Source organism: Leucoraja erinacea, chromosome 3 (genome assembly GCF_028641065.1).
Source record: "Leucoraja erinacea ecotype New England chromosome 3, Leri_hhj_1, whole genome shotgun sequence".
NCBI classification, from domain to species: Eukaryota; Metazoa; Chordata; class Chondrichthyes; order Rajiformes; family Rajidae; genus Leucoraja; species Leucoraja erinaceus.
The window spans coordinates 80,466,124-80,610,302 of record NC_073379.1 but is presented as its reverse complement, the minus strand read 5'-3'; the positions used below and the strand labels follow the sequence as shown (position 1 = coordinate 80,610,302).

Here is a 144,179-nt window from a genome sequence, read left to right as displayed (position 1 = left end):
GGTCGAGACCTTTCTTCAGACCCTTTGTGAACTTCGAAATGTCTGACGGTCCAATGCGGAGATGTTTGAAGAGATTGAGGCTCTCGATGTAGAAGCCCCGGCCGGGCGGTGGTAGATGTTACCTCCATTCATATTACAGAGACCAAATGCTTTCTTCAGATTATAAAACAATTTTATTAACTAATTGACACACCCTATTTTTACAGCTGGCAATTGGGGGGGAAAAATGTTTAATACATCCAAGAATACAATGTTTTAGGTTGCCTATAATGCAGATCATTTATATATTACTTGGTTTTAATAGCTTGGTTTCCATACTACAGCTTGAAAGTGTCCTATCCTATATTATGTTGTCCAGCATGTTGTCCAGTGTGTATTAAATCTGTGGTACAGATCTGCACTAGTTAACTCATTCTAACGGCCCCTTGGTAGAAGCGTCCACGTCACGGGGCGGGAAACTGGACGAATCCTGAGCTAATTACTGTGGCCGCCACGAAAGTGTGTCCACCCCCCCCCCACCCCCCCCCCCCCCCCCCCCCCCCCCCCCCCCCCCCCCCATGTTTTGATTTCCACCCTTGGATCCAACCGCTAGCCACATTTTCCCGTCTCCACCCCTTTCCGCCTTCCGCAGAGACCGTTCCCTCCACAACTCCGTGGTTAACTCATCCCTTCCCACCCAAACCACCCCCTCCCCAGGTACCTTCCTCTGCAACCGCAGAAGATGCAACATCTGTTGCTATACCTCCTCCCTGGACTCTGTCCAGGGACCCCGACAGTCCTTTCAGGTTAGGCAGAGGTTCACTTGCACCTCCTCCAACCTCATCTACTGTATCAGTTGTTCAAGATGGAGACTCTTATACACTGGCAAGACCAAACGCAGACCGGGCGATCGTTTTGCGGAACACCTTCACTCAGCCCGCGTGAACCTACCTGATCTCTCGGTTGATGAACATTTTAATTCCCATTCCTACACAGACCTTTCTGACCTAGGTCTCCTCCATTGTCAGTGAGGCTAAACACAAATTGGCAGAACAGCATCTCATATTTCGCTTGGGCAGCTTACTGCCCGGGGGTGTGAATATTGATTTATCTCATTTCAGGTAGCCCCGGCATTCCCTCTCTCTCTCTATCCCTCCCCCATCCAAGTTGCACTAGTTTCTCATTTTCACCCTACTTGCCCTGCGCATTTCCTTTCATTTTTGCCCCCCTATCCTAAAAGCTGTGGCCTATAGTGCATACCATTTACACCCTGGGAAGGGTCCTGACTGTCTATTCTTTTTATGGCTCTCATCATTATAAATACTTCTATTCGGTCTCCCCACAATCTCCAATGTTCCTGAAAAATTGTCCTTTTTTTCTCAATTGCGCTAGTTTTGCACAGTAGGCAAGTGGCGTGTTTATCCCCAAATCACATGTTGGGGACGAAAGCGATTCAAGCTTTTCCAAATATTTTCAATAAAACCAAATTTTCAATTTTCTTAAAAAATAAATTCTGCCAATCAGTCAACATGCTACTTATTTATGTTTCCCTGCCACTCGCCTGAATATTAGACCAAAATGTATGAAGATTACCACAGACCAGATATGGTAGATAGTCAAAACACAAGGTCATATGTTGAAGAAGGAATTTTAACGGCATCTGGGGCTTTTTTGCACAGTGAATGCCTAAGATTTTCAATGCACCACCATCAATCTGGTGGAATTGGATCCAATCATTAAGTTTCAAGACATTTTGACATGTAAATTAGCAAAACATAGAAGGATAAGATCTCAATGGAGGCAAATGGCATTAGTGTAGTTTGGCAAAAAGGTGGGCTGTAGGGCCCATTTCTGTGCTGTGCGACTCAATAACATCTTATCAATCATGGTGAAAATCAATCCCAACGTTATCATGTATCTCTGCAGCCTCTGTCAAATGTTATGATACTGTACATTCCAAGAGTCATGTACAAGATCAAATTAACTTTGCATATGCCCAGAAAAATATTTTTATTAACCAACAAACTTCGAATAGGGAATGCCAGGTGAATCGCATGTCTTTAAAAAGATATAACATTACACACTTTTTGTGTAATATCGCTCCAAGAGCAATATTACCATTACAATCCAACACCACGGATGATTAAAAGTCTTGATGAGCTTCAGGTGGGAAAATAATCGCAACCAATTAGCTTTCCCTTTCTTCCTGTCCAATAATCAAGTTTTTATTTAATAGAACATTGCTAGGATAAGTTACCACTTCACCTTGTATTTGTCGATCTCATATCTTGCTTCGTGCATTACAAAATAAATAGCTGTAGCCAACCTGATTGCCATAACAGTGCGGTGAGAAGATTGCCAAGTTTTGTCTGTGGGCAAGCGATAATTGCACAAATAGAATTATTTCTACCTGTACTTATACTGACACTAAATATTGGGAATGCTGACAATGTCTGCATTTTCCAAATGTTAATTTGGTAAAAATAATTGTGCTGCAGGCTAAAATGTCGCTAAAATATAACATAAAATATCTCTCAAGGCAACTCTGGAGAGAATAGACTGTCTACGTTTATTTTCAGGATCTTTCTTCAGAGTGAAGATAGATAAATGTGCTTTTACCTGAATGTTATGGGTGCAACCAAACTCAGGAAATAATTTTTGTTGCGCTTTAAGATCATCGTTCCTTCATATTGGCTTAATAAAATGCCTCATAATACAAAGTTTCCCAGCAAACTGGGAAAGCAGATACTGTTCAGGAGCAATTCACTAAGTGTGGGAGTAGCTCAGCAGGTCAGACGGCATCTGTGGAGAACATCACTGTATGGGACATCTCACCCTTTTCATCTTGCCAAACACTTGCTCAAAGTAACTTTTCAGAAGTCATCTTCTAAAGCAGAGGACCATTTTGTTCACAAAATCAAACTAGAATTTGCATTCCAGTATCTTTGTCAATTTGCATGCACTACATTACAGTCCAAGGATCAGCTGGAAATGAGTTTGAGATTTAAAAGTAGAAGCAAGGAACTGCAAATACTGTTTTACCAAGGAATTACACAAAATGCTGGAGTAACTCAGTGGGTCGGGCAGCATCCCTGAAGAACATGGATAGGTGACGTTTCGGGTCGGGACCTTTCTTCAAACTCAAGAAGTGTCCTGACCCACAACGTCACCTACCCATGTTCTCCAGGGATGCTGCCCGACGCTTTGAGTTACTCCAGCATTTTGTGTCTTTTCTTTGAGATTTGAGAGAACATTTTCAATACTGACTATAAATGGTCACCTGATGCCCATCTATGTTATAAACACAACATCAACAGCCCAGCTGTAATATTGTTTCCAATGACATTTAAAAAAACAGTCGTTATAAACCCAAATTTTAAGATCTAATTGGGAATTAATTAGATTTAAAAGAGGCCAAACGTTAAGCACTATATTCTTGAATTAGCGCATCTGTTTTATTAAGTATTTTAATAAGAATAAATTTTGTGTAGATGGGTGTTTCCGTAAATACAGCACTCAGTAGTGAAACTGAATGTTGTCAATACCGTTTTACCAAGGAATGACACAACATGCTGGAGTAACTCAGTGGGTCGGGCAGCATCCCTAAAGAACATGGATAGGTGACGTTTCGGGTCGGGACAGGCTAGATGCAGGGGGTTGGACAGGCTAGCTGCAGGAAGATTGTTCCCGATGTCAGGGAAGTCCAGAACAAGGGAACACAGTTTAAGGATAAGGGGGAAATAGGACCGAGATGCGAAAAACATTTTTCACACAGAGAGTGGTGAATCTCTGGAATTCTCTGCCACAGAAGGTAGTTGAGGCCAGTTCATTGGCTATATTTAAGAGGGAGTTAGATGTGGCCCTTGTGGCTAAAGGGATCAGGGGGTATGGAGAGAAGGCAGGTACAGGATACTGAGTTGGATGATCAGCCATGATCATATTGAATGGCGGTGCAGGCTCGAAGGGCTGAATGGCCTACTCCTGCACCTATTTTCTATGTTTCTATGTTCTAATACTATAACTTTTTTTAACCAGTCGCGATTTAAAAGAAATTCAAACAACGCAATTATAATGATCCTGATTGAACTACTGGACTCATGGTGGGTTAGGTGCTGACATTTTGTAAGGGAGCTTACAAATCAGTATAAGAGACAGTGTCCCACAAGTCTTGTAAATATATATATATTTTCTCTTTTTTTCATCAATTTTTTAAAGTATTAAATGTTGGTTGATTTTCATCACAAAGGATCACAGGTAGGCCCATTTTTAATGCTGTGGTATTTCATTATGATTTAATAACTTTCAAATTTGGCCACCATGTCACAGGCTGGTACCCTTATTTACAGAAACACCAACATACAACTTTCTATACCTAATTGCTAATAATGTGTCGTGAAAGAAATTTGTCGCAAATTAACCGCAGATTATTTTTCCAATTTATATCAACATATTATAGTTTTGATATTATTATGCAATTATATATTAAATCCGATGCATAATAGTGGAAATGACAGCACTTACATTTCTATCAAAATGCTGAAACTCTCTATCAAATTGAACAAAAAGTTTAAAACTCACCAAATTTAACTCCACATACACCTAATATCAAATACGAGTTTGGTCATTAAATTTGAATGTTTAATGTTTTTCTGAATCACACATCCAACATCTCCAAGATAATAATTCCAGCATCACGCAGAATAATGTGTTGATTTTAATATGAGCACACAGCAAAGGATTCCTCAACTCTTAAGACTGCAATCCATTAAATATAACAGCCAATTTTCATGACATGGGCGACTTACTTAGATTTCTGCCTCGATTCCAGAAGGCTTTTCCAGGAACCAACATCATGAAGGTGACGAGATTCTGTATTTACTTAATGCCACCTGGAGGCAGCATGTTGAATCACACCAGAGAGGGTTTACAATGCCAATGGTGCAATACAATAAAACAAAAGTTTCAATTTATTTAAGCAAATCCAATTAATAACGCGCTATCTCAAATAAATGGCAAACTTGAGATTGGCAAAGGCTTAAGAAACTACAGCAGAACAGCGAGTGGGCGCTCGGTTGTGAATAGAACAAATAAGCGAAAGTCCTTCCAAGCAGTGTTATATGAACCGATTAGTTTTTTAAAATAAATCTTTAGAAAACTTCCTTTACAATTAATGACGCCGGAATAAGAATGGTACAAATGGAAATAGCAAAACGTGGTATGAACTTATAAATGGATCTGGTACATATTCTTTGAATATATTTTGAATAATTTTATTAGCCAAGTATGTACACATACAAGGAATTTACCTTGTGCTTTGCTCACAAGTAACAACATGATATACATTAGATAGTTAAAAATAAAACATTATAATTTAAACATGTGAAGAATGAAATAAAATACCAGAGCACAAGGAGGCTACAGTCTTTTGGCTGTTGAGTAGAGCTATTGCTTGTGGAAAAAAAGCTGTTTATATGTCTGGCTGTGGCGGCTTTGACAGTCTAGAGTTGCCTCCCAGAGGGAAGTACTTCAAACAGTTTGTGGCCAGGGGAGAGGGGTCAGAGATGATCGTACTCACTCTCTTTCTGGTCCTTACAGTGCACAGTTCGTCGATGGGGGGTAGGTTGCAGCCAACAAACTTCTCAGCTGATCGAATGATGCGCTGCAGCCTCCGGATGCCATGCTTGGTGGCTGAGCCAAACCAGACCATGATGGAGAAGGTGAGGTGAGACTCTACGGTGGCAGTATAAAACTGGACCATCATTGCCTTTGGTAGTTTGTGTTTTCTCAGCTGCGCAGGACGTACATCCTCTGTTGGGCATTTTTGACTGTGGAGTTGGTCCCCCATTTAAGGTCCCTGGAGATGATGGTTCCAAAGAACATAAATTACTCCACAGATGTGACTGTGGTGTTGTTGATGGTGAGTGGGGAGAGGGGAGGGGGAGCTCTCCTAAAGTCTACAATCAATTCCACTGCCTTAAGAGTATTGAGCTCCAGGTTGTTGCGATGTCACCTGGGCGCCAGCTGTGTCACTTCCTGTCTGTAGGCAGATTCCTCCGCATCCTGGATCAGTCCAATCGGGGTTGTGTCGTCCGCAGACTTGAGAAGCTTGACAGAGACTTGAGAAGCTTGAGAGTCCGTGGAGGTGCAGTCATTGGTGTAGAGAGAATAAAGGTGCTCCTCTGTGTGTCCGAGATGAGCTTTCCCAACCTCACATGCTGCTTCCTGTCTGTCAGGAAGTTGACAGAGGGGTTCAGGCACTGTCATCTCGGAGAGTTTGGAGTGTAGTAGCTCTGGCACAATGGTGTTGAATGCAGAGCTAAAATCCACAAACAAAATCCTTGCGTAGGTCCCCTGGCAGTCTTGGTGCTGGAGGATGAAGTGCAGGCTGCGTCATCCACTGATCTATTTGCCCGGTGTGCAAATTGCAATCCTTCTCTCCATAGATGCTGCCTCACCCGCTGAGTTCCTCCAGCATTATTGTCTACCTTCATGATTACAGTGGTCAGTGCGACAGGCCTGTCTTCCTTAAGACCAGTAATCCTTGGCTTTTTGGGTACGGGAACAATAATGGAGGCTTTGAAGCAGCCAGAGACTGTGCAGGTTTGCAGGGATCGATTGAAAATGTCTAAGACTGGTGCCAGTTGTTCGGCACAGAGCTTGAGGGTAGAGGGAGAAACATTGTCCAGTCCTGGAGATTTCCAGCTCTTCTGTTTCCTGAATAGCTTTTCCACCTCCTTCAATTTCTATTGTTAATGATGGAGAAGTGGCCAGACTGATGTTGAGCAGCAAGGGTGGGGTGAGTAGTGGATGGGGGCCCAGTCTTTGCAGACTGGAGTCAGGCTGTAAATGGGTGTAAAGTGGTGATTGGGGAGGAGTGGGTGAGGAAGTCAAGTTTATTCGTCACATACACATACGAGATGTGTAGTGAAATGAAAAGTGGCAATGCTCGCGGATTGTGCAAAAACACAAACAAACAAACTACAAACAGAATGGAACAGAAACACATATTCACATATTACATATTTGTGGGAGGGAAGAAAAGGAAAAACAGCAATTTTTAAAAGACACCACACAACAGTAGAATGGTACAATAAAGTTAGTCCCTGGTGAGATAGGAGTTTACAGTCCTAATGGCCTCAGGGAAGAAACTCCTTCTCATCCTCTCCGTTCTCACAGCATGGCAACAGAGGCGTTTGCCTGACCGTAGCAGCTGGAACAGTCCATTGCTGGGGTGGAAGGGGTCTCCCATGATCTTGTTGGCTCTGGAGTTGCACCTTATGATGTATAGTTCCTGCAGGGGGCCAGTGTAGTTCCCATAGTGCGTTTGGCCGAACGCACTACTCTCTGCAGAGCCTTCTTATCTTGGGCAGAGCAGTTCCCAAACCAAATCGTGATGTTTCCGGACAAGATGCTTTCCACAGCCACTGAGTAGAAGCACTGGAGGATCCTCAGAGACACTCTGAATTTCCTCAATTGCCTGAGGTGGTAAAGGCGCTGCCTTGCCTTACTCACGAGTGCTGCAGCGTGTGATGTCCATGTCATATCCTCAGAGATGTGGACTCCCAGGTATTTAAAGCAGCTCACCCTATCCACAGTATCCCCATTTACAGGTGCACAACCTTTTATCCGGAGTTCCGGAAACCGAAAAGCTCCGAAAACCGGACATTTTTTCTAGGATGTCGTCTGCACACCAAAGCTCGCGTTTGGCGCCAAACTTGACCCGAAACGACCCACGGTTAACCCAGGTCCGTACTACTGTAGCAGCTGCCTCCTCCCCGGAAACCGGGGAGACACTTAAACATCTGTAAATCATTGCTTAAATGTTAGTCAGTTAGTTTGGAGGGCTTTTATGTGAAAGGGGGGGGGGGGGGGGGTGAAGGGGGAAACTTTAATTCTTAGTCCCCTACCTGGTTGGAGAGGCGGGGAGCGGGCAATGCCTTACTGGGTCGCCGTGCAGTAAGCTCCGGAGAATTCCGAAAAATTCCGAAATCCGAGAAGTGTCTGGTCCCAAGGCTTTCGGATAAAAGGTGTGGACCTGTATCTTCAATGGTGTGTACGACCTCGGGTGATGTGCCCTCCTAAAGTCCACGATCAGCTCCTTAGTTTTTTTGATATTCAAGAGGAGGCTGTTGTCCTGACACCAGAGTGCCAGATCAGCCACCTCCTCCTGGTAGGCCTTCTCATCGTTATCTGGGATCAGGCTCACCACCACAGTGTCATTTTCCGTTGATCTCTCCTTAATGCTTGAATTCCGGTGACCACCAGGCAAAGTTGAAGATGGCTGGTGGTGCAGGAGTCCCTTGATGTCTTCCCTTCTCCAGTAGATAAACCATCTTAGACACTGTTGAGGGGAATATCTTGTCAAGGCAAGAGTCAAAGTGTGGCAGCAGGGTGGTTCAGCTCAAGTCCAGCCTTACGCCGATTGGACCGATGCTCCCAATTGGGCCCCGTGCCTATGGGGGCCATGCGCTAATTTTCCATATTTCGTATGGATTTTTAAAATAAAACATTCGCCTTGTTAAAAATGAACATGGATAAAAACCGCTGCAGCGGCCATCAGACAAAAATGATTTGTTCGCTACCACTGTTAGCACTTGTTAACAGCCAGTAGTTAACACGCAGTTATACAATGTGTCATCAATGCATCGATCCATATTCCTCAGTAAATGTAATTGTGTTTTGACCAAGTATTAATGACGCTGCTTTCCTTGGAATAAAATTCAGGGGACTCCCGTGAATTTTATTCAAAGGAATGCGGCGTCATTTATAATTGGTCAAAACACAATTACATTTACTGAGGAATGTGGATCGATGTATTGATGACACATTGCGAATTTCTTGAAACTCACTGTAATGATTGAGGGCTCCGGACCGAGAGCAAGGGCTTTTATTTGGTGTGCAGGTAAAGTAATTCACCTATCGACCCACGTTGTGTCTCTCTCTTTCGCTCTCTCCCTCCCTCCCTCCCTCCCTCTCTCGCTCTCCATCTCATCTCTCTCTCGCTCTCTCACTCCCTCTCTCTCTCACCCTGTCATTCCTGGAATCATTTGACGTTTTGCTGTGATGGCTGCATCTGCGATTCCTTTCTGTTGGGGGGGGGGGGGGGGGGGGTGTCCTGGCCCGTGGCAGCTCCTGGTCTGTTCTCTCTGCGGGTGCCACCTTGCCCGTTGAGTTCCTCCAGCACTCTGTGTATTTTGTTTGGCTCTGGAGTTAAAGGTGGACACAGGGAGCTGGAGTGGCTCAGCGGGACGGGCAGCGGCTCTGGGGAGAGGGTTGCGTTTCTGGTCGAGACACTTCTTCAGACAATCACAAGTACTCTCATCAACGAGAGTTCAGTTCAGTCTGAAGAAGGGTCCTCTCTCCAGAGTCTCAGTGCTGCCTGTCCTGCGGAGTTACTCCAGCTTTATGTCTATCTTCAATTTCAGAGTTAAATACAATTTCTCACGGGGGGGCTTTTTGCATCTACCCCCCCCCCCCCCCCCCCCACCCCCCCCTTTTTCCTTCCCAACCTCAGCCTCACGGACCTTAGCGTATCCCTAGTTCCTAAAACCAATTTCCATCACTCGTCATGTTGCACTTATAATGCAGAGACCGCATGCTTGAAGTGATTCTGTGATAATGGGTGTATAGAAAGTGGCCCGAGTCCATGGCAGAATTGTTTCCACAGCAGCCTGAAGCACTTCAGTCTCTTAACCCTGTGACCAGCTGTTTCAAGTTTTATACTGCTGTTGGACTGAAAGCAGCTCTTTATCTTTTTGTTTCACGGTGCCTGCTGCTTTGGTGGCAGATAGGCTGGCCATCACGTTTATTTTGCCAGTTAGCCACTGATTTATTTTCAAGTGGGCAGTACAAAGTCTGCCTTCTTAAAAACTGGTATCGTTGCCAAAAGTGACTTGCTGTGGGAAAATGGGCATTTGTAAAAATAAACCCCAGTGTCCTCTGAGCTATGTGTCACTGTACCCAAAAAGGCAAGGATTACTTGTCTTAATGACGACAGGCCTGTCGCACTGACCTCTGTAGTGATGAAGACACTCGAAAGGCTTGTGCTGACCAAGCTGAAAAATATCACAAACTCCCTGCTGGACCCTCTGCAGTTTGCATATCAGGTCAATAGATCTGTGGATGATGCAGTCAACCTGGGCCTGCACTTCATCCTACAGTATCTAGACCGCCAGGGGACCTATGCGAGGATCCTGTTTGTTGATTTTAGCTCTGCATTCCACACCATTGTGCTAGAGCTACTACACTCCAAACCTTCCGAGTTGACTGTCCCTGAACCCCTGTCAGTGGATCACCAACTTCCTGACAGACAGGAAGCAGCATGTGAGGCTGGGAAAGCACATCTCGGACCCGCAAACACTCAGCATAGGAGCACCGCAAGGCTGCGTACACTCTCCTCTCCTCTACTCTCTCTACACCAATGACTGCACCTCCACAGACGCTTCTCAAGATTGCAGATGACACAACCCTGATTGGACTGATCCAGGATGGGGAGGAATCTGCCTACAGACAGGAAGTGTCACAGCTGGCGTCCTGGTGCCATCGCAACAACCTAGAGCTCAATGCTCTTAAGACAATGGAACTGATTGTAGACTTTAGGAGAGCCTCCCCCCCACTCACCATCAACAACACCACAGTGACATCTGTGAAGTATTTTAAGTTCCTGGGAACTATCATCTCCAAGAACCTTAAGTGGGGGGCTACCATCGACTCCACAATCAAAAAGGTACAACAGAGGATGCACTTCCTGTGGCAGCTGAGGAAGCACAATCTGCCACAGGCAATGATGGTCCAATTCTACACGGCCATCGTAGAGTCTGTTCTCACCTTCTCCATCATGGTCTGGTTTGGCTCAGCCACCAAGCATGACACCTGGAGGCTGCAGCAAATCATCCGATCAGCAGAGATTATTGGCTGCAATCTTCCCTCCATTGATGAACTGTACACTGCAAGATCATTTCTGACCCCTCTGACCCTGGCCACAAACTCTTTGAATCACTTCCCTCTGGAAGGCGACTCCGGACTGTCAAAGCTGCCACAGCCAGACAAAAAAACAGTTTTTATCCATGAGTAGTTGCTCTACTCCAGCCAAAAATCTGTAGCCTCCCTTTGATCTGGTATTTTGTTGGTTCACATGCTTGATCAATGGTGTTTTATCATTCATGTTTTATTATTATTAATGTTTAGTGTTTTCTGAGTCATTCGTAACTGTCACTGTATGTCATGTTGTTACTTGTGGGCGGAGCACCAAGGCAAATTCCTTGTATGTGAATATTTGGCCAATAAACTTACTTACTTGTTCAATATTCTTGCAAATTGTTGTATTAGTATTTCAATGCTGCGTGTGCTTCAGCATGGGGCCATCCTTTAGTTAGATCGCAGCGGAACATAGTATTAAATCACAAGCGACTACAGATGCTGCAGATCTTGAGCAAAATAAACAAACTGCTGGAGGAATATTGAGTCACACCATTTAGTGAAACCACCCAACAAAGGGATGCTCTTTGGAGGCATATAGTCACTTCCTGACTAACTGCTGACTCTTTTTAACTTGGCGCAGAGTTGAATGGTTACCCGTTTTCTAGTGAAGAGTCGAGTCAAGAATGTATAATTGTAATATGTACCCACAACAGAACAATGAAATTCTTATTTGCAGCAGCATAACAGGCGTGTAAACACAATACTCATAGATTGTATGAGAACGCATGAGAACCGACTAAATTCAATGACTTAATAACCCTAATACTAGTGTGTGACAGCCTTGCTGCAAATTTCAGTGGGTTAATCCATTACAATGCAGGTACTACTTCTGTTCAAGTGGTACTTTTTGAACGAGTCCAGGAACAACGACGGTGGCCATGGTCAAGTGTAACTGAAGTAGCGTTACTCCCTCCTCACTTCCTGGAGTGCACCACTGGCTCACTATTGTTTGTGATGTTTGCTTTTCAAATATATTCAAGTATTCCGCCTGTCTTCCTCTTGCAAATACGGAATGCATTAATAGCATGTCTCAATCTCGTCGGGTTAGTTCAGCTTATCAACTGCAACTCTCCAGAATGTAGCTTTCTTTACTCCAGAATTTAGCGTCTACCTTTAAAATAAATCCGTGGTCCGCTGAAGAAACAACACGATAGACCACTCTGGAAGTGGAAGTTTTGCTGTACACTTCATACTGTAGACCACATCATAATACACCTTGAGTGAATTAATGGGGTTAGATTATTTTTTTAAATCTGTTGTCTATAATTAATCGATACCCACCTTATGTACCTTATAGCAGATTTAAATCCGAATTTCGATTTTTTTGTTTTCCAATTTGTCAATTTTTTTGTGCCCGATTATTTGGCGGCCAATCATCCAAATCGGTATCCTCCCGCATTGTGTCCAATCACATAATGCAATTGAATGGTAAGGTTGGAAGCCAGTGGAGGTACTGACAGTCAGACGGGAGCAGGAGAGATTCACACAGTGTATAATCCATAGCACCCAGTGTACAATTTCATAATATATACTAAATAACAGGGCTGACAAACCTTGTCTGGGACACTGGGGTTCACCAAAATTGTTCCCAATTGGGCCCCGCACGTCCTAAGGCTGGCCCTAGTTCAGCTACACAGGGGGGGAGCTAAAGGAATTGGTCAGCAATTGTGTTGGGTCATTCAATTGGAAGGGAAATGGACAGGAGTTTCAGTGGTAACAAACATGATATGTTGGCTCCCCGATGTTAAGGAATGGTTGCAGGGCTGTCTAGGGGTGTTGTGGGTGGTGAACAACCAGTGATTGTGTTCCATACCAATATCAATAACATAAAGGATAAAAAAAATGCTCTGCAAGCTGAATCTTCCAGGGAGTTGGGAGATAAGGTTAAAAAATAGGAATTTAAAGGTGATACTCTCAGGATAACTCCCAGCGAAATAAAAGCAGAACATTTTGGACATAGTCAACAGGTTAGGCTGCATCCGTGGGATGAGAAACAGCTGACATTTTAGGTTGAAGACCCATTTCAGAACTGTGAAGGAGACAAAAGAAGCTCGCTAAGTTGTACAACCCCGTCTCCAGTAGGGGGTTGGTATTGATGGCACTGCCCTGAGCTAGTTCATCTCCTACCTCAAAGGTAAGAGTTTCTCTACTCCTAAAATAGGCAAGAGCAAAAACATCATATAGACAAGATTAATGTGCGACTAAAATAATTGTGTAGGAGGGTGGGATTTAGATTTCTGAAGCTTAGGGGGCAGTGGGGAAGGTGGGCCCTGTATAAGTTGAATAGGTCACTGTTATGCGCTCCCTCTGCTGGTGTTATAGGGTACTCACCTGTTTGTTTTCTCCTGAGTGCAGGCGTGGCTGTGAGTCAGGAATCACGGAGTTAAAGGCTCCTGTACCCGATTGGCCAAGCTGCATCATGTGACTCATCTGAAGCTTAAATACCAGAGTCTCCCAGGATTCTCTCTCTTTTTTAAAGATGCTATAGCAGAGCAAGATGGGTTACTCTCACGCAAAAGTGAAGTACGTTCATGGGCGGATTCATGGACGATTTTATGACTCATTTTAGCAACCAGCCCCCGCCATCTTGTTCCGCCATCTTGCTCCGCTTTCTTGCTCCCGCCTTCTTGCTTCCGGCCAAAGATTGGATCCGCAGCGAGGACAAGGAGTGCGCGGCCCGGGGCAGCGAGGAGAAGGAGTGCGCGGCCCGGGGCAGCGAGGAGAAGGAGTGCGGGGCCCGGGGCAGCGGGGAGGAGTGTGTGGCCCGGGACAGCGAGGAGAGAGTGCGGGGCCGGGGCGGTGAGGAGAGGGGCATAGGAGGGGTTGGGCACATTGTAGTAAGGGGGCAGGCGAGAGAGTGCCGGGGGGGATAAGGCCTAGTGTGTGTGAAGTTGCAGGGAGGTTTACAATGTTTCTTATTTAATGTCCCTTGTCTAGTCTGAAATAAAGTTCATTATTGGATTAGAAGAAATATAATTGTGTGTGTTATATACATTTATATAATTTTCATGTATGTGTGTTTATAAACATTTTATTCTTTAACAAGAATCAACAGAATTATGAACTAACAGAATTATGAATCTAACCCTATAATCACGCACAAAAAGTCCCCCCGTCAATCACCCTGCGAGTCGGGTCGGTTCCGGTTACTACAAAATCAACTCAAACACTGCTTGTGAACCATTTAAAAAGAAATGATTTAAAAAACATTAAAAAAGATAATTACCAGAGTCAAAATTTATTCTTGACAAGAAGTTTGAACTGACAGATTTATGAATCTAACCCACACAAACTGTTGCCCCGCAACATTGATTACAGTGCGAGTCGGGTCGGGTTAGGTACGCTCAGGTTGCTAAAATGGGCGTGGAAAAATGCCCATGATCCCCTCCATAGCGTACTACACGTCAGTCCATTGCATTTAGCAGGAGTAGCCTATCTTGCTCTGCTATAGGATCTTTGCTCTTTTTTGTCGACCCTGACTTGTGAGCAGCCTGCTGGTGTGAGCTGAGGAAGGCCTGGCCACATGGCATAGATCTTTGTGTACTTTCACCATTACTTGTTAACAAATATTGAATTGGGACGGATAAGGGCTGACCTTAGTGTTTTCAGGTATTTTGTTTCAGGGTTATATCTCTTTAGGCAGGTTTTAGAGTCTCTGGTTCGACGGCCCATTACGTGGCTGGCTGGAGCACTGTTTAATTGTTTGTTAGTCCATCCCTATCCCTGACTGGGTGTTTGAATCAGGTTTGGGTTTTGTGTTCCATTGAATAATTAATACTATTTTTGAACTTGAACCTGGTTTTTGACTTATGTTACACGGCTCTGAAGTACCTGCATTCGGGAGTCGTAACAGTCACATCCAGGCAGGTTAATATCCTTACAGCACTGCTTGAAGGTGCTGTTGGAAATGATTTAGACTGGTATGCCTGAGGATGGGTACCTAAGCAGAGTTTGAGAAAACAAAAAGTATAGAAATGAAAAAGGAATTAAAAGAGGAAGGCAGAAAAAGAAAGAATAAGAAGCAAGAAGGTACACAAAATTGCTGGAGAAACTCAGCGGGTGCAGCAGCATCTATGGAGCGAAGGAAATAGGCGACGTTTCGGGCCGAAACCCTTCTTCAGACTCAGTCTAAAGAAGGGTTTCGGCCCGAAACGTCGCCTATTTCCTTCGCTCCATAGATGATGCTGCACCCGCTAAGTTTCTCCAGCAATTTTGTGTACCTTCGATCTTCCAGCATCTGCAGTTCCCTCTTGAACAGAATAAGAAGCAAATTGAGCCACAATCGATCCAATGGAAAGGGTTAAAGCGAGGATAGGTAACAAAAGGTCACATATCAAAATACCCATAGTATCCAAAACAAAATCAATAAGTCAACAGCCCAAACGGAAATAAACAAGTTTGCTTTGGTAGCATTTCTGTAGACTAGTTTCAAGCAGATTAAAGCTTGGAACTTCAAGGATATTTGACTCACAGGAAGGACAGGTACTACGGTAGGAAAGAAGATGGTGGGGTCACTCTACTAACAAGGGATGAATTGATCAATGAGACAATCTAGCCTTAGAAGATGCCATGGGAGGTATTAAAGACTGTCACCAGAGAGTTAATATTGCACAACTAACCGGGCTAAGTCCCCTAAACCAGATGGCTTATATCTTAAAAGTGACTCCAGAGATAATGAATGCATTCATTATAATATTTCAGCTAAGAAATCCTTAGCTTCTGGAGAAGTACCAAAGCATTGGAAAACTATTCAAAAAGGTTGTATCAGTCATAATGTTGTTGAATGGTATGACGGCTCAAGGTGTTGAATGGCCCACTTCTTGTTCTGTGTTTCTGACTGTAAGGGCTTTATTATAGTGCACACACTAGTTATTTCTGCCACTTACTATAATAATGGCCAATATCTAGAGTTGGATTCATCCCATACTTTGCATCCATTGATGCAACATATTTAATAAACACTGTTAAACAAACTGTTAAAATTGAATCACTTAGCCATATTTATAATTTTAATCCAGGTCCCTTTCCTATGATAATTGCAAAAGTTTAATCTGTAAACTGTGGTTAAGCTGGTGTTAACTCTGGGGCAACTACCTGATTTACAATTGCATGCACATCTGGTGAACCAACATCAGAATAAAATGTCTTAAGGCTATCACTCTTGTATGTGATTACATTATGAGAAGACTTTCTCCACAGAAACCATGTCATCAAATAAATAATCACAATTAAAATGTTGAAGGGGTCTCATCACTTATAAAAGTGTGCAAAATCCTTAAGTGACTAAAGGATTTGACAATCTCATGTTTAAGAAAGAACTGCAGATCCTGGAAAAAGCAAAGATAGTCACAAAATGCTGGAGAAACTTGGCAGGTGAGGCAGCATCTATGGAGAGTCTCTTGACTCTTTTAAATAGGTAACCTTTCGGGTTGAGACCCTTCTTCATGGTCTCTTCTCATGGGTCTCAGCTAAATTGTCACGTCTAAAAAGTATTCAAATCATGGTAGTCTCACTTTCAAAGATTGTCAAGGTACCAAATTCCAGAGAGTATGCAGTACTTAGTTAGTATATTGGGCAGATACATCTGAAATGTACTTCAGTGAATGCACATTCGCTGTCCAAAGACTTATCTCTATTACTATTACATTTTAAATAATGAAATAATGAAATGTATACTAATGTCCCTTGTATCTCCCTGTCTTTATGTGATTTAAGTAAAACTAGGAAATGTAAAACATTTAAAATAAATTAGACTTGAGAACAACTAATTAAAAACTTATAATGTTCAAGATTTTATTTTCAAAACACAGCCCCAAAAGGGTACAAAACTGAACATACTAACAATACTAAAAATTGGAAAGATATAAAGTTCACTTATCAGAATCTGAAATGCCCGAGTTATCACTGCATTTATAAAGAAATTAAATGAGTAAATGAAAAACAGTGGCGTAGCACTGCAAACATGTCAGTAGGGCAAAACAGATTTGTTTTTGTTCAGATTTTTTTTAAATGCAAATTAAACCGATCATTTCTAGAACAGATAAAGCACTCACATTTCCATCACTAACATAAAATGATCACAGTCACTGCAGATTATTCTGATAGTTTACTATCTATGTTGATTTTAGTGGTTTCTGACCTCTTGCATGTTGGGACAAACTTAGTTAAAACTGGGATAGAACGTGTATTACACAGTAAATTTATCAAAATAACAAGCATTTTGTTTCAGCTAGGAATTACAATTATTAAAGAGCATATAGCTAGGCTTCCATTTGCCAAGTGCTTTAGTCATTGAGCTTTAGGCATTTAAAAAAAGATGTAAAAAATGTTTCTGTTGTAATTGAAGATTGGCAGTTTTATTAGTTTTTTATCTCGTTGCCATACAACAAAATAGTATGCTTTAAATTGAATTAATTCTTCAAAGGAAATTATTATTCCAATGTGATTGAATCAAATGACCTACTTTCCTTTTTTAAAAAAAATCTATGGAATAATGAATTTGATTCCGAATCCAAGCTCCCTTCATACAAAAGTTTGAGGTGGGATGGAGGGGGGTTGCATGGAGAAAAGGATAACAAACAAACATTAAAATATTTTGGCAAATAAGACTTCAAACACGAGGAATTATTTTAGTAGAAATTCAAAAGAACAAATTTTCCAATTTGTAATTTGAATATACTGAAAAATAAATTATTGTACTTGCATTTTGTCACACACACACAACTCAAAAATAGACTTCTCCGCCTCCAAGTATGTTCTATTATTCTTAAGCACTTTGACAAAATAATTAGTTGTATGTCTGGCAACATATGTTTCTGAGGCGTGAGGAAGGGAAATTAGTTTTTGTTCAAATTCTATCTTTTGTGTACATTAAAGACCTCATGAAAAAAAGTTTAAAAAATGTTAATTTGCATACTAGTTGTGGCAAACATTCCTTAGTAGCTCCATTGACATAAAGAAGATTTCACCCACACATCCACCAGCACAATTCTACAGAGCATGTAGAATTACCTTGGAGCCACCCATCTGGTGTCTAAATTGCAATGCCAGCCTATTAGATGATTCCCGTGAGATCCCAGGGTTCTCATGGGTTGAGCCGATTGTTTCTGATGAAGTTGTTTTAAGAATGCAGAGTGGCGGATATATTCAAGATGAAAAAAAATTATATTGGTGCATTCTGGTATCACAAGAATTCAAACATTTATGTAAAGATATTTTGAACAAAAAGTACTCTCCCAAAACATTCTCTTTAAACTGTTGGTTCAAAGTTTAACGTCAGTTTAACATTCTCGGATTTGTTGCATCATCAGGAATCAACCAAGGCTCAAATATGAAAATGGATATTTGGATGAGATGCTGGAGGATGCCAGTGTCAAAACTAGAAAAAAAAAGGAATAAGAAAAGATCAATGGGGGAGGGAGTCTTAAAAATTCAAATGCTACACCGATACATGATACACCAAGAAACGATATACCGATTCTTGCATTTGTTTTAGTATCAGTGTTTCAACAGCAATTTAAAACTAACATCAATAAATCCTACTGACAGTCTGAAGTCTGCTGTTTTCCTGGACAAGGTGTCATGGAAATGAAATCTATAACTCCAATCATTTCAATTTCTGAATCAGATACGAAAACGCATTTATATATATAATTTGACAGCAGATTTACATTTATCCTTGCACAGTACAATTCCTTTAAAAGCTTGAATTCCGTTAATATTTTCCCTTAACCTCGTGAAGCACAAGACATGCTGTACACAAAAACAGTTTGTCAGTCATAAGAATGAACATTTTTACAAAAAACATAAGGTGCCTATGGCATCCTCTCCTTTTCCCTAGGGAAAACTCTTAGCATTACAATGTATGGAAACAATTTTATTTTAAAACATTTCATGACAATCTCAGTTTTGGAGCTCCACCTCCATTTCTGCAGCCTCTTCTGGAACGTCACAATTCATTTCTTCGGGTATCTTCATTTCCCGAACACCTTCGACCTCAGCTATCTCAATTTTAGGCAACGGAACTCTCCAAAACTGAAATGAATTGTACTCACAAGACACTTCATTCCATGATGCATTCTAGGAGGAAAATAATACACATTATTTTAAAAGAATGCAAGGCCCAGCTTACAAATACGAAACACTGATCATCCAAATACAATGCCTTGGCCTATTCATTTTGAACAGATCCATCTTGCCACACAAATGATACCAATCTTCAAAGAATTCAAAACTTCCATCTTGTTCCACATTGCCAGCTATATGGTAACCTGATAATTTCTATTCCCAGTAGTGCATGGGTTTAACTCAGATCCAAAAAACATTAATTCTTGGAGCCTACTTCTTAGCTACTTAACACCTACTGCAGTACTCACCAATTTCATTATCTATACTGATGGCTCCAACATGCACCACTATTTTTGGCTCTTCCGCATTTTGCTGCAGCAGGGCCTTAACCCTTACCTTGATACGCAGTCTTCAAGAAGGCAATACACTATATTGTCTCTCTATACACTATATTGTCTCTCTCTCTTGTTACTGAATCACTTATTATTACATTCTTGCACTTTACCCATTGTGCCTCTGTTTTCTATTCATTCTCAAGATGTACGTTTTTCTGCCAATGTGTGATGCTTACTTCTCATCGCTAATTATTTTTTTTTTTTACAATTGCAGGCAATTAAGAATTAACATTTATGGGAGTAGAATCACATATAGACAAGACCGGGCAAAGATGTTGGATTTTCTTCTCGGCTTACTATATTGATCCACTTTTTGTAGGAGGTGACAAAGGTGATCTATAAGGGTAGGACGGTGGATGCTGTTCACATGGATTTTAATAAGGCATTTGATAATGTCTCTAATCGCAGGCTGATCCAGAAGATTAGAAGAAGGGATTCAGAACTGGCTTACTGATAGAAGACAGAAGGTTGTAGAGAGTGGTAGCGGTGTGGAATGAGCTTCCAGTGGAAGTGGTGGCGGCAGGTTCGTTGGTATCATTTAAAAATAATTTGGATAGGCATATGGATGAGAAGAGAACGGAGGGTTATGGTATGAGTGCAGGCAGGTGGGACTAACGGAAAAAAGTTGTTTGGGACAGACTTGTAGGGCCGAGATTGCCTGTTTCCGTGCTGTAATTGTTATATGGTTATTATATGGTTGTGGTGGAAAGATAATAGTCAGTCTGGAGGTATGCGGCCAGTGGTGGTCTGCAGGGATCTGTGCTGGGACCTCTGGTCTTTGTAATATACATACATGACGGACATAAATGAGTCGGTAAGTATATTTGCAGATGACACCAAGATTGTTGGGGTTGAAGACTGTGTGGAAGGCTGTCAAAGTGTACAGCGGGATAGAGTTCAGCTACAGAAATGGACAGAAAAATGGTAGATGTTGTTTAAGCCGAGCAAGTGTGAGGGTGATGCGTTCTGCGGTGGTCAAATGTAAGTGGAAAATATACAAGTAATGCATTGGTGTACAAAGTGGGTCCAAACTCAGAACTCCCTGAAAGTGGCAACACAAGTAGATAGAGTGGTAAAGAAGGCATATGGCATGCTTGCTTTCATAGGTTGGGGCACTGAGTGTAAAAGTCAGGAAGACATGATGCCATTTTATAGGACTTTAGTTAGGCTGCATTTTGAGTATCGCATGCAGCTCCAGCCCCATTCCAGGAAGGCTATGGAGGCTTTGGAAAGGGTGCAGAGGACATTCATTAATCCAGATTGTTTTTTAAAGAAATCCAGCTGGATGACACAAATTTTTTATTCCCGATCTATTTAATTACTCGAAAGTAAATTTTCCATCAGCCTTGACCTGAATAATCCGAGGCAATGCTTTTTATGTGGACAAAAAAATGCCGGTAAGCACCAATTAAAAATTGAGCTCACTTTATCAATGATTATTTTCCATCAATATATCCCCCACTCCATTTTGATTTTGTGTCCAATCCACTTAAATTAAACTAAGAACAAAAAAGTATAAAATCAAATTAAATGTCTGAAAAAGAGAATATATGGTTTAAAACTATTTTGAGGTGCCAGCACACCATATCGGCACATACCGGCATAACAAAATACTGGTTCCAGGCTTCTGCAAATGTATGGCTTGGGTTGATATGCCACTGAAAAAGGAATTAATGACTGTACTCATACAGAAGTGATCTCAATATTCCTGAAGTGTTTTACTGTTAAAACCAATAAAGTGTTTATCAGCTTTGGCAGTAGCCAATGCAACAGGATTGGAGATCTCTTGGGGGGAAAAAAGGATTAGTGCGAGCAGAGGTTCCATGGATTAAAAGGCTATATTTTAACTCCTGCATACACAGCTAGTGGGTTGCATGGCTGAGCACGGAAACACCACAATCTGTTGAGGCCAGGCAGCTGGAGGCTCAGGGATATTGGTTAGGATGCAGGATGATAGACTGACACTAGAATAAGGTGTATCATTTGAGGGGAGCATATAGGAGCCCAGCATAAATAGCAGCAGGAGTGCACTGCTTCCCAAACTACCCTCTCCTTCAACATATCACACAAAGTACCTCTTTCCTATGGCAGAGGCTGTGGATCCCATTTTTGGCTTCACTGGCCATCTTAGAATTGTAGTGGCAACCAAGCCATTCATGACCCTGAAGAACTTCCTTAGTGAGACAGGCAATTGAATACTTTTAAAGTGCAAACATTGTTGTGTGGTTGGAAACATGGCAGTACATTTTCACACAGCAAGTTCCCACAATGACTCCTAGTGGAATTGTACACTATACACAATTCTGCAATGAGCTCCCAGATGGAAAGTGTTTGACTAGAAAGGGGACAGAGAAGATTTACGAGGATGTTGCCAGGAAAAAAGGGTCTGAACCTTGAGTAGGCTGGAACTCTATTCCTTGGAGCGCCGGAGGATGAGGGGTGATCCTATAGAGGTGTATAAAATCGTGAGAATAGATTGGGTAGATGCAGTCTTTTGCCCAGAGTAGATGAATCGCAGACCAGAGGACATAGGTTAAAAGTAAAGGGGAAAAGATATAATAGGAATCTGAGGGGTAACTTTATCACACAACGATGGTGGGTATATGGAACAATTCAGATTCAGATTCAATTTTAATTGTCATTGTCAGTGTACAGTACAGAGACAAGGAAATGCATTAACATTTCTGGGAACCTCTGGGAATAAGCTGCCAGAGGAGATAGTTGAGGCAGGGACTTTCCCAACGTTTAAGAAATAGTTAGACAGGTACATGGATAGGACAGTTTGGAGGGATATAGAGCAAACGTGGGCAGGAGGGACGAGTGTAGCTGGGATCGTTTCGCTGAACACCTCCGCTCGGTCCGCAATAACCAATCTGACCTCCCGATGGCTCAGCACTTCAACTCCCCCTCCCATTCCACATCCGACCTCTCTGTCCTGGGCCTCCTCCATGGTCAGAGCGAGCAACACTGGAAATTGGAGGAACAGCACCTCATATTCCGCTTGGGGTATCTGCATCCTGCGGGCATGAACATTGAATTCTCCTAATTTTGTTAGCCCTTGCTGTCTCCTCCCATCCTTCAGCCCTCGGGCTCCTCCTCCTTTTTCCTTTCTTCTCCCCACCACTCCCCATCAGTCTGAAGAAGGGTTTCAGCCCGAAACGTTGCCTATTTCCTTCACTCCATAGATGCTGCTGCACCCGCTGAGTTTCTCCAGCATTTTTGTGTACCTTTGTAGCTGGGACAAGTTGGCCAGTGTGGGCAAGTTGGGCCGAAGGGTCTGTTTCCACAATGTATCACTCTATGACTAAATCATGGAGAAATGTGCTCGCTCAGTGAAACTAGTCATGCTGCAACCTGTGAAGATGGGACATACAAGCCAACCATTTCTCCCATGCAAAATGTACTCTTTTATTGATCAAATGGCTGTTTTGAATGAAAGAATTAAAGTGTTTTGCCTTTCCATCGGTCTGTTCATTGAAATAATAGACATACACTTCCCCCGATGTCATACAATAATGATTAGGACCGGTTTGCCCCCCCCAAACATGGCACTGAAAAAAAATGACCGATTCCTTAAGTGTACACCAATCTCTTAATATGCATCCGAAACGTTTCATCAATTCCATTCTGCGACAATATCAAAAGTCATTTCAGCCAAACCCCAATATTAGTAAGAAGGAACTGCAGATGCTGGTTTAAACCGAAGATATGACACAAAAAGCTGTGTCTGAAGAAGGGTCTCGACCCGAAACGTTACCTATTCCTTCTTCTCAGAGATGCGGCCTGTCCCGCTGAGTTACTCCAGCTTTTTGTGTCTAACTTTGTAAAGCAACATCTGCCTAAAGCATTTCAGAAGGAACTGCAGATGCTGGAGAATCGAAGGTGGACACAAATGCTGGAGAAACTCAGCGGATGAGGCAGCATCTATGGAGCGATGAAATAGGCAACGTTTCGGGCCGAGACCCTTCTTCAGACCCAGGCTAGAGTAGAAGGGTTTGCGAGCGCGACTCACCGGCGGCGGTGCAGCGCGGGTGGGAGCGGCGCTGGTGGAGCGGTGCTGGAGAGCAGCCGCCTGCTGCTGCATGCCCTGCGGCCGGGCGCCGCCACCGCCCCGGTCCCTGTCCCTGGCCCTGGCCCTGGGGCTCGGGCCGTGCCTCGCTCCCTCCGCACGCTTGCACTCAGACGGCAACCGACCCGGATCCAGCTCGGCCGCCTGCACTTTCCTCTTGGCGCTGCGCTCGGGGCTGGGCAGCGGCTCAACGCTCTTGTAATCCACGAACAACGAGATGAAGCGTTTGCTGACGGGACAACACGACAGGATATCTTCCGCTTTCCTTTTCGACATCAGCCGGCGCTTCAAGTTGCACTGCCTTTCGCTCCACTGAATTCAAACCGCCTCCCACTCAATTAACCTTTCAGCCAGTGTTGCGACAAGCAGACTTCCTCTTTCAACATAGGAACAAAAAAATACAGCAATGCCCCCAGTAGACTGGAGGCCGAAATTGTCATGGTAAATCTAGAAATATTAAAAAAAATACGGGATAGGCCCAGTACGTCAGGTATCTAAAACAAAGTCAACGTTTCTGATGCATTTGCAGGTCACAGATCAGCCCCATATAATACCTAATCTGTAGGCTAACCATGTACAATATCACTCAGAGGCTCCCAAGATGAGGCTTTCCACACAAGGTGTCCTTTTTCTTCAGTAAACTTGTCTTTCCTCCCCTGCTATTGTGGATGGAGCCCTTAATCTTGTCTCTGTGTTCCTATTTCAGCTCCCCCCCCCTCCTCCCTCCTCCCAGGTGCTACAACAAGAGTCCACAGGATCCTCACCTTTCACTCCATCAACCCCATCTGTCATTTCCACAGCCTTCAACGAGATCCCACCACCTATCACATCTTGCAGTTCCCATTCGGGTTTCCGTAGAGTCTGCGCACTCCGCAACACATTCATTTGCTCATCACTTCCAACCCAACCCATCCCCTACCCAGATACTTTGCCCCACAATCATGTATCACCTGTCACTGATGAGGGCAGAGCTGTTGATGTTGTATACATGGATTTCAGCAAGGCATTTGACAACGTTTCGCATGGTAGGCTACTCTAGATGGTTAGATCGCATGGGATCCTAGGAGAGATAGCTGACTGGATAGAAAATTGGCATAATTGAAGGAAAAAAGATTGTGGTAGGTTGCTTTTTGGACTAGAGGCCTGTGACTAGTGGTGTGCCTCGGGGTTTGGTACTTGGGTCCATTACTATTTGTCATCTATATCAACGATATAGATGAGAATATACAGGGCATGATTAGCAAGTTTGCAGATGACACTAAAGTGGGTGGTAGTTATCAAAAGTTGCAGCAGAATTTTAATCAGATGAACAGGTGGCCTGAGGAATGGTTGATGGAATTTAATATAGAGAAATGCGAGATGCTGTATTTTGAGAAGTCTAACAAGGGCAGGACCTACACAGTGAATTAGAGGGTTCTGGGGAATGTTGTAGAACCGAGGAATCTAGGAGTTCAGGTACATAGTTCTTCGACAGTGGCATCGCAGGTAGAGAGGGTGGTCAAAAGACCTTGGCCTTCATCAATCAGAGTATTGAGTATAAAATTTGGGAGATCATCTTACAGTTGTTGAAGACATTGGTGTGGCCACATTTAGAGTATTGTGTTCAGTATTGGTCACCGTGTTATTGGAAAGATGTCAAGCTGGAAACGGTTCAGAGAACATTAATGAGGATGTTTCCAGGACTGAGGGCCTGAGCTACAAGGAGAGGTTGAGTAGATTAGGACTTTATTCCTTGGAGTGCAGGAGGATGAGGGGTGATCTTATAAAGATGTACAACATCATGAGGGAATACATATGGGAAATGCAGAGTCTTTTGCTTAGAGTAGGGGAATCAAGAACATAGGTGTAAAGGTGAGGGGAAAAGATTTACACATTGACACTAAGGGTGGTGGGTATATAAAATGAGCTGCCAGAGGAGGTACTTAAGGCAGGTACTATCATAACATTTAAGAGACATTTGGGCAGGTATATGGACAGGATCGGTTGAGAGAGCTTTGGGTGTGCACATTTTTCTCCTACCCCGTCTCTTGTTCTTTTCTCCCCCTTCCATCCCTGAGTCCCACAATTTCCTTTTATCCTCCCTCTTTTCCCTTCCCGCCCTATCCCTTCCACCAATGTTCCTCCATTTGGATTTACATTTCACTCGTCTCCTTATCCAACATCCTTTTGTCTCCTTTCACCTCTAACCTTTGTCACCTACTCTAGCCATCAGCCAATCACCCTCTTCACGAGTTGAGTTTAGTTTATTGTCATTGGTACACTGAAAAACATTTTTGCGTGCTAACCAGCAGCGGGAATAATGTCAATAACGTTTAATGCAAGACAAGGCCAAGAAAGTCCGATCAAAGATAGTCCGAGGGTTTCCAATGAAGTAGATAGTAGTTAGGAATGCTCTCTAATTGTGGTAGGATTGTTCAGCTGCCTTATAACAGCTGTGAAAAAAAAAACTGTACCTGAATTTGGAGGTGTGCGTTTTCACACTTCAATACCTTTTGCCTGATGGGAGGGCAGTATCAACCTACTACTTACCAGGGTTTGTTCCACACCAACATCTTTCCAGCTTTCTCCCTTCTTTCCTGTCAGTCTGAAGGGGGATCGTGATCCAAAATGTCATCTATTTATTCCCTCTGCAGATGCTGCCTGGTCCACTCCAGCACTTTGTTTTTTCTGGGACCCCTTCATCCTCGGGTTGGATTGTGAAACGGCTTTATGTGTGAACATCCAGTATGGAGCCTTCCCCAACACAGGGGCTGGAGGATATTGCCTTCTCTCAAGTGCAAACTGTCTTCATCCTCTATCCCCGTCCACCCATGCTTCGGTTGCTTTCATCAGCACCAAAATGCATGGAATGTCCCAGAACACTTCTGAAGGATTGTGTTATGGGATCCTGTTCAGTTGCTGGGTTGGCATTGTAATACCAGATAGATATCTTTTCTTCTATTGTCAAAGATGTACATTTACAGGACCAATTGGTAGGGAGTTCCAGGCTCTAGACCCAAGAACAACGAAGGTGCAGATTGTTGGAGGGAGTTGTGTATTTGACCAGTACCCTGAATCTGGCATTCACATGGAGTACAATAACACTCTTAATTATGACTCAGATTGGCACAGCACACAAAGATAAAGACAGAGTAGTGATGGTTTGTTCAAGTCACAGCAGCGTATACTGGGAAGTACTTTGAGAGGACTCAGTGCTTTACTGACTCACACCACCCACAGCAATGATCTACCTTTCACGATAGAATGGTTACAAGCAGATTTTACATTTTTAAAATAATTCACAGTAATCAATTTTTCTTTGTAGTTTTTCATCCTTTTTTAATCTCTGCTGTCATTGCCTCAGTTAGTAACCAACTGACAGCAAGGACATTTGTTTCTGTTATTTAGAAAAAGCATTCTTCCATTGATATGTAAAATGAGTGTCAAAAAGTGACTCTTCTAATCTCATGATCAAATTTATTGTGTTCAGCCTAGTTTCAACATCCTTTGGTTATCTTTACTTCTGAAATCTATTTATTGTCTCTCCTCACATAACTTTTAAGTTACCATCACTCTGTCGGCCTCTTTTCTCATCGTGCTTCGCTGTTGCGATAAACATATTACAAACTGGGGGACCAAAGTTCAGACACATGGCCGCAAGAGGATCAGAGCTGGGAACTGAATATTCATCCTATTGAAAAGACAGACAGGTGGGCAGAGGGGCTGGAGTGGCTCTATTGGTAAGGAATGAAATTCAGTCCCTTGCGAGGGGTGACATAGAATCAGAAGATGTAGAGTCATTGTGGATAGAACTGAGAAATTGTAAGGGTAAAAGGACCCTAATGGGAGTTATCTCCAGGCCCCCAAACAATAGCCTGGAGATAGGGTGCAAATTGCATCAGGAGTTAAAATTAGCATGTAACAAAGGTAATGCTATGGTGGTTATGGGAGATTTCAACATGCAGGTAAACAGGGAAAATCAGGTTGGTACTGGACCCCAAGAAAAGGAGTTTGTAGAATGCCTCCAAGATGGATTCTTAGAGCAGCTTGTACTGGAGCCTACCAGGGAGAAGGCAATTCTGGATTTGATAAGGGAACTCAAGGTAAAGGAACCATTATTAGTTAGTGACCATAATATGAAAAGTTTTAATCTGCAATTTGAGAGGGAGAAGGTAAAATCGGAAGTGTCGGTATTCTTGGTTGGTTCTTGGTCCTCCAAAATATTCTAAATGGAATTTAAACTGGAGGTGGGACAAAGGGAACTATGGAAGCATGAGGGAGGAGTGGTCAGACATTGACTGGAAAGGGACCCTAGCAGGGATGATGGTGGAACAGCAATGGCAGGTATTTCTGGGAATAATCCAGTAGATGCAGGGTCATTTCATTTGAAAGAGGAAGAAAGATTCTAAGGGGAGTAAGAGGCAACCGTGGCTGACAAGGGAAGTCAAGGACTGTATAAAAATAAAAGAGAAGATGTATAACATAGCAAAGATGAGCGGGCCAGAGGATTGGGAACCTTTTAAAGATCAACAGAAGGTAACTGAAAAGGCAATACGGGAAGAAAAGATGAAGTACGAAGATAAGCTGGCCAAGAATATAAAGGAAGATAGTAAAAGCTTCTTTAGGTATGTGAAGAGAAAAAAAAGTGAAGACTAATTTAAGTCCTTGGTCTTCACTAAGAACGACACAAACAATCTCCCAGATGTACTAGGGGACAGAGGACCTAGGGTGATGGATAAACTGAAGGAAATTCATATTAGCCAGGAAATGGTGTAGGGTAGACTGATGGGACTGAAGGCTGATAAATCCCCAGGGCTTGATGGTCTGCATCCCAGGGTACTCAAGGAGGTGGCTCGAGAAATCGAGAATGCATTGGTGATCATTTTCCAATGTTGTATAGATTCTGGATCAGTTCCTGTGGATTGAACAGTAGCTAATGTTAACCCAATTTTTAAGAGAGGGAGAGAGAAAGCAGGGAATTATAGACCAGTTAGCCTGATGTGGTGGGGAAGATGCTGGAGTCATTATTATTATTATTAAAGATGTAATAGTGGCATATTTAGCTAACAGTAACAGGATCTTTCCAAGTCTGCATGGATTTTCGAAGGGCAAATCATGCTTGACTAATCTGGAATTTTATGAGGATGTAACTAGGAAAATGAATAAGGGAGAGCCAGTGGATGCTGTGTGCCTGGACTTTCAGAAAGCCTTTGATAAGGTCCCACACAGGTGATTAGTGGGCAAAATTAGGGCACATGGTATTGGGGGTAGAGTACTGACATGGATAGAAAATTGGTTGGCAGATAGGAAACAAAGAGTAGGGACTAGTGGAATATCGCAAGGCTCTGTGCTGGGACCACATGTATTTACAATATATATTAATGATTTAGATGAAGGGATTACATGATATTAGCAAATTTGCAGATGACACAAAGGTGGTGACAGTGTGAACTGTGAGAAGGATGATATGAGAATGCAGGGTGACTTGGGCAGGTTGGGTGAGTGGGCAGATGCATGGCAGATGCAGTTTAATGTGAATAAGTGTGAGGTTATCCACTTTGGTAGCAAAAACAGGAAGGAAGATTATTATCTAAATGGTGTCAAGTTGGGAAAAAGGGGAAGTACAACGGGATTTGGGGATCCTTGTTCATCAGTCAATGAAAGTAAACATGCAGGTACAGCAGGCAATGAAAAAAGTGAATGGCATGTTGGCCTTCATAACAAAAGGAGTTGAGTATAGGAGCAGAGGTCCTTCTGCAGTTGTACAGGGCCCTAGTGAGAACACACCTGGATTATTGTGTGCAGTTTTGGTCTCCAAATTTGAGAAAGGACATTCTTGCTATTGAGGGAGTGCAGCGTAGGCTCATAAGGTTAATTCCTGGGTTGGCGAGACTCATATGCTGAGAGAATGGAGCGGCTGTGTTTGTATACTCTGAAATTTAGAAGGATGAGAAGGTATTTTATTAAAGCATGTAAGATTATTATGGGTTTGGACACGCTAGAGGCAGGAAACATGTTCCCGATGTTGGGGGAGTCCAGAACCAGGGACCACAGTTTAAGAATAAGGGGTAAGCCATTTAGAACAGAGATGTGGAAACACTTTTTCACACAGAGTTGCGAGTCTGTTGAATTCTCTGCCTTAGATGGAGGCTGGTTCTCTGGATACTTTCCAGAGAGAGCTAGATTGGGCTCTTAAAGATAGGGGATATTAAAGATAGATCAGGGGATATGGGGAGGGCAGGAGAGGGGTACTAATTGTGGATGATCAGCCATGATCACATTGAATGCCCTACTCCTGCACCTATTGTCTATTGTAATGAGAATGCAGAAAGACTACCCGATGTCCTAGGTATACATTTCTTAAAGATCCCAAGTGATGAAACTTCATTTTCAATATAAAGGCGGACAAGGTAAATAGTACATTGATGACAATATTCTACATTTAAATTAGAATAGAATATAGAGAAACAGATATATTTACAAAATAGTTTATTGGTATTTTTTTTACTATTTGTTTTGCAAAACTCATTTACAGAAATTGATTTACTCCAGTAGGCATCTACACTGTGCTTATAATTGTAATTATTGGTTCAAAATACTGTATTTTGAATAGTGCCTATGCAGGAGAATAAAATCATGTTCAGCAAATAAGCCACCAAGCAATGGAGGCAATGCCTCAAATCATTTTGCTGAATCATTTGTCAGTTGTTTTACAAAACTGCTTTATCAGTGTTAACGTTGTTGTGAAACACTTACATCTAGAATTTTTAGATTTTAGATCCTTATTTTCCAAATACTTATGACCCTTGCTCCCCTGAAACATCAAGCCTCACACCACGCAAGTTTATGACTCTCTAAACCTCTTGAACATGCTTGATTTTAATCATTCCATCACTGGCTGTACCTTCACTTTTACTTGCTTCATAAACCTCTGCAAATCGCTTCCCTCCTTTAATATGGCTCCACATAACCCAAATTATTTCTGCTCTAACTTTGCCTATATGGCTCAATATTGCGATTTTGTCATTCTCTCAAACACTGTAATGAAATGTTAATATCTACAAGATACAATATGTAAACAATTTGTTATAGCTGCAAATGACATAACAGTAAAACTCCGATGATCCGCTATCTGCCAATTCAGAAATCCTAATGGTTCAGCATCTGTCTCACTTGGTAATGATTGCTGCACTCCCTTTCTGCTCATCCGTGCCCAGTTTCCAAACTTTCTTCCACATCCCTTGGGCCTGTTTTACACAATCAATTTCTACGTTCCTCTGGGCCTGCGCTCCCTTTCATCTATCGTAAATCTTCTGACAAAAAGTTAATTAAGAAATGTTGAGATATTAACAAAAATAGCATCTTTGATAGTCCAGAAAATCTACCTGTCTAGCAGCACCAATGCCCCAAGCATGTTGTGTTATCGGGTGTTTTACTACTTTCAAGTATTTTGTCTTTTTCTATTTTTTGTTCAAGTGTCTGGTCAATGTAGCCAGGAAAAAAAAAATTACATGGTTAACAATGGTTTAATGCTCAGTGGTAAATGGCCAAAATAATGCAAACATGAAGGAAAAAAACAAAGTACCACAGGCACTGGAATCTGTAAGCAGAATATGGCAATATTAGGAAGGCAGGAGCATTTATGGTGAGAAACGGAGTTAATATACAGGTCAATGACCTTTCAGTTAAACTACCTGTACTTGCACTCATCCTTCGAGCACAATCATTAATGGAAAATGTAAACTATGGTTCCAGTTTCCAGAACTAATTCTACTTATACAGTTTCATTAGAATCCCACAAAACTGGAAAGAATTTCTATTAGTACTTTTAACAATTTAATCTCAATATTCTAAAGGATTGATGGAATTTTTGGCGATTTATGTTTGAGACAGGCAATTTGCTTCAATTGTTGTATAATTTTTAAGCAACCACGTTGATTCTTGCACACTTACATGGTGGAAAAATTTCTAAGATATCTAAGAATTCAAACTGACTATAAGACAATCATTTTACCTCTTACAGATAATACTAAGATGCTTCATTTTAACAGTATACCCAGCAGAAAACACAGGCTAACTGAAATTCTGCAGTTAGCAACATGCTATCAAATCACCAATTGCACTTAGAATTACATGTCTATTGTTATTCAAATGCACATTTGCTTAATCTTGCTAGTATCTTAATAGGAGCCTTTGTTACAGCACCAAATACAATTGAGTTGCAAGATGTTACTGGCAAATACAGCTGAACAGAAAAAGAGGGATGTTGTGTACAAAGGTCTTGCTTACAAATCTGTCAGACGAATGCATTTGCTGAAATTGAGATGAACAGAATTGCTTACCTATTGAATTAATTTTACAGATACAGGGTGGCATCTTTCTTTTGCATTTTAACTGGGTTTAGGTTGACTATTATCATAATAAAATTGAACTAAAATGCAAATTCATTTAAGCCAAATTAATCTTAAATTGTTTAAAATACTTACTCGTATTATAACAATATATTGCAGAATGACATTGATCCATGGAGAGGATGTTCTTAGCCCATTCACCAACATAATAGGCACATAGTTTTTGAAAAGCTTTTGGCAAACATATTTGTTTAAAGAAGGCATATTTATATGTTCGATGCATATTTGTATCAAACAAAATTGTTTATATCTAAACAAGTTGAAAAACACTTTTGAAAAACATTTGTAAACCAAAGACAAATGTTCTGTAGGTAAAAAGAATAGGTTTGAACAAATCCCTCCTTTATTCATCCACCAAATAATTGGTATTAATCTGCATTAAGCTCTTCAAAGACAAATCAGTAAAACTGGAAGTTGTTTAACAAGTACATAATAATACGTGGATAATATTTGTGTTCAGACCCACCAGATCTAATTAAACATTTGTTAAATGAAAATGGCCATTTGAGTCACTGCCACAATGGTTCAACTAATGACAATTTCAACATTGATCATATTTTAAATAAAACTGAATTCATAATTGTCAGACAACCACATGGAACAGGCACCTTCAAAACCTTTGAAGATACTTCAACTTTTCTGGCGATGAGGTAGTCAGCTTTTGACATTTTTATACAATTTTCAGCACCCAGTTTTCCTAAAGTTTTAGAATCATATAAATGCCCTTCGTCTTTCTTAGAGGAAGGAGCATGTGAAATTCAAGAGGAAACTAAAAGGTGAAATTTGAATCCAAAACACAGTCGATTTTAATTTGGGACAGCACTTGGGTTTATTTGTTTGGAGTGCAATTGAAGTTTAAGAATTAAGAAAGCAATCTAATTCCCTGAAGCCCAATGATTAACCAGAACTGAAAACTTACTGAGGGGAAGCAGAAGTGGAGATTTTTATAAAGCTCGTTAATGTCATAGTTATCTTTTTAAATTAACTGCTCAGAGACAACTTGTTTGTGAAAACCTTCATACATATTTGCACTTTTTCCTAGTATGGGAGAACTGGAGGTAATAGCCAACAATTCCAATTTTAGTCATTTTTTACTGCACATTTTCAAGTTTGGAAATACTGATAAATCAACAGGAATGTTGATTATTTTTAACTATTGACGATGTAATGAAAATAACTGTTTTGCTTCAAAATGTTCAATATTTAGGAATTCCAGTTGTAAAAGCCTGAACATAGTTATTACAATTATTTTGTTTAACCTTATTTTAGATGCCAACATTTCAAGGAATTAAATTGTGTTTATATCTTTGGCAGATATGCGTTAAAATAATCACATTTTGAATAAACATCAATATTACAGCTTTAAAAGTTTTTTTTTTTTGTTTTGTTTTATTGAAACTGGATTGTTTTAAGTGGCATATAATGTAAAATGTCATTCAAAAGTAGGTGATCTGCAGATTACCCTTGTGCATTTCACAAAACATATTCTGAATTAGAGTTATCATACTGATTGGCGTAAGGAGTTCTTAATTTAAAAATTAAGCAATTTTCTGAATACCCTAGAGAAGACGACTCACTGACAACATATAGTATGTTGTACTCGCAACACTGACTGTATTGAATATAGTGACTGATACCTACTTTTGTCATGGAAGTTCAATTATGAGACTACACTGTCAGATCTTTTGTATTATCATGGGAATTATTAAATTATTCTGCAGCAATAGTTGACAAATGTTGGTAATTTTTTGCTACATTAAGTCATATGAGATTGTATAATATAGACTCTAATTTGTTTCATGAGAATGCATTAAAAATGTACACTGGAACAAAGAATCAAAATAACATTCTCAATATCCACTAACCTGTATGGTTCTATGGCAATTTCCTTTATGAGGATAATTTTATTGTAATTGCAACATTTTTAAAAGTGGGGATTAAGTTTGACAGAACTGTGGTAAGGTATCTGCAATTAAATCACATGATTGTGTGGTTTGGCATTGAACTTTACTCATGCCACAAGGAACGGTTATAATACACGGGAATGGTGAAATATCCGAGGAGTTAAGAAAGGCGTTATTGGTTTTAACGGCTGCATATGTTTTGGCATGATGCAAAGTCAGAAGCTGAAGCTGGTCTTTTCCAAACAAAGGGAACCCCATATATGTATAATTCATTTCAATATTTTTCATAGATTTTGTTTTAAATGTTATAATAGAAACAATAAATTAAGTAGACCAATACTGATTAACTGCTTCCGTAAGAACAGCAGCAGATGAGTTTCAAAATACAGTGACAACAAAGTGCAGCAACGCACAAGAATGCCAATGCTGAAAAGTCAGTCAAGACATGGCATATTTTGTGCATTTTACATCGATGATACAAACTTGTTTTAAGTACATCATGGCCTGAAGAGATCCCTGTAACCTAATTCAAATCAGAGTGCTAATCCCCTTTCCCCGATTTTAGAAAACTACATTGTAAAAGTGGAAAACTTATTCAGCTGTAACAAAAATGGTATCCAGCTAAAATAACCACACAAAATATTCAACAAGCTCAAAAGTCTACAAAAACATATACAATTCATTAACATTCTGATTTCAACAATGTGGAAAAATATGAAGGATGATGATACAATGTGTCAAGGTTTAGAATGTATGGAGGGAGTGCATGCACATGCATGCATGAGGGGTATCTCATTAGATTATTTCAATTATAATTGGCTACCTCGACATGGGGGCAATACCCAAAAAGAGGGACATGTGTATGCATACAAATACCAACATGGTAACATCAGCACAAAATAATAGAATATCATATCCTATTTTTTCTTTCTTCAACGTTGCTTCATTTGCCAATCTTATGGATAATTATTTCATTGCACATTTTTGGTTGTCCAAAATCACCACTGCAATAGTTTGGATTTCCTGAAGATAATTAAAAATGAAAAAGGCACTATTAGAGTACGGTGATCTCCTGAGTCATTGGATTGTCCTGACTCTGAGTAATTCCCTTCTCCATTTTATAATCTAAAGTCTGGAATCACAGAAAAACTCAACAGTTCCATTCTCAACTGTTTATTCGTGCGAAGCCATTTAGAGGTGATGCATATGCAGGCTTTCTGGCTACAAAGAAGACACAGTCATAAAGGAATTTTAACATGGATTGGTCATTTTCTGTATATGTTGATGGTACAGAGTTCTTTTCCACCTGCAAGAGAAAAAATAATTTTATCACCACAAAATTTAGTGAAATTAATGAAATAATTATTTTCCAACTAGCACATTGAAACTCCTGTTTCTTCCCACGTCAAAATGTTCATATATGGGTTATTTTTCTACAGATTTCAAGTTATTTTATAGTGCAAGGTATTGTTCTAAATGGGTTTTACTGTACGGAATTTCAAATAAAGCTTTGTTTCACACTTTTTCTTCCACAATTTCCTATTATTTGTTTTCGATCTTCCAATTTAATTTATAATTGGTGTTCATTTATTCTAATTCTCCACATTCCTCTCCCAACACAAAATATGTTATTTTTGCACTTTCCACCAGACCCAGCACACCCAGAATTTGTGCCAGATTTGAAAGGCGGAAATGAAAAACAGTTATGATACTCAGAGCTCGCTGGTACATGGCAGGCAGCACCATATACCAGCCATAATAAATCAAAATGTGAAATTATCTCACGCCTATACACAAAAATAAAGTACAGGTGCACAACCTTTTATCCGACAATCCAAATAACGAAAACCTCCGAATAGCGGACATTTTTTCGGTCCTGGAAGAAAGGTCCTTGAAAACGTTCACCGAGGGCGGCCCGCAGAGGTGACAGCGGAACCTCCGGTCGGTCCTCGAAGAAAGGGGAACTAAATCCCCATTCATAAAAGAGAAGGTGAGGGTATATTGCGCGGGAGGGTTAATAATTGACAATATGCTGCTGCCTGTCCGCTGAGTTAAAAAGTTCCCACGGTAGACTCACGATACACACTGTATCGTGAGTCTTGCGTGGGAACTTTTTAACTCAGCAGGCAGGCGGCAGCAGATTGTCGCTCCCTTCAGTTTCACCCCACCTACACCCCTCTGCTTCCCGGCCATGTGTGTGACCCCTTCCCTCCCCTCTCCAGCTCCCCGCTCATTGCACCGGCGCGGGGGCTTTGCACTGTCTTCACGTCGGCGATGCCAGCATACAATGCCAGTCACCGGAGACGTCAGGACCAATTGGACATCGACCACCAGGCCCGCCGCAAGCACGGAGAACCCAGAGACCCACAGCCTGCAGCAGCCCAGCCCAGCTTCGCTCCAACTACAGAGGAACCTGGGTTGCGGATGACGGGGCGCAGCTCGGGGCGTCGTAGGGGCCCATCGGGGAGCGGGTTCCTGTTGGTCCTGACGTCTCCGGCCACCTGCTATCCTCCGGGAACTGTACCGCCCTTGCAGGAGAGTGGGGTTGTTTGCAGTTGCAGAGGGAGGGGGCAAGGGCGGTACAGTTCCCAGTCTCAGCTCCAGTCCAGGGGGGTGGCCGGAGACGTCAGGACCAACGGGACACCGACCCCCAGGCCCACTGCAAGCACGGAGATCCCAGAGACCCACAGCCAGCAGCAACTCCAGCCCAGCCCCGCTCCAACTCCAGAGGAACACGTAGGGGCAGAAGCTGATGGTGTGCAAGGTACGTCTTGTTCTTGGGATGGCGGATGAGGGGGCGCAGCTCGGGCTGTGGGCAAACTGCCACTTGTCACCGTGATGGCCCATCGGGGAGCGGATTCCTCTGGAGTTGGAGGGGGAGGGAGGTATTGTGCTGTTTGATCGCCCCCTTCTATCCCAGGGACAGGGAGACACCGCGGCTTTTTAGACTGGTGGGCAATCACTTCCAAAGTTCTGCCCACACAGTCAGTACACCTCTCCTACACTGCATTTCATACAAACATTTATTCTGCAAGAAAAAAACTACATTGAAGACTCAAACTCGCGACCGAGTAACTGCCAGGATCGAGGCGCAAACTCGCGACCTAGCTCGGGGATTCAAGAATCCCTGAGCTAGGCCGCCTAAGGGCATGTAGCCCCGCTAGGGTGACATGAGTGCGAGAGGTGATTCAATGCTGCGGGCACATTTACAAATTCAGGAATTCATTCAACACACTGCATTTCATACAGACATTTATTCTGCAAGAAAAAACGACATTGAAGACTCAAACTCGCGACCGAGTAACTGCCGGGATCAAGGCGCAAACTCGCGACCTTGCGGATATGAGCCGAGCACTCTACCACTGAGCCAGCCATTAAAATCTACGCTAAAAAATTTCCATTCCGAAGGCCGACAAATTCTGAATTACGAAAAGTGTCTGGTCCCAAGGCTTTCGGATAAAAGGTTGTGCACCTGTAGTGGGTGAGTATTATTACATATCTCTTTACACCTCTTATTTTAAATTTGACATGTCTCAGTCATTTGACATTTGTGTTTAAAGGGTAATAGAAAATTAGGTACAGCTCTATTGATGACTATCGAGGCAAAAATTATATCTTTGTTCAAATTATGCTTCTTGAGAAAGAGTGGAGTGAGCGATTTCCAAACTGGCCAAAGTGCTAATCAAATTACTCCCTTTTCCAAACACAGTTCATATGTGGGAACGCCGACTGCAACATCGCTGAGCTGCGGCTGCAGAGCGTCCAGCCGCGGGCGGGAGGCACTGGATTTCAACACCACGGGGCCTGGTGTCCGAGTTCGCCAGTGTCAGAGGTCCGGCCGGCGCGGCCTGAGAACTTTGGACATTGCAGTCTTCAGGGAGGAAGCGGCCGCTTCAGTCCAGGCCGCTGAAGAATGTTCACCCGACGCTGATGATCCAGCTTCGCGGCAGAGGGCCTGAGAACATCAAGTTGGCTGAGGAGGCCACATATAGACCCCGACCTCGGGTGGACTATGAGGGGGAGAACTGGATATTTTTAGTGCCTTCCCTCACAGTGAATTCTGCTGTGGGGGGACGTTTCATGTTGATTTCTATAGTGTACTGTTCTGTGTCTTTTTTTCTTTTTTTTCTCTTTTTTGTTTTGTATGGATTTATTGACATTTGATCTGTTCAATTAATTTAATCAATCTCTGTAAAGCACTTTGGTTCAAATACTGGTTTTGTTGAAAAGTGTTATATAAATAAACATTATTATTATTATTATTATTATATTCTTATCCCCCCCCCCCCACCCCCATGACCTGTATTAACGCACATCGACCCGGCACAGACATATTCGCACTTCTGACTGTTTTACTGTTCTTTTTTTTAATAAATCATGTTTCTCGGGGTATTTAAATTTTATTGTTTGTTTAAGTTATGACTATCTGATGAAAGCCGCATACCAAATCTTGTTGCACCTATGTGCAATGACAATAAAATATATTATTATTATTATATTATTATTATTATTCTAGGGCATCAAAATGTTTACTGCTTCCAGCTTCAGATATAAAAGCCATCCCCAACAACAGTATTGTGATGTACAGGTTTGTAGTTTAATTGGCTTTGATAAGTTGTAATTGTCCCTAGCATGTGCAAGTTAGTGCATGCGGTGATTGCTCATCAGCACGCTGAAGGGTCTGTTTCCACTCTAAGGTCTAAAGTAATGTCTGGGTACATAATACAATAAAGTATCATTGAACTATTGATCATCCCAATCTAGGATATCACTGTAGGATGTAACAGCACCGCCTTCTCAAAAGCAATTAAGACTTAAGATTTAATAAGACTCAAATACAGGCAATGATAGTGTAGCCATAACCCTTAAATGGATTTGAAAAGGCTCATTTTTACTTGCCTCCTTATTATTCTCTTTTGTTCCAGCATTCAATTTGTCATTTAATATCTCATGCTTTTCACTCCATAACAAGCCTTCCTTTTGTTCTTTCCTTCCCTCCCTACATATCCTAAATATTAAAAATAAACTTGTTACATGTTGAAAAAGCCCCTTGGAAGACTTAGGAGATTTGTCATGTTGCCGAATATTAGTCATACAGCATGGAAACAGGCCCTTCGGCCCAAATTATCCAAGCCGACCTAGATGCCCTATGTACACTAGTCTGACCCGCCTGTATTTGGCTTATTTCCCTCTAAATCTTTCCTGTCCATGTACCTGTCCAAATGTCTTTTAAATGTTGATATAGGACCTGCATCAACTACTTATTCTAGCAGCTCGTTCCATATACCCACCACCCAGTGTTTTCTTTTGAACTTTTACAGGTGTATGGCAGCGAGCATAATGACTGCATCATGGCCTGATTCAGTTACTCAAATCCCTAGGAATGAAGGAGTTTGCAGAAAGTAGAGGACAGTGTCAGGCCCATCATGGGTATTGACCTCCCCACCATCGAGGGGATCAGCAGGAAACACGGCCTCAAAAAGGCAGCTAACATTAAAGATATATTCCACTCTGGCCATCCTCTCATCTTGCTGTCACCATTGGGAAGGTGGTACAGGAGCTGAAGAACCATGACTGCCAGGTTCAAGATGACTGCTAGGTTCAAGACCAGCTCTTCCATCAACCATCAGGATCTTGAACTGCAGAACCCTAACCGTAACCCTACCTCAGCAATAATCTGCTATGGATTTTATTATGGTTGCACTACTTACTTTGGTTTGTACTATTAGGTCTGGTTACTGATTTATTGTGTTATAGATCTGATAATCTATTGTGTTATTGATTATTGTATATTTATTTGTGGTGTCAATGGTTTGGCACTTTATGGTACTTTGTTTGTCACATGTACTGAGGAACAGTGAAATGTGTCTATAAAGCCACAGTGTAATGATGTTATTGTTGTTCCTGGTGCAAATGACAATGAAACACTCTTTAGGATACAAGAGTGTTTAATCAAAGGCTATTTATCTGAAATATTAACGAATTATTAGTGGTCACTGGTTCTATCATATCTAAATAATTTTAAAACTGTGTGTGTGTGTGTGTCATTTTGCCTTTGAAATGTCTCCTCGAAAACCAGACGCAAAAATGGGAAGAGTTTTACATATTTCGGTAGGGATTTACCTTATGATTTCAAAAATCCACTCCTCTGTAAATTTGGTCAATTATTTCCCCAGATTTTGAATAAAATTGTTCACAAAACTCACTTAAAAAAAAAAAATTGCCGCTTGACAGCTGCTGCCGTCACAATGGCCACATGCCCACCAATCGAGGCCCACCTGCCTCCTGGCCCCGCCCCCAGCTGTGGATTACAGAATTGTTCATTTCTTTTTTTTTCATTTTTATTGTTTCTCTGTGTCCCTCTCTGTCCTCCCCCCCCCCGACCCGGCTCTGGATTAAACATCTGCTGTTTTGCACGAGTTAAGTCACCCCCGCACCCCGTTCTATAAAAGGCGCAGAAAGAAGGAGCAGGTTCTTCAGATCCAGAGGACACGTGCATTCTTTTGTGAAGTCATGACCCTCCCCGCTGTGTGTGTGAGCGGGGGAGTGGTTAGTGTGTGTGACGATCCAGGCTCCTCCTCCCGAACTCCAGGGAGCTGCCGTGCAGGAGACTAGCGCGCAGCATTTCGAGAACTTTCTGAGCACTTTAGTCAAACATCCTCTAGCGAGCGGTTGAAGCACCCTTGCTCGAGGCCCACCTGCCTCCTGGCGCCCCCGCTGTGGATTAAAGCATTGTTTATTTCTTTTTGACAGCGTACATTAGAAGGGACCCGCTGTTTGTGGGGGCAGGTGCTTAGTGTGTGTGACGCCGCAGGCTCCTCCCCCGAATTCCATAGAGCTGCCGACAGCTTTCGTGCATGAGACATGCAAGCTTCATTTCCGGAACATTCTGAACGCTTCGGCGGTTTGCGCACGCTGACATTTCGCTCCCTCTGCCTCTCTGTGTCCCTCTTTAATTAGGCAAGGCAACTCTAATTAGGCAACACAGCTTTAGCATTTCCAAACCAAATGCAACACAGCTTTAGCATTTCCAAACCAAAGGCAACACATCTTTAGCATTAACAAACCAAAGGCAACACAGCTTTAGCATTTCCAAACCAAAGGCAACACAGCTTTAGCATTTCCAAACCAAAGGCAACACAGCTTTAGCAATTCCAAACTATATTTTCAAACCACATTAAGGGCACTGACAGGTCAGTAAAAGCATTCAAAGTTTAGTAGACATGTGTTCAGTGTTATTCACAGCTCAGACTGAGAGACGTGACCCTCTTGCTCCCCCATCTTGCAGAGACTGACTGAGGCACTCAACACTTCCGGGTTTTATAATCCCTCCGGAAGGGGCGTGGCCTTCAGGAGAAAGAACCTCAACATTTTATAAACATTAATAACTCTTTTATTTTTCATTGATGGGAAAAATCCTCTTGTCCTTTGCAGTGGAGGGGGACTGAGTAAGATGGCCAAACATCACAGCCGTAAGTGGCAGCGTTTTTTTCTAAAATCAATATACAGAACAACAGGAAGTGGTCAAGATCAGACTTTTAGTAATATAGATTTTTCGAGTTTTTTTACTGAAATTGTTCGCCAATCTGACATCTTTTTAAAATTAACGTGCTGAAGCGAGCTGATGACGTCACAATGCCTTTGTTCCTCACGGCAAGCTGCGCAGTTTTCAACGCGTAGCCATGAGCTGCGAGTTACATGGCACAGCCGCCCCCTCCCCTCCCCCCCCCCCACCGGATCTTGATTGAAGCCGTTGAACACGTGATCAAGTCATGCTGCGCACTCCGCCGGGCTCCTTCAAGTTCTACAACATGGCGGCGGTCGTAATCGCAGCTCGGCCATGGACAAGCGCAGTGGAAAAGTGGCCATGGCAGCCATCATAGGAGACGACCTCCTCTCCGTCTCTCACGCACAATCGTCTGTCACGCAGGTGGGTGCACTTCCCCTCGCAGAAGCCATGATCGGCCGCCCTCCTCTGCGTTTCCGGGAGGGGAGAGGGGGGAGGTGGAGGGAGGGGGCAGACGGGGAGAGAGAGGAGGGAGGGAAAGAGGGGGAGGAAGGGGGAGAGAGGGGGAGTGGAGGAGAGTAGGGGAAGGGAGAGGGAAGGGGGGAGAGGGAGGGGGGAGAGAGGAGAGGAGGGGGGGAGAGGGGGGAGATAGATGGGAGGGGGAAGGGGAGGGGGAGGAGAGGCGGGGAAGGCGCAGGAGACGAGGTCGTCCCGTGATGCCCTCCACCGCCACTTTTCCACTGCGCTTGTCATCTCGCCTTTGAAACACATCTCCTCGAAAACCAGATGCCAAAACGGGGAAAAGCAGACGCCGCGCCCCACACCCCTGCGTTGAAGGAACGGGACCCAACGGGTCCCCCTTGGACTAGTAACTATTAAAACTCTGATCGTGTGTGTGTGTGTGTGTGTGTGTGTGTGTGTGTGTGTGTGTGTGTGTGTGGTGTGTGTGTGTGTGTGTGTGTGTGTGTGTGTGTGGTGTGTGTGTGTGTGTGTGTGTGTGTGTGTGTGCACGTGTGTTCGCGCATGTGCGATTCACATCTCCTCAAAAACCCAATGCGGTAACGGTGACATTTTTACATATTCCGGTAGAGATTTACCTCATGATTTCGAAAATCCCCCAATCTGAAAATTTGATTATTTCCCGAGTTTGACATATTTTTAAAATCTAACGCGCCGAAGCAAGCTGGATGACGTCACAATGCATTTTCTCCTAGCGGCAAGCTGCGCAGCATTTTCAACGCGCAGCCTCACTGTTTTCCACGAGCTGCGAGTTACGTGGCCCAGGCCCCCCCCCCCCGTTCTTCAAAAGACGCAGAAAGAAGGCGCTTCCGAGACTTTCCGAGCGCTTCCGTGGTCGACGCATGCTACCTCGGGTCGGATTTCCCGAGAACTACTGAGAGCTTTGGTCGACGCACAACGCACATCGGCTCGGTTTTCCCGAGACTATCACAGCTCTTCTGAGGTCAAAGCACGCTAGCCTCAGGAAATTCCCGAGAGCTTTTTACCAGTCGGGCCCTGTACTAGAGCTCTCCCCCCCCCCCCCCCCCCCATCCCCCCCCCCCCGCCCGCAGCCCCCCCCCCCCCCCCCCCCCCCCCCCCCGCTCATTGAGGGGATGGGACCCCAACAAGTCCCCCCTGGTCTATTAAAGATAAATCTCTGGGCTGAAGAATGGTGTGTAACCAAACAAAGTCGAAAAGGCACACAGACGCCTCTATTTTCTCAGGAGATAAGTAAGTTCACCATATATCTAACGACTCTTACCAACCCACAGATGCACCGTAGAAAACATACTACTGGGTTGTATCACAGCTTGGTTTGGGAACGGCTCTGCCCATGACCGCGAGAAATTACAGAGTGTTGTGAACGTAGTCGAGACCCACACAGACCAGACTCCCCACCACCGACTCCATCTGCACTTCACACTGTCTCAGGAAAGCAGCCAACATAATCAAGGACAATTTTCACCCCTGTGATTCCCTCTTCTCCATTCTCCCGTCGGGCAGACAATACAAAAGGTTGAAAGCATATACCACGAGACTCACAAACAACTTCTACCCCTCTGTATCAGACTACTGAACAATCCTCCCAGAAGCTAGAATGTAGTCCCGATCTTCCAACCTACCTTAATGTAAACATTGAACTTTTTGTCTGGAACTGTAATACTATAATGCTGTAAACTATATTCTGCATTGTGGTACTTTTATTTCTGCATTACTTGCTGTACCTTTGTATGGCTTGATTATACTCATGTTTAGTATAATCTGATTTCATTGGATGCAAGCAAAAGCTTTTCACTGTACTGAGGTACACATGATAATAACCATACCATATTTAGTCTTGAGTCAACTGCAACCACTATGAAGGTACAGTTGGCAACATCCAATAAATATGTCGAGGCAATTTTGAATTGCAGTCAACTTTAAAAAAAAAAATTTGATTTCTGAGTAACACATTCTAGCGAAAATAATGTAACTTTCCCAAATAATAAATCCTTACTTCCCAAAATCATTGAATGACATTTTCTAAATTTTTAAGCAAAATGTTACAATATTTCTGGTATTTTAAATCTTGTGAATACAATAAATGTGTTCTAAATACAACAAATATATTATGTATTCGTTGCTCAATTCCAAATTTGTGCCCCTTATTTTTTCCTGTATATTCTATGGCCAATTGCAGAATTGATGAATGCCCAAAAAAATTAATTTACTGGAAAAGATATTAAACGTACTTACGAATATCAGTGGTAATGATTTGATTTTTGTTTTTAGTTCTGTATGTGCTGAAATGATACAAATTCTCCACAATTTTAATTCTACAGATTCTATATCAGAAGTCCATAGATCTTTAAAATATCAACTTGGATGATAAAATGAAGAAAAAATGTGGCGTTGATCAAGTCAATATGATTTTGATTTTGACATTGGCAACTGTAATCCAATATTCATATACAGAGACTCAATACTTTGTTCCAATTCAAGAACGAACAACAATATCCTTAAATTAATGTAAAATGGGCCAGTGCTATGACATTCATTTTTGGGTTTTACTAAGATTGATAATTAAAAGTTATACAAAATATTGACTCTCGTTAGTCATGACAACATTTTTATCCATGCATGGGTTGCCTCATTCTCTCATCCTTGTCGAGGGTAATTAAATATAAAGGATATAGTGCAAACTGTAGTGCATAAATTAATCTATACAAAGGGATTGACTTTTATATCCATAGTGGTCTTATCTATTCTTAAAATTATGTATGATCAAGGTTCTTACCTCCAAGTTGAATCCATATTCAAGTATACAATGCCTGATATCTTCATAACTCAGTTCAATTGATTTTTCATTTGCCATATTCTCAAAATGATAGAGCAATGGACCTAGGAAAAAATTGTTTGGTTTAAGTAGCAATTGATCAATTAATTTACAAGATAAGAAATAAGATGGCTCACGGCACTGCAAACATGCAGAGAAGTTTGCATATAAAGTGGTCAATAAAGGAGAGCTTTGTAATAGATTGGGTATTATTTGTGATTTCTGTTATATTAGAAAAATGCATTAAAATTTATCACACTGTTCTACTTGGAGTATGCTGAGATTCATCTTCAAAATTCTTATATATTTGATAAATAATTGAAACAAAGTTGGTATTTAGTGTTCATGGATTAGTTACCTGCATCTACACAGCTCCCTGATCATTGCGTTTATTGTGACCTGTTTAATTTTGTTTCTAAGTATAATCAGCATTTAAAATAAGCACTAACAATCAATCTATCCTTTAGATGTAAAGCAGCATATTCCTTGGGTCTACCAATCAAACACCAGTTTACATCATTTGTTATAGTGCTCCTTCTTGGGATTCATAGGCTTTTTTTCCCCCAATTAATTTTGATTTAAAATGTAAACCATTTGCAATATTCTACACGAATCCTGTGCCGACATTAGGAAAAAATGATTATTTTAAATATTATGGTTTAAATTTGAAGAATTGGCAATAGAATCAATATTACCTGTGCTAATTCTACGATGAGAGTGTATTCTGGAAAATATTTACTTTTTCCAGAAAGCTGACTGCCAAAGTCAATAACAGGAGTAATGAAACGAAAAAAGATGTGCTTAGCTCAGGGATAACATGAGAACATTTTCAATTACATCCATTATGGATGTTTGATTTGATGGATCTGCAGTGTATGAGCTAATCAAGATAATCTTGACTTTGGATATCATTCCTACATCTGTTATTATATGAACCTAGGAACAAATCTAGTATATTGTAATTTAATAAAAACACTTCTGATATAACCCCTTCTTTGTAGATTGAGCACCAAAACATGAATGTTTAATGTGGCCTTTTATGAAATCATGAACATTAAATCTTCAATATCCCTGATTTAATATTCAAAATATGTAACTTGTCATTTCAATCACATACACTGTGCACTATTAAAACCCAATAAAAGGTATCCTCACAAAGACCAAATATTAGTCTACCAATATTTATTTTCTTTATTAATAACAAATGTTGGTTTTGGAGGAATGGTTGATAAGTTTGCAGATGAAATGAAGGGGTTGTGAAGTGAGCATGAGAAAAAATGCTAAAATTAAGAAAATGGGTTTATATTTGGAAAATTACATCTAATTTCAATAACCCTTTAAATTCTTCCTATCCATATATCTGTCCAAATGTTTTGTTCCAAATCTTTCTGAGAGTTTTCAAAAAGTTGAAAACATTAGCACTCAGATCATAATTCTTAAGTGGTGTGATATGGAAACTGGAAGTAGTTCAAAGGAAGGTTATTAAATGAACATTTAGTCGTAAACACTTGAATTCTTAACTTCAGCATGCTAAGCTCTTTGTCTATTACTTCTGCATCCTCTTTCTTAGCCAGGACTCATCTTCTGCATACCAGATCTTTTCTCTGATCAGCATTCTCATTCCTGTTAAGATTCTTACATCCAGCCTCTTAGCCCTTCTAAGCCTATTCATTGGAGACTGGTGGCCAGCAGCTTTATAGGACATGGGTTAGGCCGCATTTGGAGCACTGTATGCAGTTCTGGTTGCCTCATTATGGGAAGGTTGGGAGGTATCTGAAAGGATGTAGAAAAAGTTTATCAGAATTCTGCCTGGATTAGAACGTTATTCCTATAAGGAGAGGTTGGACAAACTAGGATTGTTTTTCTCTGGAACATTAGAGGTTGAGGAGAGACTAGGCACAAGTATATACAAATATGAGGCATAGATAGGGCAGACAATTAGAACTCCTTCCCCCCCCCCCCCCCCCCCCCCCCCAGGTGCAAATGTAAAAAACTAGAAGACACAGCTCTTATGTGAGAGGGGCAAAGGTTAAATGTGCGGGCCAGCTTTAATTCGCAGAATGGTGTGTGCCTGGAACAGCTTGCCTGGGGCAGATACAAAAATGGTCTTTATGAGACTTTTAGATAGGCACATGGATATGCAGGAATTGGAAGGATATGGATCACGTACAGGCATAAGAGACTAGTTTAACATAGCATCAGGTTTGGCATGGACATTGTGGGCTGAAAAGCCTGTTCCTGTGCTGTCTGTCCTGATCTATGTTCTAAATGGTAAGTAACCAGATTGGATTTTTCGAGTTTTGTTCATGGGTGGGATAACCATCCATTATTCATAATGTTGCATCAGTACTAATATTGTAAAATTATTTTGTGTATGAAATGTACTTTAATAGCTTGGCCAGGTGCATGACCAATTATGCATTTGTTCTGAATCTGTCTCATTTTGTGCCAAACAATTAATAATAATAATAATAATAATAATAATAAATACTTTATTGATCCCCTCAGGGAAGTGCAGATGTCCAGAAGCCCCCAACCAACAAACCCACAGATTCAAAACGAACGCAGACAGAAAATACATAGAATACACGGTGGACACTACCCGAGAGCAATAAATACTTAAAAAGACCAATAATCAACAATTAAAAATTAAAAATTGCAAAAATGCATCCCCCTACAGCCTAGCGGTCTGAATTATAAAATCTAATGGCTGCAGGGGTGAAGGATCTCCTGAACCGCTCCGTTCTACAGGGCAGGGAGAGGAGCCGGTTGTTGTTCTCCTTGATGATCTCCTTGGTGTAAATGGGAAATTCTGGCACTGCAAGAATTGGGCAGCGATTACTTCTACTTATGCCCTCCTGGAGAGATGCATCAGCAATAATTAATTATGAGAACCAGATCAAGGAGTATTAACCTTCCTAATGATTCCAGTCTGGCAGGTTGCTCGGATCATAGCTATGCAGTCCAATTACTAAAACAAATGTTGGGCCATGTTGGTAATGAATATTGAAGTTATCCTGCCCATAGTAGACGTTGTGCTTTTGCTGCATCTTCTAAGTGTTGTTTAACATGGAAGAATATGGATTCAGCAGCTGAGGGGAATGGTAGATGGTGATCACATAGAATGTTTTCACGTCACTTTTTTACCTGATACCATTGTGATATGGGGTCAAGGATCAATATTGCCGATTTCCCGGTTGCCACATCCTAATTTTATTCCGCCATATCCAAAGATATAATGGAAGATTCAGCAATATTGATTGGTAGGGAATATTACTGTATCGCTGGATTAGTCAGTGGGACAGCAGTTGTAAAGAGGGCTTTGCTGGCTAAACTGGGCTACGAGCAACACTGTTGTATCAGACCCTGAGCTGATGTCATTTTTTTCTGTCGTAGTGGGGATCAGAAAAAAAATCAGTGGGGAACTAACAGGTTGAAATAATGGGTTTATTCGAAAGCTCCTGTTTTGATCATCGGTAAAAGTTAGCATCAGTCTCTTTGGTGATACTATGGTGCAGACTATAGCGGGCAATTATCTCAAAAAGAGATGCCGATTTGTTGTGCACTTGATGTACAGTTGTTGCTTCTGATTTTAGGTGTAATGCTGTGGCATTTGTGGCTCCTAAATGGAGAGACCTGTTCACTGTACAATTGATTTTCTCTTGAGAGTGAGTTTAATGACAGAGAAAACAATACATTGCAAATTCAGAGTGAACCGAGCAGAGAACTTTCCCTTCTTATCTTATGCCTATGTCATCTTATTTTTGATACCACTACCATGGGGAAAGGATTCTATCTAACCTCTCTATTTCTTTTAATTTTGTATAGCACTTTCAAGTCACCCCTACAGCCAAACCCAGCCGATCCAATTTGTTCTGAGAGCTGAAGACTTCAAATTCAATTAAAATATTAGGAACTTTACTCTGCAGAGGAGATTCACTATGGTGTGGTGACCTGAACTGAATACAATATTGTCTAATTAGCATTTTGAACATTTCCAAAATAACATTCTATGCTTCGACCTATGAAGGCAAGTATGCCATATGGCTTATCCCTAACTTATCAAGCAGTATTAACATTTTAAGGGGACTATGGACTTCAAAGTCTCTCTGTTTATCAACATTCCATAGTAATGGACAAGCCGAAATAGGGAGAGATCTCTGACAACAATGCATCACTGGACTGGTTCTAAAATTGTGTACCAATCACCTGGCCACAGTCTTTGCCGATATCTTCAATCTCTCACTTCAACAGTCTACTGTCCCCATCTGCTTCAAGGAAACCTTCATCATTCTCGTCCCCAAGAAAAGATAAATTGACTTGCATCAATGACCATCGCCCAGCAGCTCAAATATCAACCATAATGAAATGCTCTGAAAGACTGATCAGAACCCTCATCTGCAACAATCACCCTGACTGCTTATAATTTGCATACAGGAGAAATAGATCTACAAAAGATGCCATTTCTCTTGTACATTCAGCTCAGGATCACCTTGACAGTAAGAATACTAATGTCAGGGTTGCTATCCATTGACTACACCATAATACTGAGTAAGTTCATCTATGAACGCTGGGTCCTGGCCTTTGGACCTACACCTGCAACAGGCTTCTGGACCTCTGCACCAGCAGATCCTAAGCATCCATATCACCAACATTCTAACCTGGTCCCTTCAAATTGATCAAGAAAGTGCATCAGCATATTTACTTTCATAGGCTTCTGAGAAGATTTGGCATGTCCACAAATAAATTATGCAGATGTGCTACAGATAGCATTCTGATGGAATGCATTTCAGTCTGATAGGGCAACTACCTGCTCTACTCTTGACCATCTATACCTCCAGAGTAGTGAACACAGCCTAGTCCATCACTGGCTCATTATTTCCTTCCATCCAGTCCATCTTCACAGTGTGTTGCATCAGGAAGACTGGAAGTAATATCAAGGATGCCTACCACTGTGGTTATTCTTTTTCCTCTATTCTACATACTGGAAGGTATGGGAGCTTGAAAGCGCAGGCTTCCACACTTAAGAACAGCTTCTTCCCCACTGCTATCAGACGAGGTGCTGCCATGTCCCCTTAATCTTACCTCCACCTCACTTGGTTATTCTGTTATGTGCTTTAAATATATATACAATCTTGCACCATTCTGCTGCAATGCACTTGTCATTTTTATTATATTGTTGTATTTATCATGATTGTATTATATGGATTTCTCTGTGAGCATCTTGTAAACAAGAAATTTCATTGAACACTGGTATGTAGGATACAAATCTGAATCCCAATGGTCCATATCCCTTTATTCCCTGTCTGTTTATATGCCTGTATAAATTCCTCGTAAACTTTGCTTTCATACCTGCTTGTACCACCTATCCTAGGAGCACATTCCAGACACCTATCTCTGTGTAAAAACACTTGCCTTGCAAATTTCCTTTAAACTTTCTGCTTCTCACTTTAACCCTATGCCCTCTAGTATTTTTTTGGGGGAAAAACCATGCTTGCTATCCACAATTGCACCAATGTTTGTGTCACCTGCAACTTTACTGATCAGACTACCTTCATTTTCATTTATACATAATTACAAACAGAGGTCCCAGCACTGATCTTTGTAGAAAACCACAGGTTACAGACCTTCAGTCAGAAATACACCCCTCTCCCACTACCCTCTGCCTTCTATGTCCGGGTCAATTTTAGATCTAATTTACCAATTTTAGATCTAATTTATGAATGCACCAAGGCAAATTCCTTGTATGTAAATACTTGGCCATTAAACTTATTCATTCATTCATCATGGATCCCATGTATCTTAACCCAGCATGGACTAGCCTACCTTGCAGGACCTTGTTAATCGTTAATTAAAATCCAAATAAATAAGGCCCACTGCACTTCCTCAGTCAACTGTCTTATCTTGCAGGATCATATCAAGTTGTATTAAAGTCTTCATACATGACATCCTGTGCCCTACCTTTCTCGATCACCTTAGTTACCTTCTCAAAAAAATCACCTTTATATTAGTGACAGAAGATTTCACCTGGACAAAACCATGCTGACTATCCCTGTTCTGCACCTGCTATTTTAAATGAACATAGGATTGATTCTCATAATTAGCCTACCATTGACATAAGGCTCACTGGCCTGTAGTTACCTGACCTATCCCTGCTGCCCGTCTTAATTAAAGGAATAACATTAATTATAAGTGGGGACCTTTACTTGCGACCATGAAACTCTATACACAATTCCTCGACATCGGAGCTGTCCAAGGCTGTATACAAAAAGACCTAGACAACAGAAACAGGCTGACAAAATGTAACATTTACGTCACACATATTTTGCTCATCTCCCTGCTCATGCATTTTGAAATTATGATAAAGGTATGCCCCAATATTTTTTATTCTTCTGCTGAAGGAAATTTTACTCAGTGCCTTGGCCTTCTCTTATCCAAATAACAGCCCTCAAATCTTTCCTCAGTTAAATGTTTCCAGTCCTGGCAACATCTTTGCAACTTGTCCACCACAATCACATAATTCCTAGAATGTAGTAACAAAAACTTCACACTGCATTCAAACAATAGTTCAGCTAGTGACATATACAGTTCTAGACATTCACCCTTGGATTCCACCGGTTTCTTTTTATTTAAACTAGCCTGTCATATTTGTCAAAAACCTGCTCAATTTAAGTAATTCTTGTAAACAATTGCCTCCTACATTGCCTCCTAAAAAATTCAATCAAGATAGCCAGACAAATTTTGTTGATTGTTCTAGATTAATTAATGGCTTTCTACATGATGGTTTATAATATCCCTCAGAATTTATTCCAATAATTTGGCCACTGCTGCTTAACGTACATGTGATTACTTTGTTGTCCTCTTTGCCCATTAAAAATAACATCACAATTTTCATAGGTTCATTTGACCCATCAAGCCTACTCTGCCATTCTGCCATATTCTAATACTCTGCTGCCATTCTTGTAGCTAAGGACATTGAAAATTGTAGCAAAGCCCTCTACATTTTTTCTTGTTCATTTAAATATAGTTTATCCAGGCCTGGCAATTTGTTTTCTTTCAAAATCACTTAATCTCTCAATACTTCTTCTCCTACTGTGTTAATCCTGTCTAATATTTCACACTCATTTTCCTTATCTGCAACCTCAGATACATCCGCATCTTTGAGAAGATAGCTCCAAACTATTCATTAGAAATCTACCCACATAATATACCGCAATATGTTATCCTTTTTAGTTCGTAATAATCCCTTCTCTTTTACTTCCTGGTTGAGCAATCACTCTGCTAAACACCTCTCTACATAATATAACCTTCACCCCGAGCTTCGGATTGCTGGTCATTTTAATTTATGTCTTTCCGGTTTTCTCTAACCTCAGTCTCTTGCATTGCTCCAAAGAAGCTTAGCAGAAGCTGGAGGATCAGTATCTCATTTATTCAGACTCAACAAATAATTCCAGGTCTTAACTATTGCTCTTACTTGATTTGGACAAATTGTGATATTTTTGGCTTCTATAGATCATTTCAACTTTTTGTTAATATATTGCACCACATCCCTTTTGCCTTGTACATTCCTGCACTTTGCCATTCAAATAACTCCTTCCCAACCTATCACACAGCTTCCCTCATCTCCCAATATGCTTTCTTCAGCAGTGCTTTCTTTAAAATTTATTGCAACGGTAATGTTTTCCAGTTCTGAGCAAAGGCCGTGGACCTGTTTTGCTCCACACACATATTGCCTCTTCACCTGTTGAGTTTTTTTCCCCAACGTTTTATTATACCATAGCCAGATAAGTTTACAAAATCTATTTGTACAAAGATGATGCAATAGAGATATTTAAAATAATTAAAGAACTAAGGCTATATATAACATAGCAAATTATATCTATTAGTTGGGCTAAATTAAATTGGACTATATACATTCATTGCACATTGCTAAAAAGTAGGTTAGATGTTTAGAAACTCTTCTTTTTTCAGGTGACTGGAAAACCACTGAATATGCTTCTGGCCCAGGTTGTATACCCACTGAAAACCTAAAAAAAATAGCTTGACAAGTTATGACTCTGGTGGAACTCTTGGTGCGATTGTAAACAATATAGCTCCTGATCAATAGTGCCTTTTAGAATACTTCTTATGACCTAAGGGAGCTGTAAGGGATAATTCCCCCTCTGCCTGTAATGACTATTTTCTTTGCAAATTATTTTTCGTTTCATTAAGAGAGAGCACAGTTGCTAGTGAATAAAGCCACCGTGAATCAAATGAATAAAATAATCACAGCAAGTTCAATGGATGGAAAAATCCACAATTTTTATACATACAAAATGAATATATAAGGTTACTTGAATATTAATAGCATTAAAAAATAGTATTAAACCTTGATATTTAGGTTTGCATGAGAGACAGTGGCAGAGAAAAGCAAGAGATAGAGGCATTCAGAAATAATACAACAAACCGATATGAATGGCACCATAATCAATGACGGTTTAATCCCAGAAATAAGCAGTGTTGCTTTGCATCTTAGTCTAAACCGATAGATTTATTGTATATACAGTGCCCTCCATAATGTTTGGGAAAACGACCCATCATTTATTTATTTGCACTGTACTCCACAATTTGAGATTTGTAATAGAAAAAAAATCACATGTAGTTAAAGTGCACATTGTCAGATTTTAATAAAGGTCATTTTTATGCATTTTAGTTTCACCATGTAGAAATTACAGCAGTGTTTATACATAGTCTCCCCATTTCAGGGAACCATAATGTTTTGGGACGCCGCAATGTCATGTAAATGAAAGTAGTTATGTTTAGTATTTTGTTACATATCCTTTGCATGCAATAACTGCTTGAAGTCTGCGATTCATGGACATCACCAGTTGCTGGGTGTCTTCTCTGGTGATGCTCTGCCAGGCCTGTATTGCAGCCATCTTTAGCTTATGCCTGTTTTGGGGGCTAGTCCCCTTCAGTTTTCTCTTCAGCATATAAAAGGCATGCTCAATTGGGTTCGGATCAGGTGATTGATGGCCACTCAAGAATTGATCATTTTTTAGGTTTGAAAAACTCCTTCGGTGCTTTAGCAGTATTTTTGGAATCATTGTCTTGATGTTGAATGAACCGTTGGCCAATGAGTTTTGAGACGACTATGTATAAACACAGCTTTAATTTCTACATGGTGAAACCAAAATGTATAAAAATGTCCTTTAATAACATCTGACAATGTGCACTTTAACCACATGTGATTTTTTAAATTTACAAATCTTAAATTGTGGAATGCAGAGGCAAATAAATAAATGATGGGTCTTTGGCCCAAACATTATGGAGGGCACTGTATAATAATGTTACTCTTCAGATGAAAGTAGGTAGGCGGCGCGACTCTGGTCAGCAGCGGCCTCTGCAGCCTGTCCGCGTTTTTTTTTATGTTTTTGTCTGTGTTTTTTTTATGTAGTTTTTGTTATTTTACAATTTGGGGTGTGTGTGTGGGGGGGTGGGGGTGGGGTGGAGAGGGGGGGGTGGAAACTTTTGAATCTCTCCCTGCACTGGAGACCCGACCTTTTCTCGTCGGGTCTCAGCTGTCGTTGGGGCCGCAACGAGGAGCGGCCTCCAACAAGAAGAAGCCAGGGACTCAGGTGCCGACTCACCTCACCGTCGCGGAGCTGGCCGAGACCGGAGTGGGTGGAGCGGTGGAGGAGCGTTGCCGCTGCTGCTGCTGAGTCCGAGGCCGCTGCTGCGGGTCTGCGGGCGGCGGCACCGGGAGCCCGCGGATCCCTGGAGGGAGACCGCTTTTCGGGGCTCCTGCAACGGCGACTTCTCCCGCCCGAGTTGCGGGGCTTCGAAGAGCTCCTGGAGCGGGGCTTAGCACCACTGCCCCGCGCGGCTTGGAATGCGGGACTTTGCGAGCGCACACCGGGGGCTCCAACACCAAGACCCGGTGTGCGACCTCGCACCACCCGGCGTGGCTTTAATGGCCGCGGGACAATCGCCATCGCCAGCCGGGGGCTTTGACTTTGACATCGGGGGGGGAGAGAGTGCAGTGGAGAGATAAGTTTATTTGGCCTTCCATCACAGCTATGTGATGGATGTTTATGTAAAATGTAATTATGTTGTGTCTGGGGTCTATTTGTGTGTAATGTATGGCTGCAGAAACGGCATTTCATTTGGACCTCCAGGGGTCCAAATGACAATTAAATATACTCTTGACTCTACTCTTGATACTCTTGAAAGTTCAGGCTGAAAGGGAGGGTAAGCTTCAATTTCATTTCTGGTGCAAAATTTCATTGTGCGAAGAATGCGTTTTAGGAATCTTTTACAACTTGGTTAATTTGTTTTAATGTCTACAAAACGATGCCTGAATTCCAAAATGCAGATTTTGGGAAGAACCACACAGCAACAGGACTGAAGATAAGAAATTTGAACTCAATGTTAGAACATTTTCCTTTGTTCACAAATGTAATTAAAATTTAAATCAAATAAAAAATATTTACTATTCCTGTTTAATTTTCTTTCCAGAAATACAGCAATTTTGATCTACATTTCAAAAAAGATACATACTGTTTTGTTTCCCATGCTCATTATGTTAAAACAAATGTGATATATTAATAAATATTGATATTGATAGAATGGCACTAAATACTGATGGCACTGATACTAAAATGTTATTTCTACTTTCACTTTGTGAAATCTGGCTTCTGATACATCAGACTGAAAAAAGATTTATTTTCAGTCAATTGCTCATTTTTTGTTAACAGAACAGTCTGCATGGAAAGAAAATGCACCCGAAAATGTCTGAATACATCAAAAAAGACTTTAATCCTATTAGATTTGTTAAATACCATTTAAAAGTCCTGTACTCATCTCAAAGCAGACAAATGCAATATAGAAAATTTAGAGAAGAGTACCAAATGTTAAGATACTTCAAGTCGTGAAGGCATCCGAGAAAAAACGTTTATGAATAAGTGTTATTCACAAGATAAAAAGGGGGGCTTGGTCAAGATCCACAAAATGCTTAATGATTAAGATAATGTTATGATAAAACGGCAATTTAATTTGGGGGAGAAATGCAGAATTCAAGAGTAAAATGAACAAAACTAAGAAATGTGAAGAGAATTTCCCACTTACCAATAGAGCAAAGCAAAGTTGTATTAATAACTTAAAATGATTGGCAAAGAGGAGTTTAAAAAAGAGAATATAGAAAAGCATGGAATAAAATGATTTCTGCAGTACTGGAACCTCAAAAATACTTACAAAAATTAACTGCCAAATAATGAATAGTATGGGTTAAAAATTAGACAGATATCAGAAGAGTCATAGGCAGTAAAGGAAATAATTATTAAATTTAGTTAGCATAATGTATGGAAAAATAGCCTTGTTGGTCCAAGGATAATTTTCAATATATGCATTCTTAGGAAAGCTTATTAAAATAATGTTAGTTCTACCTTTAATACTAATGCATATTTTCAATACAATCTACTGCACAAAACATTAATTTGAAAATATTTAGTTCTCGCTCTTCGAAAACAAAATATATTATGTTGGGAAAAATGTAAAAAAATATGTAATTTGAATATAAACAATTTAAAATTGAATAGTGCACATTTTCTTAGTTACATATTTAACATTTCTCTAATATATCTCTGCAATATATTTTCAATGTAAACCTTGGCTTTAAAAAATGATTACTTTGATGTAAACATCTGAGCAAACTGTATTTCTATTGTAGCCTGAAGCTGCCCCACTAATATACCCCCAGAATTCCTTTCAGGAGAATAAGATGCAGTATTTACTTTCTTCTCCATTCAAATCATTAAAATTTTCATAAATGAGCATTCATCCTGAAGATATACAGTTTGGTTTATGTCACTTCTCTAATCTGCTTAGTTTATTTATAAAATTTAAATGTTTTAAAAATTAAAATAAAACAATCTGCAGAATAATGGTCACCTACAAAGAGTCTTCAAGGTGCTTTCTTTATCAGGTTTTGCACTTTGCACGAAGTATTTGTGTTGTCTATATAAGGAAATAGGTGGAAAAGCATCAGAGGAACATAATTTAAAATACCACTAGTGCTCTGTTACATTTAATATTGTTGTAGTACATTTATTAATGCAGATACCATTATGTTCACATTTTACTTTGTTATGGCTAACCCTCAAGGAATCAAGGCAGTTGTGATCATGATTTCTGGAGAAAACAGAACAAGACATACAAAAAGAATGATTTCATCAGTAACTACATTCATGATATGTTAGCATTAATTTATACACAAGAGGTTTAAGAATGGAAACGTTTTAAAACAGCTAATGCTGCTGTAGTTTTTTTTTAATGAATCCCAGAGACTCATTCAAATATTAAAACATTTCAGTCTTAAACCCTGAGATATATGTTCATTTGCAATGTAACATTTATTGATGACTATTAGGTCAGATAGTTACCAAAGAGCAAACAATGGCTAACAGGTTATTCAGACAGTACATACCAAGATTTATCCATATTCCTCCAAGTTTCAGAATCTTCCATATTGTTTCAATGTAGTCAACAACATTATGGGCTGTGTCAATAAAAAAACATGTTGCTACACAATCCCATGAATCTGTTGATAAAATAATGATAGTGAGCTTCCATTTGTAAAATAAGAAACCTCAAGCAAACATTTTCTCCACTTTTATAAAAAATATCTAATGCTCAGAAAATAAAGGTTATAAAACTTTGGATCAGCTGCACTGAGGCAGTTGCTGTAATTTATATTACTAAATCATAACTCTAACATAGGCATACCTGTGCATAGAGAAAGAAGAGACTACCGGAAAACTATATTAGCACATTATACAAAGTATTTATTTTTATTTTTATTTTTTTAATTTTATTTTTATTAGAAGTACGGTAAATTACAATTCTACACAACACATATATCTTGATACATTTTTTGTACCGCTTCATTTTTTTTTTTTTTAGAGCTTTAAGAAAAAGGTAGAAGTAAGGAAAGTAAAGAAAGTGCAAGAGGATCGTGCAGTGCAAGAGTGTAAGGAAAAGAAAGCCCCTTAGGAAAGAAGTTAGAGAAGGAAGTAAAGTGAGAAAATAGACCCTAGAAAAGAGAGAAAGAGAAAGTAGAAACAATCGCTCTATTATAACATTAAACTCCGCAGAAAGGGGACTACCAACCAAGTCTGTTTTTGTTATTTTACCTCCCGTTACCAGGTCCTGATACCACTTATTTATATATTTGTTTTTTTTTTTAGATTACTATTGCACCTCATACTTGTAATAGGTCCAGAAACATAGACCACGTCTTTTGGAATTGGTCTGCTTTACCTGCTAGGAGGAATCTCATCTCTTCCAGATGTAATGTTTCAAACATATTTGATATCCATATTTTTATTGTTGGTGTCGGCGCATTTTTCCAGAATTTAAGTATAAGCCTTTTTCCCATTATTAGCCCGTAATTAAATAAATTCTTCTGAAACACGTTTAATTCAGGGTTATCTTCCACATTATACAAAGTAGATGCTGCCAAAATCTCAATGGAATATGTGGAAGTAGACAACTACAAAGTCATATTGTTACATTACACTGAATGGTGCAAAAATTGGTATGGATGTGCAAGAAAGGCTAGCAATGCTTTAAGTAAACAAGTATTTGATCTAGATTCACGAGAAAATGTAGGTGCTAGAATCTTGAGCAAAACGCTAAGTGCTGGAGGAACTTAACGGTTTCTTTTAGTTTAGAGATACAGTGCGGAAACAGGCTTTTTCGGCCCACCGGGTCCACGCTGACCAAAGATCCCCACACACTAAAGCCCCTGTCCCACTCTCACGACCTAATTGGCATTTCTGCCAAGTTTTCCCTTGATTCATACTCGCAGCATGGCCGCCACGAGGTCTTCGTAACTCTTGCTCATGCTCGTGAGTGGTCTCCGCGTACACGCGGCGTTTTTTCCAGCCTCATAAAAAATGTCCTTGAGTAAAAAAAAGGTTGGCATGGAAAAAATTGATACTTTTTACTTGTAGGTAGGTCATAGTAGGTCGTGATGGTCGTCGTAGACAGTCGCAAGTCAGTAACTGGCTCGAGAAAAAAAATGCGAACATGACATCATTTTATCATGTGATCATTTTCCACTCGTAGCTAGTCGTAGTTGGTCTTAGGTGTGAAAGACCGAGATCGAGGGAGGTCGTAAGAGGTCGCAGGAGGTCTTTTACTTCAGACCTTGACATTTTTTTCAACTCGTCTAGGGTCTTCTCAACTCGTGGATTAGGTCGTCCAAGTGGGACGGGCCCTTAACACTGTCCTACACCCACTAGGGACAATTTTTACATTTACCAAGCCAATTAACCTACATACCTGTACGTCTTTGGAGTGTGGGAGGAAACCGAAGATCTCGGAGAAAACCCATGCAGGACACTGGGAGAACGTACAAACTCCGTACAGATAGCACCCGTAGTCGGGATCGAACCCGGGTCTCCGGCGCTGCATTCGCTGTAAGACACCAACTCTACCGCTGCGCCACTGTTCAAGTAGCATCTATCGGGACCTTTTTCAGATTCGTGAATATTGTCCTTTTACTTCACCAGTGCTGCCTGGCACGCAGCACTTTTTACTTTGCTCAAGTACCTGATCTATGTTGTTGGATTAATGGGAGTGGATGTTGCTGCAAGGCTTGTCATACGTATGGTGGTTACAATGTTGTACAACATGACAAAGATAACATATTTGATCAAAGAGAGACATGTGATCACTCCTCCAAGACGGTCGACCCAGTCATGGGAAGGTTTCAGAAACAAAATAAGGGAATATAAAATAATTGAAACTGAAAACCAGCACACTATTGCTAAAAGGTAATTGTATGAAGAACCCAATTGATTTTCATTTGCAGGGATAACAGAGAAGCCTGACAAAGTGAATGCAGTAAATGTTTGCACAGACTTTCAGTTGGAACTTGACAAATTTTCACAGAAAAAGTTGATTAAGAAAATGATGCCCATGAAATTCAAGGGTTGGTAGCAGCACGAACAGAATGCTGGAAATATTGGTGAGTAGCCATTATTCAAACAGAAGTGTGGCAGGCACTAGTGTATCCTCGAGAGAGATGTTGTGACCACTGTATTTTTTGTAAGTCTGGTGATCTACTGATATCAGGTATGGATTTAAATTTCCAAATTTACACAAAGCTTAAAAGAATAGTAAGCATGAATGAACATAATAATAGTATGTAAGAAGATAGAGATAGCCGGCTAAGGCAGTACAGTGGATGAAATTTAACAGAGAGAAGTATGAAATGAAACTCTTCTCAGTTAAATTTCATTTACTTTTCTGCCTTAAAAGCCAGCTCATAAATTCATGTTATAGGAGCAGAATTAGGCCATTGGGCACATCAAACTCACTCTGCCATCCAATCATGGCTGATCTAGCTTTCCCTCTCAACCCCATTCTCCTGCCATCTCCCCATGAGCTTCGACACCCTTACTAATCAAGTATCTGTCAATCTCCTCTTTAAAAATACCAACTGAAGGCCTCCACAGCCGACTGTGGCAATGGATTCCACAGATTCATCACCCTGACTAGATTCCTCCTCATCTCCTTTCTAAAGGCACTTATCATTATCTTCTTACAGACTATTATCAGGAAAAATAATAAATTAACTGGTACAATTTTACGGGATGCACAAAATTGGGACAATCGTTGTGCATAGATCACACACTTTGAAAATGGTAATCCTTTTGCATCAGAAGCTAATGTGCCAAATGGCTTCCTAATTGTAACAGTTATTGCATATTCATTTTATGAAATGTATACATAAGAAAGCCACCAGGGCCAAAGTTTCTCAGATTCAAAAAACATTATGGATTATACATCAAAGTATTCCCAATAATTTGTTATGTTTCTTCTGAGCCCATTTTCTAGCACCAAACACCATCCTCGTTTATGGACAGTGTGTCGAACAGATAAACCATTTGCAATCCTGTAAATAATCACTAGTTTCTGGGCCTACTGATTTTCTTCAGATCAACTGCTGCATCCAATTGCAAAGAAATCCTTCATACATACATATAGGAGAACAATTTTGAGAATTGGAGAGCAGATTTCCCTCACAATTCTAACAGATAATAGAATAATCCAATTACATTATTGCTCATGCATGAGAACTAAATAATTAATCTCACCCTTGCTCTTTACATTACCTTGTAATATTCTTGGAACATTGAATAGTACAGCACACAAACCTTAGATCCACAATATCTGTGCCAACCATGGTGTCAAGACCAACTCCTATCTGTCTGCACATAATTCATATCCCTCCAATCCCTGCATATTCCTATGGCTATCCAAAATTCTCTTAAATGGCACTATTATATCTTCTTCAACCACTGCATCTGCCAGCACGTTCCAGGCACTAACTGGGTAACAAAACGTCCTTTTTGGGGAAAAAAGGTTCTATCTGCCATATCTGTGCCTCATAATTTTATATACGCATCAAGTCTCCCCTAAACCTCCTGCATTCAAGAGAAAACAATCCAAGTCTATCCAACCTCACCATGCAGTTAATACCCCAAATCCAGGCATTATTCTGGTAAACTTCCTCAGCACCCTTTCCACAGCCTCCTCATCCTTCCTGTAATCGGGTGTCCAGAACTGCATGCGATACTCCAAATGCAGTCCAACCAATGTCCTATAAAGTTGCATCATGATTTCCTCACGCTTACACTCAATACCCTGAGTAATGAAGGCAAGCATACTGAATGCCTTCTTTACCATTCTATTTTATTTATTGACCGTTAAGGGTCATGCCATTAATTGTATATCCTTTGCTTACATTCGTCCTCCCAATGTGCAACAGCTCACACTTGCTCGGTTTAAACTCCATCAGCTATTTCTTTGCCCATTCCTAAAGCTGACCCCGCTGCATACTTTTGACAGCCTTCCTCACAGTCTGCGACCCCAGCAATCTTGGTATCACCTGCAAATTTATGTCATATGCTGTCATCAAAATGCTTATCTTTATGCATTTATCTAAATCTCCTTTGAAAATTAACGATACATATGTTTCCATCATCCTTTGACAAAACATTCAAGGTCACAATAAACTGTCATGAGGCCTCTTTGCTGGCCAGGCTTGAAGATATCGAAGGCCTGTGAACATGGTTCTTCAAATTCAGATCAGATAAGTGTCAACTTGATCTAGGTCAGTAAGTATTAAAAATATAATTATATTTACCAACTTTAGCATTAAAATGACATGTTTAACGATACAAGGATTGTTAATATAATTGATCGACAGTCCGTTAGTAGATTTGAGTTATAAATACGCCAGAGCTACAAATAACAATGTTCACCGAGGTCCAATAACTGATATGCTTACTTGGTTCTGTATATATCTCCTGAAAATCTCCCGCTGTCATGGAAAAGTTAGCATAAGATGGTAGACTGTGCGAATCAACATCAGGAAAATAGACAGGTCGAATCTGATCAGCTGAACGCTTGTTGTTACTAAATTGATGGATCCATGGATAGATTGCCATTGTATTAACTCCAGAACATCTAAAAAAAAGTTGCATTGTCAAATTAAATTAAGCAATTTAATGAAGCATCACTTGCAGAAAATATTTACATTTTGATATCCAGAAACAAACTTGAGATCAGAGAATACACAGTGAGCACCTATAAATTACTTGTCATTGCAGTCTCGAGGATTTTCCCCTAATTCAATGAGATTGTGGCTGTTGCTCTATTTTAAGTTCACTCTCCTGTCCGATCCACACATCAGTTTTTATCGTAGCCCAAAAATCTAAGTGTTCAGTATTCTCATCCATAGCCCTCCGCCACAGAAAATTCTTAAGATTTTCAGTATATGGAATAGGAAAAAAATCGCATGTCATCAATGGTCACTTTTAGTTCTAGACACTCGAATCTGGGGAATGATATTTTCAACACCTATCTTTTCATGTCTCTCAATCTTTTTCAATCTCTTGTGAAAACAGCTGAAACTTATTCCCTCATTCTCCAAGAATAACCCTTACCGTAGGAATAAAATTAGTAACATTGCATCGTACTGTCTCTGTGGAAACTAAAATTGCATGTGGTGCCGAAGCTGTGGTCTCAGCATCATTCTGCACAATTGTATCAGAATGTCCTTATTTGTGGACGCCAATGACCTATCAATCAAGAATAACATTCCAATTACCTTCCTAACTGTTTGGGTTTTTTCTTCAGTTGTGAATCACAAACCAAGGTCTATACACCAGCATTTATTCATTTCTTAAACCTTAAAAAACGCTTTTCTATTCTTACTTCACATTTTGCTCACGTTATATTCCCCCTCCATATACTTGCTTAACCTGCCGATGATACTTTGCAGACGGTTGTCATCTTTTATGGTGCTTTATATCATCAGTAAATTTAAGGAGAAAACACAAAGTAACATGGCATAATCTAGATGAAAGAGCTGCATATCTTTTCTCTTTACTTTATTAATTATAAATTATATTTTATGTATGTCAGCAACAACTTTGCTTTGTTTCCAAAACAAATCCTGTTAGATCATTTCAAATTACAATATTTAAAAATCATGCACTGTAAAAACAAACATCAACCCAGTTCTGAAATCATACTCTACCTGTTGAGTATAAAATGTGAACAGAAGAGCATATACAGACTCCATTCATTACCCTGGCAACTATAACCTAGTCGAGCAATCTCCCAGGCCAGTCTTCCAAGTCCTGCCCCTGGTACAAGTATGTTCAAATTAGAGGAATTCCTGTATTGAGAAGAAATAAAACAATTATGTTGTTATATCAGGACTTTCAGAAGGCTTTCGACAAGTTTCCACATAAGAGATTAGTATGCAAACTTAAAGCACATGGTATTGGGGGTTTAGTATTGATGTGGATAGAGAACTGGCTGGCAGACCAGGAAGAAAAGAGTAGGAGTAAACGGGTCCCTTTCAGAATGGCAGGCAGTGACTAGTGGGGTACCACAAGGCTCAGTGCTGGGACCCCAGCTATTTACAATATATATTAATGATTTGGACGTGGGAATTGAATGCAACATCTCCAAGTTTGCAGATGACACAAAGCTGGGGGGCAGTGTTAGCTGTGAGGAGGATGCTAGAAGACTGCAAGGTGTCTTGGATAGGTTGGATGAGTGGGCAAATGCATGGCAGATGCAGTATAATGTGGATAAATGTGAGGTTATCCACTTTGGTGGCAAAAACAGGAAAGTAGACTATTATCTGAATGGTGGCCGATTAGGAAAAGGGGAGATGCAACGAGATTTGGGTGTCATGGTACACCAGTCATTGAAAGTAGGCATGCAGGTGCAGCAGGCAGTGAAGAAAGCGAATGGTATGTTAGCATTCATACCAAAAGGATTTGAGTATAGGAGCAAGGAGGTTCTACTGCAGTTGTACAGGGCCTTGGTGAGACCACACCTGGAGTACTGCGTACAGTTTTGGTCTCCTAATCTGAGGAAAGACATTCTTGCCACAGAGTGAGTGCAGAGAAGGTTCACCAGACTGATTCCTGGGATGGCAGGACTTTCATATGAAGAAAGACTGGATAGACTCGGCTTGTACTCGGTAGAATTTACAAGATTGAGGGGGGATCTTATAAAAACCTCTTAAGGGGTTGGACAGGCTAGATGCAAGAAGATTGTTCTCGATGTTGGGGAAGTCCAGAACAAGGGATCACAGTTTAAGAATAAGGGGGAAGTATTTTAGGACTGAGATGAGAAATTTTTTTTTTGGTGAATCTGTGGAATTCTCTGCCACAGAAGGTAGTTGAGGCCAGTTCATTGGCTATATTTAAGAGGGAGTTAGATGTGGCCATTGTGGCTAAAGGGATCGGGGGTATGGAGAGAAGACAGGTACAGGATACTGAGTTGGATGATCAGCCATGGTCATATTGAATGGCGGTGCAGCTCAAAGGGCCGAATGGCCTACTCCTGCACCTATTTTCTATGTTTCTAATTATTTTTATGTGCAAGTGTTTTGATATGTGAGATGAATATTTATCATTTACATTTTATGGGATAAATCAAATGATTTGCATGGATTGTACTCCAACCTTCCTTTCATATATCATGTTTTGTTTGACAATTTGTACTCCAATAGACTTCATGGCAGGTTTATTGTCGTATGCACAAGTATTGCTTGTGGGAAACTAAACTTGAAACAGCATTATGCTCGGACCAATTTAAAAAGTATGTGTATTTCCATTTGTGGGGTGGTTTTGTGGAATGGTCTTGACGAAACGATTAAACAAAGTATGAATATAATGCAATTTAAAAAAATGTACAAAAGATATATCTTTGAAAAGTACAGTAATGAGGAAGGAGAATGTAAATCTCACAGATGTTAATGGTGCTTCTTTTTGTTCTTTCTTTTTTTGTTCTTTTTTTCTTAATAGCTTGATTGGTGTAGTTTGATTTGAATTGTCTGTTTAGTTTATTTTGAATTTTGCATTTGTTAATGGTGAAGAATGGGGGTAGGACTTGACAAGCATAGGCTTCTTCCTATCCCTTTTTGAACGAGTCTAATGTGTATTATGGTGAAATTGGCTTTTGATTTTTTAATTAATGTATGTACATATATGTTATGTATATATATGTGTATATATGTATGTATGTATATATGTACATGTATATGTATGTGTGTATGTATTTATGTATATATATAATTTTCCTTTTATTTATTCATTTCCATCTTTTCTTTTCTTCTTTTTTTAATCGTTCGAAATAAAAATATCATTCATTCATTCATATCATTCATTCATTGCCAGGTACACGTGCAATGAAAATCTTGCTTGCAGCAGCGTCCTAAACATTTAGACACAGACCACTCACAAAAACTGTATTTATTTGTTTATTTATATTTCAAAATATATATATTTCAATATATCCTCTCTGTATCTGGGCAACATATATTTCATATAACTAAGAGCTCCACCTGGAGTGGCAGTTGCTCAATTTTACCTCAATGTAGTTTTCGTCATAAGATTGGAAATTTTGAATCACCAGTAAAAATCAGTGAGTATTTATTGTGCATCAGTTTGCATAGAAGCACCAAGACAAATGATGTTATTGTCATTCTGCTAGAATGAGCTAGAGCCTTTACATGACACCGTGGCTCATTTCCCATTCTCTACAATGCAACGCAAATGTATCACAGAGATATAGGATAGGGCATATTAAATTTGGGGATTCCTATGACAGTTCTCACCTTAGCAAAAGTGATAAATGGCAAGATCTGAAAGCAAGATAGTTCTTTTAGCCATAAAAAAGGTGGTCTGGTTGAAGGAAGGGGGTTTCAGAAAAGAATAAGAACAAGAGCAGATATACTAACCTCTGGGCATGCTAAAGAAAACATTGTTCAAACACAGCCACTTGCCAGAATAATTGTTGAAATACACAATAATTAATAAAAAGCCGCCTCAAAGACACTTAATTATTCTCTTGAAATCTATTTGCATGTCAAACTTTATATGCCAGTGTATTTGAATACATTGCAACTTCAAGATTTTATTGCAGTGATTACTCCGCTTATTTAATTCCAGAAGGAATTCAGACCATTATTATATTCACACAATCAATTTTTGAAATGCATAGTTAATTCACTAATCCGTTTGGCAAAAATGGGCTATATATTTGTACGTCTTAATCATATGCATTATTTTCACAAAATTATTCTGAAAGCATACACGACAATTATTTTCAGTTTAATTGATGCAATTAAACTCAAGGACTAGTCAATTACAAATGTAGTCAGGTACTGGCTGAACAGATATTTTACTGTATTTCTACAATACACCCTCATTTTACTAATTCTAATTATGGAAATAAAGATTCTGGCACAGCTTATTTTGCCAGTTTCTTCTATTGATGCAAGCAAATACCTTAGTTTCAAAATTTTAGATTGTTTAATGCATTGGTTTTCTTCCCTCGAGTCATTAAGTATCGTCATTCAGCATGGAAACAGGTTCTTCGGCCAAATCATCCATGCCGATCAATGCTCTAATTTGTGTCATTTGGCCCATATCCCTCTAAACATTTCCTATCCAAGTGTACAAGTGTCTTTTAAATGCTGTTATAGTACATGAATCACCTACCTTCTCTGAGAGCGTGTCACATTTACCCACCACCCTCTGAGTGGAAAAAGTCCTAAAGTTATTGATTCCTGCTGGGTTATTGATCCATAGGAAATCAGTAGCCTGGCAGTACCCTGCCAAATAGAGATTTTATTTGTGAAATTATGGCTGTAATTAAAAGTTATTTAGCTGTTGCTGAATGCTGTCCACACTCTACAAACACAATCTTTACAGCAAAGACCATGAAATTAATCAAGCTCTGCCTAGTTTTTCCTTTCTGACTGAGGACAAGGGTCAACTAGACTGCTTAATTGCTGCCATAACTAAAACTCGCCAATTCAATATGAAACACATTGAATATTACAACATCAGTTGTAACTTTATGCTGAACAGTGCGAAGATGCGAAAACGTTAACAGATGGACAAAAAGTATGTTTTAAAAGTATGTGTTAATGTTCTCTGGTTTGTTTTGTGGGGGGTGGGCGAGGGAAACTTTTTCAAATCTCTTACCTTGCAGAGATGCGATTGTTTTTTAGATCGTATCTTCAGTCGCTCTGCGGTCTAACATCATGGAGCTGGTGGCCTTGCTTGGGACTGTGAGCCCCATCGCGGGGATGTGGACTTACCATCGGAGCCGATCACTTCCCTGGGATCGACGCTCCAACCACGCGGCCTGCGGATTTCACCATCGAGGAGCTCAGTCTCGGGTAGAGACAGATGTCGGGAGCCCCAAATGACGCAGAAGGTTTGGACCAGCCTCGACCCAGGGTCAGATCGCCTGACGCGGGGGAGCTGAGACCCCCCCCGATGCAGGAGCTTGATCGCCCCGACGTGAGGTCCCAAACGCCGCCGGCTACGGGAGCTAAGATTGCCCCGTCAACGGAAGGCTCGAGGTCCCAGACCACTGGAGAACGAAGGGAAGGGATTGAACTTTTCTTTGCCTTCCATCACAGTGAGGAATGTGGAGGAGTCACTGTGATGGAATTCCTCGTATGTTGTAAAACATACTTGGCTAATAAAGTATGATTATGATTATGATGATTATGAAAAGATATTTATCTCATATTCAAAATTCAACACATGAAATTAATAACATACCATTCATCTTGAGGAAATTGTTTTAAAATTTCGTCAATGATTGGTTGATAACAAGCATCGCGCTCAGACTTGCCATCTTCACTCCAATCTCTAACAAACTGCTTAATAGTGGATTTCAGTTTGTCCATATCAAAGGTGGATGCTGGTTTTAATCCTTCCAGGTCAGACTGTTATAACCAAAAATAATCATTGATTACCAAATAAGAGACTAGTTAAAATGAATAACCCATTCAAGAAGACCTTCTACAAAATATTTGGATTTTAAAAACAATTCCAGCTCATTATGTAAATTGCATAAAATTACATTAAAGTTATAATATTAAAATGAGTGCTCCCTGGTCAACCATTTCATGCACTTCTCAAGCCCTATATACTTGTGTCTGCTTCATTTCAATATCTCTACTTTATCCTACTTCATATATTCATTCAACTTATCTTAAATCCTGACATAACTTCTACTTTAATTGTTAATTCAAGCGCCTCAAGAATCAAAGCAAGAAGAAACGTAAACTGTTTTTGATTTGTGAATTAATGCTGGATTCTTCTTTGAAAGGTAGCATCCTCAAAGCTTCAAATGAGACATTGCTTCTTTACTCCTCACCATTCACAGAAATAATGCAGTACTGCTGGCTACTGCATTAAATTGCAGCCTCAATTATATACTTGATTGCGAATCAATCCATTGTCTTCAAAGTAAAGGCAACAGTTTTGGCAGGTTAAGAGTCCATGAACAAGTCATCTAAATGGTTACTCTGTATACGAGTACCTTCTGTATCCAATTCTTAAATTTCCTATTACTGAAAACATCCATCTCCTCTGCTGTTCCTTAATTTTAGATGCTTCTTTGAATCATTCATCAACCTCCAATATCTTCAGGTTCAAGTTCACGTTCACATTCAGCAGAAGTAATCCCAGGTTTCAAGCCTTTCTTTGTATTTCCTCTTGCCGGATAAGCACCTCATGAAATATGTTCCTTCAATGTCAACAGGTTGGCATTGTAGAGCCCAAACCTGCAAGCGATGCTTGCCCATAGTGATTAGTAAGATTCTTTAATGCACCCCAATTTATTTATGTTATTCTTTTTTTGTAACCACTAGAATATTAATGGCTTTATTGAAGAAATGGTTTTATTAACTCGGGGTGCTGCTGCTAAATGTAAGCATCCCCATGTTCTCCTTTGTCCTTCACTTTACCAAAACGGTCCCATTTATCATGCTAGGTAAAGAAACGGCTATGAATGGTGAAAAATGATGTGACCCTTCTGTACCTAGTGTGATACACTGGTGCTCTACACCCTATTAAAACTTGGTTCATTAAGTCTAGAATTATGTACCGAAAGTCGATAATCCTCAAATACGGTCAATCCAAATTAATTGTCCAACCGGTTTCATGATTTAGCATCAAAGCAATTTAGTGTTTTTTTTTACAATATATCATGCAGGGATCGAAAGGCTGCCTTTGAATTGTCATGCTGGCTTAACTCATCAGAACATTCAAAACTTTAATCTTAATACTATACCATTTATCTACTGAGGATCAATAATCAGTGATTTTATTAGAATCAGTACTGCTTCTGAGATGAGAAACACTGTTTCCATGGCACTGAGTTGAAGCCTGTTATCTAATTTCAGAGTTTGGATATCACAATGCACAATCTTGCATGCTCTATATGAAGCAAAACTGTAAAGGACAGAGATGACCAATTCAATGTTGTACAATTCAACCATCTCAAGTAGAAATACCAAAACAAAACACTGTGTCACAAAGAGCAAATATCTAAATAAAACCAGGAAAGGTTATACTCAGCATGTCAGACAGCATCTGTGGAAAGTTCCAGGCTGATGACCTTTCATTTGCACTTTTATCAGAGAGTTCTGATGACAGGCCATTGATCTGAAACAATAATTTTGTATCTCTCAGGTAGTGTCCTGGAGTGTTGTAGAGCAGAGGGATCAAGAAGCATAGGTACATCGTTCACTGAAAGTGGCATCACTGATAGAGAGGGTGGTCAAGAAGGCTTTTGGTACATTAGCCTTCATCAGTCAATGTATTAAACATAGAAGTTATGTTACAGCTGTATAAGATGTTGATGAGGCCACACATGGAGTACTGTATTCAGTTTCCATCACACTGCTAAAGGTAGGATGACATGAAGCTGGAAAGAATGCAGAAAAGATTTACAAGGATGTTGCCAGGATTTGAGTGGCCGAGCTATAGGGAGACGTTGGGTAAGCTGGGACTTTATCCTTGGAGTGCAGGAGATTGAGGGGTGATCTTATAGAGGTGTATAAAATCATGAGGGCAATGCATAGGACAAATGTACAAAGTATTGTAACCAAGATAGAGGAATTAAAGCAAGAGGACATATGTTTGATGTGAGAGGGACAAGACTTAATACAAATCTGAGGGGCAACTTTTCACTCTGAAGGTGGTGGGTGTTTGGAACAATCTGCCAGAGAAGGTAGTTAAGGCAGATATTATAACAGGATTTCAAAGACAGTTGGCCAAGAATATGGATAGGAAAGGTTCATGAAGATATGGGCTAAAAGGGGGCAGATGGCACTTGCTTAGATGGGGCATCTTGGACGAGTTGGGCCAAAGGGCCTGTTTCCCTGCTGGGTGACTAACTTTTCATAGATGCTACTGAACACCCGAGTACTTCCAGTGTATCCTGTTTTATATTAAGATATTGTGTTTATTTTGCAAGGACAGTTTTGAACACAGTAGCAAAATAATACATCAATTTACTTAGACCTGTATAGAATACTGGATGGTTGAGTAAGTTAAAAACTGTATGCAATTACAGTTGTTTGGAGCCAACGTGGAACTGAGTTTTCAAAAAATAACTTTTATATTTCACTTACCTCCATGTCAATGAATCCATATTCCTTATTTTCAAACATATGATTGCAGTTGTTAATAATTTCTTTTAGAATTTCATAGTTATGTTCGATACATTCTCTTAGTTTTCTCACATGTGGAAGAAAATTAGGAAGCAGCTTCTGATGAGCTGCTGGAAGTGATTGGAATTGCTTTTCGGAACGTGTTACCCTCTCATGAGCGTATATCCTGTAAAGCGAAATTGCATTGAAAGGTACGATGAAACAACTTGATTACATTTTCAGAGGCAAAATTACTGAACTTACAAATAAAAATCATGTAAGTATGTAATTTGCAATAAGATATTCAATATTAATGAAATCTGCATTTATAACACTAATTTTAAAATACAAAATTATAGATACAAAGGCTACATTTTTAAATAATTGGAAGCTTTGAATGCAAATTAAGCATTAACTGCTGTGTAGTACAGAACAGATGTAAGTGAAAGATAAATACCAAACTAATCAGCCATTGGGTGTTGGAACCAAGTATCCTTTCCTAAACTTCTAAAAGCATGGCAGTAAATAAGAAAAAATAATGCTGAAAAATATGAATCTCACATTTTCATCGAAAGATTGACAACAGGCAAATAAGCTAGAAGGCAAAATTCCAAAACAGAGTGATCTGTGGATAAATGCATGTTTTATTGTTTGTTGAAAATGTCAGAAAGTTTGAGAAAGTGGTTACAACAAAGCAAGCAAAGATCCTGATTTCCTAAAAAGAAAGTGTACATGAACAAGGAAGCTATAGCAAATTATATAAACTAAAGCACTGTTTACAGTCTAGGCACTATATTTTAGGTATAAAAGGTATACTAGTTTTGCAGAAGGGCCAGAAAACAGGATCGACTTGACAGGCTGCGTTTGTTTTATTTGGAACAGAAGAGGTCGTGAGATCCTACATAGTCATAAAGTCATAAAGACATACAGCGTGGAAACAGGCCCTTTGCTCAACTTGCCCCCATTGACAAACATGCCCCATCTACACTAGTCCCACCTGCCTGTGTTTGCCCCATATCCCTCCAACCCTGTCCTATCCGTGCACCCATCTAATTGTTTCTTAAATGTCGCAATAGTCCATCTGGCAGCTTGTTCCATACACCCACCCCCCATTGTGTGAAAATGTTACCCGTCAGGTTCACCCCTTCATCTTAAGGTCTTTAAATTCATGAAGGGTAGAACAGAATCGACAGAGAGCCTGTACCCATTGATGGAACAATAAAAAAAGAGTGACTTTGAATAAAGCAAGTTCCAAAAATCCCCCCAAAACTGACATAAAACTGTTTTCCAACAAAGTAAGTCATGGAGCAAAGCATGGAAACAAAGTCATGGAGATAAAGCACCTTGACCTACTGAACTCACGCAATCAACCACCCATTTATACAAATCCTAATTTATTTTATTTTATTTCTCATCAGTATTAACTTCCCTTAGCTTCCAGCACTCCCCAACAAACTAGGGGAAATTTACAATAGCCAATTAACCCACTAAGTTACATGTCTTTACGACATGGGAGAAAACTAGAGCATCCGGAGAAATCCCATGTGGTCATAGGGACAACAAGCAAACTCTACAGCCCAGACCTTCCGTCAGGATCGATTCCATGTCTTTGATGCTGTGAAGCAGTGTACTGTTCCTAGTGTGTTGCACAGTGAGTGGTCAGGATCTATAGTATATTGCCTGAGATAGCAATGGGGATTCAACTGTTACATAAATATCTAAAAGTTAAGAATCTAGTTTAGTTCATATTCTTCCTTTCAGATACTTCTGTAACTGTGTACAGAACTAAAGGGAAAGTGGGACGGGCTATGATTCTGTTTTAGAATAAGCAGAACAATACTATAACAGACAGAAAAATGTCACTGAATCTAGAACAGAAGAACAAACTGTAAAAGTTGATGAGTTTACAGACAAAATTGTGTCAAAGACCCATCATCAAACCATTACTGGTTTTGAAGACTGTTCTCGTTCCACACTGATTAAAATAAAATGATTTAATCATGCTTTTATGTTCGGAAATTTTGGCCTTGGATATCTGTCCATGTCTGTGGCACCTATAGGCATGCGTTATATTCCCATTCACTTTGGATGAATAGAAATTATCTATACAACTATTGACTAAGAGATCAAAAGATTGCAGGTGCTTACTAAATTTGATCAAGTAATAATGTTGATCCCAGTTACTATGGAGTATATAAGGAAAAAATATACTTATACAATTAGATTGTGATTTTTTTTGTTTGGTTTTAACTGACGATAAAACCCTCAACATTGTCAAAATCAATAAAGAAAATGTTGTATAGGAAGGAACTGCAGATGCTGGTTTATACCGATGATAGACACAAAATGCTGCAGTAACTCAGCGGGACAGGCAGCATTTTTGCGTAGAAGGAATGGGTGATGTTTCGGGTCGAGACCTTTCTTCTTCAGACCGAGTCAAAGGGTGACGCTTTGGGTTGACTCTTCTTCAGACTGAGAGTCTCAGTTTGAAGAAGGCTTCCGACACAAAACGTCACCCATTTCTTCTATCCAGATATGCTGCCTGGGTCACCAAGTAGAAAATGTGATTGGTTTTCACTGGTAAAGCTGGGTTGGCAGTACATTTTACATAATCAACCATGCATTTTGTTTTAAGAAGGTATATATATCATCCACAGATTAATACCAATCTCAGGTTTTTGCACACACAGTTAAAAAAGCTAGTCAGTAATGTAATCAGGGTTTGTTTTAACCTCTTTGGAAAACAAAGCACCTTTCACAAATCTCCTTGAGCCTTCTTTGCTCGAAGAGAAACAACTCAAATTTTGTCACTATATTTAACTGTAATCCTTCTTCCTTTGAACCATTCATGTTCCATACTTCAGTATCCCCACCAAAGCCTTAGTGCAATACTAACATTTTACATATGTTTAGCTTAAGACACAGGCAAATCCGAACAGAATGCTTTGCCACATCAATGATGGAAAAAATGTCAATCCATCTGCTCAAAGTTTTCAGATTTTTAATATAAATTCTGCTACCTAACAGGAAACATTATTTGCTATAACTAAATGAAGTCAAAATTCATTGCCCAAAATGTCCACGAAATTATATTTTATCACGGTGACATTTACAATGAACAGACAATTTCAGTTACATTTTCAAGGAGCCAACTTATTTCTGCCTCATGGTATCTATTATTTCTAAAATATTCCTTCTTCTCAGCACATTTTTAAAAACAAAAACAAATGTATCTCTTGCTGAACAAACAGGTGGCACATAAATTTTGATACATAAAATGTTGATACACAAATTGTAAATAGTTAAACAAATCCCAATGCCTGGAATACTGATCAGTTTTCCCATAAGGCTACAATAATAATAACTACAAAGTTGGCTAACCTATAAACATGGAATGGTTCATCAATGGGTAGCTTTACTAATCTAATACATAATTTCAAACACTGTAAAAAAACATTAACGCGATAATGATAATACGTCAGGTTGAAACAAAACAGCATATATGGGTTTGAAAACTGCACATTCAATTAGAAAATTTCCTTTCCTTGAATAAAAAACTCCAGTATATCTAAAATGATATGAAGAAATATATCAAGTAGTTGAAGTTAAACTACCTGCAATTCAGTACCATTGTTTAAATTAGCATGAGAATTATTTAATAGATTTAATAATTATTTAACACTTTAAATACTAAGCCCTCTATTTAACAGTAAATGGCCTAGGACACTTAAGAAAGGGACAGTCTAGGAAATGTCAGTAAAGGTAGACGCGAAATGCTGGAGTAACTCAGCAGGACAGGCAGCATCTCTGAACAAAAGGAACAGGTGGCGTTTTGGGACGAGTCCCTATGTCAGTAAAGCATTGGTGATCTGAGTGCAGCGAGGGGGGTCAATTGATCTGTGCTTTCCTGTCACCTAATATACATCTCCTTATTACCAACTAAATGCATAATGAAAATAAATAAATAACATTTTTGGAAGTGATTAAAATATAAATAAACTGTAAGTGTTACACAAAATATTGATAATATTATGTTTTGGGAGTATTTATAGAACAATTTCATAATCAAGATCTCAAACAAGTATTTCCACTTTCTAAAAATTCCTATTTTCAGTAACAACATATCACTTTCACCAATTACATAACAAGAGCAATATAATTTTTTTGTTAATGTATCCACATAGATTACAGCAGACACTGGACCATACTACTGGACATTATCTAATTGCCAAATGTTAAAATAACAGGAGTAATCTGTATACTTTGTAAAGAAATCAGCACATTTTTCATCCACAGATTGTGATCCATGGTTCAATTTTCCAAGTTATTTTAACTGCTATAGTCCCCACTTTTTTAATTGATTAAAGTCATTTTGGAAATAGGTCACTATTATAGAAAAGTAGGGAGCAGATCCAAGCACTGCAATTTATCAAGTAAACATTTTTTGCCTCACTTCAAGTAGGCTCATTGGTGTATTTGTAATATCTTACATATGGCTTCTTGCAATGTTGTAATGTCATATTATTTAATTAAATCTGTTGTTTTGATTTTAAGGGGTGGATAACTGGAGCACAGCTTTGCAAGGTCTCTTTTCTGCAATACATCAGTTCCCTTTGGAACTTAATTCTGTTTGAACTGTAGCCTAGCACGGCTCTCTTCTCCACCGCACCCCACCTCACACACACACACTTCTCTCTATCACTTAGGTGTTTTTTTGTCCATACATTTTCAAAGTTCTGATAAAAGATCCAGACATACATCACAGTAGATTTACAAACCAAAAGACGACCAACTGGCCATCCCAGATAAACTCACCCTAGAACTTCTTAAATGTAATGAGTGTCTTCCTCAATCACCTATTCAGCCAATATGTACTAAACGTTATCAATTCTTAAGGTGATTTTTATTTTCATATCTACTCAAACTCTTTAGCAATTACTTCAAGTCAATGTTCTCTTATTTCCGAAGCCATGAGAACGGGCTAACAAAAGACTAGACTGCTGGACAGTCAATCTTTCAGTCAAGATCCTTCCTCCAGTCTAGAGAAAGGGACGACCCAAAATGTCAACCAAACATTTCCCTCTATAGATGCTGCCTGACAGCTGTGTTCTCTAACAGTCTGCGCTTGCTCCATGAGAAGGGAAACAAGTTATTTTATTTCTCCGTAATTAAAAACTCACCTATCCAATCATTCCTCTTGGCTGAATGTTTCCATTGTTGGAATGCCTATGTAAATCGCCTCTGATCCTCTCCAATTAACTGACATCCTAACCGCCATGTGATGATTATAATGGTACATCTACTCAAGCTGTAGTCTGTTATCTGCCACTCTCGGATATTCCACAGCACAGAATTCACAAAATTATATTGAATTAGTTGCTTTTCTGCCCTTTTCTAGTCATTTTTACATTTGCCCGTCCTCAGATAGTGCCTGATCTGTTCTAACGTTTTCAAATTCACTGTTCATACTTTTGAGGGAGCACTGTCAATCTGGAACTACCATTCCAGATTTAATCATTCATAAAAATGTATACATTTGAGAATTTTATTTATATGTTAAAAAAAGTGATTTCTATGGAATTTCATTTCAGACATTGTTTAGTTTGCGTATCAGCATCCATAAAAAACAATTATTATTTATATAATGCTCTCCAAATAGCTCTCTCCACATATATATATAACATTTAAGGTCAGATCAGCCTCAAATTAACTAAATGGCAGAACAAAAAACAAACTGTTGGAGGAAGGCTGCAGGTCAGGCAGCACCTGTGGAAGGAAATGGACTGATGACTGAAGAACGTTCCTGACTCAGAACATCATCTATCCATTTCCCTCCGCACATTTTGCCTGACCCGTTTTGTTCATTCAGCAGTTTCTTTTTTTACTTAAGTTTTGAGCATCCTCAGTCTTCTGTGCCTCGAGCTAAATGGCAGAACAAGCTCAAATAGCCCAATCTTACGTTTGTATTAATTGCATCAATATCATCCATTCAAGAAAATAACGATGGTCTATGACAAAATATGTAGGATACAACCCCCCTAATTTTGATTTGGGAACCATTTTAATAAAAGGTAGGTTAAAGGTAAATGAGTACAGTAGGTTTCAATGCTAACAGACTGAAAGCCAATCATTCAGTGCTGTTGTTTAATTCTTACACTGTGTAAGCACCACAAAGGGTAAAATAAAGTAAATCTGAAGCTTGATTTTAAAAAAAGCAAAGAAACAATTGGAAATTATATATTTTATTTTATTAAACATTCATTTATAAAAATATAAATATTCTAAATAACATGCAAAGAGTTCCAAACTGGATCTCCAAGTTCAGACTGAATACTGAAATCACAGCTTTTCTGAAAGGGACGATTAAATATTCTGCTAAATGTTCTGTTAAACCTCCCACATGCAATGAGTGAGTAGATGGACAGTTACTATTAGTTATATAAATTGGCTAAAGTCCAATCCTAAAAGAGTTTGAAGAACAGCAGATGACACGAACCAAGTAAGGCAAAGCCGAAGTCACAGAAAATAAACTTCCAAGGGCATTCCTTCCTTCCACTGATAAATCCTTCGGGGAATATAAGACGGTGTAATGTTCTTCTCTGCCTTCCCATCTCCGCATTGATGTACGCCGCATTTATGTGGTGAGGTAAACCATTGGGGTATCATTATCATTAAACCATTATGTTTAAACCGACTGCCCAGGCGGCCTGTAAAACATTCTGAATGTATTCCAACGAAGCTCGCTCACCCTGAAACTAGGCGGTTATGAACGGCTGTTTTAAAAACATTTAAAAGGCCAGGACAGACCAGAGTTCAGGTTATAAACAATGTCAGAGCAGACCCGGGTTTCGTGTTGCCAATCAGGCCCTGAGAGAGACCGACGCCCAGGCCTGAGCTGAGCTGAGCTGGATCCACCTCCCACCCTCCCACCCTCAGTCAGTCGATTGCCGGTTGTTTTATTCACAGGTTTACCTATAATATTTAAAAGCATTAATGATTTTCCAGAAGTGCTCTTTCTCCAGCCGCTCCTCATCCTCCTCCTCCTGCTTTGTCTCCTCCTTCTCCTCCATGGGGCAGTGGTCGTCTTGTTCTTGTTCATTCTCCATCTTCTCCTCCCCGCCCCCCGCCGCCCCCGCCGGGGCAACGCAACGCAACCGGCTCCCTCGCCTCGCAACCAACCAACCAACCACCCGCACCACAGAGCCACGGCACAAACGCGCCGCACTCCCGGCGCAGCGCCGCCAACGGCCCGGAGGATGCACCGTCCACCCAACCACTCACTCTCTCACATAATCTTTGCTCTCTCACCTTTGCTCTCTCACTCACTCACCCACCCTCTCACTCTCTCACTCACCTCACTCACTCACTCACTCACTCCCTCACTCACTCACTCATTCACTCACTCACTCACTCACTCACTCTCACTCTCACTCATTAATTCACTCAATCATTCACTCACTCCTTATACACCAATTCATCCATTCACTCACTCACTCACTCACCCATCCACTCTTCCACCCACTCACTCTCCATAATCTTCTTCACTCACTCACCCACCCACTCACCCACTCACACATCCACTCACCACTCACTCACTCACTCACCCCACCACTCACCTCTCACTCACTCTTTGCTCACCCACCCATTCACTCACCCACTCACTCACTCTCTCACCCACTCACTCACACCTCACTCACTCACTCACCACCCACTCACTCACTCTCTCTCTTCCACCCACTCACCCACCCACTCACTCACTCACCCACCCACCACTCACTCACTCACTTCCACTCACTCACCCACTCACTCATTCACTCACCCACCCACTCACTCACCCACTCACTCACTCACTCCCGCTGCCAAGGCATCGGCGAGTTTTTGGTGAGACAGCGACGCTCGCCGGCTTGGAGGGAATCTGAGCAACTCCACAGATGACCATAAAACAAGAACGGGAGGATACACCTGCTAAAATGCACCCATTTTGAATCTCAGCTTTTAAGAACAGCCAGCAACGTTTTATTTATTTCACTCAACCCTAACAATTGGTCGTAGAAATAAGGAACTGCAGATACTGGTTTACAAAAATAATGACACAAAGTGCTAGAGTAAACCAGGAGTCAGGCAACATCTCTGCAGAGCGGCCAGTGACGTTTCGGATCAGGACCTATCTTCAGATACTTCAGTCCAAAGATCCTAGAGGAGCTCTAGTATCTTTGCTTCAGTCTGATGAAGGGACCCCACTCGAAACGTCACCTATCCATGTTCTGCAGAGTCGCTGCCTGACCCCCTGAGTTATTCCAACACTTTGTGTCCTAACAATTATTTGCTTGGCCCCATATAAATTGTTCTTTTAATTATTGCTGCACTGAACATTGATTTAAACGTGCTGATAAAAAATTCTAGGTGAGTAAGCAAAGACAATAAGGCATCAATTCCATATAGATATTATATTTGTTGTTTAGAAGGCACTACGGGGTTGCAGAACAATAACCCAGTAAACAGCAGTCAACACAGATATATAAATACTGTCAAAGTAATCTCCTGGATTATATTTATGTGAGAAACATTATTCATTGCAATGAGCCTTGTAGCTTATGAGTTTACAACACGCATCATATGATAAAGTTTGACACAAAATTATTGATTAAGACCAAGGGTTTTGGCATTTAGCGCAAAAAAAATCAGATGAAAATAACAGCACCTGCTTGTGGATTCATGTTGGGTGACTGCCTCAGGTCATAAGGTCGGCCTGATAGGAGCAGAATTGGGTCATTCAGCCCATCAAGTCTACTCCGCCATTCAATTATGGCTGATCTATCTCTCCCTTTCTCCCAATTCTCCTGCCTTCTCCCCATAACCCCTGACACCAATTGGTGGAAGCATCAATTACATCAAGTTCATGATTATTGTCATATGCACAACTTCAGAGGTACAGGTCATTATCCAGTTCAGTTAAATTCCCAGGTACAAAAGTAGCAGGTGTAGTGAAGTTCGAGGAGGCAGTCCAGAAATTACACAATAAGATGTTCCCCCTGTTATATACAAACTTTAAATTTTGCTCTCTAGATCCTTTGTTTTTGTTAAATTCTAGATTATTAATTTAATGGCCTGGATTAACAAACCAGAGATGTCAACATTAAATAGTTAATAATCCAGAATAACATTTTTTTAAAGTGATTTTTGCAATATGCATTTGATTGACAAGTGTACTTCAGGGAAGTGTACTTCAATTGACCATACTTACAGCAACATAGTTGACCACTGAAATTGATTAGCAAGCAAGCTTTTCAGTTGTATCCTAACTATTGTGCTAAAACAGTGGTGGGATAAACCATATGGAACACCTGACACCAGCTGATGCACCAAATCTGGGAATAGCCCTGTCAACCTTACAAGGATGTTGCCAGAACTCGAGGGCCTGAGTTCTTGCCTAGTCTGGTGGCACTGCAGAAGCCTGGAATGGTTCCTTTTTGTGTTAGTGTCGACTATGCAGCAACACCGACCCCCAAAATAGTCCATGATCATCTAACTGACAAGCTTAATGTGTGTAATTGAGGGCCGGGTGCGTTGGTGTCACATTATATGGTTGAGTTACACCGCCTTGCGGAACATTGAGTATGCGACTTATGGCAACAGCGAGGCTTATTGCATTTTCCATGCCAGAACTGCATCGAGAACATTTTCTCTGTTCACGGCTCAACTGCGTTTGGCAGGAGAAAACATCCACTTGAACATCGACACCAGGGATGCCGTAACTCTGATGAGCTAGTCTCCGTGGAAAAAGCGTTCAAAAGGAAACACACCCACCCTCTGGGACATTGCAGTCATCCAGCCGACCCCATAGCAGAAGGGTCCATGTCGCGGGACTGGAAGTACCCTGAGCTAATTCTGTTATCACCATCATCTATTGAGACAAGTGATGGCTTCCACTGATTGTTGCCGGAAGCTTGTGTCCTTTTCAGGACGGACGATGACAGCGAAAAGAAGAAGTCATCCAGCCTACATTGACAGGTAACTTTGGGGAATTTAAAAAGAATGCATGATACACTTATCACACAACAACCAAACCGCGCAGCTCAAGCTCCTGGTGGCGAAAAGGGCGGGGCTGAATCTACTTGGTCGCAAACGGCTGATAGTTTTGAAGCTCAACTGGCAGGACGCATACTAACTGAGTGATAATGATCATGTGCAAAATGTCATCACTAAGTACGCGGATCAGTTCAAACCGGAACTCAGTACTCCCAAGGGCGTTGAGGTTGAACTTGACATCGACTGGGACGCATTGTGAAATTTCATGAAAGCTTCCAAAAGCTTTTCCAGTGTTGATTGTTCCTAGAGATTGTTTGATTGCCTACTAGGTGGCATTCCCGAGCCCATTCAGTACTGTCGTGTTCATTGTCAAGTCTGACGGTAGCATAAAAATGTGCTGGGATTAAAGGATGACAGTGAACACCTTAGCTCCTTCTGACACATACTCGATTCTGCGAATAGATGAGTTAGTCACAAAGCTAGTGAATGGGAAGCAATTCACCACACTTGACCTGTGACACGCTTACCACCAGTTGGTTTTGTTGCCCAAATCTCGCAAACTTGTCATGATCAATGCCCACCGTGAGTTGAAGGCATTCCTTGGCATGCTGAATTCCCACAACAAATTCCTTCCTGACCTTGCCAACACCCTTGAGCCATTTCATCAATTACTATGCAAGGGTAAATGAACAGCAAGCAGCATTCAAATGAGCAAAGGGGATGCTAAAATCGAACAGCATTCTGTCATACAGCGTGGAAACAGGCCCTTTGGCCCAACATGTCCACTCCAACCAACATGCCTCATCTTCACTAGTCCCACCTGCCCATGCTTGGCCCATAAACCTCTAAACCTATATTATCCATCTAGCTGTCCAAGTGTCTCTTAAATGTTATGATTGTACCTGCCTCAACTACCTCCTATGGCAGCTTGTTCTGTATACTCACCACCCTTTGTGTAAAATAAGTTACCACTTCGGTTCCTATTCAATCTTTCCCCTCTCATCTTAAACCTGTCCTCTTGTTCTCAATTCACCTACTCTGGATAAAAGACTGTTTATTAACCCAATCTATTCCGCTCATCAACTTGTACACCTCGATAAGATAACCCCTCATCCTCCTGCGCCTCAATGAATAAAGTCCTAGCCTGCTCAACCTCCCCCAATAATGGATGAAGGTTTTTGACACATTGGCCTTCATCGGTCAGAGTATTGAGTATAGAAGTTGGGACAGTTATGGTGCAGTTATATAAGAAGTTGGTGAGGCCACATTTAAAGTTGTGGGTACCATGTTATAGGAAATATGTTGTCAAGCTGGAAAGGATGCAGAGAAAAGTTACGAGAATATTGCCAGGACTCAAGGGCCTGATCTATAGAGGGAGGTTGAGCAGGCTACAACTCTATTCCTTAGAGCGCAGGAGGATGAGGGGTGATCTTATATAGATGCACAAAATCATGAGAGGAATAGATCAGGTAAACACAGATTCTCATGCCCAGAGTAGGGGAATTGAGAACCAGAGGACATAGGTTTAAGGTGAGTGGAGAAAGATTTAATAGGAACCCGAGTGATAATTTTATTTTAGATAAAGAGTGGTGGGTGTACGGAATGAGGTGCCGGAGGAGGTGGTTGAGGCAAGTACTATTGCAGCATTCAAGAAACATTTAGACAGGTACATGGATAGGATAGGCTTAGAGGGATATGGGCCAAGGTAGACAGTTTCCAAATTCTCCTGAACATAAAGCACATAGGTGTTAGTTTAGTTTAGTTAGTTTAATGTCACGTGTACAGTGAAATGTTTTTGTTGCATGCTAACAAGTCAGCGGAAAGGCAATACATGATTACAATCGAGCCATTCACAGTGTACAAATACATGATAACGTTTAGTGCAAGATAAAGCAAGTAAACTCCGATCAAAGATAGTCCGAGGGTCTCCAATGAGGTGGATAGTAGTTCAGGACTGTACTCTAGTTTTGCTAGGAGGATTCAGTTGGCTGATAACAGCTAGGATGAAATAGTCCCAGAATCTGGAGGTGTGCATTTTCACACTTCTATACCTATACCCGAAGGGTGAGGTGAATGGCCAAGGTGCGACTTGTTCTTGATTATGCTGCTGGCCTTGCCAAGGCAACGTGAGGTATAAATGGAGCAAATGGAAGGGAGGTTGGTTTGTGTGAGTGTCTGGGCTGCGTCCATAATATTCTGCAATTTCTTGCGGTCTTGGATGGAGCTGTTCCCAAACCAAGCTGTGATGCATCCTGATAAAATGATCTTTACGGCGAATCTGTATAAGTTGGTGAGAGTTGTTGGGAACATGCCGAACATACTCAGCGTTCTAAGGAAGTAGAGGCGTTGGTGTGCTTTTTTGGCTGTTGCTTCAGTATGGGTGGTCCAGGAGAAGTTGTTGGTGATATTTACTCCTAGGAATTTAAGTTTTCTAGAAGTTTTTTACTTCGGCACCGTCAATGCAAACTGGTGTATGTGTACTACTTCGCTTCCTGAAGTCAATCACTATCTCCTTTGTCTTGCTGACATTGAAAGGGTGTTGTCTTGACATCAGGACACAAGGTTCTCAATCTCCTTCCAGTACTCCGTCTCATCATTATTTGATATCCTGCCCACAATGGTGGTGACATCAACAAATTTGTAAACTGAGTTAGATTTGTACTTGGGAGGAGCAGCCGTGGGTGTACAAGGCGTAAACAAGGGAACTGAGAACGCATCCTTGCGGAGCACCAGTGTTAAGGATTATCGTAGAGGATGATTTGTCCCCTATCTTCACTGATTGGGGTCCGTTGGTCAGGAAGTCGAGGATCCACTTGCAGAGAAGAATTCTGACCAAGTCCCGTGAATTTGGTGATAAGCTTGGATGATATAATGGTATTAAAGGCATAGGTGTATTCTCTGAATAGGAGTGTGACGGAGGTAGACAGAAATGCTGGAGAAACTCAGCAGGTGAGGCAGCATCATTGGAGCGAAGGAATAGACGACGTTTCGGGTCGAGACCCTTCTTCAGACTGATGTAGGGGTGGGCGCGGGAAAAAGAAAGGAAGAAGCGAAGACAGTAGGCTGTGGGAGAGCTGGGAAAGGGAGGGAAAGGAGAAAGCAAGGACTACCTGAAATTGGAGAAGTCAATGTTCATACCCTGGGGCGAAATATGAGATGCTGCTCCTCTAATTAGCGGTGGGACTCACTCTGACCATGGAGGAGGCCCAGGACCGAAAGGTCAGATTCGGAATGGGAGGGGGAGTTGAAGTGCTGAGCCACCGGGAGATCAGGTTGGTTATTGCGAACTGAGCGGAGGTGTTGAGCGAAGCGATCGCCAAGCCTGGTCTCACCGATGTAGAGCAGTTGATACCTGGAAAAGCGGATGCAATAGATGAGGTTGGAGGAGGTGCAGGTGAACCTCTGCCTCACCTGGAAAGACTGCTTGGGTCCTTGGATGGAGTCAAGAGGGAAGGTAAAGCGACAAGTTTAGCATTTCCTGCGGATGCAACGGAAAGTATCTGGGGAGGGAGTGGTTTGGGTGGGGAAGGACGAATTAACCAGGGAATTATGGAGGGAACTGTCTCTGCGGAAAGCCAAAAGGACAGGAGATGGGAAGATGTGTCTAGTGGTGGGATCCCGTAGGAGGTGGCCAAAATGTCGGAGGATTATCTGTTGTATGTGACGGCTGGTAGGGTGGAAGGTGAGGACAAGGGGGACTCTGTCCTTGTTACGAGTGGGGGGATGGGGAGTGAGAGCGGAGCTACGGGATATAGAGACCCTGGTGAGAGCCTGATCTATAGTCGAAGAGAGGAATCCCCATTCCCTAAAGAATTAGGACATCTCTGATGTCCTCGTTTGGAACACATCATGGGTGCACATGCGGCGTAGACGGAAGAATTGGGAGTAGGGGATAGAGTCACAGGAAGCAGGGTGGGAAGAAGTGTAGTCCAGATAGCCATGGCAGTCGGAGGGTTTGTAGTAGATGTCGGTCAGTACTCTGTTACCTGCGATGGAGATGGTGAGGTCTAGAAATGGTAGGGAGATGTCGGAAATTGTCCAGGTGAATTTGAGTGCTGGATGGAAGTTAGTGGTGAAATGGATGAAGTCAGTCAGTTCTGCATGGGTGCAGGAGGTAGCACCAATGCAGTCGTCAATGTAGCTGAGGTAGCGTTTGGGGATAGGGCCACGGTACGCCTCGAACAAGGATTGTTCAACGTACTCTACAAAGAAGCAGGCATAGCTGGGGCCCATGCATGTGCCCATAGCTCTGCCTTGGATTTGAAGGAAATGGGAGGAGTAAATGGAAAAGTTGTTGAGGGTAAGGACCAGCTCAGCTTGGCGGAGGAGAATATTAGTAGATGGGGATTGGTTGGTTCTGTGGTCGAGGAAAAAACGGAGGGCTTTAAGACCCTCCTGGTGGGGGATAGAGGTGTAGAGTGACTGGACATCCATGGTGAAGATGAGGGAGTGGGGGCCTGGAAAACTGAAGTCATGGAGGAGACGAAGAGCATGTGAGGTGTCTTGGACATAGGTAGGGAGGGATTTGACTGGGGGGGATAGGATGGTCAAGGTATTTGGAAATAAGTTTGGTGGCACAAGAACAAGCAGAAACAATGGGTCTGCCAGGACAGTCAGGTTTGTGGATTTTGGAGAGAAGATAAAATCGGGCCGTGCGGGGCTAGGGAACGATGAGGTTTGAGGCTTGGCAGGGCAGGGAGCCGGAAGCGATGAAGCCAGTGATGGTGCTTGAGATAATGGCCTAGTGCTCGGCTGTGGAGGTGTCTCTCTTTTCCAGGTGTTCCAGCAATTAGTGTAGGCTAGAGCGCTGGCATCGTCCATGGACCTGTTGTGGCGGTAGGCGAACTGCAGTGGGTCAAGGTCGCTTGGTAGACTGGATTTAATGCGTTCCATAACTAGCTTCTCAAAACATTTCATGACAGTGGATGTCAAGGCAACTGGACTGTAGTCGTTTAGGTATTAAGTCTTGCTTTTATTAAGCACCAGCATTATGGTGGGTCTTCTTGAAGCAAGTGGGTACCTCAGAACAGAGGAGGGAGCGATTAAAGATGTTTGTTAATACTCCCGCTAGCTGGTCCGCTCAGCTACTAAGGACACGGCCAGGAACTCCATCTGGGCCTGTTGCTTAACCAGGGCAAGTTGCTTGTTGACATAACCTTTGCAATAGTAACCCAGGGAAGAGGCGCATTTGAGTCTAAAGGGCTGGGTGTCACCCTGTTGACCTTCTGCTCAAAGTGAGCATAAAAAGCATTAAATTCATCAGGTTGGGTCGCATTAACACCAATTATGTTGCTTGACCTTGCTTTGCAACCAGTTATCTTATTCGAACCATGCCATATTCTCCGTGTGTCTGAGTGATAAAACTGGGAATCAAGTTTGTTCCGGTATTGCCTTTTGGAATCCTTCAATTCTTTGCGGAGATCATAGTGGGCCTTCGTGTTATTTAACTGGTAAACCTACCTGAAATTCTGAGGTAAAGACTGAAGGAGGAAACATCACATTATAATCCAGACCATTACATCATAATCATAATTTGTTGGGCATTGAATGCACAGCTTGATAAAATATAATTTGGTAGATGAAGGTTAAAAGAAATAATAAAGATAGGGAATTGTCATGATTCATACTGGCACAATAATAAAATAAAGCATTATTTGAAAGATGTTAAGGTAGAAATCAAACTTTTGGGGATAGGCAGTCTCTGTAGGAAAGTTTGTCAATGATTAGATTGCTTCCAAGCTTTGGTTATGTGCATTCCAATGCGTCTCTAGATTTTCTTCAGGTAAAGAAGCTCGATGCTGTAAGCCTTTGTTCGCTGGAATTATTAGCAGCAATAGTCAGCAGATGTCTGAAAGAGACAACCATTACATACAATTATTCATATTCTATTATCAATAGCAAGTTTGATGTAACATTTACAGAACAGCAAGTTTCTATTGTATTTCTTCTTGAATAGTAAGGGTGAGGGTGTCAGGGGTTATGGGGAGAAAGCAGGAGAATGGGTTTGAGAGGGAAAGCTAGTTAAGCCATAATTGAATGGCAGAGTATTCTTGATGTGCTGAAAGGGCCTAATTTTGCTCCTAGTACTTATGAATCTATTACATCAAATGGAATGCATATAAAGACAAGCTGGTTGTTAATTTATATTTTTGATCAGTGCAATGAGATGCTTTATTAATATAAAAAAACAAAATATTGTTTATTGACAAAATTGGTGGGAATATTCACATGAAAGGTTGTCTGCCTGTCTGTCTGTCTATCTAACTATCTTTATTTTACTAAAACTCTCATCTTGACCACTTCCTGTCTGCGTTGTAATTAAATTTGTGCAAAAACGATCCCGCATAGCACAACAATTTTTCCACCACCTTACTCACCATTCTCCCCTGCTGCAAGGCAAATTTGTTTTGTTCCGATTGGTGAAATAGTACAAAAGCTATGAAGGTTTTGAAGGTTCCCCCTCCCCCACAAACCCCCTCCCCCCACCCTCCCTCCCCCACATCCCCCCTCCCCCACAACCCCCCCTCCCCATACACACACCCCTCCCCCACCCCCCGTGTGACTGGGACCCAATGGGTCCCCCATTGTCTAGTATCATTTTAACAATACCATACCATAACATACTATGTGATATTTTTTAAACCGCATAGTCCTTCCCAAGTCCAGTTGGTAGAAAAGAAAGTCACATTTTAAAAAGAAAACAGAAGATTGACAATGGCATATCCATTTATTTTTTGATTTAGGGAAGCACGGATAACTGTGCAAAAATGTCTGCCCTGGTTCTTTCAAAGAATGATCTAATTAGTGCAAATGCCTAAAACAAAATATCAAGTATTTATGTCATTAATTTCCTTTAAAGGTTTCTGTTGAATTTTCTTTCATCACCTAAGTACTGTATGCAAAAAAAATCTAATTACAGTTTTGTTCCTCATCCAATTTACATCTATTTACACCTATTGAACATAGTTTCCTATTTAATCCACCAAAAACCATCACGGTTTATATTCCCCTAACTTGCTGTTCTCCAAGATCTAAATCACTCCACATCCTACACAAGACGTATCCCCAGTTTGCTCTCCAAGGTCTTGATCTCTTAAAGTGTGGCAGTCAGAAATGAACACAATACCAGTCGGTAAAAGGATCCCGACCCGAAATGTCAACCATCGCTTTTCTCCACAGATGTTGCCTGACCAGCTGAGCTACTCCAGAAGAATAACATAGCAAACATTAGCGGGAAGCCAGAGGATTGGGAAACTTTAAGAGCAACAGAAGATAATTAAAAAGGTAATACGGGATGAAATGATGAGATACGAAGGTTAGCTAGCCAAGAATATAAAGGAGGATAGTAAAAGCTTCTTTAGGTTTGTGAAGAGGAAAAAATTTGTTAAGATCAAAGTTGGACCTTTGAAGACTGAAACAGGTGAGTTTATTATGGGGAACAAGGAAATGGCAGACGAATTGAACAGGTACTTTGGATCCATCTTCACTAAGGGAGACACAAACAATCTCACTGATGTACTCGTCGCCAGAGGATCTGGGGTGATGGAGGAACCGAAGGAAATTCACATTAGGCAAGAAATGGTATTGGGTGGACTGATGGGGCTGTAGGCTGATAAATCCTCAGGGCCTGATGGTCTGCATCCCAGGGTACTTAAGGAAGTGGCTCTAGAAATTGTGGACACATTGGTAATAATTTTCCAAAGTTCTATAGATTCAGGATATTTTCCTGTGGATTGGAGGGTAGCTAATGTTATCCCACTTTTTGTTTTGAATTTATTTTATTAGAAGCAATTGTACAAGAATAAAGCAATTGACATGAAAGTTATACAATTTTCGTACAGCTTCATTTTTACATTAATTAAATTTAATTAATCAAAAAAAGAGAAAAAAAGGAAAGAATGAAGAAAATGCAAAAGGGAGAGAGAAGAAATGACCCCCTAAACTACCAAAGCAGTGCGAGAAGAGAAAAGAGAAATGAGAAAAAAGATGGAGATATGCCCCACTGTCCTTCTCCTCCCCCCCCCCCCCCCCCCCCCGCTCACGCTCACCCATCCCTAGCATCGTTTCTAAAATTGTGTTCAACCATGCTGTTGTTGAAGGAATTCAGTGAAAGGAAACCATGTTTTGAAGAATTGGTCTGCTTTTTCAGCCAATACAAGCCTAATGTTTTCTAAATATAGTGTCTCAGACATGTCAGTAATCCACATCTTCACTGTGGGAACTGTTGTCTTTTTCCAGAATTGAAGTATGAGTTTTATTCGCAGTTATAAGGCCGTAGTCAAGGAAGCGTCTTTGAAATATCGTTAACTTAGAACAGGCCTCTGAAATACGTAAAGTTATTAGTTTTGTATCTGATTCCAGTTTAATTTTAAGTGTTTTAGAGAAGATATCGAATATTCCCATCCAGAAGTTTTGTATATTTATACAGGATGCAAAGAAATGGGTTAAGGTCGCTTCTTGGAGGTGGCATTTATCACAGATAGGGGAGACAGTTGGGAATATCTTATTCAATTCTTTGAATAGTATACCCACTTTTTAAGAAAGGCGGGAGGGAGAAAACAGGGAATTATAGACCAGTTAGCCTGACATCGGTGGTGGGGATGATGCTGGAGTCAATTATAAAAGATGAAATAGCAGCACATTTGGATTGCAGTAACAGGGTCGGTCCAAGTCCGCAAGGATTTACGAAGGGTAAATCATGCTTGCCTAATCTTCTGGAATTTTTTGAGGATGTAACTGGGAAAATGGACAAGGGAGAGCCAGTGGGTGTAGTGTACCTGGACCTTCAGAAAGCATTTGATAAGGACCCACATAGGAGATTAGTGGGCAAAATTAGAGCACATGATATTGGGGGTAGGGTACAGACATGGATAGAAAATTGTTTGGCAGACAGGAAACGAAGAGTAGAGATTAACGGGTCCTTTTCAGAATGGCAGGCAGTGACTAGTGCGGTACAGCAAGCTCGGTGCTGGGACCGTAGCTATTTACAATATACATTTATGATTCAGATGAAAGGATTAAAAGTAACACAGGAAGGCAAATTATTATCTGAATGGTGTCAAGTTGGGAAAAGGGGAAGTACAACGAGATCTGGGGGTCCTTGTTCATCCGTCACTGAAAGTAAACATGCAGGTACAGCAGGTAGTGAAGAAAGCTTGTTGGCCTTCATAACAAGTGGAGTTGAGTGTAGGAGCAAAGAGGTCCTTCTGCAGTTCTACATGGCCCAAGTGAGACCACACCTGGAGTATTGTGTGCAGTGTTGGTCTCCAAATTTGAGGAAGAACATTCTTGTTATGAGGGAGTGCAACGTAGGTTCACAAGGTTAATTCCCGGGAAGGCGGGACTGTCATATGTTGATAGAATGAAGCTGCTGGACTTGTAAACACTGGAATTTAGAAGGATGAAAGGGTATCTTATTGAGACATATAAGATTATTAAGGGTTTGGACACGCGAGAGGCAGGAAACATGTTACCGATGTTGGGGGAGTCCAGAACCAGTGGCCACAGTTTAATAATAAGGGGTATGCCATTTAGAACAGAGATGAGGAAAAACATTTTCACAGAGGGTTGTGAATCCGTGGAATTCTCTGCCTCAGAAGGCAGTGGAGGCCAATTCTCTAGATACTTTCAAGAGAAAGATAGAGCTCTTAAAGATAGCGGAGTCAGGGGATATGGGGAGAAGGCAGGATCGGGTACTGATTGTGGATGATCAGCCATGATCACAGTGAATGGCGGTGCTGGCTCGAAGGGCCGAATGGCCTACTCCTGCACCTATTGTCTATTGTGTCTATCTTTGGGATAAACCAGCACCTGCAGTTCCTTTCTATACACTGCAAAAAAACTAATAACATGCACACGTTCAACGTTATTACATTTTTCCTTTTGTTTCAACCTAGGGACCCCATGCGTCTTGGTGACAGTCATAACAACGTTGCTGTTCTCTCTTTTGCTGCATCCTCTTTCAAATGGTACAATTTTGCTTGTATTGTCTCTCCTCGTTCCCGTATTAAATTGTATGCATTTGCTTGCTCACTTGGAAATTATTATTTTCTCATTATTTGCCATATTTTTGAGTTTTATGTTACTTGCAAATGTTCACATTGTGTTCTGCACACCAAGTATAAAAATAAATTCAAAAGGTAATGGTATCCTATTTCCATTCCATGTATACTTCCCTCTAGTGGGTAAAATAAATCTTCACAACCATTCTACTTTCCACTTAGCTATTTTTGCGTCTAGATTACAACTGTTCCATTGTTGCCATGGGATTTAACATTGAAAACATCTATTTGGTACCATAGTCACACAGCATGGAAACAGGCCCTTCGGCCCAACTTGCCCACATCAGTCAACATGCCCCTGTTGCACTTGTCCCACATCCTCGTAAATCTTTTCTACCCTTTCCAGCTTGACAACATCTTTCCTATAACATGGTGCCCAGAATTAAACATAATACTCTAAATGCGGCCTCACCAACCTCCTATATAACTGCAACATGACCTCCCAACTTTTATACTCAATACTCTGACTGATGAAGGCCAGTGTGCCAAAAGCCTTTTTGACCACCCTACCTACCTGTGACGCCACCTTCAAGGAACTATGTACTTGCAAACCTGTACTCCTTGGTCCCTCTGCACAATAATATTTCCCAGAGCCCTTCCATTCGCTGTGTATGTCCTGCCTATGTTAGACTTCCCAAAAAGCCTCACATTTCTCTGTATTAAATTCCATCTACCATTCCTCAGCCCAACCGATCAAGATCCTGCTGCAATTTTTCACAACCATCTTCACTATCTGCAATACCACCAACTTTTGTACGATCTGCAAACTTCCCATTGATTCATATTGTACAGCACAGAAATAGGGCCTTTGGACCGTCACGTCCATGCCAACCTTTGTGCCAATCCACACTGATCGTATATGCCAAAAATAGGTGCATATCCTTCCATGACGTCCTATCAGGTGTGTAAACGGGCACCAGAGACAGTGGTGTTCAAGAAGGAACTGCAGATGCTGGAAGATCGAAGGTACACAAAAATGCTGGAGAAACTCAGCGGGTGCAGCAGCATCTATGGAGCGAAGGAAATAGGCGACGTTTCAGGCCGAAACCTTCAGACTGATGGGGAGTGGGGGGGAGAAGGAAGGAAAGAGGGAGGAGGAGGAGCCCGAGGGCGGGGGGATGGGAGGAGACAGCTCGAGGGTTAAGGAAGGGGAGGAGACAGCAAGGGCTAGCAAAACTGGGAGAATTCAACGTTCATGCCATCCGGACGCAAGCAACCCAGGCGGAATATGAGGTGCTGTTCCTCCAATTTCCGGTGTTGCTCACTCTGGCAATGGAGGAGACCCAGGACAGAGAGGTCGGATTGGGAATGGGAGGGGGAGTTGAAGTGCTGAGCCACCGGGAGTTCAGGTAGGTTATTGCGGACTGAGCGGAGGTGTTCGGCGAAACGATCGCCCAACCTACGCTTAGTCTCCCCGATGTAAATCAGCTGACATCTAGAGCAGCGGATGCAGTAGATGAGGTTGGAGGAGATACAGGTGAACCTTTGTCGCACCTGGAACGACTGCTTGGGTCCTTGAATGGAGTCGAGGGGGGAGGTGAAGAGACAGGTGTTGCATTTCTTGCGCTTGCAACGGAAAGTGCCCGGGGAGGGGGTGGTACGGGAGGGAAGGGAAGAATTGACAAAGGAGTTGCAGAGGGAGCGGTCTTTGCGGGAGGCAGACATGGGGGGAGATGGGAAGATGTGGCGAGTGGTGGGGTCATGTTGGAGGTGGCGGAAATGGCGGAGGATTATTTGTTGTATTTGCCGGCTGGTGGGGTGAAAGGTGAGGACTAGGAGGACTCTGCCCTTGTTGCGAGTGAGGGGATGGGGAGAGAGAGCAGTGTTGCGGGGTATGGATGAGACCCTGGTGCGAGCCTCATCTATGGTGGCAGAGGACATGAAGAACGAGGACATTTCCGATGCCCTGGTGTGGAATGTCTCATCCTGGGAACAGATGCGGCGTAGGCGGAGGAATTGGGTGTAGGGGATGGAGTCTTTACAGGGGGCAGGGTGGGAAGACGTGTAGTCCAGATAGCCATGTGAGTCAGTTGGTTTGTAGTGTATGTCGGTCAGAAGTCTGTCCCCTGTGATGGAGATGGTGAGGTTAAGGAATGGTAGGGAAGTGTCGGAAATGGTCCAGGTGTATTGGAGTGCCGGATGGAAGTTGGTGGTGAAGTGGATGAAGTCAGTCAGTTCTGTGTGGGTGCAGGTGGCCCCAAAGCAGTCGTCAATGTAACGGAGGTAGAGGTCGGGGATGGGGCCCTGGTACGTATTGAACAAGGATTGTTCAACGTACCCGACAAAGAGGCAGGCATACCTGGGGCCCATGCGTGTGCCCATAGCTACGCCTTGTGTTTGGAGGAAATGGGGGGAGTCAAACGTAAAGTTGTTGAGGGTGAGGACCAACTCCGCTAGGTGGAGGAGGGTGTCAGTGGCTGGGTATAGGTTGCTCCTCTGGTCGAAGAAGAACCGGAGGGCTTTGAGGCCGTCCTGGTGGGGGATGGAGGTGTAGAGTGACTGGACATCCATGGTGAAGATGAGGGGGTGAGGGCCTAGAGAGTGGAATGCGCGGAGGCGGCGGAGAGTGTCTGAGGTGTCTAGAACATAGGTGGGAAGGGATTTGACCAAGGGGGATAGTATGGAGTCGAGGTATGTGGAGATGAATTCGGTGGGGCACGAACAAGCAGAGACAATGGGTCTGCCGGGAGAGCCGGGTTTGTGGATTTTGGGGAGAAGGTAAAAACGGGCCGTGCGGGGCTGGGGAACGATGAGGTTGGAAGCTTGGTCGGGCAGGGCGTGGGAAGTGATGGTGATGGTGCTAGATATGGTGGCCTGGTGCTCGTCAGTGGGGTCATGGTCCAACTGTAAGTAGGAGGAGGTGTCCGAGAGTTGGCGTGTGGCCTCAACTTTGTAGAGATCGACGCGCCAGACTACCACGGCACCTCCCTTGTCGGCTGGTTTGATAACCCAATCTGCGTTTTTGCGGAGTGATTCAATGGCAGTGTGTTCAGGGGGGGAGAGATTGGAGTGAGACAGGGGAGTGGAGAAGTTGAGGCGGTAGACTTCGCGGCGGCAGTTCTGGATAAAGAGTTCCAGAGCCGGGACTTTACGAGAGGGATTCCACGAGGAGGGGGTGCGTTGGAGACGGGAAAAAGGGTCATAATTGGGGGGCGAGGACTCCTTCCCATGGAAGTGCGCTGTGAGGCGGAGGTGACGGTAGAAGCGCTCCAAGTCATGGTGGGCGCGGAACTCATTGAGATGGGGACGGAGGGGGACAAAGGTAAGACCTCTGCTGAGGACAGACCGTTCGGTGTGGGAGAGGGGAAGGTCGGGGGGATGGTGAACACCCGGCAGGGATGGGAGTTGGGGTCAGAGGAAGGCAGGCGGGTGGACTGGGGACGGGGCGATGTGAGGGGTGGTGGGTGGTCAGGGGGTGGGGGGGTGAGAGGGCTGTGGTGTGGGTTGGGAAGAGTGGGGGTGACATAGTTGGAGGGGGATGGGGGAGAGTTAGTGGAACAGCCACTGAGGTTAGCAAGGCTGGGCAGACGGGCACTAGGACCCAGTGGAGTTAAGCCCAGGAGAGTGGGAGTGAGCAGCGTGGAGGCTCCAGGCCCAGTGCAGAGTCCAGGCTCCAGGTAAGGCGACGGCTGTGGGTTGCTGGAGGGGGGTGGAGTGGCGCGGGTCAATGGACCCGGTGGTCGGAGTCCAGTGGCGCGGGTCATCGGACCTGATGGTCGGAGTCCCGTGGCAGATTAGTCGGGGTCCGCGGGCGATGCGTGGGAGGTCCCGGTGGGTGGATAGTCTGCGGGGCGGCGAGATGAGTCGGGTGCGTTGCGGCAGCCATGTTGGGGGAGCCCCGGTCCGGCGGCGATGTTGGGCAGGTCGGGTCCGGCGGCGGTGTCCGGTAGGTCGGGTCCGGCGGCGGTGTCCGGTAGGTCGGGTCCGGCAGGTTGGGTCCGGCGGCGATGCCGGGTAGGTCGGTTCCGGCGGCGATGTTGGGTAGGTCGGGTCCGGCGGCGATGTTAGGCCACCAGAGACAGTGTATGATTTAAACACATCTTTAATCATCTTTAATGAAACTTAACAGCGTTAAGGACGAAGGGTTGTCAGTACATCCTAGCTGCTCAAACTGGCAGTGCCGTAAACGAGTGTTAGTATAAGTGTTATAGTGGGGTGGAGTCAGTGATGCTGGCTTATGTGTGATTGGTTCATACGCATCAAAAATCTACATCCTTCCCCCTAAAGATTAAGTGTGGAAAGGGCACCCATACCATGGAGTTAAACATACTCGCCATATCTGTCTGGTGGTCTACTAACACAGCCCGAGCGCGTGCAGACCCAACCCTCCCCTCCCTCTCCTGAAAGATGAGACGGAGAGCCTGGAGGCGAGAATGGCGCGGGAGAGGCTTGTGGTGACCGAAAGGGGAAACATGCGGTAGGTGAAGCCCCGTGGTTAGTGGCGACCGAGGGACGAGGAGGGGTGTAAGGCATGCGGGGACGGGTAGGAGACATCGCAGAATGCCGCTGGAACTGGAGCTGTGGAGCATAGGGACCAGCAGGCGGTGGTCGGGGCTCCCTCACAGCAAGCAGTTGTTGTCGACTTCTCCAGTAAACCACTCCCTCACAGTCCAGCAGGTAAGATCGTGGCTCGTCAGTCGGGCTGACAACAGTGCCCAGACAGGAATGTCCAGTTGAAGTTCGTAGATGGACGAGCTGGCCCGGCAGTAGAGGCTTGAGTGGTCTGCTGGAACTGTTGTATGACCGTTTCTGGATGTCATGCTTCTCTTGGAGGCGTTTCTGGATAGTGGCAGGCTTCAGCACCCGAGGAAACAGCTGCTGTTGTGCGGTGGGGACCGGAGACCTCGTCAATCTCGACATTAGGCGCTGTGCCAGCGATCCCAAGGTTTCGTCTCTGGCAATGTTTCTGAGATTTAGGAGATCGAGATAGACGTCTGACTTTGAAATGCGCGCTCCCTCCAGCAGGTGCTTGGCACTTCTGGCAGCGCGTTCAGCGAGTCCATTACTCTGTGGATACTCGGGACTGCTCATGACTGGCTGGAAGTTCCATTGGTCTGCGAAAAGCTGGAACATGTGGCTGGTGATCTGCCGATCGTTGTCGGTTCTCAGGCTGGCAGGAGCGCCATAGGCGGAGAAGTGTCTTTTCAGCTTCTTGATGACCATCTCAGATGTGAGGGAGGTCAGTTGGTCTAGTTCAAACCAGTTAGAAAAGGAATCGACCAGAACGAGGTAGTGCTTTCTGCACCATTCGAAAATGTCTGCCGCCAGCGACATCCAGGGCAGTGCTGGTGGAGGTTGTTGCAGAAGGGGCTGCCGCTGCTGATGAGGTGCAAGGTTGTTGCAAGTGACAATCAGTGTGGGGCTCGGATGCGGGTGTCACATTGGGGTCAGTAATAATCTTGTAGCTCACAGGCAACTTGCCTAGGTTGTTGTCGACAAGATCAGGGAATTCACTCAGCGGGTCAAATGAAATTTGCAGCTTGTGGACAGTTTTGTCAAAGGAAATCAGCCCCAGTTCCTGACAGGCACGATTGCCAAGCAGAGTAACTGAATTAAAATTAAAAACATAGAAGGTCAAATCCCTCGTGGTTTTTCTTAGTACACATTTCAAGTTGGTTTTGCCCAGAATGGAACCAGCACCTCCCCTCCAAAAGCATGGATTTGTCCTTGATGAGTGGCTCGTTAGTTCTAATCTTGTTGAAGAGGTTGATTGACATAGTGTTGACCTTCGCGCCGTTGTCCAATTTCGCGCCAAAGTCTCCATTGTTTACAGATATCGTCACGGTTGGATCAGAGTTCTTGGCTGCAGCATGCTGTCAGAAGTAAACAGTCGAATCCTCTTGCGAGTTAATTGGGCTGTATTCGGGGGTGCATTCGAGCTGGAATTGGGGAGTGAGACTGTTGCTGTCTCGTTGCAAAAAAATTGAGATTAGACTTGGAGCTGGGCGAATTGCTCCCTCTGGCCCGAATTGCTGCCCGACAAACAGAGGTAAAGTGATTTAACTATTTGCAGTAATTGCATGCTTTCCCGAGGGCGGGGCAGACTGATTGTCTGTTGTTAAGTAATTGCAGTTGGGACATCTCTTCTGAGGACCGCTGTGAGCCACCTGACTAGCTTGGTTCATAAATCGCCTGTTATCTGTGTTTGTTCGCTGCCTAGTGAGGCCCGTCAGATTGATGGTTTTGGTTTCATGCGAACTGTCTATGGGGTCAATGAATTCGGCAGCTCTGCATGCGTGTACGGCTTCATCCAGTGTAAAATCTGGCCGTCTCAGAAGCTCTGATCTGAGCTTTAGATTGCTAATGCCATTCACTAAAATGTCCCTCGTTAACTGATCAGCCAGCTGATCAACCGGCATATGTTGGAATCGGCTGCAATGGGCTAAATACATTAAGTCTGAGATAAACGAGTCTACTCGTTCGCCAGCGAGCTGACGACGAGAGAAAAACCTTGCCCAATCCAAAATGCGATTTGAGGGCAGGTCACAGATCTGCCTTCGTTTACGCAGCAGAACATTGGGGTCATCAGGCGATTCAGCTGGGGTTGTTACCTGGTCGTTGGCATCGCGGATTGCCAGAGCATAACGGAATGTTCTGGATCGACGAAGGGCATCTGGGCCCGCAAGGTTGAGCAGGAGAGAGGCCTTGACAGCATCTGGTTCATTTCAGTGTGCAATGTTCATGTAGTGCTGGTAATCAATTTCAAACGTGGCCCAGCGTTCGCTGATATCCACATTAAAGACAAGAGGGTCAGGCTTTCGACAAGAGGCCATCGTAAAGTAAAACAGAAACTCACAAAAGATAAAATAAAAACCGTTATACAGAACGAGTGGATCAGACCACTTCTGACGCCACGTAAACAGGCACCAGAGACAGTGTATGATTTAAACACATCTTTAATCAGCTCTGAATCTTAACAGTGTTAAGGACGATGTGTTGTCAGTACATCCTAGCTGCTCAAACTGGCAGTGCAGGAAACAAGTGTTAGTATAAGTGTTATAAGGGGGTGGAGTTAGTGATGCTGGCTTATATGTGATTGGTTCACATGCATCATCAATCTACAAGGTGGCTGAAAACGTCACTTCAATGATCGTGTCCGATTTCACTACCTCCTGGCAGCAAGTTTCCGATATCAACCACTCACTATGTAAAAACCATTTTCTTCAGATCCCGTTTAAAACTCCTTCCACTCATCTTAAATATCTGCCCTCTTGTTTTTCATACCTCTGCCATGGGAAAATGATTCTGTCTACTCTATACTTCTTTTAATATTACATACCTCTTTTCAGGTCACATCTCCACCTCCTTCACTCCAGGGATAACAAGCCCAAATTATCCAACCTCATCATAACTAAAGTCCTCAAACTCGGGCAATTCCTTGGTGAATCTCCTCTAAATTCTACCAACACAACCACATCTTTCCTCACAGTGTTCTAATCAGAACTGCACACATTATCCCAAGTGCAGTCTAACCATGAGTATGCCTTCATTACCACCATATCTATCATGCCACTATCAGGGAATTATGGACTTCAACCACAAAATCCCACTGTTCAGAACCATTTCTTGGCGCCCTACCTTATAATTCATATGTTCTACCCCTATTTAACTTCCAAAATCCATCACCTTTCAATTATCGGGATTAAATACCATCTGCCCAACTTTCCACTTGGTCCAACTTTCCTATTGATCAAATTCCATTTATCTATATCATGCTGTGGCCTAAAGGGCCTATCCCACTGCGGTGACCTAATTGGCGAGTTTAGAAGAGTTTGCCCTCGACTCATACTCACAGCATGGAAGACATGAGGTCCTAGGAGGTCTTTGTAACTCTCCTTCATGCTCGAGAGTAGTCCCCGCGTACTCGAGGCCTCAGCTAGGTCGTGGCGTATTTTTCAACATGCTGAAAAATGCCTGCGAGTCACCATGGAAAAAAATCAATATTTTTTTATTCGTAGGTTTAGTCGAAGTAGGGTCGTAGTAGGTCGACATGTTATTCGTAGGCTATCGAGGGTAGTCGAAGGTAATCAAAGGTAGTCGTAGCTAGTCTTCAACATAGTTGAAGGGAGGTCGAAGGAGGTCGGCTTCACTCTTCACTATTCGGTGTCTAATTTTCACGAAGCTAGTCGAAGCTAGTCTTCAACATAGTCAAAGGAGGTCGAAGGAGATCTTCTACATAGTCGAAAGTGGTCTTCAACATGACACTTTTTCAAACTCTCCTAAACTCGCCAATTAGGTCGCCGCAGTGGGACAGCCCCTTTAGACAACCTTCCTTGCTATCTATAACACCACCAATTTTCATGTCATCTGCAAACCGACTAATCCTACCTCCTACATTGTTCATGTACTTCACAAGCAGCATGCCATTGGTCACGAATCCAATCTAACCACCAATCCAATTTTTTTTTAAATATATTTTTATTAGAAGCATGTATACAAATAATAGTAAGTGACAATTTAATTATGGATTTCTTACATTTTTGATCTAATTAGCTACCTCACCTTGGAATCTCATGTGTCTTAAACTTCTGAATCAGCCTATTTTGTGATCTATAAGGATTTTCATAAGTGAATTCCTTAATAAAGTCCACCTAGACAATGTCTACTGCCCTACCTTCATCAATCTTCTTAGTTACATTCCACAAAAATCTCAATCAAATTAGTGAGTATTCCCCTGAACAGAGCTATGGTAAATATCCTTAATCAGCCCTTCCCTTTCCACATGGACGTTTGAGGCAGGTACGATAACATTTAAAAGACATTTGTGAAGGTACACGGATAAGAAAGATTTAGAAGGACATGGACCAAATGCTGGCAAATGGGATTAGCTTATATTGGGCATCTTGGTAACATGGAATAGTTGGGCTGAAGAACAGGTCTCCATGACATGCTCCAGACCACACAATTGCTATGAATGTATTTTAGTAGAGTTTTACCCATATTTGTTTTATGCTTCAATTCAAATAAACAAACCATGTACAGTATTATTCATCAATGTTATTCTTAAATTGAATGTAGTGGACTGAGTGATTAGTGTTAAATCTTCATTAATAGAAACAAGAGAAAAAACACACCTTGAGTTTCTGAACTTCCCTTAAAATATCTTCGTAAACTTGAGTAAATAGTTCTTCTGGGGATTTTGTTCCATCCAAGTAAACTGAGGGGGAAAAACACATACATTTTCATAGTCTGTATTTAAAAATTATAATTAACTGCATTCTAACAATCATGATATCCACCTGGTGGCGCCGTCAGTGATGGCAGCCTAGCCAACGGCCTGGCTGTATTTTCATCTTTTTTGTTATTTTTTGTGTGTTTTAAAAGTATGTGTTAATGTTCTCTGGTTTGTTTTATGTGGGGGGTGGGGGAGGGGGTCGCAAGAAACGTTTTCTCAATCTCTTACCTTGCCAGAGATGCGATTGTTTTACCAGGTCGTATCTCCGGTCGGTCTGCGGCCTAACATCTGGAGGCCTTGCTCGGGACTGACTTTGAGTCCCACCACGGACATGCCTGGGATTTCACCATAGAGGAGCTTGCAGTCTCGGGTAGAGGCTGATGTCAGGAAGCTCCAGTCGCACAATGTTTCGACCAGCTTCAACCTGGGGTAGATCGCCTGGCCCAAGGGAGCTGAGATTCTCCCGATGCGGGAGCTTGATTGCCCAAACGTGAGGGCCCAAATGCCGCCAGCTACGGGAGCCAAGATCGTCCCATCAGCAGAAGGCTCGAGGCTCCCGACCGCGGGAGAACTAAAAAAGGAAGAGATTGATTTTTTTTTCGCCTTCCATCACAGTGAGGAATGTGGAGGAGTCACTGTGGTGGATGTTAATGTTAAAATGTATTTTGTGTGTTTTGTTGCTTTTTATTGGTATGACTGTACGGCAAATCAAATTCCTCGTATGTTGTAAAACATACTTGGCTAATAAAGTAATTATGATTATTTATGATTATGATTGGGTAAATAAAGAATTATAAACAAAATTAATAAATGCTTACTTATGTTGTCTGCTATCTCTTCCATTTCTTTTTTATTTTTGAGGTACATTGGCCACACATGTCCATCAAAATATCCAGGTGGGTCTGGTGGTTCATAAGTTCTTAAACTAGAGAAATAGAAATATAGAAAATAGGCGCAGGAGTAGGCCATTCAGTCCTTTGAGCTTGCACCGCCATTCAATATGATCATGGCTGATCATCCAAAATCAGTACCCCGTTCCTGCTTTCTCCCCATATCCCTTCATTCCGTTAGCCCTAAGAGTTATATCTAACTCTCTCTTGAAAACATCCAGTGAATTGGCCTCCACTGCCTTCTGTGGCAGAGAATTCCACAGATTCACAACTCTCTGGGTGAAAAGGTTTTTCCTCACCTCAGTCCTAACTGGTCTACCCCTTATTCTTAAACTGTGACCCCTGGTTCAGGACTCCCCCAACATCGGGAACTTTTTTCCTGCATCTTACCTGTCCAATCCCTGAAGAATGTTATATGTTTCTATAAGATCTCCTCTCATCCTTCTAAATTCCAGTGAATATAAGCCCAGTCTATCCATTCTTTCATCATATGCAGAGCTGCCAAGTTTTGTCAGAGCATTTCAGTATTCTAGTACCTGAAAATCAGTATATTGTTGAGGAAATCAGTATTTTTACGCGGTGCCATTTTACCGAAAATATTTTTTTTGTATGTGCGGTCATACCCATGTAAGAGTACAAGAATGGATAACTTTGCTACCAATTGACATGTCTTCGACACACCTTACTTGACAGTGCATTCATTGTCATCTTTGTATACTGCTGTTTGAACAGTTGCTTCCTGCTTTTAGCACCACATGATGATGTAGAAGCCATTTTGGAAGCCGCCTTCTCCCTCCCTCGCACTCTCTCCCTCCCTCCTCTCTTTCCTTCCCTCTCTCCTCCCCCCCTCTCTCTCTCTCTCCCCCTTTTCCTCCCTCTCTCCTTCCTTTTTTTCTCCCTCCCTCTCTTATTCCCTCCCTCCCTCTCACTCCCTCCCCGAACAGTCTGTGACCCACAGCACTGTGGCCATAGCGCTATGTATAAAGCCCATAGTGCTATGTTTAAAGCCCATAGCGCTCCAGCCGGTAGCGCTATATTTAGAACCCATAGAGCTGTAGCCGACAGCTCTTTGTTTAAATTCCCACGCGCTAAAATGACAGCGCTGTTTAAACCTGTAGCAGGACAGGCAGATCAAAGCTTACAAAAATAATCATCCAGATCTTGAAATTTAAAATACTAATAGATTTAATCTGCTATCATTTTTAGAGGTACAGTATCTTTTTATATCCTTGCATTTTTTTTAAGCAACAAGATGAAACAGGAAGTAGGGCCGATTTGAAAAAAGAAATCCGTATTTAAGAAAGCAAAACCGTACATCTGTATTCTTGACGCATTTCCGTACAAAATACGGAAAATCCGCAGCTCTGCATATGTCAGTCCCGCCATCCCGGGAATTAACCTGGTGAACCTACGCTGCATTCCCTCAATAGTAAGAATATCCTTCCTCAAATTAGGAGACCAAAACTCCACACAATACGCCAGTTGTGGGCTCACCAGGGCCCTATACAACTGCAGTAGGACCTCCTTGCTCCTATACTTAAATCCTCTCGCTATGAAGACCAACATACAATTTGCTTTCTTCATTGCCTGTTGTACTTTCAGTGACTGATGTACAAGGACAACAAAGGTCTTGTTGCACCTCCCCTTTTTCTAATCTGACACCATTCTGATAATAATCTGCCTTCCTGTTCTTGCCACCAAAGTGGATAACCTCACATTCACCCACATTATACTACATCTGCCTTGCATTTGCACACTCACCCGACCTATTCAAGTTACCCTGCAGCCTCATAGCACCCACCTCGCAGCTAACACTGCCACTCAGCTTTGTGTTATCCACAAACTTGGAGATGTAACATTTAATTCCTTCGTCTAAATCATTAATACATATTGCAACTAGCTGAGGTCTCAGCACTGAGCCTTGCAGGCACCCCACTAGTTATCAAGTAAAATTTAGCTTACAGCTTCAGATAATTAGATTATAATATTCCATTATATTTTAAACTTCTAATTACCATCTTCGTCTCTTGCACTCCTCATATGGAATGGAGATATAATAGCGCTGATTAAAAACATCATTCAATGGCCTAAAAACAAATTAGAGCATTATGCAATGAAATGCATCAACACACTCAAATTGTTATTAAACTGTGACTGAAGATCAATTTCATTAAATTTTGATTAGGACAATTTAAGATCTATTCAAACTGGTTCTTTAGGTATTGTTGGAAGTCTATTAAAAGCAAAATAACATCCTCTCAACCTTTAATTACCTCTGTGCTTCAGGAGGTGCAAAGCAAATTAAAAGTAGGTCTGCACAGAGTTATGGCACAATGAACTCTTGCTCCCTTGGGCCAGCCAGCTTGTTAATATGTTGACTATTTTCTTTCCAACCCTTGTTAATGTATAGATTTGACACAATAATCTAATAAAAATATTACATAACATAGTAATAATATTACTGAATCTTTAAAAGATATAGGAAACATACTTATAATTGTAAAGAAGGAACCCTTCTATTATTAGGATGCCAAGGTCATTATATTCTTGAGCTATGTCTTCCTCACGGAAGACAGCTATATTCTTCATCCTGCCATATACTGCATTCATCATTGCTTCCATATCTAGAGCTGTAATGACTAAACAAAAAATATTAAAACATTAAATACCTATTAAGTTTTGAAATAAAATATAAATGCATCAGTGCACACATAGCAATAGAAATTTCCTTTTTTAATATTATCTTCAGCAGAAGTCTAATAATTTCATGGTGGTTTGAATTTGTCGACGAAAACACTTGATCAGAAGCATATATTAATACACCAGGTCAGTTTGTAATGAGTAAAAGGAAAGTAGCAATGTTACAACATTTTGAGATTTTAAAAATCAAGTCTGCAATTTATCCCATCAGATTAAGCATAAAAAGAAGTTTAATTTGACATATAATTCACTTTCATATCTTCAGTATTAAAAATGTTATGGCCATTTTCACACTCAGAAATTAGCATCTTGTTCCCTATTGCTTTTCCATTGACAACACAAAAGCTGTGATCAAGGACAGTCAAATGGCCATAACTTTATTAAAAATTAAGAGAACTGAAAGACATTTTCAGTTATTATAGATTGAAGCATTCTGAAACAAATATTAAACAATCTTACTTGGTGTAGTGTATTTTGGGTACTTGGAACTGACTTAAAAGAACTCTCAGATACAGGAGTAAACACACAAGCTTCTTTATTGTAGGACGCCACCTTGAGTCTCCTCTAGCGCATGCGTCCCCTCGCACAAGACATAACATATGCTAATTACATTATATACATTACACTGCTCCCCCTTTTACTTGGAGGCAGGTAACACCAATTACATTATATACATTACACTGCTCCCCCTTTAGCTTGGAGGCGAATAACACCATTTCTACATCATTAAATATAATTGATTAACACACAGTTGCAAAATTATATCATTAGTCATCTGACATTACATCCTCATAATTGTAAACTGTATCTAAACTTAGCACTTATAATGGTTCATTCCACTCATCTTTCTAATCACTCTAGCTCTACCTGTATCTCTGCCTCTTCCCTTTTTAAATATCCTAATCTAATTTGCAGATTTCTTCCTGTTCTTGATATTCTGCTTAAGTTAACATTTCTTCTGTTTCTGTTCTTTATTTGTAGGTGGGATGTGACACAGGACTGCAGGTTTTCGTTTTTCAGTCGCTCTCTGTCGCTCAATTTCCTGGCGTTACGTATTTATCTGCTCTTGTTGTATAATGCCATTCTGCAATGCATAAACATTTGTCCATTGCTCAGTGAAGGAAGCTCCATGCTGGACTATACTGAAGTGTCCTAATCACAATCGGTCCTGCATACTTTTGTCTCGACCGACAAGCCTCTCTTCTTTAGACTTTTCTGTTAACAGCGTTTTGCTCATCGTCACACATTTATTTAACCGTTCTTTGCAACGTTTAAGCATTTTCTGTTGTTTGTCTACTTGTTTCCTTAAATCACCTTTCTGGTTATTCATCAAGAAGTAGGACCTATATTGTCCTTGCCATACAACAGTGGCTTTGATTTGCGCTCTGTATATTTCTCTTACTACATAAGCATGGTAGTGATACTGCACTACAACTGCTGTATAAATCGGTTTGAGGAAGTCTTTCCTATATCGTTTAAGCCTTATGTATCGTTTCAGCCTTTTCTGTTGTGCATCTATTTGTCTCCTTAGGTCTTTCCTATACCAACTCATACGGACTACTGACTGCACTTTTACAGTAGCTCTCTTTTTTGACTGATATTGCACAAACTGGGAATGCCCTATTTTGCATGCTTTGTACCATCTCTGGATCGAAATGACTGCTTGTCGCATAGCTCTGTACCGTACCCTTAATCGGTAACCACGGTATGCAGCTTGCAGAGTGACTACAGCAGCCTTTTGCATCAAGAAATGCTTTCTTGTAATGCACATTCTTATGAATGACTTAATACAGCGTGCTGCCTTGGTTTTCTCTACCAATACTCTGGCTTTGATCCCTCGGTACAAGGCCGGAATACACACCACTGCTTCTCTCAAACTTTTATACTGTCTCATTTGGACATCTCTTATCTGGTATGCTCTGTATCGTTGCTGTACAGCAATGGCAAACCAGCGTAGTTTCTTAAAATACTGACGCTGTTTATACATCTGATAATAAGTCTGTATGACCTTGACAGATTTATGCATGCCCCGCAGTTAGCTTCGAACAAGCATTCCACGGTAGGCTGCCTGAAGCAGTACAACGCTTCTGCGTACCTTCATGTAAGTTTTGCGATCACTTTCCATTTGAAGGTGTGCCCTATAATGGGTTTGTACTATTATAGCTGCCAATCTCATTGCCTTGTATTGACGGTATACTCTGTGCCTTCTACATGCTGCTTGTATTACCGTTGCTGCTTTCTGTTTGTTCCGGATTTCTCTCCGTATCTTCATACCCCTGAATGCAGCTTGAATAGCTAGGGTTGCCCTTTGGATGGCAATTTCTCTTTGCCTTTGACTTCTGCCACTTTGCATTTGCCCGTTGTCCCTTAGCACTTGACCTGTGTCATTTTGCACTTGACCTGTGTCATATTGCACTTGACTTGTGTCCCTTTGCACTTGACTTGTGTCCCTTTGCACTTGACTTGTGTCCCTTTGCACTTGACTTGTGTCCTTTTGCACTTGACCTTTGTCCTTTTGCACTTGACCTTTGTCCTTTTGCATTTGACCTTTGTCCTTTTGCACTTGACCTTTGTCATTTTGCACTTGACCTTCGTCCTTTGAGAGACTCCCTGCCCTCTTTAGTTCAGGCTCCTTGCCTCTGGATGCCCTTGGAGGTTTTGGCAAAAAATGACCCATTAAAGCCTCCTTACACTCCTCATACATTTTATCCGTGGGCACTGCTGGCAGCAGTAACATACGTAAGGTCTGATAACCCTCTCTTCCTAAGCCTAATATGAACCATGCCCTCTTCTTCTCCTCTGCAGCAATATCATTGGAAATGAAACAAGCCTCCAAGACTTTGGTCCATTTCTCAAAATTACACCCAGAATTTAACTGGGGCACGTTTCCTACAATTTGAAAAGCCATGCTACCTGTTGCTATTCAGGTGCACTATCTTCTTTTCTCTCACTGTGTATTCTGCACTAGACTTAATCCTTCTACACACTAAGAAGTGATCCAGCCCACTGACTATTAGTAATTCTTATAATAATAGATTTATACTATTAACCAACATTTCATGTTAATAGACATTTAGAACATTTTAACCATATTCCTGCTATGCACAGATTTACTATTAATAAAAGTGACCAATGCATTACATCCAAACAGTCCCACTTTTACTGTGAAGGAATAGTGACCAACGCATTACATTCTACAGTCCTGCTTTTACTTTGAAGAATTTCACCGGTCCAGCTTGTCGGCCTATGGACACCGGTGCCTTCTCGACCTCTCGAGCTGTCCCCACCGGTACTTTTGCTGCTGGCCTCGCCAGACCTCCACTTTTGCTGCTTTTGCTGGCTCCTCCGGGCTTCACCGTTACTTTTGCTGCCGCTGGCTCGCTGCCAAGTCGACTACTGCTGCTCTGCTGACTTGCCTGCCCGCTGTCTCCACAGCCCTCACGACCGGGCTGACTCTACTGAAGTGCTTGAGTGCTGTCCTGCTTCTCTCGTGCGGACCCACTCTTTGCTCGGGGCTGGACTTCCTCTCATGTCTGGGCTTTCGCCCTCGGCCAGTCCGATTCTCTTGTGCGGCCGGACCCTCTTTTCTGCTCACAGTCGGGCTGACTCTACTCCCGACCGGGCTTTCTTTCACGACCGGTCCGCTTCTCTCGCGGCCAGTTTTCTTTTAATCTGCCGGTCCGCTTCTCACACGTGGCCGGGCTTTTTTTTCTCGCTGCTGGTCCGCTTCTCACGCGGCCGGCTTTCTCCCTCGACCGGGTTGACTCTTCTCCCAGCCGGGCTGACTCCTTTTCGTCGGTGGCTTCACTGGACCTGTCCGTGACCTACCCGGTACTAGGCCCTCACTCGACGCCGTTGGCGGCTCCTGGGCCTGGCTGTGGGCTACACAGCCCTGGAAAACGTCCGAAGTCGGTGGCAGCTGTTGGGCTTCTTCTGCCCCTTTGCCTTGGCTGCACAGCCCTGGAAAATGTTCCAGGTAAGTTGACACCGTCGCTGTCCTGCTGGTTAGGCTTCCAGCTTTGGGCTGCTTTCTTCGGTGATACTTACTTACTGCCCCACTTGTTTTCCTTGCTTCCTGTTCCGACCTTGCTTTTCTTTGGCGCCAATCCAAAACTGTTTGGCGCCAAATCTTTTGGCTTGGTGCCGTTCCACTTTGTTTCCAAACACAACCTTTTTTTTCTAACAGTCCTTCTTCTTTCCTTTTCTGTTCTTTTAACCTCTTCGTGCTGTTGTTGTGTATTTTGGTGTAACAATTCACCTAAAACTTATACAAAGACTATTCAGCTTGAGGAATTTGACAAAAGGAAAACTCAGTCTAAAATGAGTAACAATCCGAAGGACGACATCTTGCCACATAGACACAACAAAGAGATAGCCTGACAAAACTCGCCGACTTGTACAGCTGATGTTTTAAATGCAGTCCCCGGCATAGAGGGATCTGCAGGCCTCTCTTGTCCAGCTCGCAAACAACTGCGACAGAACTCCGTATCTACAGTTTAAACTGTTAAACAATCCTGTGTGTTGCAAAACAGTCCTGCGGGTGAGTTCACAAACTCTATCCCATCTTCGTCGCCAATTGTAGTGTATTTTGGGTACTTGGAACTGACTCAAAAGAACTCTCAGATACAGGAGTAAACTCACAAGCTTCTTTATTGTAGGACGCCACCTTGAGTCTCCTCTAGCCCATGCGTCCCCTCGCACATGACATAACATATGCTAATTACATTATATACATTACACTTGGATTACCTGAAATTAAAGCATATAATTAGTTAGTTTCCCAATTGTAGCTAATTCCAAAATTCAATTACTAGATCTAAGATTTACATTTTTAAATAGCCTAAGTGTCCAAAGAACATTCACACAAGAATTCACAATAAAACATGATTTTTAAATCTCATTGTCATTAATTTATAGGCCAAATGGAAGGAATTTAGTGTTTAATTGCTGTAAATTAATGACCATTTAAATCAGCTTGCGAGTGGGATTTTGTGGAACGCGCTGGTTTGGAACGTTGCGGTTGCAGTGGATTTGAAGCCCATGTCGGCATGAAAAATACTGCCGGTTCGGATGGGCTCCAAGTCACCATCTCGCAACTTAAAATTTTGATTAAAGGGAACTTAAAAAACACTTTTTATTGTAAAAATAACCACTTGCCTTGTCCCCTACGTGAGATCCGTCCCATTGTCGGCGTTCGCGGCTTTAGAAGATGATTTTTAATTTGCTATAGCAATTAAATGATCCCACTTAGTTTAAAAATAACAGCAGCAAACGAATGTCGCAGCGATTTTTTGTCAGCAACTAAGCAGGCTGAACAACATCAATAGCCTAGAGAAAACGGCGTTTTAAACCCGCCCTCCTCTCAAAGGCGCCAAAGTCGCGCACACGGGCAGCGGCAGAACTGCAGCGCCGCTGAAGGTACGTTTTGCAACATACCTAAGTAAAGATTCCATTCTGCTGGAGGACATCAATTTCATGGGGAAGAGGGTGTAGAACATTCAACATTCTTTGCATGTTACTGTCAGGGTCTTATAAAGTCAAAGTATGGGAGGAGAAATGTATTGAGTTTTGGAAAAAGGCAGCATTATTCTAAAGCAAAATCTCTGACCACCCTTTTATGATCATTGCATTAAAACAGCTTTGCCTGAAATGAAATAAATCTCACCATCATACTGCTGAAAGCCATCTTCTCCAAACTCCACATCAGCAGACTCCTGAAGATGACAGACATAGAACCATACTGGTTACAAATTCACTCCAAAATACAATTTTTGATTCACAATGCAAAACATTGGCTTCAATTTCGGGTGTATAAGATTTGAGGTTGCTGAAAGTTTAGGCCTTAAGCAATCCTGCTGCCATGTTTCCAGAAGGCTAGTTAATAAGCTTGGTGTAGCTAGAAGGGTTATGGAACTGCATGTGCTTCATTGCATTGGAGAAAGGAGATGAAATCCTTCTTAAAAAGGAACAAAATATTCACGAATCTAATGAGGAAAATGATGTGACGTGGAAACTATATCAATTTCATACTTAATTACATTACATGAGGCAGAGATTTAAGTCTTTCAGAAAACAAAATACATAAAAAACAGATTGTAACAAAAGATTCAGAGGGTGAAAATAAATTTGTAAAGCTCAATAATTGAACATAAACAAAGTCTCTTGCAATTGTTTTCATACTAACATTCTTGCACATTCAGTTTGGAATTTGGAGTATTAGGCTTAGACACTCAAGGACTCCATTGGCTTTGCACAGCTTCAGACAAGAATGGTTCCAGTTTATTTTCTGTACACAAGTCAAATTCCGTCCATACTTATCAATACTATTTGCAAAAGGTTGCAAATCTTAAACTTTGACCGTTTCTTTTTCCGCAGATGTTGCTTGATCTGTTGGATTCTTGTCCAGGATTTTCTGGTTTTGTGTAAGATTTCAGCACCTGTGATTGTTATGCTTTATTTTTCAATGCTGAATCTGTCTGGGTTTCATCTGCAATTATATGGGCAAAATCCAGACAAATCTGCCTACCTCAGATAAAAAGTTTGGTCTACGTGGGTCGGAGGGCCTGTTTCCATGCTGTATAACTCTATGGATGCAAAAGTGTGAACAATGTCACAGATCTGGAATGAATCTTACTTAATACTGCATTATCCCTAGGATAACTTTATAGCTCTGCAATACAGGTGCACAACCTTTTATCCGACGATCCAAATAACGAAAACCTCCGAATAGCGAAAAAAAATTTGGTCCTTGAAGAAAGGTCCTTGAAAACGTTCACCGAGGGCGGCCCGCAGAGGTGACAGCGGAACCTCCGGTCGGTCCCGGTCCTCGAAGAAAGGGGAACTAAATCCCCATTCATAAAATAAAAGGTGACGGTATATTGCGCGGGAGGGTTAATAATTGACAATATGCTGCTGCCTGTCCGAGATCCCAGAGACCCACAGCCAGCAGCAGCCCAGCCCCGTTCCAACTACAGAGGAAAACTGCAAACTGGCCGGAGACGTCAGGACCACCAGAAGCCGCTCCCCGAGCTGCGCCCCCTCATCGGGACACCGACCCCCAGGCCCACTGCAAGCACGGAGATCCCAGATCAGCAACTCCAGCCCAGCCCCGTTCCAACTCCAGAGGAACACGCTCCCCGTATGGACAGAAGCTGATGGTGTGCAAGGGCCGTCGTGTTTTTGGGGTCGCGCAGCTCGGGCTGTGGGCGAACTGCCACTTGTCGCCGTAGCGGCCCATCGGGGAGCGGATTCATCTGGAGTTGGAGGGGGAGTGGGGTATTGTGCTGTTTGATGGCCCCCTGCTATCCCAGGGACAGGGAGACAGGACGTTCACCGAGGGCGGCCCGCAGAGGTGACAGCGGAACCTCCGGTCGGTCCTCAAAGAAAGGGGAACTAAATCCCCATTCATAAAAGAGAAGGTGAGGGTACATTGCGTGGGAGAGTAGGAATCCAAAGACAAAGTTGAATTAGCGTTCACCGAGGGCGGCCCGCAGAGGTGACAGCGGAACCTCCGGTCGGTCCTCGAAAAAAGGGGAACTAAATCCCCTTCATAAAAGAGAAGTGGAGGGTATATTGCCCGGGAGGGTATGTCGCCTACCTGGAAGAAACCGGACATTTTATCCAGTATGTCGTCTGCACACCAAAGCTCACCAGTTTATGTTTAAAGTTTTACTTAACGTTTATCTCGTCTTTATTATTTATTCGGGGGATTCAAGAATCCCCGAGCTAGGCCGCCTATGTATCGTGAGTCTACCGTGGGAACTCTTTAACTCAGGGAGGCAGCAGCAGATTGTCGCTCCCTTCAGTTTCCCAGCGACAGTCACCTGCCACGGGAGAGAGATCATGCACTGTTGTAGGTCTCCTTTGCACGTCGGTGTTTCTGTCTTTCTCCACTCATTGTTGGCCCCATCTGTCGCCACCCCCATCTACACCCCTCTGCTTCCCGGCCATGTGTGTGACCCCTTCCCTCCCCTCTCCAGCTCCCCGCTCAATGCACCGGCGCGGGGGCTTTGAACTGTCTTCACGTCGGCGATGGCAGCATACAGTGCAGTCACCGGAGACGTCGGGACCAATTGGACGTCGAGCACCAGGCCCACCGCAAGCACGGAGAACCCAGAGACCCACAGCCAACAGCAGCCCAGCCCCGCTCCAACTACTTAGGAACCTGGGTTGCGGATGACGGGGCGCAGCTCGGGGCGTCGTAGGGGCCCATCGGGGAGCGGGTTCCTGTTGGTCCTGACGTCTCCGGCCACCTGCCATCCTCCGGGAACTGTACCGCCCTTGCAGGAGAGTGGGGTTGTTTGCAGTTGCAGAGGGAGGGGGCAAGGGCGGTACAGTTCCCAGTCTCAGCTCCAGTCCAGGGGGGTGGCCGGAGACGTCAGGACCAACGGGACAGCGACCCCCCAGGCCCACTGCAAGGACGGAGATCCCAGAGACCCACAGCTAGCAGCAACTCCAGCCCAGCCCCGCTCCAACTCCAGAGGTACACGTAGGGGCAGAACCTGATGGTGTGCAAGGTAAGTCTTGGGGTGGCGGATGAGAAGGCGCAGCTCGGGCTGTGGGTAAACTGCCACTTGTCGCCGTAGCGGCCCATCGGGGAGCGGATTCCTCTGAAGTTGGAGGGGGAGGGGGGTATTGTGCTGTTTAATCGCCCCCTGCTATCCCAGGGACAGGGAGACACAGCGGCTTTTTAGACTGGTGGGCAATCACTTCCAAAGTTCTGCCCACACAGTCAGTACACCTCTCCTACACTGCATTTCATACAAACATTTATTCTGCAAGAAAAAACTACATTGAAGACTCAAACTCGCGACCGAGTAACTGCTGGGATCAAGACGCAAACTCGCGACCTTAGATCGCCTAAGGGCATGTAGCCCCGCTAGGGTGACATGAGTGCGGGAGGTGATTCAATGCTGCGGGCACATTTACAAATTGAGGAATTCATTCAACACACTGCATTTCATACAAACATTTATTCTGCAAAAAAAAAACCTACATTGAAGACTCAAACTCGCGACCGAGTGACTGCCGGGATCAAGGCGCAAACTCGCGACCTTGCGGATATGAGCCGAGCACTCTACCACTGAGCCAGCCATTAAAATCTACGCTAAAAAATTTCCATTCCGAAGACCGACAAATTCTGAATTACGAAAAGTGTCTGGTCCCAAGGCTGTCGGATAAAAGGTTGTGCACCTGTATTTATAATATTTGCAAAATTGGCTATGGCTCCATCTTTTACTTTGTTGGTTGTAGATCATTGGCATCAGTTTTGAAACCAGTGTTCAACCACTCCTTGAAAGGATAGAAACATAGAAACATAGAAATTAGGTGCAGGAGTAGGCCATTCGGCCCTTCGAGCCTGCACCGCCATTTAATATGATCATGGCTGATCATCCAACTCAGTATCCCGTACCTGCCTTCTCTCCATACCCTCTGATCCCCTTGGCCACCAGGGCCACATCTAACTCCCTCTTAAATATAGCCAATGAACTGGCCTCAACTACCCTCTGTGGCAGAGAGTTCCAGAGATTCACCACTCTCTGTGTGAAAAAAGTTCTCCTCATCTCGGTTTTAAAGGATTTCCCCCTTATCCTTAAGCTGTGACCCCTTGTCCTGGACTTCCCCAACATCGGAAACAATCTTCCTGCATCTAGCCTGTCCAACCCCTTAAGAATTTTGTAAGTTTCTATAAGATCCCCTCTCAATCTCCTAAACTCTAGAGAGTATAAACCAAGTCTATCCAGTCTTTCTTCATAAGACAGTCCTGACATCCCAGGAATCAGTCTGGTGAACCTTCTCTGCACTCCCTCTATGGCAATAATGTCCTTCCTCAGATTTGGAGACCAAAACTGCACGCAATACTCCAGGTGTGGTCTCACCAAGACCCTATACAACTGCAGTAGAACCTCCCTGCTCCTATACTCAAATCCTCTTGCTATGAAAGCCAACATGCCATTCGCTTTCTTTACTGCCTGCTGCACCTGCATGCCTACCTTCAATGACTGGTGTACCATGACACCCAGGTCTCGCTGCATCTCCCCCTTTCCCAATCGGCCACCGTTTAGATAATAATCTGCTTTCCCGTTTTTGCCACCAAAATGGATAACCTCACATTTATCCATATTAAACTGCATCTGCCAAACATTTGCCCACTCACCCAGCCTATCCAAGTCACCTTGCAGTCTCCTAGCATCCTCCTCACACCTAACACTGCCCCCCAGCTTAGTGTCATCCGCAAACTTGGAGATATTGCCTTCAATTCCCTCATCCAGATCATTAATATATATTGTAAATAGCTGGGGTCCCAGTACTGAGCCTTGCGGTACCCCACTAGTCACTGCCTGCCATTGTGAAAAGGACCCGTTTACTCCTACTCTTTGCTTCCTGTTTGCCAGCCAGTTCTCTATCCACATCAATACTGAACCCCCAATGCCATGTGCTTTAAGTTTGTATACTAATCTCTTATGTGGGACCTTGTCGAAAGCCTTCTGGAAGTCCAGATACACCACATCCACTGGTTCTCCCCTATCCACGCTACTAGTTACATCCTCGAAAAATTCTATAAGATTCGTCAGACATGATTTACCTTTCGTAAATCCATGCTGACTTTGTCCAATGATTTCACCACTTTCTAAATGTGCTGCTATCCCATCTTTAATAACTGACTCTAGCATTCCCCACTACCGATGTTAGGCTAACTGGTCTGTAATTCCCCGTTTTCTCTCTCCCTCCCTTCTTAAAAAGTGGGGTTACGTTTGCTACCCGCCAATCCTCTGGAACTACTCCAGAATCTAAGGAGTTTTGAAAGATTATTACTAATGCATCCACTATTTCTGGAGCTACTTCCTTAAGTACTCTAGGATGCAGCCTATCTGGCCCTGGGGATTTATCGGCCTTTAATCCATTCAATTTACCCAACACCACTTCCCGACTAACCTGGATTTCACTCAATTCCTCCACCTCCTTTGACCCGCGGGCCCCTGCTATTTCCGGCAGATCATTTATGTCTTCCTTAGTGAAGACGGAACCAAAGTAGTTATTCAATTGGTCCGCCATATCCTGGTTCCCCATGATCAACTCACCTGTTTCTGACTGCAAGGGACCTACATTTGTTTTAACTAATCTCTTTCTTTTCACATATCTATAAAAACTTTTGCAGTCAGATTTTATGTTCACTGCCAGTTTTCTTTCATAATCCATTTTTCCTTTTCTAATTAAGCCCTTCGTCCTCCTCTGCTGGTCTCTGAATTTCTCCCAGTCCTCCGGTATGCTGCTTTTTCTGGCTAGTTTGTACGCATCATCCTTTGCTTTGATACTATCCCTGATTTCCCTTGTTATCCATGGATGCACTACCTTCCCTGATTTATTCTTTTGCCAAACTGGGATGAACAATTTTTGTAGTTCATCCATGCAGTCTTTAAATGCCTTCCATTGCATATCCACCGTCAACCCTTTTAGAATTAATTGCCAGTCAATCTTGGCCAATTCACGTCTCATACCCTCAAAGTTACCTTTCTTTAAGTTCAAAACCATTGTTTCTGAATTAACAATGTCACTCTCCATCCTAATGAAGAACTCAACCATATTATGGTCACTCTTGCCCAAGGGGCCACGCACAACAAGACTACTAACTAACCCTTCCTCATTACTCAATACCCAGTCAAAAATAGCCAGCTCTCTCGTTGGTTCCTCTACATGTTGGTTTAGATAACTATCCCGTATACATTCCAAGAAATCCTCTTCCTCAGCACCCCTGCCAGTTTGATTCACCCAATCTATATGTAGATTGAAGTCACCCATTATAACTGCTTTGCCTTTGTCGCAAGCATTTCTAATTTCCTGTTTGATGCCATCCCCAACTTCACTACTACTGTTAGGTGGCCTGTACACAACACCCACCAGCGTTTTCTGCCCCTTATTGTTTCGCAGCTCTACCCATACCGATTCCACATCCTCCAAACTAATGTCCTTCCTTTCCATTGCGTTAATCTCCTCTCTAACCAGCAACACTACCCCACCTCCTTTTCCTTTCTCTCTATCCCTCCTGAATATTGAATATCCCGGGATGTTCAGCTCCCAGCCTTGGTCACCCTGAAGCCATGTCTCCGTGATCCCAACTGTGCATTTGTCTTATATATATAAGCATCTGGATAAACAGGGTCTGATTAGGAACAGTCAACATGGATTTGTGCCTGGAAGGTCTTGTTTAACTAATCTTCTTGAATTTTTTGAAGATGTTACACGGGAAATTGATGAGGGTAACGCAGTGGATGTTGTGTATATGGACTTCAGTAAGGCCTTTGACAAGGTTCCTCATGGAAGGTTGGTTAAGAAGGTTCAATGGTTGGGTATTAATGGTGGAGTAGCAAGATGGATTCAACAGTGGCTGAATGGGAGATCCCAGAGAGTAATGGTGGATGGTTGTTTGTCAGGTTGGAGGCCAGTGACGAGTGGGGTGCCACAGGGATCTGTGTTGGGTCCACTGTTGTTTGTCATGTACATCAATGATCTGGATGATGGTGTGGTAAATTGGATTAGTAAGTATGCAGATGATACTAAGATAGGTGGGGTTGCGGGTAATGAAGTAGAGTTTCAAAGTCTACAGAGAGATTTATGCCAGTTGGAAGAGTGGGCTGAAAGATGGCAGATGGAGTTTAATGCTGATAAGTGTGAGGTGCTACATCTTGGCAGGACAAATCAAAATAGGACGTACATGGTAAATGGTAGGGAATTGAAGAATGTAGGTGAACAGAGGGATCTGGGAATAACTGTGCACAGTTCCCTGAAAGTGGAATCTCATGTAGATAGGGTGGTAAAGAAAGCTTTTGGTGTGCTGGCCTTTATAAATCAGAGCATTGAGTATAGAAGTTGGGATGTAATGTTAAAATTGTACAAGGCATTGGTGAGGCCAATTCTGGAGTATGGTGTACAGTTTTGGTCGCCTAATTATAGGAAGGATGTCAACAAAATAGAGAGAGTACAGAGGAGATTTACTAGAATGTTGCCTGGGTTTCAGCAACTAAGTTATAGAGAAAGGTTGAACAAGTTAGGGCTTTATTCTTTGGAGCGCAGAAGGTTAAGGGGGGACTTGATAGAGGTTTTTAAAATGATGAGAGGGATAGACAGAGTTGACGTGGAAAAGCTTTTCCCACTGAGAGTAGGGAAGATTCAAACAAGGGGACATGACATGAGAATTAAGGGACTGAAGTTTAGGGGTAACATGAGGGGGAACTTCTTTACTCAGAGAGTGGTAGCTGTGTGGAATGAGCTTCCAGTGAAGGTGGTGGAGGCAGGTTCGTTTTTATCATTTAAAAATAAATTGGATAGTTATATGGATGGGAAGGGAATGGAGGGTTATGGTCTGAGCGCAGGTATATGGGACTAGGGGAGATTATGTGTTCGGCACGGACTAGAAGGGTCGAGATGGCCTGTTTCCGTGCTGTAATTGTTATATGGTTATATGGTTATATGGTCTTCCCGTCAGCTTTACATGGTTACTCATGTAATCCCTTAAACAGATTGCAACAATAGTAAAAGTATGACAACGCAGTTGGTGTTAATTAGCACCTTCAGTGGAAGTCCTTTAACAGCACCATTTACAGCATACAGTGCCTTCCATAATGTTTGGGACAAAGACCCATCATTTATTTATTTGCCTCTGTACTCCACAATTTAAAATTTGTAATAGAAAAAATCATATGTGGTTAAAGTGCACATTGTCAGATTTTAATAAAGGCCATTTTTACACATTTCAGTTTCACCATGTAGAAATTGCAGCAGTGTTTATACATCGTCCGCAAATTTCAGGGCACCATAATGTTTTGGGACGCAGCAATGTCATGTAAATGAAAGTAGTCATGTTTAGTATTTTGTTGCATATCCTTTGCATGCAATGACGGCCTGAGCTCTGCGATACATGGACATCATCAGTTGCTTCTCTGGTGATGCTCTGCCAGGACTGTATTACAGCCATCTTTAGCTTTTTGCTTGTTTTGGTGGCTCGTCCCCTTCAATTTTCTCTTCAGCATATAACAGGCATGCTCAATTAAGTTCAGATTGGGTGATTGACTTGGCCACTCAAGAATTGACCATTTTTTAGCTTGGAAAAACTCCTTTGTTACTTTAGCAGTATGTTTGGAATCATGACTGCTGTAGAATGAAGCACCGGCCAATGGGTTTTGAGGCATTTGTTTGAACTTGAGCAGACAGGATGTGTCTATACACTTCAGAATTCATTATGTTACTACCATCAACAGTTGTATTATCAATGAAGATAAGTGAGCCAGTATCTTCAGCAGCCATACATGCCCAGGCCATAATACCCACGCCACTGTGTTTCACAGATGAGGTGGTATGCTTTGGATCTTGGGCAGTTCCTTCTCTCCTCCATACTTTGCTCTTGCCATCACTCTGATGTAAGTTAATCTTCGTCTCATCTGTCCACGAGACCTTTTTCCAGAACTGTGGTTGTTCTTTTAAGTACTTCTTGGCAAACTGTAACCTGGCCATCCTAATTTTGCAGCTAACCAGTGGTTTGCATCTTGCAGTGCAGCCTCTGTATTTCTGTTCATGAAGTCTTCTGCAGACAGTGGTCACTGACAAATCCACACCTGACTCCTAAACAGTGTTTCTGATCTGTCGAACAGGTGTTTGGAGATTTTTCTTTATTATAGAGAATTCTTCTGTCATCAGCTGTGGAGGTCTTCCTTGTCCTGCCAGTCCCTTTGCAATTAGTAAGCTCACCAGTGCTCTCTTTCTTCTTAATGATGTTCCAAACAATTGATTTTGGTAAGCCTAAGGTTTGGCTGATGTCTCTAACAGTTTTATTGTTGTTTCTCAGTCTCATAATGGCTTATTTGACTTTCATTCATTGGCACAACTTTGGTCCTCATGTTGTATTAACACAGCTGTAATTTCTACATGGTGACACCAAAACGTATAAAAATGGCCTTTAATAAATTCTGACAATGTGCACTTTAACCACATGTGATTTTTTTTCTGTTATAAATCTTAAATTGTGGAGTACAGAGGCAAATAAATATATGACGAGTCTTTGTCCCAAATATTATGGAGGGCACTGTAGATACTGTATAATGACACTTTCTAATGATCTGAATGAACTTTCAATTTTGTCTTCATGTTAAATGGTCTACCAAAATGCTAATTATTGTTACATAATGAACCTGCAATTCCTCAAATAGCCATTAGAATTTATTTTGAGAAGTTAATAGAAGAGAAAAAAAAGATGATATTGAGCAATATCATTTGGATGGGGCACTGAAACGTTACTCATTTTCAATGGCAAACATTGCTGAATGAACTAAAATACAGGAATAATATCTACAATTATTATTCAATAAAAATATTTAGAGTAGAATATATTTTACCTTGAAAAATGTATCTTGATTTATTAAAGAGCTGTTTGGAAGTGCTTTCTTGAGACTGCATGCAATTGTGGTTTTTCCACCATTTGTCATGCTGAATTAAAGACAGAGAATGACATTTATACTTGTAAAAAGGTGTTAGCAATGTTCTATTTGTACAACGTTCTCAGTGTCAGCATATTCCATCAAAATAATTTGAAAAGAACACTATTGCATTCATAAATCCCTTGGGGATAATCTAGATATCTTTTTCTCCCCAGAGGAGAGATTGTTAAAAATATTCAATAATATTGCAGCAAATGTTATGGAAAGAGAAATGTAGAATACAGTTTTAACATAAACATTGGGAAATAGGTTCAGAATAGGACAGTAAGGCTCACTAGTGTTCTTTGAAGCAGAGGAATGGGAAAAATTACAGATTTGAAATTAAATAGTATAAAGTATTTACAATGCACGACAACGATATTAAAGGCTTTTTATCTTTTGGTTTCTCATTTGAGATGCTAATAATCATGTTTTAGGTTTACCTGAATGATGCCTGGATTAAAGGATATTAGCTACAAAGAGAGGTTGAACAGACTTGGATTGGTTAGGTTAATAGGGTAAGATATGGATTAGATAAGAGTAGAGTTACAACCCTTTTCCAAGGTGGAAATATGAAATATTACAGGGCATAGCTTTAAGGTGACAGGGGCAAGATTTAAAAGAGATGTGAGGGTAGTGTGTACCTGGAATGCACAGTCAGGGGTGGTAGTGGAAGCACTTATCCTATAGTATCCTATATAGGGCTTTTGGATAGGCACATGAATATGCAGGCTATCGAGGGGTGTGGATCATGTGTAGGCAGATGAGGTTAGTTTATCTTCGTATTATATCCTGCACAGACATTGTTGGCTGAGGGGCATTTTCCTGTGCTGTACTTTCCATGTTTATGTTCCCTAACTGCTTCCATTCCCCCTGATTTCACCGTCATAGATACATCCCAACAATTTTTATGTGTGTCTTTCCCAATTGTGACAAATTATCCCAGTTTTGACAAATGAATGAGCTGAAACATTACCGGATTCCCTTTCACCAGATGTGGTCTAACCTGATGAGTATTTCCACCAGTTTTTATTTTCATTAAAAAATTTTCAATGCGAGTTACGTGGCGCAGCCGCCCCCCCACCCCCCCCCAGGCTCTGGATTGAAGTCGATGACGAGTTACATTACCCCCCCCCCCCACCCCGACTCAGTTATTTTGACCCCTCCCGATTCAGGAGGTCGATCGCTCCGTTGATAAAATTTGCGATACATACATCAACTCGATGATCGCCTGCTTGCAAACTGTCAACATAGGCAATCCCTGATTGTGTCAATACTCGCCCGTCGTGCCGTCTGCAGTGCCCCGCACCTCTCACATCCCCCCTCACACCCTTCCCCCACTCTCCCTCCCCCGTCAACCCCCTCTGCCCTCCCTCCCCCCCTCCCTCCCCCTCCCTTCCCCCCCTCCTCTTTCCCCCCTCCCGCCTCTGCCCTTCCTCCACCCCTCCCCCCTCCCTCTCCTCTCCCCCTCCCTTCCCTTCCCCTCACCCCCTGTGTGTGTGGGGGGTGGTTAGTGTGTGTGTGACGCCGCAGAACCCCCCCCCCCCCCCCGCGCGTTGAGGGGACGGGACCCAACGGGTCCCCCTTGATCTAGTTGTACATAACAGGAAAAAAAATAAAAAGTTCAATAAATAACAAATATAGTGCAAATAACAAATAATAATAGTCTTTTGCAGTTCAGAGCTCATAGCTTATAAGTTGTGTTTAATAGCCTGATGGCTGTGGGGAAGTAGCTGTTCCTAAACCTGGACATTACAGTCTTCAGGCACCTGTACCTTCTTCCTGATGTCAGTGGTGAGATAAGTGTGTGGCCAAGATGGTGTGGGTCTTTGATGATTTTGGCTGCCTTTTTGAGGCAGCGATTACGATAGTTCCCTTCGACGGTGGGGAGGTCAAAGCCGGTGATGGACTGGGCAGTGGTCACAACTTTTTGTAGTATTTTTTACTCCTGGACGTTCAAGTTGCTGAACCAGGCCTCGATGCAACCAGTCAGAATGCTCTCTACCGTGCACCTGTAGAAGTTTAGGAGAATCCTCTTCGACATGCCGAATCTCCGTAATCTTCTCAGGAAGTAGAGTCGCTGATGTGCCTTCTTTACAATTGCATTGGTGTGCTGGGTTCAGGAAAGATCTTCTGATATATGCACGCCCAGGAATTTGAAGTTATTGACCCTCTCCACCATATATAAACAGGATTGTGGGTCCTCATCCTTCCCCTACTAAAATCCACAATCAGTTCCTTGGTCTTACTGATGTTGAGAGCCAGGTTGTTGTGCTGGCACCATTTGATCAGTCGCTCAATCTCACATCTATACTCTGACTCGTCCCCATCTGTGATTCATCCAACCACAGTGGTGTCATCGGTGAACTTGATGATGGAGTTCTTGGGTATAGCAGTCATGGGTATAGAGTGAGTAAATCATGGGGCTGAGCACACAGCCTTGCGGTGCTCCGGTACTAATTATTACTGAGGATGAAGTGGTTCCTCCAATTCGAACAGACTGGGGTCTGTGGATGAGGAAGTCAAGGATCCAATTACAGAGGGATGCGCAGAGGCCCAGTTCGTGAGCTTGGTACCCAGCTTTTTTTTTTATAATCAAAAAATGTATTAAATTATTAAAAAATAATAATTACACTACAATAAAACAAGCCAGAACCCACCACCATAATACAACACAAACATATATATCCATAATAAACTACTATACAACTATGATACAATCCTTATTGAGGATACATTCAACACCCTGCGGGGCCCAGCGGTCCCAGAACTCCCTCAGGGTGCCCATGGACAGGGCGTATTCCCTTTCTAATCCCACCCGGGCACGGACGTATCCCTGGAAAGGGGGCAGGCAGCCGGCTCGGGCAGAGCCCTCCACCGCCTGGCGCCTTGACTCGCAGATGGCCAGCTTGGCCAGGCCCAGGAGCAACCCAACCAGGTAATCTTCAGCCCTACCCTCTCCCCTACGCACAGGGTGTCCAAAGATGAGGATGGTGGGTGAAAAATGCAGCCAGGAGCAGCCCATTTAGGTATTCAAACAGTGGCTGCAGCCTCACGCATTCCATGTACACGTGGTACACAGACTTTCAGCCCGCAAAAGTGGCAGGCGGTGCAATACCCTCCACCCCAGGTCCCCAGTGTAGAGGGGGAGAATCCCTGCGTAGAGGGCCCCCACTGGGGGGGCCCCCTCGCGACCGGAAGGCAACACCGACCGCCACGGTGTCTGGACGGTGGACCAGGGCAAGGAAGTGCAGGGTGTGGAGGAGGAGCTTGAACAGGACACGCCTCCCTGCGTCTCAGAGGGAGATGAAGGGTGTCGAGGAAAGGCGGCTCAAATTGTGTGGGACCGGCTCCCGGGATGGATTACCATCCCCATCAGGACAGCATGGCAGAAGCCTACCAACGGGATCCGCGTACCTCCTTGAAGGCATCAGCTCCATTGGAAAAAGTGCGTCGCCAGCACGTGCCACCTGGGAGGATGCCCTGAGTACAGGTATCTCTGCAAGGGCCTGAGGTGGAGAGCCGCCAACTTGGTGCGATTGCACACCAGCTACTGTCCGCCCTCCTTGATCGGGAGACTCACGACTGCTGGAGAGACCCAGTGCTTTTTGTCGTCCCAGAAGAAACATAGAAACATAGAAATTAGGTGCAGGAGTAGGCCATTCGGCCCTTCGAGCCTGCACCGCCATTCAATATGATCATGGCTGATCATCCAACTCAGTATCCCGTACCTGCCTTCTCTCCATACCCCCTGATCCCCTTAGCCACAAAGGGCCACATCTAACTCCCTCTTAAATATAGCCAATGAACTGGCCTCAACTACCCTCTGTGGCAGAGAGTTCCAGAGATTCACCACTCTCTGTGTGAAAAAAGTTCTTCTCATCTCGGTTTTAAAGGATTTCCCCTTTATCCTTAAGCTGTGACCCCTTGTCCTGGACTTCCCTAACATCGGGAACAATCTTCCTGCATCTAGCCTGTCCAACCCCTTAAGAATTTTGTAAGTCTCTATAAGATCCCCTCTCAATCTTCTAAATTCTAGAGAGTATAAACCAAGTCTATCCAGTCTTTCTTCATAAGACAGTCCTGACATCCCAGGAATCAGTCTGGTGAACCGTCTCTGCACTCCCTCTATGGCAATAATGTCCTTCCTCAGATTTGGAGACCAAAACTGTACGCAATACTCTGGGTGTGGTCTCACCAAGACCCTGTACAACTGCAGTAGAACCTCTCTGCTCCTATACTCAAATCCTTTAGCAATGAAAGCTAACATACCATTTGCTTTCTTTACTGCCTGCTGCACCTGCATGCCTACCTTCAATGACTGGTGTACCATGACACCCAGGTCTCGCTGCATCTCCCCCTTTCCCAATCGGCCACCATTTAGATAATAGTCCACCAACTTCTTCTAGATGATCCCAGCAAAGGTGGCTGGTGGGACCAATGTGTGCCCGAACCAGAGTGCGGGAGTCTTCCTCCAACATAGTACTTGCCTCCCCCGTGGAGGATTCCAATTCGTCCCCCTTCTGCTCCTCCCTAGAGAGATTCCTCCTTTTCTTCACAGGGGAGGAGCTCACAGATTCTGGGGTCGCCTTAGCAACCTTTTTCTGCGGTTCCTCCTCCTCCCGCCCGATCCTCACTGCCCCCGGCTGGATTTTGGGGCTTGCGGACTCGCTAATGGGAGGTGACGGGATGGGTGGATTGCTCTTGTCCTTGGGGGTTTTATTCCCCAGCTGCTTCACCTTCTTTGCCACCTTGCCCCCCTTCTTTTGAACCTCCCCACCCACGCTCTGCGCAACCCCAGGGTTCGCTGCCTCAACCACATGGGGGGTGGGAGCAGGGGGGAGAGGGGGGTTAGTGGCACTGTTGGAGGAGGCCCCCGCCCGGGATTTGGGGCAATTCCTCCGAATATGCCCCACTTCCTTACAGGCATGGCACCTTGGGCGCTCCGATGTCCAGAAGATGGTAAAGTCACGTCCATCCTGCTGGACACAGAAGCGCCCGTCAACTACCTCCTCCTGGTCCAGCATCATTGACAGCTGGCGCCGGAGGGAAAGATCGTGCCGCAGCTCCTTCCTGCGGAACCCCTGGGAAATTGGGGTGATGTCCGTGAGTACCTTCCCCAGGGTGTGAAGGTGGGCAAGGAGGGCCTCGTTTGTAATGCAAGGCGGGACGTTGGAAAGGACTACCCGCTGCGCGATGGACCCCATGGGCTCGACTTGCAAAAACATTCCCCCCACTGCGACCTCTTTACTCACGACCCCCTCAACAGACTCAAGGAAGAGAACGGCCTTCCTGAACATTTTGCCCACGTACAGGACACCTGCAGGCTTGGCCGCCATCGCTACGGCAGCTGAGCAGTCCTCCAGGTTGATCTGGGGGGCAAGTAGCACCTCAAAAGGCAGGTTCTTCATGGGGAACCGGGCCCCAAGAGGAGTAGCCAAAGCAGCTGAAGCAGCCGCCTTTGCATAACTCCTGGAAGGCCCCGCTTCTCCAGAACACTGCAGATGCTACAATTTAAAACATATCACATATAAAGCCTGAGACACAGACAATCCAAATGGCACGAGGCCAAGTCCAAAGACAAAAACAAATGGAACCGTTCGAGAGAGGGAGGCAAATTGGTGTTGCCTCAAATGCTGATAATGGCACCTCCCCCGAAAAACTGCTGCGTCACCACCTCTTCGCTTGATTATCTCGGTTCTCCTGCGTTCCCTGGCGAGCTGCTGACCTTCCCAGGCAATCCCTGCTGTTCTTCACTGCTCCTACAGCAACAAAAGGGACTTGCCTGCAGTCTTGTTGTTGGAAGCCTCTTATCTCCCTCCGTCTTGCCGAGAGAAAGGAGGCTTCGTCATCAGCTCCAAGCTCCAAGGCCGCAAAAGAAGGTCGAAATGGTGCAGGTGCAGAAAACCTTCCACACCCCACGAAAACCAGACCGGGCCGGTCAGCCCTGACGAGGCACTAAGGGGGTTGTTCTGGACACAGTTGTACAGGTCAAGAAAGATTTTTCTCCCCTCTTTTGGTACGCAAACAGTTTCCTGGCAGGTTGCCAGCCACCGTAGTGGGAGCTACGCAGTCAATTGATAAGACTTCTCGCTGTCTCAAAACAAGCAGAAAAACTTTAAAACAAGTCTCTGCAGCGTTGCAGCGACACACAAAGATGTTTAAGGTACCGCTGTATCTCCTCCGAATTCCATAAAGATGATAAAACACACTCGTTCTTGTGTCTGGACGGGAGCTCCTAATCACCACACCTCCTCGCGTAACCAACTTGGAAGGGATGATGGTATTAAACGGCGTGCTGTAGTCTATAAACTACAGCCTGACGTAGGCGTTTTTATTGGCCAAGTGGTCCAGTGCGGAGTAGAGAGCCAGTGAAATGGCATCTACCGTTGACCTGTTGTGGCGGTCTTCTTCTTCTTTCGTGTGTCCTGCACAGCCTAAAGTTGTTGGACAACTTGTTCTATTTGAGGGCGGACCACGTGAAGTTTGCAATCTTCCACCCCCGTTGTGGCGGTATGCGACCTGTAGTTCGTCGAGATTCTCGTCGAGGTAGGAGTTGATGTGCACCATAACCAACCTCTCAAAGCAATTCATCACCACAGACGTTAGTGCCACTGGTCGATAGTCATTGAGGCACGACACCTTACTCTTCTTGGGCACCGATATTATTAACACCGGCAGCGGTGTTACATTAAATCAAAAATGTGTATGAATATTTGTGATAATGCTAATAAGATTACACCGACAAGATGTCATGAATATAGACAAAATTTTCACTACAACTATATAAAGTGCAGCGTAGCAGTTTAAATCTTTTTGAAGTACACCATCAAAAAATGAATATGGTGACAATTAAAATAGATGGGGAGATAATGGATAAATTAATCAATTTTAAAGGACCAAATGTTTTGTCCAAATGGATCAAATGTATACACCAAATATTAAGGACCAATAGCAAATGAACTAATAAAAATACTTTGAAAAGTGAATAGTACTGGAGGACTAACAGACAACTAATGACGTTCCTATGTATTAAATATGAGTAGCAGAAATCCTTTTAACTTGTTATGTCATTTAACAAGATCATAGTTGATGTAACTTCATATCTCATTCAGCATGCAGATGCCATTTGTGACTGAGCTCCGGAGCCATTCTAATCAGAGCACTGCCATAGCAAGAGGTTTCTGTTAAACAAAGAAACCGCTTCATGTAGGTTCTCAAAGTTTCCTCAAAAAGTGACTACTTTACTGATTCACGGGAATCTCTAGTCAGTCAGAGACAGGTGAATGTATAATGGGAAACAAGGAAATGGCAGAACAGTTAAACGAGTACTTTTGTTCTGTCTTCACTAAGGAAGACACAATCTCCCAGAAATACTAGGGAACTGAGGATCTAGTGGGAGGGAGGAACTGAAAGAAATCCACATTAGTCAGGAAATGTTGTTTGGTAAACTGATGGTCTGCATCCCAAAGTCCTCAATGAGGTGGCCCGAGAAATTGTGGATGCATTGATGACCATTTTCCAATGTTCTCTCGACTCTGGATCAGTTCCTGTGGACTGGAGGGTAGCCAATGTAACCCCACTTTTTAAGGAGAGAGAAAACAGGGAATTATAGAACAGTTAGCTTTACATTGGTAGTGGGGAGGATGCTCGAGTCGATTGTTAAAGACGTCAGAGCAGCGCATTTGGAAAGCAGTGATAAGATCGGTTAAAGTCGGCATGGATTAATGATGGGGAAACCATGCTTGACTAATCTTCTGACATTTTTTGAGTATGGAACAATTAGGATGAATAAGGGAGAGCCAGTGGATGTGGTGTATCTGGACTTTCAAAAAGCCTTTGACAAGGTCCCATACGAGATCAGTGTGCAAAATTAGAGCACACGAGACAACCCGTGGGCCAGTTGGGTCCCCATTACACTGAAGTATTACATCAAAAAGGCGACCTGAAAATGACAATCTCATTCCGTCAGCTGCGCCTGTGCAGTTGGGGGAGGGTGGCCGGACCCGGTATCTGCGAGTGCACAGTTGTGGGAGGGTTGGTGGGCCCGGTTCCATTTTCAATTGTGACGCGGCCGATGGGCCCGGCAAGTGGTTAATTAAAATCTATCCCCATTGTGATGCCATAAAACATTTCAGATTAAAACATTCACAACGTATGTAAAAATTAAATCTGCCATCTTTGGTGCTTCTTTCCAACCGACAACTAATGATATAAATTAATATAAAAATAATCTACCTATGCTTATACAATTCTGGAATATTCCCATGGAAAAATTAGCAAATGCACATAACAGGTTCTGTCTTCAGAAAAAGTCTTATGACCATTAGTAGATACCTGTATTCCTGGTTCAAACCGATACGACCCGTGGAGCCAATGGGAATTAGATAAAAATGGCAATCTAAAAATCGGCAAAGGCTACCCTCCCCCAACTGTGCAGCTGCGTCTGAGGACCCTTTGGGTGCCCTTTGTGATCCCAGTCAAGTGAACACGGAAGTATTAGATTAAAAAATTGAGTAAATTAAAGTTTATTGAGGGAATTACTTGTCATATCGAACGAACCTTGATACAACGCACCCCAGGCGAATGGTAAGGCGTCCCTAAAATTGTTGCGCTATCGTTGGGCATGCTCCCCCAACGCAATATTCCACCAAACTGCGCATGCACGGCTGTCGCGTTCAAAGTTGTGCCTTTGTTGGTTGAAATTAAGTTTAAATTAATATATTGAAGCAAGGACCCATTAAGGTGTTTGTAAAATAGTTGGAAACTTACCCATGGAACCGTTGTGGGGCCAGGCAAGTACAGGCGAAAGGGAAAAAACGATGGTGATCTGAAAATCTAGAAGGGGCCCAACTGCGTAGGCGTGGCTGAGAGGTTGCCATTGTAACGCCAGAGATCACCGTTGTGAGGCACAGGGGAACCCTCCCCCAACTGCGCATGCGCGAATGGGGGCGCTGTTTTAAGTTATTATAGTTTTAAATACCCGTGGAGCCGTTGGGTCCCCGTTGTGAGCAAGTAATCGCAAAACAAAAACAGGGCAATTTTCTTTTGACCCCTTGGGTTCGGACCCCTAAGGCAATATTTCACCACTGACCCATAGCCACCAACTGCGCAGGCACGGCCGACAGGTTCCCGTTGTGACGCCAGAGATCACCGTTGTGATCGAGTCACGGCAACCCTCCTCCAACTGCGCAGGCGCGGCCAGCAAGTGGGTGCGCGACTGCGACGTTTTAAAAGTTAAAAATGGCAATAACCTGTAAAATATAAGATCAATATGAACGCATCTCACTCCCTCTCTTCAGTCCCCTATTCCCCTCCTCCATTATCTTCCCTCTCCCCATCCTCCACCAACCTTCTTCTGCTTCCTCCCCTCACCTCCTCCCTCAACCCCCTCCCCTCCTCCATTACCTTGCCATCCCTCTTTCAATCCCTATCCTCCTCCATTCCCCCTCATCCCCAGCACTCCCTCCCTCACCACTCCCTCCCTCTCCTTTTCCCCTACCCTCAGTCACCCTCCCTTTCTTCGATAACCCCTCTCCCCTCCCAACCCCCTCCTCTCCTTCTATCCCCCCCTCACCCCCCCTATCTGACCCCCTACTCTCCCTCACCTCCCCCAATGCCCTCCTCTCCCCTCTATCCCCCAATCCCTACCCCCCCCACACCCCCCATCCTCTCCCTCTGTCCCCCCCTTCCCCAAGCTTCCTCCTCGCCTCCACCACTTTCCTCTCCCTCGATACGCCCCTCCTCTCTATCCCCCTGCGCCCCCACCCCTCACCCATATATCACCCCCAATGAAAATTGCAATGTTTTTAAAAAAAATGAAACCTTCCCTCTATCCCACCCCTCCATGAGGAAAAAAAACATGGCAATTGAAAAAAAAAAAATTTGGGATCCCATTGTGACATTAAACACCGCTGAGGGAAGTGGAAAAGTGGTTTGAAAAGTGATTTTTGTAAAGTTGAAAATGTGAATAACTTGTGAATAACTTGTAAAATATACCATCAATTTGAACAAAAAGTGTTTCATTTACATCACAGGACAATGGTGAGTAAGGAGGGCCAAAAATTATAGCGCTATCGTGTCCATTTTGGCGGGTTTCAGGAACACATGCACGCATATATACGGACAATCAAACAAGTTTGTTTTAGTAAAATATTCGTTGGGCTCCGTTCCCCCAACGCAATATTCCACCACTCACCCGTTCCCCCAACGCAATCCGTTTCCGCCACTCAACTATTCCAACACAACCCGTTCCCCCAACGCAATTTTCCACCACTCACCCATAGCCCCTAACTGTGCAGGCACGGCTCATTTCCCCCCTCATCCCTCAGCATGCTCTCCCCCTCTTTTTTTTCCCCTCCTCTCTCCCTCCTCCCCTCCCCCTCTCCCTCCTCTCCTCTCCCCCCCCCCTCCCCCCCTCTCCCTCCCTCACCCTCCCTCCCTCCATGACCCCTCTCCTTTCCCTTACCCTCAGTCACTCCCTCCCTCCCTCCCTCCATGACCCCTCTCCCCTTCCTACCCCCCTTGATGTCATTGTGAGGTGCAAGCTGCTGTGTTTTTGAAAACTGAGTTTTTTAAAATGTAAATTTTTTAAAATGTAAATAAGATCCCATTGTGATGTCATACCCTGCTAACTGCCAGTGCACGTTCAAGTGATTTTTCTCAAACTTTGTGAAGTTTAAAACGTAAAATATACCATCAATCAGAATGAAACTTTGATAAAACACACCACAGGACAATGGTGAGTAAGGTGGGCCGAAACGCTATCATGTACTGTTTTGGTGTAGTTCCGGAGCACATGGACAGACACAGACATAATAACAAACAAGATGAGAGTTTTAGTAATATAACGCAAGATTCATTTTAATAATAACGCAAGCCATTCCCCCAACGCAATATTGAACCATTCAAGCATAGCACCCAACAGCGTAGGCGTGGCTCATTTCTCATTCTCCAGCACTCCCTCCTCCTCCTCCTCCTCTTCACCCTCCCTCTTCAATACCTAGAGAGGGAAGGTGGTAGAAAGGGAGGGGTGGTAGAGAGGGAGGGGTGGTAGAGAGGGAGGGGTGGTAGAGAGGGAGGGGTGGTAAGAGGGAGGGGTGGTAGAGGGGGAGGGGTGGTAAAGAGGGAGAGGGCAGAGAGGGAGGGGCCAGAGAGAGAGGGAGGGGGTAGATGGAGAGGGAGGGAGTGTAGAGAGGGAGAGGGGTAGAGAAGGAGAGGGATGGAGTAGAGCGGGAGGGGGGTAGAGGGGGAGGCGGTAGAGAGGGTGGGTGTGAGGGTAGATAGGTAGAGGGGGGAGAGGGTAGAGAGGGGGAGGGAGGGTAGAGAGGGAGAGCAGTAGAGAGGGTAGGAGTGAGGGTAGAGAGGGGGAGGGAGGGTAGAGAGGGAGGGTGGTGCAGAGGGTGGGAGGGCATCTCCCTCCCTCCCCCCCCCCCCCCCCCCCCCCCCCCCCCATCTCCCTCTACCACCCCACTCCCCACCTCACCTGCCTCCACCTCATTTCTCTCATCCTCCTCCCATTCCCTGCCCCTGGAACTACCCAGGTTATAGAGCAGCGGCAGGGCCTGGAACTTGGCCTGGTTCTCGTACTCAGCCCGGCCTTGGCTGTAGACTCCAGCAGTCAGCTCGGCTGCAGCCTGTGCTCCAGTGGCGGCTTCTTTTTTCGGCCCTGGGCACGGCCCCATCCCAAGCTCCGGCTCTCACTCCAGCTCCAGCACCCACCCTCCCCCCCCGTCGGGCATCGGCAGCGCCCGGCCCCCCCCCCCGGCCCCCCCCCCCCCCCCCTCCCGCCTCCCCCCCTCCCGTTGGGGGAACAGACCCAGTTGGGGGTCTGCACTTGGTCTAGTATATTCTAATAAAACTGAAGTGTAAGCTAATCAGTACCAATCCCAGGGGAATTCTTGAGAATACATCCAGGTATGAAAATAACATCTAAATTTGTTCTCAATCTGATGTAAAGAATCGGAACAAAATGATGTAAAGTAGACTCAACAATATATATAGATAGAGAAACAAGGAACTGCAGATTCTGGTTCACCAAGAATAGACACAAAATGAAGTAACTCAGTTGGTCAGGCAGCATCTCTGGGGTAAAAGAATAGGTGACGCTTTGGGTCGGGACCCTTCTTGAATCTGAAGAAGGGTCCCAACCTGAAAAGTGACCTAGCAATGTTCTCCAATGTGTATGTATTATTTCCTTGAGAACAGGAATAACTTCCACAACTGTAACCCAAATTTATTGATACTTGCCCTCCAATTCCAACAATGATTTTTTTCATTTTTGCCCTTGTGAAACGTAGCTGCTGATTTCAGGTACTGATGAAACCCAAGTCCCCTTTGACACCTAAAAGAAACCCAAATATAATTATTTGTTACTGTGTTAATTATGTTGAATCCATTAAATTGTTGAATCTGCATCTGTCTGTCCAATTTTCTTTAAAATCCATTTATCTTCGAGTACTCAGATCAGTGGTACTCAAGCCCTTTTTTTTTTTTAAAGTATAGCAAAAATAGTCATGGCTAAAATAGTAATATAACCTGGTACTGGTCATCTGATGCATCTTATTTAATCATTTAATTTATCAACTGTTTATTTGATATTCATACATTTCACCCAAGATCCATGTAAACGTACAGTTTCTGTTCATGCAATTCAGCCTTTTACTGACTAGTCAGAATAGTTCAGAAACAGATTTTTGCATATAAGAAAATATCACAATAGCTTTTATGTTAGCCTCAATGTAACTGGGATAAACATTGTATAATTTTCACATCTGTAGTCAGTATACAAGCAGGAATGATGCAACATGACAAAATCTTATGACAACTTATGAAACAATTTATGAACTTATAAACCAAAATTCTTATAATTTGCCGTCTGAGTGTTCAGAAGTCCCCATAGTTCTACATCTTTAAGTTTAGGTTTATTTTAATTGTTAACGTGTACTAAGGAACAGTGAAATTCTTTGTTTTGCATGCTATCCAAATAGATTAGAGAAAACATACATTAATACAATCACGTCAAACGCAAGTCCGATAGATAATGCGAAAGGAAGATACAGAATATAGAAAGAGTATAGTTTGTATGTAGTTCTCGGCATTGTGGCACATCAGTTCCACAGACAGAGTCCAATGTCCACAAAGGGGAAGAAATGAATCAAACTGTACCCTGGCTTATGGAAAGACCTTTCAGAAGTCAGATAAGAGAGGAAGACGTTGTTCGTGAGTCTGGTGCTGCACACTTTCAAGCTTCGGTTCCTCTGCTAGATGTCTGGTCTGTGTGATGGACTGAGCTACATCTAAAACTATCTTCAATGTCTTTGTGGTCTTGGGCAGAGCGCACCAGCCTCAGTTCCCAAACTCCCTTTAGCTTAAAAAAGACACAAATTGCTGTTGTAACTCAACTCTGGCAGCAACTCTAGGGAACGTGGATGGTTAGGTGACGCTTTGACCCAACCTGAAACATTACCTATCCATGTTCTCCAGAGATGTTGCCGGACCTGCTGAGTTCTTCCAGCACTTTAGTGTCTTTTTTTGTAAACCAGCACCTGCAGCTCCTTGTTCCTACATCTCTATTTAGCTTACTGCGAAGTCTTGGTTCCTGGCCTCCCTTTATGTTCCTCAAAGCCCCAGTTTCTACACTGCCTTTAAACTTACCAAGGAACCAATTTTCCAAATCCCTGATGTTAAAAGACCACTCCCATAAACTAGGGTGTAATCCCGATTCCCCCCCCCCTCCTCGTTGCACTACCTGTTGTACTTGTGTATGACTACATTGTGCTCATGTATGGTATGATTTGACTGGATAGCACGCAGACAATGTTTTTTACACTATCTCGGTACACATGCCAATTATAAACCAATACCAGTAGAAAATTACTCTTGTTCCCGAGAAAATGTATCATACCATATGCACTGCGAATTTTAAAAAAAGTATTGGAAGATTAAATAGAATGATATCCAATATTCCAGGTAATCTTTCACCCAGCACCTCCAAAAATCCAAGACTTCTGGATTAATGGAGCTTTACTATACTTGAGAGTTTCTAAAGGATTAGCTCTTCTTGGTTTGAAGACCACTCTGTGACTTCATATATTTCTCATATATTCATGAGATCTGGGGTCTGTCGATGCAGATTCCTACAAGAGGTCCAGATATGTTAAGACCAGCAAAAGGGTTAAAAGGGAATTGTGCTCTAAACTGGTGGATGAGAGTCGTTTGGCAGCTGTGGCTGGGCTTACACGCCATCACTTACTATAGGGCAAAACCAGGGGGCAGCTCAACCAGCAGCAAAGCATCACTCCCATAAACTCCCTTAAGGATTAGGGGGAAATCCTTTAAAACCGAGATGAGAAGAACTTTTTTCACACAGAGAATGGTGAATCTCTGGAACTCTCTGCCACAGAGGGTAGTTGAGGCCAGTTCATTGGCTATATTTAAGAGGGAGTTAGATGTGGCCCTTGTGGCTAAGGGGATCAGGGGGTATGGAGAGAAGGCAGGTACGGGATACTGAGTTGGATGATCAGCCGTGATCATATTGAATGGCGGTGCAGGCTCGAAGGGCCGAATGGCCTACTCCTGCACCTAATTTCTATGTTTCTATGTTTCTATCACTCCCAGACTGTTCAATGCATTTTTTGCACACTTTGACAGGGAGAACATTGATGTGCCATGCCAGGCCACCACAGCCCCTGATGGTATTATTATCTCACTCACACAGGCAGACGTCAGAAGATCACCAATTGGTGGTGGCCAGTGCCATCTTCTTTGCAGATGGCAACAGGATTAACAAGCTCATCAGGAAGGCTGGGGGCGGAGTTATTATTCATGGGAGGTTCCACGAAGATGCAGTACAGAACGCCAAAGGAGATCCATTTTCCCTGCAGCTATCAAACTGTACAACCCCCTTCTGCTGTGAGGTGGACCGACTTTCTCCCCGCTCCCCTTCCCAACCGTTGCGGATCCCCAATCCTTTCCACTCGTCACTTTAATTTCATATATCTTGTGTTTTATGACTGTTGGCAGACTAATTTACCTCCTGGGATTAATACAATTCTATAATAATGTATCTTTGCTAAGTGTTTGACAGCACTGGGTCTCTACGTGCTCGAGTTTAAAAGGATGAGGGACGACCTCATTGAAACTTATCGAATAATGAAAGATCTAAATAAAGTCATGATAGTAGTAGAATTAGGCCATTCGGCCTATCAAGTCTACTCCACCATTCAATCATGGCTGATCTATCTCTCCCTCCTAACCCCAATTTCCTGCCTTCTACCCATAACCTTTGCCACCTGTACTAATCAAGAATCTATCTATTTCTGCCTTAAAAATATCCACTGACGGCCTCCACAGCCTTCTGTGGCAATGAATTCCAGATTCACCACCCTCTGACCAAAGACATTTCTCATCTCCTTCCTAAAAGAATGTCCTTTAATTCTGAGGATATGAACTCGTCCCTACTCTCCCACTAGTGGAAACATCCGCTCCACATCCACTCTATTCAAGCCCTTCTCTGTTCTGTAGGTTTCAATGAGGTCCCCCCTCATTCTTCTAAACTCCAGCGAGTAAAGGCCCAGTGCTGACAAACGCTCATCATAGGTTAACCTGGGGCGCTGGCTGCCCTGCCGGCAGTCTGTTCGTTTTTTCATTCTTTTTGTTATTTATTACTGTGTTAAAAGTTTGTTTTAATGTTCTTCGGTTTGTTTTATGGGGGGGAGGGGGGAGGGGGAAATGTTTTTTCAAGTTTGTACCTTGGGGGAGATGTGATTAATTTTCGGATCACACTCTCTCTCAACATCGATGGAGCTGGAAGCCTCCTTGGACTGACTTTGAGCCCTATTGCGGGGCGCATACTTAACATCAGAGCTGATCCCTTGCCTGGGATTGCTCCCACCACGGACTTACCATCAAGCTCGCAGTCGGGAGAGGCTAGTCTTGGTTCTTGGTTTCTTGGTCCTCCAAAATATTCCAAATGCAATTTAATCTGGAGGTGGTGAAGGGAGGGCTTAAGCCAGAAAGGGTTTTTGGGAAGAAAGAGCTACTTTAAATATAGTTGCATCCGGTTGAGTAACTATAGTTGGGTGGAGATTATTCCATGTTTTAATTGTGCGGGGGAAGAACGAATTGCTGTATATATCTGTCTTTGTAGCTGGGATCACAAATTGGATCGAATGCCCTCGTCTGCCCCTAATTGGTTTGGGTTTAGTGTAGGTCTTGTAATCTATGTCGAGCTGACCATTTAACATTTTGTAAAAACAGGTCAATCGGTGATCTTCACGTCTGTCTTGGAGAGGGTTCCACCCCAGAGAATTCAGAAGTTCGGGAAACTCCAACGTCGCGGAAGGCTCGACCAACCCGGACGCGAGGCTCGATCGCCCGGCGCGAGGGAGCTGACATCCCCCCCCCCCGATGCGGGAGCTGATCGCCTCGATGCGGAAGGCCCAAACGGCGCCGGCTACGGGAGTCAAGATCGTCCCGTCAACGAGGGCTCAAAGCCCACGACCGAGGAAGTACTAAGGGAAACATAGAAAATAGGTGCAGGAGTAGGCCATTCGGCCCTTCGAGCCTGCACCGCCGTTCAATATGATCATGGCTGATCATCCAACTCAGTATCCTGTACCTGCCTTCTTTCCATACCCCCTGATCCCTTTAGCCACAAGGGCCACATCTAACTCCCTCTTAAATATAGCCAATGAACTGGCCTCAACTACCTTCTGTGGCAGAGAATTCCAGAGATTCACCACTCTCTGTGTGAAATTTTATTTCCTCATCTCAGTCCTAAAAGATTTCCCCCTTATCCTTAAACTGCGACCCCTTGTTCTGGACTTCCCCAACATCGGGAACAATCTTCCTGCATCTAGCCTGTCCAACCCCTTAAGAATTTTGTAAGTTTCTATAAGGGACTTGAACTTTATTTCATCTTCCATCACAGTGAGGGATTGTAGGAGTCACTGTGGTGGATGTTCATATTAAAATGTGTTTTTGAGTGAGCTGTTGCTTTTAATTGTATGACTGACCTGGCCAATGAAATTCCTCGTATGTTGCAAAACATACTTGGCGAATAAAGTGTGTTTCTGATTCTGATTCTACTCATTCATGGGAGCATTCTTGTAAATCTCCTCTGGACCCTCTCCAGAGGAGGTTTACAAGAGGTTACTCCAGCTTGTTGTCCTTCTCTCCAGAGAAGCTGCCTGTCCCACTGAGTTACTCCAGCTTTTAATCCTTCTCTCCAGAGATGCTGCCTGTCCCGCTGTTAGTCCAGTTTTTTGACCTTTTCCCCAGAGATGCTGCCTGTCCCGCTGTTACACCCGCTTTTTGTGTCTATCTTCGGTTTAAACCAGCAGCTACAGTTCCTTCTTACACATCCTTCCTCAGATATGGTGCCCAACATTACTCACAATATTCTAAATGCGGCCTTACCAGTGCCTAATAGAGCCTCAGCATTACATCCCTGTTTTTGTGTACAAGCCCTCTTGAAATAAATCCTAGTATTGAGTTTGCTGTCTTTACTACCAATTCAACTTGCAGATTAACTTTTTGGGAATCCTGCACCAGCACTTCCAAGTCCCTTTGCACCTCCGAATTCTGGATTCTCTCCCCATTTAGAAAATTGTCTACGCCTTTATTCCAACTACCAAAATGAATGAGTCCACACTTTGCTACACTGTATTCCATCTGCCAATTCTCTGCTCACTCTCCCAACCTGTCCAAGTCCTTCTGCAGAGTCCCTGCTTTCTCTACACTACCTCCACATATTTTCGTATCATCCACAAATTTGGCTATGAAAGCTACTTCAATCCTACATCACATGGCCTCTTCACGTGCGAGCCCCCGCACCGACTCGGAGCCCTCCGTCCTGGCAGCCAATCATCGCGTTTGTTGTGCAAACTTAAAAGTGCCCTTACTGCCTCTCATTGGCTGCCATGCCATCCGTGCAGCCCCATGTTATGCCCAGTATCTGCTCTTGCAGCTCTCAACTCCACTAGTATTAATCTATTTTATTCATTCTAACTGGCAGCCTTACCAGTATTTATAAAAAAGTGCCCTTTACTGCCTCTCATTTTATCACTTCTGCCATCCAGCCAATTTACCGAGCACAGATATCTCCTGGGACAGTCACAAAGCCCATTATGGCTTTGGCTTATGTTAGATTCTGCTCTTATCGAACTAATGTACTAGCCATGCCAACAACAATATCTAAACAGCCTACGTAGTGGTCCCTTAGTGTGTAGCATTGTGGTTAATAGTTAACAATTAATTTTATGTTCTGACTATGACAAGCTTGAGCTTTGCCCACCAGAAGTTCTGACTGTCAGCTGATTGACTGATCTGTGCAGAGCTTATGGAAGATCAAGAATTGGAGCAAGGTGAAGGACGGGCAATGTCTCCCTGTATAACTCATGTGGCTTAGATCGGGTACAATCGCCAAAGGATCTTCTCTAAGGGACTGTGGTGGGATCTCATCCTTTCAAAGGGACTTTACACCAAATCTGGACCATGCACTACATAAAATTCGCAAGCTAAACATCCACAACAGCGCACGTGTGATGCAATGTCCTGTAATAATCGGGGCGAATATTATTCCAATCTTGCCTTGCAGGCGTGTGTCCCTGATTCGTTTCCCACGCGGTCGGGGCAGTCTTTCCATCTTAGAAGATGGGGCGATGCCCAATAGGGGGCGATCTCCATCCGAATCCAGGTGACTTGGGGCGTTTCAAAGGTTCAACGCACTTTATCCCTGGTTGGAGCTCTAACCGAAGTGAGTCAATTCCACAAAGGGATCACGAGCTCCATTATGTTACGTCCGCAGGCTCCCGAAGTTGGAGCTTCCAAAGTTGATCTCCAGCAAAGGGACCGTCAGCTCCACGACGTTAGGCTGCAGTGCGTGCGGACAGAGATACCATAAGGAAAAAGTTGCATCTCCGTTATGTTACGTCCGCAGGCTTCGTCGAGGAAAGAGATAAAAAAAGTTTCCCTCATCGCCCCACATAATACAAAACTAAAGATACATTAAAACATACATTTAACACCAGACTAAAAAAACAAAAGAAGAAAAGGACAAGACAGACTGTTGATGAGGCTGCCATCGTATGGCGCCACCCGGTGGAATGATGGATCACTTTCAACAGCTTCCTTCATTTGTGAGCATTCAAATTATTGAACGAGACCACAATGCAACAAGTCAGTGTGCTCTCTATTGTGCGCCTGTAGAAGTCCAATAAAATAGTCTGGACTTGCAGAATCTCCTTTCAACCTCGGAGGAAGTAGAGGCGTTGATGAGCTATCTTAATGATTGCATCATTTTGCTGGGGCCAGCACAGATCATCAAAGATGTGCACACTCAGGAACTTGAAACCGTTTAGCTCTCTCCACAGCCGCCCCATCAATGAAGACAGGTGCATTGTCCCTCGCCTTTCCCTTTCTGAATTGAATAATCAGTTCCTTGATCTTAGACTCAGAGCTGCCAAGTTGGCATATTGGACTAGTCCTGTGTGCCTGCATGTGGCCCATATCCCTCTAAACCCATCTACTCCAAATGCTTTTTTTTTTTTAATCGTAATTTTATCCACTTCTATAGGTTCTTTTAACAGCTCATTCCAGATACAGACTACCCTCCGAGTGAAAAAATTGTCCATCAAGTCCCTCTTAAATCACTCCATTCTCACCTTAATTCTATGCACTCTTGTTTTTAAATCCTCTACCATGGGCAAAAAAAACTGAACATTCACCTTATCCATGCTTGCACACCTCAACAATATCAACCCCCGGCCTCCATGCACAAAATAAATAAAACCTCAGCCTATCCAACCTCTCTCTTTAATTCAAGCCTGCAAGCCCTGGTAATATCCTAGTGAATCGCTTTTGCACCCTTTTCAACTTAATGACAACCTAACTATATACTTGCTAATGTTTTGAGCAAGATCATTGTTCTACCACTGCTCAACTGATCTCTATCCTGTACTTTGACTTGTTATTACCCATTATTTGTCCAATGCTGGTGGTAAAGTCAGAGAATTCAAAGATGGCATTGCAGCTGTGTCTGGCTAGTACATTTGCAGACTGTGAGGAAGGCTGCCAAATTCTACAGTGGGGTATAGATCAGGTACACAAATGATGGAGAAATGGCAGATAGAGTTTAATCTGAGCATGTGATGCAGTGCACTTTGGGAGGTTAAATATTAGAGGAAAATATATAGTTAATAGCTAACAGTTAACGATATAAATGTAGCAGGATCTTGAGGTACAAGTCCATAGCTCTCTGAAAGTGTAGGAAGGAGCTGCAGATGCTGGACTTACTCCAAAGATAGACGTAAAATGCTGGAGTAACTCAGCGGATCAGGCTTTCTCCACAGATGCTACCTGACCCACTTAGTTAGTCCAGCTCTCTGAAACTAGCAGCACAAAGAAATAGCGGTCAAGAAGGCATGTAATATGTTTGTTTTCACTGGTTGGTGCACCTATTTTCTATGTTTCTATTGAGTAAAATAATCAAGAAGTCATGATACATCTTTATAGGCCTTTAGCTTGTCCATATTTGGAGTATTGCATACAGTTCCTGTGTCCTATTACAGTAAGGGTATAGAAGCTTTGGGTGCAGAAGAGTCTTTACCTGAATGCTGCCTGCAGTAGAGGGTATTAGCGATTTAGCGGGTAGATTTAGAGGGTATTAGCGATAAAGAAGGTTGGATAAACTAGCATTTTTGTTTTGGCAGACGAGAGGTTGAAGAGAGACCTGATGGAATTATATAAAATTATGAGATAGGGTGTAGATAGGGTAGAGAGTCAGAACCTTTTCCTCCAGGGTGAAAATGTCAAAGACTAGAGGGCGTAGCTTTCAGGTGAAAGGGCAAAATATAAAGGAGACTAGACCAAGTGCAGACCCGTTGGGTCTGTTCCCTCAACTGGGGGGGGGGGGGGGGGGGGGGTGGCATGCTGCGTCACACACACACACTAACCACCTCCTCCCCGCACACACGCTAACTACCCCCTTGATATATTAATGTTAGTTTGCTCATTTTACCCCATAACCGCCCTATCCACTGACGCATAACCCACAGCTCGCAGGCGCGTCTAGAGGTGGGGGATAGAGAGTGAGGGCAGAAAGAGAATGGGGAGAGACAGAGAGAAAGGGGCAGAGACAGAAGGGCAAGAGACAGAGGGAGAAGGGGGTGGAAGGGAGGGGGAGAGGGTGGGTGGATGAGGGGGGAAGGAGGGTGAGAAAGATGGGAGGGGAGAGAGAGGGAAGGGGGAGAGTGAGAGGAGGGGAGGGGGGGGGAGAGAGAGATGGGTGAGAGAGAGGGGAGAGACAGAGCAGAAGGGCAAGAGACAGGGGGGAGGAGAGGGAGGGGGGTGGGTGGGAGGGGGATAGGGGGGTTGGGTTGGAGGAGGAGGGGGTGAGTGAGAGGTGAGGGAGAGGGGGGGGGGGAAGGCAGGAGGGAGAGATGGGGGTAGGGTAGAGAGGCGGAAGAGAGTGGAGGGAGGGGGGGAAGAATGGGAGGGAGGGGGAGATGGGGTAGGGGAGAGGGGGAAGAGTGGGGGGGGAGGGGTGTGGGGGCAGTCCATCTATCCCCCGCACTCCCTATCACCCCATTCCTCTCTCAATTCCCACATTCTCCCTCCTCATCTCCCCCATTCCCCCCTCTCCCTCCCGACTCCCTCCTCTCCCTCAATTCCTCCACTTCCCCTCTTCACCTCCCCAGGATCTCACCTGTCCTCCGGATCTGCAGAGCTTGCTCGTTCACAGAGAGGAACACAGAACAGGGAGGAGTCAGAGAGCCAAATGTCAGCGCGCATCGGGGGGGGGGGGGGGGGGGGGGGTGGCATAACTCGGCCTCGCGACCCCAGCAGCCATTGATAACCGCCAGCTGACAATAGCCCTTTAAAGCCGCTAAGGCCAGATGCGTTTGCCCAGGAGCGAGCGTTCACAGCAAAGAAGCACCGGCTTCTGACTCCGAAAAACCACAGCTGGGATGAGCTGCGCCGGTTGTGAGGAGAAAGTTCAGCGGAACTTATGAGGAGAAGTTCAGAGCGTGAGGAGTCGCTGCACCGAGATCTGTAGAACACATCTAACTCCCTCTTATATTTAAGAGGGAGTTAGATGTGGCCCTTGTGGCTAAGGGAATCAGGGGGTATGGAGAGAAGGCAGGTACGGGATACTGAGTTGGATGATCAGCCATGATCATATTGAATGGCGGTGCAGGCTCGAAGGGCCGAATGGCCTACTCCTGCACCTAATTTCTATGTTTCTAAAGAAGCTATAGCGGAACGCAGCTGTAGAATCTTTGTTCTGCAGAACTTTCTCGATCCTCCTGAAAAAATTGTCTTTCAAGTCCTACTTAAATCACTCCATTCTTCTGCGCCTTTAATCCACAGGGCAAAAAATCATGGGGGGGGGGGGGGGTCAATGGGGGGGGGGGGGGCACAAAAAGGACATGACAGGACGCAGGTGGGCCTGGATTGGTGGTCATGTGGGCAATGCGATGTCAGCAGCTGGTGAGCGGTGTTTATATTTCAAAAATTGAGTTTTGTGAACAATTTTATTCAAAATTTGGGGAAATAATTGACCAAGGAGTGGATTTCTGAACTCATAAGCTAAATCCCTACCGAAAATTGTAAAAATCTCCACATTTATGCGTCTGGTTTTCGAGGAGATACGTTTCAAAGGCACCCACACACACATACACATAGTTTTAAAAGTATATAGATATGATATGTTATGTGGGGCAATCTTTTTACACAGAGTGTAATGGGCGCCAGAGACGTGCTGCCAGGGCGGTGGTAGAGACAGATATGACTGTGGTGTTTAAGAGGTTTTAAGTTTGGCACATGGATATGGAAGGGTATGGATCATGTACAAACAGATGAGATTAATTTAGTTTGGCATCATGTACAGTACTGACATTGTGTGTCGAAGGGCCAGTTCATGTGCTGTACTTTATATAAAAAAAAAAAAAACAGGAATGCAGATTATTATCTAAATGGTGTCAAGTTGGGAAAAGGGAAAGTACAATGGGATCTGGGGATCCTTGTTCATCAGTCAATGAATGTAAGCATGCACATACAGCAGGCAGTGAAGAAAGTGAATGCATGTTATGACATTCATAACAAGAGGAGTTGAGTATAGGAGCAAAGAGGTCCTTCTGCAGTTGTACAGGGCCCTGGTGAGATCACACCTGGAGTATTGTGTGCAAATTTGAGGAAGGACATTCTTGCTATTGAGGGAGTGCAGCGCAAGTTCACAAGGTTAATTCCCACGGTGGCAAATGCTGAGAGAATGGAGCGGCTGGGCTTGTATACTCTGGAATTTAGAAGGATGAGAGGGGATCTTATTGAAACACATAAGATTATAAAAGGTTTGGTCATGCTAGAGGCGGGAAGTATGTTCCCGATGTTGGGGGAGTCCAGAACTAGGGGCACAGTTTAAGAATAAGGGGTAAGCAATTTAGAACGGAGAGGTAACACTTTTTCACACAGAGAGTTGTGAGTTTCTCTGGAGACTTTCAGAGAACTAGATAGGGCTCTTAAAGATAGTGGAGAAGGCAGGAACGAGGTGCTGATTGTGGATGATCAGCCATGATCATATTGAATGGCTCGAAGGGCCGAATGCCTACTCCTGCACCTATTGCCTATTGTCTATGTTTTATGTATCCGGTCATGAATTTAGAGAGTCGAGAAGGAGACTGAACATGCAGGGTTGAGATGTCCCGATACTGATGGACTTGGAGGAGGAGGTGTTGTTGCCAATTTGTACTGTTTGAAGTCTGTTGAGGAAGTTGAAGCTCCAGTTGCACAAGGACGAGCAGAGTCCCAGTTCCTTGAATTTGACTGCAAACGCAAGCCACGTTCCCACCCGTCAGAAGATGCCAGCAGCCCTGCAGCAGCTGGCAAATCCATCCCGTCAGTCAACCAAACATATGTTTGTATGTAGGGCCTGACTATAAGTCGGCTGTTTGTAAACCAGTGACGACAGGTAACCCCAAAAATCGCTACTACCATAGGATACCTTGTTGGGTTTTCGAGAAGCATTAGAGGTTTGGAGCCTCCGTGATTTAACTTGCGGATGTATCGACCCCGATAACGGACGTTGTGACAATGGACACCAAGCACAACGACCGTTACGGGATCTTTACTGTACTGTATTATCTTTATGTTACTGTATTTTTCTCCTGGTATTGATGAAGATATATCCCCAATTCATTATCAAAACTTATATATTTGAGGGGCCATATGAAGTTTATTTATGAATTAAATATTCATAACTAAATGTGGCAATGTTTTTAATGCCACATTTTTGGTGTCCAAATTGGTGGTAAAACGATGAAGATTTGTCTGTCATGAAAAAAGTTTTTGACTTTGGTCTTCAAGTTATCTAATTTATATCTGTTAAAAGGTTTCACATGATGGGTAGATTTTTGTTAAGAACAGCGTATTGGTGTAAAAAACGGAATAATAATCGTGTTCCTCAAAATCTCTCCAGTATTGTAAAAAGACACATATGCTCTGGAGCTGAAGACACAACAGCAAATGGTTTAGTGCTGACAATTGTGAAGCAAGGCCCATGTACTCTTTCAAGCTGATGTAAAAGATACGGCTCAAATTGAAGAAGTACCGCAGTTATTTTTGGTGCCAATCCAGTATTTATCTTTCACTCAACTTCACTAAAATAGATAATTTGGTCATTGATTTTAACACCACGGGGCCTGGTGTCCGAGTTCGCCAATGTCAGCGGTCCGGCCAGCGCGGCCTGAGAACTTTGGACATTGCAGTCTTCAGGGAGGAAGCGGCCGCTTCAGTCCAGGCCGCTGAAGAATGTTCACCCGACGCCGATGATCCAGCTTCGCGGCAGAGGGCCTGAGAACATCGAGTTGGCTGAGGAGGCCACATATAGACCCCGACCTCGGGTGGACTATGAGGGGGAGAACTGGATATTTTTAGTGCCTTCCCTCACAGTGAATTCTGCTGTGGGGGGACGTTTCATGTTGATTTCTATAGTGTACTGTTCTGTGTCTTTTTTTCTTTTTCTCTTTTTTGTTTTTGTATGGATATATTGACATTTGGTCTGTTCTATTAATTTAATCAAACTCTGTAAAGCACTTTGGTTCAAATACTGGTTTTGTTGAAAAGTGCTATATAAATAAAGATTATTATTATTACTTATTATTGTTTTGTTGCTGTTTGTGGAAGCTTTGCTATGTGCAAATTCTATGACTG

At 42.8% G+C, this 144,179-nt stretch overlaps 3 protein-coding genes across 13 annotated transcripts; all 3 read right to left on the bottom strand.

Annotated features, from left to right (window-relative positions):
- Positions 1-17,438: 17,438 nt before the first annotated feature.
- On the bottom strand, positions 17,439-23,937 carry LOC129695769 (uncharacterized protein C9orf40 homolog). 3 transcript variants are annotated; one of them, XM_055633066.1, is made up of 3 exons: positions 23,434-23,937; positions 19,014-19,038; positions 17,439-18,337 (listed from the first exon to the last, which is right to left on the bottom strand). In XM_055633066.1, exons 1-3 carry the CDS (start codon positions 23,764-23,766, stop codon positions 18,273-18,275), a joined length of 423 nt encoding a protein of 140 aa, XP_055489041.1. In that variant the 5' UTR covers positions 23,767-23,937; the 3' UTR covers positions 17,439-18,272. The 3 variants fall into 3 exon arrangements, with proteins under 3 accessions (XP_055489041.1, XP_055489040.1, XP_055489039.1); XM_055633065.1 differs by having other exon boundaries at positions 18,880-19,038; positions 23,434-23,936; XM_055633064.1 differs by having other exon boundaries at positions 17,439-19,038; positions 23,434-23,936.
- Positions 23,938-28,506: 4,569 nt separating this feature from the next.
- carnmt1 (carnosine N-methyltransferase 1) lies at positions 28,507-77,788 on the bottom strand. Of its 6 annotated transcripts, XR_008723225.1 has the most exons (9): positions 77,618-77,788; positions 70,628-70,832; positions 67,764-67,930; positions 63,200-63,340; positions 61,946-62,124; positions 57,071-57,184; positions 56,540-56,601; positions 44,569-44,672; positions 35,057-35,090 (listed from the first exon to the last, which is right to left on the bottom strand). XR_008723225.1 is itself a non-coding variant. In XM_055633060.1 (8 exons), exons 1-8 carry the CDS (start codon positions 77,749-77,751, stop codon positions 34,950-34,952), a joined length of 1,131 nt encoding a protein of 376 aa, XP_055489035.1. In that variant the 5' UTR covers positions 77,752-77,788; the 3' UTR covers positions 28,507-34,949. The 6 variants fall into 6 exon arrangements, 4 of the variants coding, with proteins under 4 accessions (XP_055489035.1, XP_055489034.1, XP_055489037.1 ...); XM_055633060.1 differs by lacking the exons at positions 56,540-56,601; positions 67,764-67,930 and adding an exon at positions 66,687-66,799 and having other exon boundaries at positions 28,507-35,090; XM_055633059.1 differs by lacking the exon at positions 56,540-56,601 and having other exon boundaries at positions 28,507-35,090; positions 77,618-77,786.
- A 4,638-nt stretch (positions 77,789-82,426) lies between these two features.
- Positions 82,427-132,691, bottom strand: LOC129695767 (nicotinamide riboside kinase 1-like). 4 transcript variants are annotated; one of them, XR_008723222.1, is made up of 9 exons: positions 131,217-132,676; positions 118,887-118,977; positions 109,166-109,214; positions 103,292-103,439; positions 102,816-102,887; positions 100,729-100,835; positions 99,810-99,892; positions 98,529-98,649; positions 82,427-86,522 (listed from the first exon to the last, which is right to left on the bottom strand). XR_008723222.1 is itself a non-coding variant. In XM_055633058.1 (8 exons), the coding sequence occupies exons 1-8, from the start codon at positions 131,243-131,245 to the stop codon at positions 86,499-86,501; spliced, it is 603 nt and encodes a 200-aa protein (XP_055489033.1). In that variant the 5' UTR covers positions 131,246-132,670; the 3' UTR covers positions 82,427-86,498. The 4 variants fall into 4 exon arrangements, 2 of the variants coding, with proteins under 2 accessions (XP_055489033.1, XP_055489032.1); XR_008723223.1 differs by lacking the exon at positions 102,816-102,887 and having other exon boundaries at positions 131,217-132,691; XM_055633058.1 differs by lacking the exon at positions 98,529-98,649 and having other exon boundaries at positions 131,217-132,670.
- Between the last annotated feature and the right edge of the window lie 11,488 nt (positions 132,692-144,179).

What these genes read in the sequence shown, in the direction of transcription:
- LOC129695769 (XM_055633064.1), bottom strand. Translation starts at nt 23,766, where the DNA reads ATGTCGAAAAGGAAAGCGGAAGATATCCTGTCGTGTTGTCCCGTCAGC. An exon ending in CCCGCGCTGCACCGCCGCCG is followed by an intron (nt 19,039 to 23,433) that starts GTGAGTCGCGCT and finishes TTTTCCTCCTAG; the next exon opens with AATGCATCATGGAATGAAGT.
- carnmt1 (XM_055633059.1), bottom strand. Translation starts at nt 77,751, where the DNA reads ATGGAGAATGAACAAGAACAAGACGACCACTGCCCCATGGAGGAGAAG. An exon ending in TCACATTTTATACTCAACAG is followed by an intron (nt 62,125 to 63,199) that starts GTAGAGTATGAT and finishes ACTTTTTTTTAG; the next exon opens with ATGTTCTGGAGTTAATACAA. An exon ending in AGGAATATGGATAAATCTTG is followed by an intron (nt 44,673 to 57,070) that starts GTATGTACTGTC and finishes ATTTTTTCCTAG; the next exon opens with GTCCATTGCTCTATCATTTT.
- LOC129695767 (XM_055633057.1), bottom strand. Translation starts at nt 106,408, where the DNA reads ATGGCTTTTCAAATTGTAGGAAACGTGCCCCAGTTAAATTCTGGGTGT.